This window comes from Choloepus didactylus, chromosome 16 (genome assembly GCF_015220235.1).
Source record: "Choloepus didactylus isolate mChoDid1 chromosome 16, mChoDid1.pri, whole genome shotgun sequence".
NCBI classification, from domain to species: Eukaryota; Metazoa; Chordata; class Mammalia; order Pilosa; family Megalonychidae; genus Choloepus; species Choloepus didactylus.
The window spans coordinates 65865202-66009380 of NC_051322.1; the positions used below are offsets into that span (position 1 = coordinate 65865202).

Sequence of the window (144179 nt, forward strand, 5' to 3'; positions counted from 1 at the left end):
ATGGACACTTGGGTTGCTTCCATCTTTTAGGAATTATGAATCATGCCACTATGAACACTGGTGTCCAAATATCTGTTTGAGACCCTGTTTTCAACTCTTTTGCATAAATAGCTAGTAGTGGGATTGCCAAATAATATAGTGATTCTATACTTAACTTTCTGAGGAACCAACAAACTGTCTTCCAAGGCGGCTGCAATGAATGAGTGTTCCTATTTCTCAGCATCCTCTCCAACCCTTATGCTCCATTTCAAAGGCAGCAGCCATTTCAATGGGTATGAAATGGTATCTCAATGTGGTTTTGATTTGCATTTCCATGATGTCTAATTATATTGTGCATCTCTTCATGTGCTTTTTGGCCATTTGTGTATCTTCTTTGGAGAGACGTCTATTCAACTCTTTAGCCCATGTTTAAATTGGGTTGTCTTTTTGTTGTTAAGTTGAAGCATTTCTTTATTTAATCTGGATATTAAACTTTTATCTGATATATGGTTTCCAAGTATTTTCTCCCAGTGTACAAGTTGGCATTTTACTTTCATGATAAAGTTCTTTGAGGTGCAGAAGTTTTTAATTTTGATGATGTTCCATTTACCTATTTTTTCTGTTGTTGCTTGTGCTTCTTAGTGTAAAGTGTAAGAAACTATTGCCTAACACGAGGTCCTGAAGGTGCTGCCCTGCGTTTTCATCTAGGAGTTGGATAGTTCTGTCACTCATATTTAGGTCTGTGATCCATTATTAGCTGATTTTTGTACAAGATGTGAGGTAGGGGTCCTCCATTGTTTTGCAAATGGAGAGCCAGTTTTCCCACCACCATTAGGTGAAGAAACCATTCTTTCCCAATTGAGTGGTCTTTGTAGCCTTGTCAAAAATCAGTTGGCCATAAATTTCTGAGTTCTCACTTCAATTCCATTGGTCTATGTGTCTGTCTTTGTGCCAGTACTATGCTGTTTTGATTACTGTGGCTTTGTAATAAGTTTCACGATCAGGAAGTGTGAGCTTTCCAACTTCATTTTCCTTTTTCAAGATGGCATTGGCTATTCAGGGCCCCTTACCTTTCCATATAAATTTGATGATTGGCTTTTCCATTTCTGCAGAGAAGGTTGTTGCAATTTTGAGTGGGATGCCTTGAATCTGTAAATTGCTTCAGGTCAGATTGACAACAGTATTTAGTCTTCCAATCCATCCATGAGCATGGAATGTCCCTACCATTTACTTAGGTCTTCTTTGATTTCATTTAGTAATGTTTGTAGTTTTCTAGTTTTGTCCTTTACATCCTCGGTTAGATTTACTCCTAGATATTTGATTCTTTTACTCACTATTGAAAATGGATTTTTTTTCTTGATTTCTTCTCCTAATTGTTTATTACTAGCATATAGAAACATTACTGACTTTTTGGTGTTGCTCTTGTACTCCAATATTTTGCTGAATTCATTTGTTAGCTCTAGGAGCTTTGTTGTGGGTTTTTCAGGATTTTCTGTATGTATGATCATGCCATCTGCAAATAGGGAAAGCTTTACTTCTTCTTTTCCAATTTTGATGCCTTTATTTATTTTTGTTGCCTAATTGCTCTAGCAAGAACTTCCAGTACAATGTTGAATAACAGCGGTAACAATGGGTATCCTTGTCTTGTTCCTGATCTTAGAGGGAAAACTTTCAGTCTTTCACCATTAAGTAAGATGTTAGCTGTGGGTATTTTATATATCCCCTTTATCATGTTGAGGAAGTTTCATTCTGTTCTTAGGGTTCTAAATGTTTTTATCAAGAAGGGGTGCTAAATTTTGCCAAATACCTTTTCTGTATCAATTAAGATGATCATGTGGTTTTTTCCCTCCATTCTGTTAACGGCAGGGTGTGCCAGTTTGAATTTATTGCGTCCCCCAAATGCCATTATCTTTGATGTAGTGTTGTGGGGCAGACGATTTGGTGCTGATTAGATTTGCTTGGAATCTGCCCCACCCAGCTGTGGGTGATGACTCTGATGAGATATTCCCATGGAAGCATGGCCCCACCCATTCAGGGTGGGCCTTGATCAGTGGAGCCATATAAATGAGCTGACTCAAAGAGAAGGAACCCAGTGCAGCTGTGAGTGACGTTTTGAAGAGGAGCAAGCTTGCTAGAGAGGAACGTCCTGGGAGAAAGCCATTTTGAAACCAGAACTTCGCAGCAGATGCCAGCCACGTGCCTTTCCAGCTAACAGAGGTTTTCCGGATGCCATTGGCCATCCTCCAGTGAAGGTACTCAATTACTGATGTGTTACCTTGGACACTTAATGGCCTTAAGACTGTAACTGTGTAGCCAAATAAACCCCCTTTTTATAAAAGCCAATCCATCTCTGGTGTTTTGCATTCCGCAGCATTAGCAAATTAGAACACAGGGTGAATTGCATTAATTGATTTTCTCATGTTGAACCACCCTGGCATACCAGAGATAAATCCCACTTGATCATGGTGTATAATTATTTTAATGTGCTGCTGGATTCAGTTTGCTAGCATTTTGCTGAGGATTTTTGCATCTATATTCATGAGAGATACTGGTCTGTAATTTTCTTTTCTTGTGACATCTTTATCTGGCCTTGGTATAATGAATTACAGAGTGCTCCCTCTACATTTTTTTTTTGGAAGAGTTTGAGCAGAATTGGAGTTAAGTCTTCTTGGAATGTTTGGTAAAATTCCCTTGTGAAGCCATCTAGATTTGTGCTTTTCTTTGTTGGGAGGCCTTTGATTACTGATTCAATCTGTATTAGTTATTGGTTTGTTAAGATCTTCTATTTCTTCTTGTGTCAGTATAGGTAGTTTGTGTGTTTCTAAGAATTTGTCCATTTCATCGATGTTATCTAATTTGTTGGTGTACAATTAATTGTTCATGGTAGCCTCTAATAGCCATTTTTATTTCAGTGGGGTTGGTAGTAATATCTCCCTTTTCATTTCTGATTTTTGTTATTTGTATCCTCTCTCTTTTTTTCTTCATTAGAATTGCTAACAGTTTGTTACTTTTATTGATCTTTTCAAAGAACCAACTTTTGGATTTGTTGATCCTTTCTATTGTGTTTTTGTTGTTGTTGTTGTTGTTGCTGTTGTTCTCTATTTCATTTATCTCTACTCTAGCCTTTGTTATTTCCTTCCTTCTGCTTGCATTGGGTTTAGTTTGCTCTTCTTTTTTCTAGTTCTTCCAGTTTTGAGGTTAGATCTCTGATTTGAAGTCTTCCTTCTTTTTCAATGTAAACATTTAGAGCTATACATTTGCCTCTCATGGCTACCTCTGCTGCATCCCATAGTTTTGTTATGCTGTATATTCATTTTCATTTTCCTCAAGGTATTTCTTAATTTCTCTTGTAAGTTCCTCCTTAACTCATTGGTTGTTCAAGAGTGTGTTGTTTAATTTCCACAAATTTGTGAATTTTCCATTTCTCCCTCTGTTATTCATTTCTAGCTTCATTCTATTGTGGTCAGAGAAGACACATTATATGATTTCAATATTTTGAATTTATTGAATTTATTGAGACTTGTTTTGTGACCTAAGATATGATCTATCCTGGAGAATGATGCATGTGCACTTGCGAAGAATGTGTATTCTACTGTTGTTGGGTGAAGTGTTCTATAGACCAAGTGTTTGGTCTAGTTGGTTTAGTGTATCATTCAAGTCCTGTACTTCCTTACTGATCTCCTGATTAGATGTTCTATCCGTTATTAAAAATGAGGTATTAAAATCTCTTACCATTAATGCAGAACTGTCAAGTTCTCCCTTCAAATCTGTTCATATTTGCTTCATATATTTTTGGGGCTCTGCTGTTAGGTGCATATATATTTATATTTGTTACATGTTCTTGTTGAATTGCCCTGTGTATTAGTATATAATGATCATATTTGTCTCTTGTAATTGTTTTTGACTTAAAGTCTATTTTATCTGATATTATTATAGCTACCCCAGCTCTCTTTTCATTACCATTTGCATGGCATATTTTATTGATTCTTTCACTTTCATCCTACTTGTGTCTTTGAATTTAAGGTGAGTCTCTTGCAGAAAGCATATAGTTGGGCCATGCTTTTTATCCATTCTGCCAATCTCTGCCTTTTTACTGGAGAGTTTCATCCATTTACATTTAAAGTCTCTACCGAAAATGCAGGACATTCTTCTGCCATTTTGCTATTCAGCTTTTGTAAATCTTATATCTTTTTTTCACTCAATTCTTTTGTCAATTCCTACTTTTATATTTATTTGATTTTTTTTTTTTTTTTTTTTTTTTTTTTTTTTTTTTTTTTTTTTTGGTACCATATTGGGTGTCTTCTCTTTTCTATCTGGATATATTTTTCTTATATTTTCCTTGTGGTTCCCACGGGTTTACCCATGAACATGGGATGTCTTTCTTTTTATTTAGACCTTATTTAACTTCCTTCAGCAATATTTGTGGTTTTCAGTGTACAAGTCTTGCATTTGTTTTTTTAAATTTATTCTTAAGTATTTATTCTTTTTGATGCTATTCCTAATGGAACAGTTTTCTTAATTTTGTTTTCAGATTGTTCATTGTTAGCATATAGAAATTTGATTAATTTTTGCATATTGTTCTTATATCCTGTAACCTTGCTGAAACTGTTTATTACTTTCAATAATTTTTTAATGGGTTCTTTAGGATATTCTACACACAAGATCATAACATCTGTGACTAGAGATACTTTTACTTCTTTCTCTCCAATATGGATGACTTTCATTTGTTTTTCTTGCCTAATTGCCCTGATTAGAGCATTCAGCACAGTATTAAATAGAAGTGGCAAGAACGGTCATCCTTGTCTTGTTCCTAATCTTAGTGGAAAAGTTTCCATTCTTTCACTGTTAAGTGCGATCTTAGCTGTGGATTTTTCTTAGATGTCCTTTATTAAGTTAAGGAAACCCCTTCTATTCCTAATGTGTTGAGTGTTTTTTTAAATCATATTTTTACTATATAAAGAATGTTGAGGTTTTGTTTAATGCTTTTTCTGCATCTATTGAGATGATCATCATTTTCGTATTAAACCAATTTTGCATTCCCAGGGTAAATCCTGGTTGGTCATGGTGTATAATCCTTTTTATATGTTGCCGGATTCAACATGCTAGTATTATGTTGAGGAATTTTGCATCTATATTCATGAGGCATTGGCCTGTAGTTTTCTATTCCTGTGATGTCTTTTGTCCGGTCTCAGTATCAGTTTACTGACTTCACAGAATGAAGGACTGGTGCTAATTCTTTTTTAACCATTTGATAGAATTCAGTGGTGTATCCACCTGGGCCTGGGCTTTTCTTCCTGGCAAGTTTTTTAAATTACTTTTTCAATCTCTTTATCTGCTATAGGTGTATTCAGATTTTCTCTTTCTGCTTGAGTTAGTTTCCGTAATTTTTGTCTTTTTAGTGATTTGTCCATTTTATCTACATTATCTAAATTGTTGGCACACAATTGTTCATAGTATTTTCTTTTAAACTTTTTTATTTCTGTAAGGTCAGTAGTGATGTTCCCTCTTTCATTCCTGCTTTTAATATTTTGAGTCATCTTTTTCAGGGAGTGGGGGATCAGTCCAGTTAAAGGTTTGACAATTTTGTTGATCTTTTCAAAGAATTGACCTATTGTTTCCCTACTGTTTTTCTATTCTTTAATTCATTTACATCTGCTCTAGTCTTCATTGTGCCCTTCCTTCTGCTTGCTTTGGGTTTATTTTGCTCTTCTTTTACTAGTTTCTTAAGGTGTAAAATTATGATTCTGATTTGAGATTTTTTTCTTTTTTAACATAGGCTCATTCAAATTTTGGGCTGCAGCTAAGCTGAGGAGAGAGAGCTGTCAGCAGACATATAAGAAATACACACATGCCCTACATCCAGTTTAGCAGTTGTTCATTCATAGTGACAACTGGCAGTAGTTCAGGGAATAACACTATTTTTATGGTTGAATGAGCTTCAGTGACTGTCTAATCCCCTCCCACTCCACTTTCCAGGAACCTAAGCCCAAGAGAGATTAAATGACCCTTCCCAAGGCCACACAGTCAAAGGAAGAGTCAGTGTGCTAGTATCTGTGTACATCAGTCTAGACTCAGCCAACTTTCCTTACATGAGAATGACCAGACCATATCTACTGTCTTTTGATAACCACAATCACTTACTTAGAAGGAAAACTCTTGGTGTCAGCCATACAGAATAAGTACTTTGAAGTCTCAATGCATGTTCTGCCAATATTCTAAGAAGGGAGAGACCCAGAGTTTTACTTTGGCCAAAAATGGGCTGCTCTTCCCCAAAGATCTACAATCATAGTCCTATAGATTATAACAACTGATATTCCCAGATATGGGCTACCACATGGAGGATTTGGGGTCGATTGTTTAAGGCAGGAAAGCTTGTGTCAAGGGAGAGCTAGGTTAAAAGGGCTTCTTATAGATTCTCTCTGGGAATCAGAATTAGTCCTGGAGTCTCAGACAGAGCTGAGCACAGGTGGGCATTAAGTAGCTGGAGTTGTCCAGGTTAAGGGCTCTGAAGGCAGAAGTTATGCAGATCATACAGTGATGCCAGCATCAGAGCTGTAGATAGCAGAAAAAGCTAATAAAGTTCTTTCTTTCTAGGAAATTGAAGGGCAGAAGAATGGAGAGGCCAGGAAGGAGCCTAGGAGCAAGGATCAAGAGAAGCATGGGGAGAAAACAGAACATAGAGTGTGCACAGGGGTGGGAGATACTGGGGCAGGCACCAAATGAGATGGCCCCAAGCTGCTCTGAAAAACGACCTTGGCCTCAAGTAACCACAAGGAGACTAGGAAACAATTCAGCTTTGGTGGGAGGGGAGCAAGCCAGCCAGAAGTTGGTCCAGAGTTGGGGCAAGCATGGTGGTCATTCACCCCTGAATGCTCAGGGGCCTGCCCCAGCCCGGGGTCTGGGCGTTCCCTCTCCATGGACTTCCCCAACACTGAGAGTCCTGCTAGTTGAACAACCATCCTCTCTGAAGGGCTATAATTACAGAGGCCTGTCTCCTTGTGCCACCCTTCAGAATTAGCAGCCACTTTCCCAAGGTCAATATGTAGCCTAGAAAAGAGAGGTCTGAATCTCAGCTCACTCTTCCCTACCCAAGAGGAGGACTTTGGGATCCAAGAAGGAGACATGGCAAGAGGAGGCCAACAAAAGAAATGCTTGAGGTCTGGGTCAAGCTGAGCCATAAGGAACTGTGACTGTCCATACTCCATCCCCAGATGCCCTCCTCTCCCAAGTGCAGCTTTCTCAGTGGCCATGGCTCAAGGGTTGGCACCTCAGGTCCTGCTCTGTGGTGGTGAGGACAGCAGAAAGGCTTGTTCAGGAGAACACATATCTGATCTCGAGGGAAACGTCTCAGGTTCTGGGTCATAGCGGGGTAGTTCTGAAGGTGGGGATCCTGACTTTCTCTGCAGTCATAATTTTGTTTAGATTCAGCCTCCCCCTCATAGGTTTCCCCACACAGGTTTGACACTGAGAAAAGCCACATCTCTCCTATGAAGACTGAAAACACACTCCAGTGTTTTAATTGAAGCTTATTTTGTTTTTGCATTACAAAGAAAGATCTCTTCCCCAAGGGCACCTGCTCCAATGTGTCCATAAGGAAGGCAGCTGATAGTAGGAATGTTTTTAAGGAAATATTTCTGCTGCAACTTTTTTTCTTCCTATATTGATATAGCAGTTACGAACTCATTGGAGTACCTGCCAATATATTAGCAAGGAGCAATTTATCATGCTATCTGTAAGTATCCGCAGTGGGTACTTTAGAGCACTGAGGGAATGGTACCTTACATTTTGATTAAGGGGCAAATGGAGGTTGGGATGGGGCAGAGAGCCAAGAAGACAACCACGTGTCCTTATAAGAAGGTAGGGTGTCCCTAAAATAAGATTCTGTAGCAAGAGATGAAAAGTTATTTTTCATTTTACTGAGGTCTTCTTTTCCCCAACAAGAATATTTACATCCATGATATTTCTGTCTCTAGACGTATTTAATTTCTGGCTAATTGAGTCTAGACTACAAATCAGATCTGTTTAATGTAAACAGAAACCGAGTTAGGCCTTAACCTTTCCACCTGAGTCACTCTGCTAATTAAATGCCTGATTTATCAGCTTCTCCCGAGTCAGGTTGTTGGGGGTCAGTTCACCTTGTGACTTCCCAAGATGGAAACCAGTACCACGGGCAGCCCCTCCAGAGCAGGCAACCTTAGATGCACGGTTTCGGTGATCAACAGCTCAAAGGCCCAATTTATTTTCCTAGCTCGACCTGCATCAGGCCCAATATAGCAACACACAATGACGAGCACCTTTTAAACAAATGAGAGACTCTCCATCATGTTTTTTTAATGTGCATTAATTTTTTTAATATTCTCTCCAATGCACAAAGCATCTTCACATATTTTCTCACTTGATCCTTCCATTAAAATAACCCTGCAAGTTAGGTAAAACCATTATTATTGCTGAGACTGAGAGAGGTTAAATTGAGGTCCTCAGGGTCACAAAACTGGTAAGTGGCAATCCTACAAACATGATGATGATCTACTCACTTAAGAAATCATGCTTTTTTATACTTTCATTTTTAACTACATCATTAAAAAGATGAAATACCACTAGCATTAATCAGAAATCTTCAGAGGATCTGTTTTCACATGTAATCCGTGGGTGGCATAATCTGTGGTTTGAAAGCATTCTGTTAATTCTATCTCAGTATACATAAAAGTGTATATGGGGGAAAAAAAACTATCTCCCCTGGAAAGGAAATGTTCTAGAGCTCATTCCTGAATCTCAGTTCCTGGGAGCCCTGACTTGAGATGCTTGGCTGTTGGAGTGGTCCTTAGGGAGGTCTGTGAACTGGACTGATCTCTGTATCTGCAGTCACCCAGCTAGCAAATCCCTGGCATGTATTCCCATCACAGCATAATCCTTCTACATTACCCCTCCATCCATGTTGTTTCTATGGCTTCCTTGGGGTCTAACAAACATACACCAAAGCCCTCACTTAACATTCAGGGGCTCTGCTTTAAAACTTATTTCCCACATGAAATGATAGGGCTGATTTGTTCAGCCATCTCCGAACAACACTTGTTTAGCCTCATCCCAGCATTTCTGGTCCTTACCACTGCATTTTTTTCCTTCAAGGCTCCAACACTCCTTTGGGTGGGAGCCTTCCATTTGCCCTCACTCAGAAATAAGTTCTCCCTCTTCTGGATACCCATGGCTTTCCAGCTATATCAATCTTACTACACTTATCACTTTTTATCTATTACTAAAACATAGACCTCATCTTCCTTACAAGACCATAGACTGCTTGGGATCAGTCTGAATCTGATTTTGCATTACTCATTGCAAGCACCAAGCACCACACTTTGCACCTAGTGCTTGTGGTGGGATGAATAGCGGCCCCCAAGTATGTCCACGTCCTGATCTCCAACACCTGTGAGTGTTACCTTACATGGAAAAAAGGAACTTCACTTATTCATTAGCATTCATTTATTCACTCAACAAATGTGTACTGAGCACTCTATTAGTTTTCTGTTGCTGCTGTGACAAACTACCCCAAACTTTGACTCCTCCTCCAGGCCCACCTGGAAATCCTACATCAGGCCCACCTGGATAATCCTTGATAACCTTCCCATCTCAAAATCCTTAACTTAAAGGTTGTATGTTCCCAGGCAGTCCTGATGTAATCACAGCAGTCCTTGTAAGAGTGATGGAGGAGGAAGAGGGGGAGGCGATGTGTCTTGGGAGCAGACACTGGAATGACACACTTTGAAGATGGAGGAGGAACCACAAGCCAAGGATTACAGGCAGCCACAAGGAGCTGAAAAAAAAAAAGGTGAGGAACCAGCCCCAGGACCTCCAGAAGGAACCCAGTCCAGACGACACCTTGACCACAGCCCAGTGGAACTGACTTTGATCTTCTGAAATGCAGAACTGGAAGTGAATAAATTTGCATTGCTTTAAGGACTGAGTTTGGGGTAATATGTTACAGCAGCAGTAGGAAAACAGTACAGTGCTCAATAAACATTTGTTTAATGAATAAATAAATGACCAATGAATAAGTGACTGAATGAATGAAATCAAGAGGTTCTGAAAGGATCCCCTGCTTCATAACATTTTGTCACCTCCTACGTCTTACCCTGTGAGAGAGATTACCCCAGCTAAAGGCATTCTTTAATGTTCCTGAATATTTCTCTGGAGGGCCAATTAAAATGCAAATGTTAGCTGGGGTTCTGGGAAGATAGTGCACTAATTTCCCACATTGATTTACTCTGACATTATTTTAGAGTACACAAGACTGGAGAGAATATGAAGGAAAACAGAGCTCAGCAGGGCTGGAAGGTTTGACACTCCAGGTGATCAGGGTCTCTAAGGCAGGACGGGGAAGATTTTGGTTAGACAGAAAACTGCCCAGGGCAATAACCTGATGGTCTAACCTTGACCAGGGAAAGGAAAGAGGTGCAGAGTGGGGAAGGAAAAACGTCATTAAGATAGCATTTTACTTGCACTGAGATTTTTCTACGAACTGTTGGGACCTTTTTGCAGTCCCCTATATCTTTCTAGGGACGAGTTCTTATTTTCAGAGATGAGAGTTCTAGATGAAATTCTTTTTGTTCAATGTGTGTGTTACTTTAAAGTGACTGACATGCCCTCTTTTAACTTTAATTAGAAACCAAACTGAATAAAATACTTGACTTTGACATACAGTCGTGATTTAAAAGGACTTTTCAACTCCAGCACCAAAAACACGAAGCAGAATTTCAAAAGGCTATTAACGTGTTCTCCCACCACCTCTTGTGCACAGAGAAAGGCTAAATTAATCAAAATGGTAATCGTGCCACAAATCAATTACTCTTTAAGGTTGTTCCTATTAAACTTGGCCATAAAACTCTTCCTGTCCCCTAAACCCCATTCGTAACTCCGGGCTTTGGTAAAAACAAGCCATCCCTTTTGTGAAAGCACACTCATGCACACACGTGCTCACACACACACACACGCCTTATCCTGGGTTATTAACCTAGAGCGATCATCTTCCTCATTTTCTCAAATAGCATATATCATTCACACAGAGCCAGAGTATAATTTGAATGAAATCAAAAGAGATTTTCCTCAGCTTCAAATGAATTGAAGAGGGAGATAATAACGCTTTCTATTTTTTCCTTTCCAACAAGAACAGCTTTTAGCTCACCACCCCCATCCCCAATAAACAAGCCTTCCCAGTGTCTCGGATTTAAATACATTGCACTTAATGAAGTTTCCAAATCTAAATTTTAACTACTTCTGATATTTTTAACTGTTCAGAAAGGCATGCAGAGAGGATGCTAAGATCTCCCAATCGAACTAAAATCAAGGCCACCAAGTCAGCGATGGCAGAATGTTGACTTGTCAGCTCAGAAACTCACAACCTCTGCAGCTCTCTGGGTCAGAACTGCATGTTTCTGCACAAGTAAAAAATTCAACCTTCAAGCAAACAAAATTACTTTAATAAAACATCTTCTGAGAAACTGAGAGTGGGAGAGACAGTTCTAAGGTCCAAGTTACAAGCCAACCATCCTTTACACTTAGAAATAATTTTACACTGGATTGGACTAATGTTTCACTTGCCACTATGGTCTATTTTTACCAGCATTAGGAAAAATCAAATTCTTTTTGGAAGAATGAATAAGAACACTCAAAATTAAGTCACATAAATAATCTTTCACACTTTCTACTCGAGTGTATATGCGGATATTTCGTTGTCTTACATATTATCTGCACTGGTGCAACCGTCTTATTTCTGTGTGTCTTTAGATACTGCTCCATGGTTTAAAATTTCAGCTACTGCTTTTTTAACCCAATGATATTTGTTTCTCTGCCTCTTGCATTTTCTCATCTCATGGACTTTGTTCAGTTACTTGATTCCTGAATTATTCTTGTCCAGAAGTCCACAACCATTGCTTTAATCTCCTTCGGAAAGTCACCCTTACTTATCTGTTCTAATAAATTATGGAATGCCTACTTGTAGCCCACTATTTCTTTAGACTTATTTGTCTAACATCACAGATACTTTTTAAGCAAATGGGAATGATCTTCCTTTAAGATCACAGGTTCTGTGCTTTAGCTGTGGGGGCAGGGGAATGACAATATGCCTAGAGCAATCTATTTTACTAGAATGTCTAGAATTATTTATTTTAAATTAAAATAACGTGATATTAGGCAGAAGGTTCTCTCTTCTCTTCTCTTGAATGCTTCTACAAGGAACCTCTGGTTTGCTTGTTTTGATCAAAGCACATGCCGGCAGCCATCTACACAGCAACCCCAAATAGTAACTTCAAGGGGAATGTGGCTGGTTTGGAAGATAACTCACTTACAGACTGCATATATTTCAAAGCAGATTGTTTATCTGTAGATTCTGAGGAAGTAGTGATACTCAGAAGCTCTGACAAGAAGTAATTTTGAGAACTTGATCTTTACTTTTCTGATTTTCTGTGTTGTCTGTCACTTTACCTTCCTGAGTCTCCTTATTTGTAAGACAGAGTTATTAATTGCAGCCGACCAAATCTTGGTGTTATGGGGATGTGTGACATTACTCGGAATTCTCCCAAATATGACATCCATTCATCCAGCAAACATTTACCAGACACCTGCTTTGTTCCTGGTGCTGACTCAGGTTCTGAGAATACAGCTGTAGTCTGGACAGACTTTGCTCCTGCTCTCACGGTTGAAACTTGAACGTATTGCTACTAATATTACCAGGACTACTACTTTAGCATCTACTATGACCACTAGCTCTATACTATTGCTTAGTGTTTAAAGGAAATTGTTATTACTTGTATAAAACCATCAACATCTCTTATAATATTATAATGTTTGGAGCAAGCATCTTCGCCATTATTAAATTATTTCTTTCATTCCCCAAATATCTGTTGGTGATTTCATAGATAGTGACACAATAGCCCTCAATTCCATCAGTTAGCTTGAATTTTCACTTTAATTTGATGCACACTGCATATCTCAGCCTGATGCTCATCAAAGTCAAGACTAACAACAACTATGTTTTAGAAAATTCGAATAAGTTGTAGAAAATCAGGCATTCAATCTCTACAAATATATTCAGTTTCTACTTTTCATTTTGTTTTTATAAAAAATGTGTTTTGTAAAGAAAATAACAAAGGAAGGAGAATTAGAGTTTACTTAAGCACCTACATCATCCCATTTATACAAATTGCTACTCCATGATGCTGAGGTTAATCTCATTTTGCAGAGGAAGGTCAAAAGGTTCTCGGAGACAAGCGACTTTGCAGACTCAGTTCAATTAGATTCTAAAGCCAGTGTTCTTTCCACTGAGCCAAATACTTCTGTTCTGTCTCAGTCTGTTTAGCTACAACATGAGACTCTTTAAGGAGACTTAGCTCTTATGCAGTTGAAAGAGAATTGACATCAGTTTAACACAGATGTCAAGTTGGTAAATAGGTGGTCTTTCCAGAGTGATAATATTCTGAGGAGATTAGGAGCCAGCTTGCTCACAATTAAAGCAAAAGTCTTAGCACCATCCTTAAGGAAAAAGCCGAAATCATGCAGAAGTCCCTTCTGCAAGAAGTAGCTACTATAGTGGCTTCTAGAATGGTGGCATTTTCCACTATATCAGTAGCTCCAATACTTTCGCATCTATCAGAATCACCTGGAAGTCTTGTTAAAACAGATTGCTGGAATCCCTTCCTGTCCTCCACCACCTGACCCTTCTCCACCCCAGGACTTCTGATCCAGTATGTTTGGGTGTGGCTTAAAAATTTGCATTTCTAACTAATTCCTGCACAATGCTCAAGACACTTGGAGAAACAGTGCCTTATGTTAAGCTATCTGGGGAAGCTGCAAGTGCAGATGAAGAAGTTACCAAGATGTTTTCTCCTGGGCCAACAAAAATTGACTGATGATGACTCATGACGAAGGCAGCTACCCTCAGATCATATTCTTTAAGAAGGCCATGTTCTTTTGATCCATTCCTATGGGTGCAGACCTGTTGTAGGTGGGAACTTTTTGTTAAGTTATTTTAATTGAGATGTGACCTACCCCATTCAAAGTGGGTCTTAATCTTTTTACTGGAGAGCTTTAAGAGAGATGAAATTAAGAGAAGCTCATAATAAAAAGCCCCAGAGAAGCTAAGAGAGGACCCACAGAAGCTCAGAGAGGAAGCCACTGAAGCTAGAAGCTGAAAACAATGAAACCCAGGAGCAAAGGACCAGCAGGTACTGGCCATTTGCCTTTCCATGTGACAGAGGTGCCCCAGATACTGGCAGCTTGATTTCAGAGAGGATGTCATCCTATTGATGCCTTAATTTGTACATTTTCATGGCCTTTGAACTGTAAATGTGTAAGCTAATAAATCCCCATTGTAAAAGCCAACCCATTTCTTGTATATTGCATTCTGGCAGCTTTAGCAGACCAAAACACATAGGCTTTGAATGGTCTACTTTAACCTTATTTCTCTCGCAAATTCTGTAGATTTTAGCACATACTTTTGCAGAACATAAAGTTTTCCAGGAAAAAAATAATTGCATTAGAACATAAATGCCCGTATAAAGAAGTTCTTATCAAACCTAGTGATAATGACCAAAGGAATAGAAATGGAGAAGAAGTGAGAAATGTGGGTGGAGTTGATGACATAGAGGTTGTGCAAGCCCAATGAATACTCCTTACAAGACTGTTGTGAACATCTCCCCTGGATTTGTCAATATATCATCTCCAGCAGCTGGGCCTAGAGTGCCCTCTGTGCTGTAGTTCTTAGAAATAAGAACTCTTCAGTGGGGCAGAATATCTTCAGGTATTTTGCCAATAAAACAAAACCTTCCAACTCTCCTTTAATTAAACAATATTTTGAACATAGGTCATCTTACCAAATACTTCCCATTTTGAATTTCTATTTTAATTCTGGTTTTGTCAACCAGCCCTCATTCTGTTCACTGGGGGACATCTATTCATTCCCCTTGAAAACAAATCAGGTGGTCACATTGCTGGGAGGCTATGAGGAGGGAGGGTAAGACACCAGCACTGGTGGAAACTGAGGTAGGAACTTGCAAGAGAAGATAACAAATGCCAGAGAGCTGGGGTCTTGTCCCCTGTGCCCTGCCTAAAGCATTGCATCTCCCTTCCCTGTATGGAAGAAGCAAAACTGCAACCCCTAAAGTTAAAGTTAGAGGGGGTCAGGAAGATTATGTGTTTGACTGCATGGTTTTCTTTCACTAGTTTCCTACCATCAGGTAGGCCCAGTTACAGGAAGTTAGTCCCTAGGGAGTCTGTAGCACTTTAGTAGTTTGCATTGTCACCTGAATGCAGCTAGAGAGTCTATCCCTGGACCAGGGTGTGAGAGATTCCCTTCTAATTAGCTATCCATGTGACCGAGTGTGGTAGATTGAATTATGTACCCCAATTCAGCCATGTTCTTGGTCTTGATCTGCATTCCTGTGGGTGTGAACTCAATGTAAGCAGGCTTTCTTGAAGATGTTATTTTAGTTTAGGTTTATGGACCAACTGAATGAGGTTGGGTTTTAATCTGGATTACTGGAGTCCATTATAAGCAGAAGAAATTTGGACACACAGAGAGAAAGCCACCTGGAAGAGCCAGAACCCAGAAGTCAACAGAACCCAGAAGAAAAGGAGAGAACATCATGATGTGATGGGAAAGCCAAGGAACCCAAGGATTGCTGGGCAGCCAGAACACCATCGACCCCAAGAGGAAGCAAGCCTTCCAGTCTCCAAAACCATGAACCAAAAAATTCCTATTGTTTAAGCCAACCCATTGTGTGTTACCTGTTACAGCAACCCGGCAAACAAAGGCACCAAGGTCAAGCCACTTGATTTCAATGGAGTTGCATCTAGTGGCTTACAACTGCATGTTTGGATTCTTGGATGAAATTACTAGCAAATAGAAAATTCTGTTAAAACACTTTTGGCTAGTTGTACTTTGCTAAGTCTTCCTGAAACTCTTACCTGATAGTAAATGTTTTCCAACTAAATGCTTAAAGAAAAAAAGATAACCAAGTTGTTGTCAATCTCAATCAATTATTTCATAACCAACAAATGTTCAACTTCAGAATTGATACATATTGGGAATGAATCCTGAGTGTCCAGTTAGGCCCACCTCCTGGGCTATTCTTCATTATGCAAACTCTTCCCAGATTCTCAAACACCTATGTAATTTGTCCATGACTTTTCCATCTGATTCAACCTGAGCTGCTTTGAGTAAAGACTCTTTGGCCTAGAGATTTTAAAGTACAGGGAAGGCTCATTGATTATTTTCCTCTGGGTTAGGCCACATGTGTTAAAAGTCACTGAGCAATAAGTTCTCAAAAATCTCATTTGGCAGAGGAAAGGAATGCAGCAATATTTGGATCTTGTCTTTCAGGCAAGAAATGGAAAAGCAATGTAAACGGGTAGAATCTAGTAACCACTATTTACTGTATTGCTATGCTAACAAACTAAATATTCTCTCTGAACTCCACACTTCTAAAATGGGACTGACTGTAAGCAAAGTACTCCTCATCATCATATCACAGTAGCAGAAGGGGAGGTCGGTGCCTGGAATTAGATATTTGAGTTCCTTGCCTGCTGTTTTTTTCAGAAATTGTTAACCATTGGTTCATGATGCAGGAACATAAAAACAAAATAATTTTGAAGTCATTCTTGGGCTCCTTATACATAAGCACCATTTAATAATACTTATTATTAGCATATCTCTCCACTGAATATTCTTCCCTTGCCTAAACCTATAATCCCCAGAGCCAATGAACGGTTTACCTGGGGAATACAGACACAGGTTTCCATATGTGGAGCTATCTGGGCATCCTTCTAGAAAACCAAGTTGGAGTATTGTTTTATCTTTTTTATTTTCAGCTGATCATGGACAAAGTAGAGAATGTTGACCAGTTTCCCTTTACAGATAATATTATAGAAATCTTTGAAAGCAGGGAACATGCCACATCTGTGCCAACCTTCCCCAGCTCCCCCACTTCGTTTCTTCTTTGTCCACCATTTGCTGGAACAGACAAGCACTTATTTAGGTTTAACATCTGCTACAAAACAAAATCTTTACTCAAAGAGAAAAAAATCATTAAGTTTGCAGATAAGGAAGATATTTTTTCTGGCTAGTTGTGACTACAATTCCAAACCTACATAAAATTTCTCTCTTATTTTTGCAAAATTATTTCATCTCATTTTTTGAAGAGGATATTCTAAATTTTACATGATGTGGTATATCTAAAAGAGATGACATGAGCAAAGTATAGCAAACTGGAACAAATTTATGAGGTCGATCAAACCACAAATTAAACACATTTTCCCCTTAAATTACATTTCTACTAAAATAGGAAAAGAAAAACATTAAAGCTAATATAAAAATATAGATTTTCAATAAAGTAAAACCAATTATCTCTCAATTTTAAATAACACTCCTTCTGTGTGATGGTGATTGTTTATAGCAATAATACAATGAAATTCTCTGTCACCCAAAGGTCTCCATATATTTTACAATTTTAATGATTCCTTTCAGCATTAAAAAATAGTTGATTCCTAAGTGCTGTGATAACACTGCATGATTAGTCCTTTAACTGTCATATAACTTGGAAGGAAAGAAATATCAACTTCCATGTGAACAGTACTTCACAGTATTTTCAAATGGCTTTATTGAGATAAATTCACCCAATTAAAGTATGCAATTTAATAGTTTTTAGAATAGTCACAATTTGGGCAACCATCACCACAGTCCATTTTAGAGCATTTCTATCTCCTCAGAAAGAAACCCTGTATTTTTGAGCTATCATTTGCCTATCTCACCATCCCCCACTTCCCCAGCCCTCAGCAACCACTAGACTATTTTCTGTCTCACTAGAATTCCCTATTTTGGAATTTCATATGAATGGAACCATAGTATGTGGTCTTTTCTTAGTGGCCTCTTTTACTTAGCATAATGTTTTCAAAGTTCAGGCATGTCATAGCATGATCAGAACTTCGTTCCTTTTTTATGGCCAAATAATATTCTATTGTATGGATATTTCATTTTTGTTTATGCATTTGTCAGTATATGGGCATTTGGGGGACTGTTTCCAGCTTTTGACTATTATGAATAATGCTGCTATAATCATTCATGCACAAGTGTTTGGGTAGAGCTATGTTTTCATTTCTACTGGATCTATACCTAGGAGTGAAATTGTTGGGTTGTATGGTAGCTCTTTGTTAAGCTTTTTGAGGAACTGCCAAACTATATTCCACAGTGACTGGACCACTTTACATTCCCAAAGGCAAGGGTTCTAATTTCTCCTCATCCTAGTCAACACATGATAGATTCCGTATATATATTTTAACAATAGGCATCCTAAGTGATTGTGAAATGGTGTCTCATCATGATTTCGATTTTGATTTCCATAATGGCAGATGATCTTTTCATGTGTTTATTGGTCATTTGTACATCCCTCTTGGAAAAATGTCTATTCAGAAACTTTGCCCATTTTTGATTGGGTTGTCTTTTATTATTGAGTTGTAAGAATTCTTTACATATTCTAGATCCAAGATCTTTACCAGATATATGATTAAGAAATATTTTCTCCCTTTCTGAAGATATTTTACTTTCTCAATGGTGACCTGTGAAGCACAGTTTATTGTTTCTTTTCCCCTTTTGTTGCTCATGCTTTTGGTATCATATTTAAGAATTCTTTACAAAATCACTTTTATAGTTTTAGGTCTTATATATTTAAGTCTCTGATTCATTTTCAGCTAATTTTTATATATGGTGTGAGGTAAGGATTTAATTTTCTTTTGCATATTGCTCTCCAGGTGTCCCAGTCCCATTTATTGAAAAGACTATTCTTTTCCAGGTGCATGGTCTTGGCACCTTGGTCAAAAATCATTTGACCATAAATGCACCTTTCTCATGGACTCCCAGTTTTATTCCATTGATCTAACAGGCATATCTTGTTTTATTGCACTTTGCTTTATTGCACTTCACTTTGTTGCACTTTGCGGATATTGCATTTTTTACAAATTGAAGATTTGTGGCAACCCTACATCGAGCAAATCTATTGGCGCCATTTTTCCAATAGCATGTGCTCATTTCATGTCTCTATGTCACATTTTGGTAATTCTCATGATATTTCAAACTTTTTAATTATTATCAGATCTGTTATGGTGATCTGTGATTAGTGATCTTTGATGTTACTGTTGTAATTGTTTTGGGGTGCCATGAAGCATGCCCATAAATGTGTGTGTGCCAACTGCTCCACTGACCAGCCATTCCCCCATCTCTCTCTCTCTCCTCAGGCCTCCCTATTCTCTAAGACACAATATAGAAATTGGCCCAATTAATAAGCCTACAATGGACTCTAAGTGTTCAAGTTAAAGGAAGAGTCATGCACCTCTCACTTCAAATCAAAAGATAGAAATGATTAAGCTTAGTGAAGGTGGTATGTCAAAAGCTGAGATAAGCCGAAAGTTAGGCTTCAAAAGCCAAATAGTTAGCCAAGTCATGAATGCAAAGGAAAAGTTCTTGAAGGAAATTAAAGGTGCTACTCCAGTGAACACACTAATGATAAGAAAGTGAAACAGCCTTTTTGCTGATATGGAGAAGGTCAGGCTGACCCTGTTGTTAGGGGCTAATGCAGCTGGTAACTTTAAATTGAGGCAACACTCATTTACGATTCCAAAAATCCTAGGGACCTTAAGAATTATGCTAAATCTACTCTACCTGTGCTCTACAATTGGAACAACAAAGCCTGGATGACAGTGCATCTGTTTACAACATACTTTACTGAGTACTTTAAGCCCACCATTGAGAACTTCTGCTCAGAAAAAGATTCCTTTTAAAATATGACTTCTCATGACAATGGACCTGGTCACCCAAGAGCTCTGACAGAGATGAACAACAAGATGAATGTTGCTTTCATGCCTGCTAATACATCATCCATTCTGCAGCCTGTGGATCAAGGAGTAACTTCAACTTTCAAGTCTTATTATTCAAGAAATATATTAATAAGGCTATGGCTGCCATAGACAGTGATTCCTCTGATGGCTCTGGGCAAAGTCAACTGAAAACCTTCTGGAAAGGATTCACCATTCTAGATGCCATTCAGAATATTCACTGTTAAAGGCTGGGGCCAGTAGCATCAGTATTACCCAGAATTTGTTAGAAATGCCTATTATCAGGCCCTCCCCAGACCTATTGAATCAGAATCCCTGATGGTGAGGACCAGCAATCTTTGTTTTCACCAGCTCTTCAGGTTATTCTATCCATGCTAAAGTTTGAGAAGCAGTGACCTAGGGGAGAAAAGGTGAGACCCTGAGCTGAGGTTGTGGCATTAGGGATAGAGAAAAGAGGAATTGATTGAAGAGATATTGAATCAATGGTGATGGTGACCAATTGGAAGTGGGCCAGGGGACAAACTCTATTTTGACTCTCAAGATTGGGACTTAAATACAGTATGGATGCTTGTGTCATTCACCAGGCAGGGAATGTAAGAGAAGGAATAGGTCTGGAGACCAAAGAGTGCTGGGCTTGGGATGCCTGTGAGAAATCCAGGTGTAAATACAGTTAGAAAATTGGACATAAGACTCAGAATGCAAAAAGAGCTTGTAGGTTCAGATATTTACATTGTAATTCACCAGAGGAATATGCTGGAACTGAATTTACATAACATTTTCATAATAAAATTAAATGCAGTATTAAATGAGAAAGCACATGTAGCTATAAAGTCATATAAAATATAACACTGTAATAATATTTCAATGAGAGCCTGTGGACAGCATAAAACAACAAAGCTACTCTCCTTCTTTAAGAGGCAAATATATTCAGATTTTAGATGTTCAAGTAAAATGAGTAAAACGTTTTTTATCTCAGACTACCGCCTAAAACGTCTACCCAATGCTTCTGTTCTGGTTGGCTCACACACTAAGGAAATTAGAAAATTCAAATTTTTACTTCCATGAATTCTGGTCCCATTTGTACCATTTGTAAATCTTTGCTCCTGATAAGATTGAGATGGATCTACAACTTACAGGACCATATTTTCCAAGCCAAACACCAGAATGTACTGTCTGATGGAGTTTTTGTTGTTACTGTTCTAATTTGACTATTTAATTGAAAGAAAAAATTATTATAAAAGGTTAAGGACTGCTTTTTATTGAAAAGCAAAATATGCCATGAAAGAGAGATTATTGGTTTTGAAAGTGTTATCTTCAGATTTCCTGCTTCAGAATCCACTAAGATGTTTGTTCAAATGCAGAGTCTAAGGTTCATCTGAATTAGGATATGGTATAATACCTGGGAATCTGCAGTTTAACAATAATTCAAGTGATCCTTTTTGCGTATGAAAGTTTTAGAAGCACTGATCTAGAATAGTTTATTTTCAGACTTGTTACTGTTTATAATTTGACACACTATTTTAAGCTATTTGTAATGCTCTTATTTGTATAACAAGGAGAGAGTGCCTTCCCTAAGGGACTTTGAGTATCCAAGGCAGAGTGGTTTTAAAATTACTCGATCTAAATATTATAAGACCAGAAGTGTAAATTAAATCATGTCCTTCTTACACTCTTCTGCTTTGTACTTTAATTGAGGAGGTATGTGTGTGTGTGTGTTTTAATGTAAGTGCCAGACATATTCTCTAACTCAGATTTCAACTTTAATTTCTAAAAGTAATGTTGGACTTGACACTTCTTTGGAGGGTAAGACTGTTGGTGCAAAATCTAATCTAATGGACAGGCACATTAAATCTCAACAGATCCAGTTCAATATTCTGTAAAAAGAACTGGCACAAAGCCTAACAGAAAATGCTTAGCAATATCTGAAAGGAAGGTCTGTACTGGAAATGTTGTAATGTTCTATGATTATTCCAGGACGTCTTATTTATCACTACTCACTCATCTGCCATCACTGTTGTAACATTTTAAGCAAATTTCACATCTGAGGTAATGGAAGAGGGTGTATATATGGGGGGCCTTAAATTTAATTTTCATGATTGAATAGAGAAGTCAGTGACTTAACCCTATGCCCTTACTAAAATTGAATGGCACGAGGCCACTCAAATTTATGGAAAAGGCCTCTTGACTTGGCAAGAACATTGAGTTTGACCCGAAGGAGGAAAGGAAGACTTGAGTTTTAAGAGAAGATGATTGAGAACTGTTAGTTAGAATTTTCTAGGGAAGAGATGTGCATAGAAGCAAGGTGAAAGGTGGAAGGACTTGAGATTCTGTGAAATAGCCTAAGAATTAAGGATGTGAATAGTACGTTGATGGAAAAAAATTTCTCTTCTCCAGTGTTATCCCAAGGGTTCATTTTTCCAATTTCCTTGAGAAAAAGGCATAAAGATTCAATATTAGAGTAGAAAGGGCATGAAGGATCATCTAATTTGATAGCTCAAAACATAGAGACTGAAGCCTCCAGAGATAAAGCAAGGTGCTCAGAGTCAAACAGTAGAGGAGCAAATCCAAAACTTGGCTCCAAGTCTTATTTCCTAGACTCTGTCCTCCGTGTCTAGCTTACTGGGAATTGGGATTCCATGAACAGCTTGAGCTTGATCCTTCAAATCAAACATTGGCTATCATTCTCTGAGTGTTAAATGGAAAAGCCACCCCTCTCTGGAAGTGAAATTGGGCACCAAAGTCCCCATAACTCTTAAGTTGCCCCTTTCCAATATTTACTGTGCTACCCATGAGACTCTCCAAGGGCACAGAACTGAAGCCTCACGTTGCATCCTGGACAGCGCCCTGTGCTTTGTACACTGCTTGCTTCTGCTTCTCCATCTCTCACTTCACTAGTTCTCTGTCCTGTTGTCCCAGAGCCCAGCTCTAGGTTTTCCAAGGTGTTGGACAAAAATGTGCCAACCTAATCTATTCTGAACCTAATCTGAACAGGAGATGGGTCAAATTTTAATAGTAATGAGCCAGTCCTCCATTCTTTCCCCCTTTCCGGAAACCTTGGGTCTTTCTGAGCTCCTGTCTTTGGCAGAAAAAAATAGGACTTATAAGTGTAGTGGTTCATGTTGGCCATATTGAAGGGCTCATAGCCATCAAGTAGAAGCAGGTGATCCTCATGGCATTCTTTAAATTGCACAGAGCCACCCACCACCATTTTTGTCTGTTCTTAAGACATTGCCATCTTGGGGGTATATGGTGATTTAACTCAATCAGAATTAAAGAGCTGTCATTGCAGTTGACACGCTGTTGAGCTCCAGAGCATGTCTTGAGCTGTTTGGATAAACTATGGTATATCTAATCACACTGGTTTTTATTCCCCCAAATTTCACCCTTTTCAACCTATTCAAAGATGAGCTTGAAACAATGCTTTCATGTTGATTTTGCTTTACTCCCTCTGTGCACAGGATTTCAAAAAGCTAAATATTGATCAGGCAACCATTCTGGATAGTCTCAGAAAATAGTCCATCCCCCAGAGCAAGCGATTACTTTCAGTTGTTTTTTGAAGATGCATTAGTTTCATCATATCAAATTTATAATTGGAAAATGGCATGAGATTAATTATGGAAATACTTTTCAATTTTAATTGTCAATTAAAAGGCAACTGTATGATGACCTCAATAATTACATTGTTCTGCAAGCATTGCACTGCAAGTCTTATTTTAGTATATTTAGACTTTTAAAAGAGAATCTGATTAGCATCATTTTTAAAATGAATTTGACATTCAAAGCATACATGAATTTACTTTGTGTGTTGGATTATAAATTAATGCTTATCAAATTAGCACTCATTTTCTTTATAATCCAGGACCATCATCCCAGAGACATTTCTCTGCACAAATTCCTGCCACAGTTTCATCAGGTTCAGAGATCAGAAGGAATACAAATTCCCCACAGACCCTATTACAAATTCTGATCTCTGTGGTAGCTGTGTGCTATCTTGAAGATCTACTACATTCCCTTAAATAAGGACATTATTTTTCTCTGCTCTAAACAGAGAGGAAAGTAAGGGCTAACAGTCTCCTGATGGTGGCCTGGAACTGTTCAATTTAAGTAGAGCCTACAGCTTATTTTTCTATAATGATTACATGTAGTAAATGGAAGTCATGCATTATCCAATGGATGTAAAGGAAAGATCTGAAGTGTACAGTTAGATGAGTTTTGACAAATGTATAACCAACATTCAAATCAAGATATAAAACATTCCCATCACCCTTGAAAGTCATATGACATTTGAAAATAGTACCTTGATAAGAAGTCTCTCTCTGCGCAGGCCTTCTGTAGCCAAAATGTCTAGGAGTTTGTGATTATCTTCACATTGCATCTTTCTCTTTGGTGTTTGGAGAAATGGGGAAGGTAGTGGCTATTATCAACTATGTACTCAGAGGTAGCCCTTCACCCCCTACAGATGGAGCACAGGCTTTGGAGTCTAAGGCACCAGGGTTTACCTCTTGGCTTTGCCCCTAGTTAACCAATTATAGTTATTTAAAATAGCTGAGCCTTAGCTCCCTTATCTGTAAACTAGGCATGTTAAAATCCTACCACATATTTGATGTGCTGAGCCCTCGAGCATGGGACTTGCCCTTATGAAGCTCATTACCACAAAGGAGAGTCTAAACTTGCATGTAATGGTGCCTAAGAGTCTTCCCCTGAGTGCCTCTTTGTTGCTCGGATGTGGCCCTCTCTCTCGCTAACTGAGCCATCTCGACAGGTGAACTCGCTGCCCTCCCCCCTACGTGGGACCCGACTCCCAGGGGTGTAAATCTCCCTGGCAATGCAGAATATGACTCCCAGGGATGAATGTGGACCTGGCATCTTGGGACTGAGAGTATCTTCTTGACCAAAAGGGGGATGCAAAATGAGACAAAATGGTTTCAGTGGCTGAGAGATTTCAAATGGAGTCGAGAGGTCACTCTGGTGGACATTCTTATGCACTAAATAGATAACACCTCATAGGTTTTAATGTATTGGAATAGCTAGAAGTAAATACCTGAAACTACCAAACTCCAACCCAGCAGTCTAGACTCCTGAAGACAATTATATAACAATGTAGATTACAAGGGGTGACAGTGTGATTGTGAAGACCTTGTGGATCACACCCCCTTTATCTAGTGTATGGATGAGTAGAAAAATGGGGATAAAAACTAAAGAACAAATGGGGTGGGATGGGGGGGATGATTTGGGTGTTCTTTTTTCACTTTTATTTTTTATTCTTGTTCTGGTTCTTTCTGATGTAAGGAAAATGTTCAGAGATAGATTGTGGTGATGAACGCATAACTATGTTATCATACTGTGGACAGTGGATTGTATACCATGGATGATTGCATGGTGTGTGAATGTATTTCAATAAAACTGAATTTAATTAAAAAAAAAAAATCCTACCGCATAAAAAACAAAAAAACAAACAAAAAAAACCTACCTCGTAAAGTTGTTCTAAAGATTAACCAAAATACCTAAAAACCAAGGGACCTGCAGAACACGCTCATGGAGCTTTCACTCCTTTCCTTGTCTCAAGCCGTTTTCTCCTGGAAGGCCAATTCTGGGAGGGAGGGGGACACGCTGGAGAGACTTTCCCAGGTCAGCTTTCCCAGCAGGAACAGGGCCAGGGCCCCACAAAGGGGGCACGGAAGGCTCCAAAGTGCCCTGGGGAGGAGATCAGGAAGAGCTCCCCAAAGCTGAGCTTTCCTGGCCTTCAGCTGACTGTCCCCCACTGCCCTAAGGAAGTTTACAGTCTTTAAGTTTCTACCACCACCACCTCTGTCAGGGGCAGATGGGAAAATGGCTGCCCTCAGAGCCGGCCCCCAGCAATCCCAAGTTGCTAATCAAAAGCCATGATCAGTGATCAGCCAATGCCCACCCTGGTCTTGGGGAAGAGGGTTTTCATGTCCCTGTCTGTCCAGGAGCTGGACTCCACGTGGCCTTCTGCGAGAGCGGGGGATGGGCAGCCACCACGAGGAGAGAGCAATTTACTGTGCTTTAAATTAACTTACCCGCCGCTTCCTTCTGCTCTTCCTTGGATGCTGTACAGTGTTCTGCTGGCCTCTGGAGTTTCAAAATAGTTGCTTCAGACAGTTCTTGGCTGTTTAACAGCTGTTCTGGTGAGCAGCCCCACAGCTTCCTGTTCCACCACCTTCCCACAGTCCTCTCTGGTGCATGTTGAGCTGATACTCCATTCAGCCTCTCTGGTCAACATTGCAGGAGCCAGTCCTCTTCATAAGCCTTCTCCCCCACTCCAGACAACAAACTAAAAGGTTATATTCTAATCTTTTAAGATACTGCGTTAGAAAGGAGATACCTTTTTTAATCTGGAAAAACTAGTCCTTGCTAACGCATTAGTAAACTTGGATAACTTGAGCATTTCCTCTCCCAGGTGACATATTTGCATTTTAAATTAAACCTTTAGGAGGCATTGTTGTAACTTAAAAGTAAAAAAAGATCTTGAAACTGGAAAAGTCAGGAGATTGGGGAATGATACATTATTTAGGGCCAGTCAGATCCATTTCTTTCCAAATTTCAGACAGCCATCAATCTGCCTGGGTGCACAGCTGCCTGCTTTAGGTGGTAACTCTCAGGAGAAGATTTATGTGAACAGGTTGAAGGCAAATTTTGGACAAGCTGCCTTTGACAGACTCATGCAGGCAGTAGAATCAGAGCCTGAAATCTAAGAGAAATCACAAGCAAACTGCCTTCACACGGTTGGAATGACAGCTGTTGCTTCACAGATGAGCAGTAGAGAACTGCAGATCGACACTGGGGCAGGTTCAGACAGCAAGGAGTGGTTTCTCCCTTTGGGCTCACCTTCAAGCTCCTCTTGGGGAAACCACTCTGTTGTTTCTGCTGGAACCAAGTGTATGAGGGAAAGCAGCTGATCAGCTTCCCATTTAAATTTTATGTTTAAATTCAGCCCCACCGCCCCACCCTCCTCCAGGTGAGAATCATGGAAACACCCCAGCTGAGCACATTGGAGGGCTGCCCTGCTAGACTTCCCTATACTTCCAAGCCCTGAGCTAAGGGGCTCTGGCTGTACCTTTGTCCTTTTTACTTTCTTACAAAAAGTGGTTGCTAATCTTAAGAACCTCCCCATGTGTCAGCTACTTTTCTGGCTTCTGCCTCCCTAGGATGAATTTTAAAGCCCTCTTTGCTATTGGCTAGTCCCTGATTTTGTACCGTATCCTTTCCCCAGATAAATGGACTCCCATTCACCTTTCATTCTACTCCTCTAGGAAAATAAACTTTGTCTTAACCACATAAGATGCTCTGGGATCTTTTCTCTTCCTTTGTGACATGTTAGATTTGGGGATAAAATGGGAGCACTCCAGGAATTCATATAGAGTAAGGACCCTGTGATGCTGGAAGCACTGAGCCCGTACAGATGAAGAACTGGACCACTGGATCACCATCATCCTCCATCTCAAGACGGATGATGATGTTCAAAAGTAGAACTCTTTTTTTGCTGTACGCAAATCTGGTCTCAACTGTGTTTTCCCAACTTCAGTCCTTTTAACAAATTGCTTAAGGAAATAAATTTTGGCATAATCCTTTGTTCTCCCTCCCTCCCCCCTTTTTTTGGCATGGTATTTGGAACTCATACTTAATAGGAATTCCCATAATCAGAGTATGTATGGGGTGGCATGTACATATGATCATAGGCACAAATGAGGTGTTCTTCCTATTTACAGTGTAGTATAAAAAGCCAGAGAAACTAGATACTTAGTACTAAATATTCAGGTCCAAATTGCTTTCTTCATGCCTGTCTAGACAGCAGCCAGTTGTCAATGGACTGTACCGGTGGAATCTGCAGCCTGCTGAAAATAGCTAATTTCCTAGACCAGTAAGAATTAGGGACTGAAGGGATGGTGTTCAGCAAAATGTTGTGTTCTCTTGGCAGTTAATCCAGTGGGAATTTCTTTGCATTTTTATTGCACTTTTTATTATTTTATTACACCACCAGTCACTTAGCATTGGCCATTAGCCAATGCTAGGTAGCAATACTGCAAGCACCCCAGCTATCGTAAAGAAAAATATGACAAAGCAGATTCTTCTTTCTTACTATAACTGAAGCCTCTATTTTGTTGGTGTCAGGGAGGGCAAAAGTAGAGATCAACGAATTTGATGAATACATGGGCAATTTCAATGATCAATTTAGTAATCGATTTTGCATTTTTTCTTTAATCATTTTGGAGCTATGATGTGAATGCAATCTTAGGTGTGTATGACTAAAATACAAATTTAGGGATTTTAGCAATACTTGTAACTGCACACATTTGAGACAAATTGCCAAGAAAACTAGTGGCCAGGAAATTCTTGAAGTATTTGCTTGAAATGGGCCTTACACTGTGTCAGCAATCACTGGTTCTGCAGAACTATTCCATTTTCAAGTTCAGTACTCTTGGCTAATTTTATTAAGCCACCTTCAGGTCCTTGGATTTTCTAAGTGGGCTGTACAATAATGCTAATTGTTCAAATAGACCAACTATGGAACACAGCCAGCAGTGAGACCCCTATTGGCTCAGGGCCAGTACCCCAAACCTCTGCAGGCCCTACTGTGAAAGGCCTTACTGTGTGAGAAGTATTTTCCACCTCATCGTCTTTGGTTTCCACAGAGTGAAATTTAAATCAAATTTTTAGCTTTATGTCATTTGAAAGGGTAGTGAAAAGGGCTTTCAGGTGGAATGAGAGCTTATGATTAAAGCTTGTGAGGGACTGATAACAGAAATGTGTTTTGTTTTGTTTTGTTTTTTCCAAATGGTGCTGGGGATTTAGTACAGACAGCCTTAGTTGGAACTGAAAAAGGCAATATGATACACATTAAGGAAAGAAGGGGTGTATGTTTGATGAAGAACATCTCCCTTCATCCATAAACGAATTTGGTGGACAATACTTTGTACTATGAAGCATCAGAGCAGGGAATATAAGTGGACCAATAATGGATCAAATACATTATATACTGCAAAAGACACTACCAGAACAAAAACGAAGAGTGTCAAGTTCAGGAAAGGAAATCTGGTCTCTATGTGATCAAGGCCAGGCTTTGACCTTGGTAGACCAGCAGGCCCGTGGACACTAGACGCCAAGGCCTTGAGTACTTGTTCCCATTCACTGTGCAATGGGGTTCCCAGAGATTCTCACAAGACTGCATGGGATGATTGGGCCTCAGGGACTGAACTTGTCCATGCTCACAAAACCCAGAATGGAATGCTTTCTGATCTGTCTCTACTTTGGTAGAAATTAAGTGGGAGAAGAATCATGCTCTGGAGAAAATACTTCCTCATCAACCTCCTGACATTTTTATAGGAGAGTGATCTTTGCTGTGATTTGTTATGCTCATCACCCAAAGTGTTTTAATTAAAACCCATGCAGATCTGCAGTCAAGGTCCTTCAGGCCCTTCGGGTAAGCCTGTACTGATGGGTTTGTTCTTAAACTCTGTAGTGGGCATTTACACTGATAATTTTCCTTCCATTGATTCAGATCAGAGTATCTTTTTTCAGAGTCTTTAAAATACATATTTCAAATGACACAGGTAAAACACTTCAGAGGTTCGTGTTAAATTGTAGTTAATGGTCTCTTCATGATCCAAGGCAACAGGGACAGTTGAGCTGCAAGCTGCAGTAGGACATCACATCCAGAGCGTGCACAAAGGTGCCTGGCTGGGGAAGGGCAGGGGCTGGAACCCATCCAGTGCTCAACTGACCAAGCCCTGTGCCCGAGTGGCATGACCTGGAGGAAGGGGCGTCTTTTTGCCATTTGCCCACCCAAGGGGTACAATTCAAAAAAAATGCACAGTACTTGCAGGTGGGAGCCTTGCCAAGTAGCCCTGTTGTAAAAGAAAAAGAAGCCACCCTTGTTCAAGAAGAAATGGAAGGAAGATCAGAATTATCTAGACTCTATCTAGGCTTACCAAACTAACTGGATAATTCATTCAAAGGCCTTTGAGTGACCCCATGGACCAGGCATTGGGGGATCCCATGGCTCTTACTGTCTAAGGAGCAGAAGGTAGGAAGGTCAACCACATGAACCAAAGAATTGATGCCATCTAATTAGTGTTGAAACAAAGATTTCATAAAATGCTGACCAAGCCCAGATGGGTGAGAGACTGAGCATACTTAGGATTGGGTGGGAAAAAGTTAAGTCTCCTCCAAAGCCCCATTTCTGTCTGAGTCTTCGAATCAAGAATTATGGGAATGATCTGATCAGCCTACTTCCAGTGATCCTATGCCCTTTTGTAGTCACTGTTTCTTTTCTCTTTGGATATTTTCCTCTTACTCCAGGGACTAATACCTCCAAGAAATGAATCTCTACAGTCTAATCGAGCCCCATCTAAAGGTACCTGTTGTGATCCCAATCCTTCAGGGCTACCTTAAAGACCGATGAGCTAACTGGACAAATGAATCAATCCTGATGTAATAATGGGTGATTGTGTTTTATCTATTATGTCTTTAGAGTAATATGTATTTTAATGGGGACCTCAAATCCTTAGCCTAACGTAAAGCTGGGAGCTGGTGATGAAGGTGCTGGAGAGCAGTTGGTTCTCTTGGATCATCTTAAATCACAGCACATATTCAGATGCTCCCTCAATCAAATGAAGTTATAGAAAGTGTATCACAAGCCAGGAAAAAAAAAAGTTCTAATTTAAAACCACCAAGCTCATACATTCATTAGCATAGTTTTTTGATTCCTCAAAAGAATTACTGAGAAGGCCTTTGATGTATCAAATATAAAGCCTTTGATGTATCAAATGCTATATGCCTGGAGGGATTAGTTCTGATTAGAAAATTGTAGTCTCTGGTCTATCTCCCGGCCTTTAACAAAGTGTGCCTCCTTTCATTAATAGGCAAATGGCAGCTAGAATTCTTTTGGGGAGGGGTGTGCCCATATTCCTTGCATGTCTAGTCATGGAAAACCATTTAGTTCCCATTCTGCTGAGGGGCTTGGAGAGGTGGTGGCAGGCAGGAGGGCCTGCTGATCCTGGGGCAAAGTTCACGTTATTATAAGTAGTGTTTCCATGCCTTCCTGAAGAGTGAGCACACCCCTTCCTAGATCTCTGGCACTTGGAGCCATTGTTTTAATTTGTCTCCGAGGAGAGAATAGCAATCTGCTATTAAATGGCTCTCCTTTTGTATGTGTCTTTCACCAGGACTATCTTGGCCTTGGAACAGAGCAAAACTAAAGTAGGACTTATTCAAGGAAAACTTAATATGACATATGGCTTAATAAGACATATGGCTTGATCACTTGCACAACCAAGCAGCACCCTGAAGACATCTGGAGAAGAAGAGAAGACATTGGGCAGAAGTGAAAAGTACCTGAAACTGAGTTGTCATTTGGGTAAAACCAGCCTTGGTTCATCTATCACCTTAAACAGCTCTGCTTAAATATTTTTTGGAGGTCACGCAACTTATGTTACAGTCACTCTGGAGAAAAAAAAGAAATGGTCTCCTGATAGGGAAAAGAAGGAACGTGTAAGTTCCCCCCAGTGTTCTGGAAAGTAGTATGTGAGATTTGCGGGCTTGATCCACCCTTCTCTTCTTGTGGAAACTCTGGGTCACCGTTATCATCAGGAGCCTCCCATTTGCAGAAAAGGCTAAAGCCAGGGGAATTCTAGTTGTTGGCCACTTCCTATGGGTTCTGCTGCCCAAGACCCCTAGAACAGCTTAGCCAAAATAGAAGGCCTTTTGTTAGTTGAGTGCAATGACTCAAATTTTACTTTCCCAGGCAACTACTATTTTGAGAATGAGCAATTAAGCAATGCTTGGGTTTATGGCTCTACTAGATGAACCTGGAAGGGCTCATTTGTTCTCCCTATATATCCATTTACCCTGCAGAGAAAAAAATATTTTTTTTTCTGTAGGTGAACTTCAGGAAAGGATTGCATGATATTACCTGGGAAGCAGCTATGTTGGGTTGGATTAAATACTCTTGAAAATAAGTTACATCTCTGCTTGGTGCTTTGGATTCAGCACCTGTACAGTGGAAAGCACAACACAAATCTCGTTTAGAGAACTCCAATCAATGGCTACCCAGTGAGCACTTGGTAAGTGTCACTTAATCTCATCATTGGCTGACCATCTAACTTCTACAAGTCCAGAAGGCTGTTCATTCTAAGAGAAGCTGTGGCTGCAAAATAAATGAGCAATGAACATTAGCTTTTGCCAGTCCTCTGCTTACACTGACCAGAACATCTTCCTACCCTGGGTTCTGGGATTTGAGATTGTCACTTACAGGGCTGTAGGGAGAGAGAAGGTGACATGTCATCTTCACTATATTCTTGAGGTTATTTCTTCTTGCCCCTAGAGCATCAAAGACAAAGCTTGTCTGTGTTTCTAAGAAGCAGGGCTAAGCTGAATTGGTACAGAAGGAAGAGGAGAGAGGAGAGATTGCTCAAGTAGAGTTTTTTTGGCAGCTTCGCTTACCTCTCCTTGAATGCCAGACTGAACTCCAGGTTTCAGCCTTGGTTTCTAAAGTGCCTGCAGGACTCTTACCTCTTCCGCACTGAAGGGGATGCTTGTGAGGGTGAGAGAGCTGCCACAAGGAGGTTTCACACTCTTGCTTTGTTTTCAAACTCATTACAGACCATATCTCTTGGCCCTTCTTCAGCATCTTTCTTCACAAGCCAGTACTCACACTTCCTCTTTCATTAAATGTATATTAAAGTTTCTTCTAGAAAAAAAATTATTTTTCTTGTAATTTTTGGCTTCCCAACTCATGAGATTAAAACTGTTGAGTTGAATTACTTTTTTTTAAATTCTTTTTATTGATATATTCACATACCATGCAGTCATACAAGACAAATCATACATTCAATTGTTCACAGTACCATTACATAGCTGTGCGTTCATCACCAAAATCAATCCCTGACAACTTCATTACCACACACACACAAATAACAAGAATAATAATTAAAGTGAAAAAGACCAATTAAAGTAAAAAAGAACACTGGGTGCCCTTGTTTGTTTGTTTGTTTGTTTGTTTCCTTCCCCCATTTTTCTACTCATCCATCCATAAACTAGACAAAGGGGAGTGTGGTCCATACGGCTTTCCCAATCCCATTGTCACCCCTCATAGGCTACATTTTTATACAATCGTCTTCAAGATTCATGGGTTCTGGGTTGTAGTTTGATAGTTTCAGGTATCTACCGCCAGCTACCCCAATTCATTAGAACCTAAAAAGGTTTGTCTATATTGTGCGTAAGAGTGCCCACCAGAGTGACCTCTCAGCTCCTTTTGGAATCTCTCTGCCACTGAAGCTTGTTTCATTTCCTTTCACTTCCCCCTTTTGGTCCAGAAGATGTTCTCCATCCCATGATGCTGGGTCTACATTCCTCCCCAGGAGTCATATTCCACATTGCCAGGGAGATTTACTTCCCTAGGTGTTCTGATTCCACATAGCGGGGAGGGCAGTGATTTCACCTGCCAAGAGTTGAATTACTTTTAAAGGCAGTTATAATATTCCCATCTTCCCACACCAGGCCTCAAATGGGCATTCTGAGGGGCGACCATGAGGGGTCCAAGTTGGCCCGTCTCCGACAGAGTGGCCGGCGCCAACCCTGGCTGGGGCAGGCCACCGGTTTGGAGCCGCATCTCAAACATTGCAGGAGGGTCTGCTGAATCAAATTCCCAGTGTATCCCAGTGTATCCCAAATGGTCAGGATGTATCCAAGCCTGGGATCCCAAGTAGTTTTTAATTTGAATTTTGTTTTGAGGTCGACATGTTGAACTCTCTAAAGTCGTCTGTTTTTAAGAAACATCACAATGAAATTCTCAACTTGCCCCCACCCCTCCCCCGTGAAGGAATCCCTTGAATTGCCCTGAGGTCAGAAGCAACTGGGAATCATCAACCAATGAATCCCCTTTGTCTCCCAACACCTGAACGCTGCTCTGTCCCACCCCAGAATGGAATATATAATAATTCCACATATTGTTCAACTGTTCTTACATTCTGTGTTTCAACACTGCTGTAGTTACAAGGAGTGCCAAGGCAAGTGACTCAGTTTCCTGGGGCTGCCATAACAAAGAACCATAAGTGGGGGGCTTAACACAACAGAAATGTGTGGTCTCTCAGTTCTGGAGGTGAGAACCCCAAAATCAAGGTGTTGGCAGGGCCGTGCCGTCACTGGAACTCTTGGGAAGAATTCTTCCTGGCCTGTTCCCACATCTGGCGTTTGCCAACAGCCCTGGGCTTGCAGCCACAGCACTTGAGCCTCTGTCTCCCATCATCACCTGGCCCCTCCACTCGCATGTCTGGATTTCTTCTCCCCTCCTTATGAGGACACCATCAGATTAGATTAAGGATTCCTTCTGCAATGGCCCTGTTTCCTAATAAGGTCACATTTGGAGGTCATGGGGGTTAGGATTTCAGCACATCTTTTTGGGGAACACAATTGAACCCTTAACAACTGGTATCTGAATAACCCCCCCACGGTCAATGGATATGGGTCAGCAGTATGTGGGTGTGGGTCTCATCTCCACCACTGCGTGTCTTTGAGCAAATGGCTCAAGCTCTCAGCCTCTTTTGCTTCCTTTGTAGTAACATGTCCCCCCAGGGTGTTGGGGGCACTACATTTGAATATTTTTAAAGGGCTCAACAGACCCCTGCCCTGTGCTGAGTTCCCAGTGCATGTACTTGTTGATGTTGTGTTAATCTGAGGGGTCTCTATGTTTTCATCCAGGGGAGGAAAGCAGCACTCCAGCCCCTCTGGAACGCGACTGGGTGGTTTGAATGTGCCCAGGCTGCGTGGAGGTGGCCAGGTTTTGGGGGGCTGGTTGTAGGCCTCAAGCAGGTAGTTCTAGTCTTTCCTCTTAGGCCCCAGAATGTACCCATTATTAAGGGACAAGATCCAAGGGGCTTCCTCAAAGTAATGGAGTAAAGGGGAGAGCCTTTTTGAAATTGCTAGGGAGCAAAAGAAAGGTTTCCTTTAAAAAAAATAGTTATTTGTCTCGCAGGTTTCCCAGGACCTTGGCGAAGGCTGTCAGAAGAGGCTGGAGGAACGGGCTGTGCCGTAGCATCTCCGGGCAGCGTCCTTCAGGCTCCCACAGGGCATTTTAGAGGTACCCGGGGCCTTCCGATGAGCTCCGCCCTGTTGTGGCCACAGGGGCCCTGCTGTGCTCGCTGCTGCAGCCGCGACAGCCCCTGGCTTGTTTATGGCCAACCCTAAAGGTAACTCGGAACAGAGAGAGGAGAGCAACTGTTCTAACTGACCTTAGAGCAAATCCGTGGTCCTCAACCCTGAGCTGCTCAACACTGGCAAGCTGATAACAATACAGAGGCCCAGGCCCCCTCATCCAGCTCTAGGACTCGCTGCTGAAGTGATTCAGGTGACTGCTCGGGCTCAGAGCCACTGGAATCAACCATAGGATGAACAGTGACATCCCATCTTCAGGATGACAAATGCGCCATGTCCACCTAAAGCAAGGGAAGTCAAGGGTCACTCAGTTGCTTTTATTTATCATTATTTATTTATGTATTAGAGCTGCTGCAGGTTGGCAGAAAAATCGTGCAAAAAGTACAGTGTTCCCATATCCTGTCCCCCTCACCCTCCAAGGTGCTTTCACGTTGCTATCTTCTGAAGAACAAGGCAGGGGCCATTGCAACCATCAGGGCCATTGGCATCATTTCCTGGGCTCCAAGCACTGCTTCTGTGAAAGCAGAATCAGTAGAGAGTGAGCTCCTGGCTCTTTACTCCTTCCTGCAGTGAGGACATTCCTAGTGAAGGAGGAATCCCTAATGTCAGCTGCAAATGCTTCAAGGGCTCAAAGCAACAGAACAGTGGCTGGGCCAAATTGCATTTAATGGGCTTTACATCAGCCATGAGCTCATTGATTTGCCTCTGTGACCTCACAGACATCTGTCTGAAAGATGGCTGCCAAATCAGACCCACCCATTTAGTTAAACCCACAAGCTCCTTCTCCTCAAGATCTGATACTCCCCTTGGGATGTTCCCACTGTGCAGTAGGAGTTCCTATTTCTACATGGCCAGTTTGCCTAGAGGGCTGGGTATGGTGGACAAAAATCTGTCTTGAATTGCCAGATCATCCAGAAAGGCAAATATAATTTTGTAAAATCCTTTTTCTTCTGAAAGTCAATCAGAAAGGGAAGAGCTCTTACTAAGGAACTATAAAATGGTTGGCTGAATTATAAATAAGATTCCACTCTGGATTTGTGGTAACCAATAACGTTTTCCAATTTTTAGCCCATGCATCAGTAATCTCTTAAATTGGAGCATTTGACTCCAAAGACAGTTAACATTTCTTCAAATCCATGGAATCATAGTATATAAATTTTAGTATCAGCCTGCTTAACCCCCAGTTTTACCCAAGGGAGTTAAAATTCCAACAGTTTATTGATTAAAATCCAAGTGAATGTACATAAATGCACACATCTTATTTCCTGAATCCTAAGAGAGTGCTTTGCCTATGACACTAAGATGCTTCTAAGCTGATGTCTGAATCTAATGAAGGGAACATATTTCTCATCCATTGTGCATTAGTCAGTTTAGGCTAATCTATGCTGTAGTAACAAAAAAACCCAAATCCCTGTAGCTTATCATCACAAAGGTTTATTGCTCAATCATCTCCAAAGTGAGTAGCAGGGAGCTGCTCTTTCATTGTTACTTGAGAATCTAGGCTGATAGAGGCGTCACCATCTTAACAAGTAGCTTCAGTGCCACGGCCTTCAGACCTCACCCCATCCCTTCTGTGCTCGTCCTATGGGAAAGCACTGAAAGTGGGTCCTAACTGCAACCGATCTAGGAATCTTGGTGTTCCGTGGACTGAAGAGGAGAGAAAAACTTATGTTGGTGAGCACTGATAAAGTCTACCATATTTAACAGGCATTTTTGGGCACTGACTCTGTGCTATAAACAATACTAGTTGCTGGGACTAACAAGAGTAGTTCCTATATGGAGGCTGCAAAATCTATGGGGAGCAAGGGATTGTGGAAAGAGAAAGGAGTTAGATTTGTAGTTGGTTAAAGTACAACACGGCAAACTCCAGAATGATAGTACTACTAGAGTTCTAGAGACTTCAGATATGATTGGAGGAATTGAAAAAGGTTAAAAAGAAGGCGATATTTGAACTGGGTCTTGAATAAAAGAATAAATAGTATGCTGTCCTTATGAACACATTGTTGTCTCACTTGAAATAACTCATTTGCCCTTGTGAATGTTCTCTTGAGGTTTGCTTTAATTCTGTAAGCTTCTTGACAAAGGTCCAATGTTCTGTACTTTTTCAGTGCAAGAAATAGACTTGAACTAAAGAATCAAATAAGTAATACATGAGCACAATTGTCTCATCAGTGTGAGCTGGAATTATGTGGCCCAAAAGGAATCTGGCAAGAGCCCAGGCAGGTGCAAATGGAAAACATACTAAAGTGGCCATATTTTTAACATAAAATCAGAACAGGATGACTTATAGGAATTTTCAGTTTTCTTTGCTTGAAAAGGCCATCTGGGAGATGTTGTTTAGATGCCATAAATTTGGAATTTCTGAGATATTCCAGAAGTTTGTAGCAAATTGAAACAGAATATTTTAAACAAAATGGAACGAGGAAACCTAAGATGTGTTGTTGTTTAAGCAAGAAGTACAGCTGGTAACTTACACAGCATCCATTTACTAGAGACCCTCTTCCACTGGTAACACAGTCAACAGTTATTGCTGCTTCAGTTTTTCCTTCTTCCAGAATGAGTAAAAAACCTTTTTCTGCTGTCTCAAGGAGAGCCTCCACCCAAATTCAGATAAGGGTGATGATTTCAAGGCTGATGATTGTTGTAACAACTAAGAATCTGCGATGTGCCAGGCATAATTCTAGGCATGTACAACTCGTACTCCAAACACCCTATGTCATAAGAATCACTAATCTCTTTCTTTTACAAACTAAACTATAAATGGCTCTGGGTCTCATGCACTACCAAGTGGTAGAACTAGGATTTGAACCCAAGAAGTCTGCCTTTAGGGCTTGAATTCTTCATCATTCCATTACACCTCTTTCATAAAATTATTTAGCCCCCAGAAAAGGTGAATGACAATCCCTCTTCTCTAACTAAAAATATTTAAAAGGCTGGTAGATTAGGTTTTAAATTACTAGGCTATAAATATTTTCTGTGCAGAAACCCAAATCTCTTTAAGACTTACCTTCACTAAAAATGACTCATTCTATTATTTTACCATTCTCAAACACTTTCCTTGCTCTTCAAGGGCTAGCATGAAATAGATTCAAATATATGATGGGGACATTTTGTTAGAAATCCCATGGCTTCATGGCTGGTAAGCCTGGGCCAGATATCTGACTCCTACAGGAATGTAAGGCAAAGGTGGAGGGCTAATGGCCTTTGATAAGCATGTCAAGTAGATTAACTATATCTTTATCAGCAATCTCCCAGCTCTTAGTTACCGGGATTCTTGTTCCATACCTACTTGGAAAGTCCAGGAGTCAACATTACCTGGCTCTTCTTGCTTTTCCTTGAACTCTGGAATAACTATGTGTAGTAAGTTGCTACTCATTACTCATCCAAGATAACATGCTCTCTTGCACTACTTGGGGCTTTTTCAAGAGTCACCGATGACCTGATACTGGTGGAAATCTCAGACTGGTTAGGAGGGAAGGCATTTTTCATAAGAAGAGCGTGTTTTGTTTGGTGTTTTCTTTAACCATTTAGTGTCTTCTTTCAAACAATGCTGGCCTTTTGGATAGAATTGCTGTTTCAGAACCTTATAGACCCACTCTACTGCACCCAGAGCTTATATATGCAAGCAATGCAGAACCTATTTTGGGTTCTATGCAACTGCCATCTACACAACCCATCTGCCACTTCCAAAGTAGTGCTAGCCTGGGTTCCCACAGCCCCAAAACTCTTGTGTTCAAGACCCTGAATCAGTGCTGATTTGGGGAAGGTGAGTGGTTGATGAAACATGAAGGGTTCCAAGGCAAGATTGCAGAAAGGGATCCAGACTACAGAGTGGAGTCCTCTGCTTTCTCTACATGGCCTAAGGTGAGGACACATAAATCCAAGTGGGGGGGACATTATAATGACATCCTTTTATGAGGCACAATTTACACTAAATAGAACCATGCTGGTTTTGAGTTTGCAGGGTACAGTAACAGAAGGGACCTTTTGAAAATTCTGGCTATTCAACTGCTCAGTCATAGTTTGCCTTTGCCTGGATTTTGGAATAAATGTGACGGTGCAGCCTCCACCCCATCGAGGTAACTGCTTGTAAATTGGTTGTTTACGAGAAGTTCTGAAATGAGCACAGACAACACAGGCACAAAAACTGAACCCCACCTGGCGTTCCTCAAGCCATCCAGAGCAGCTTTGCTGAGAAGTAACCGTGATTACATTGAGTGAATCTTTATGACTGAGCTCCTTTTCAGCTGCTTCGATTTATTCTTTTGAGAACAAATGAGTTTTCAGTGAGTATTAAAGAAGGGCAATACCACAGGAAAAGATTGCCAGTAGCATCTAAGACTTGAGATGCTGATCCAAATATGGCTGTTGAGTTCTCTGAATAATTAGCTCTCTAAAGCCCTGTCCCGCCCTTCCCAACCCCATGAGCCTAGGTGGTTGGGGTTAAGACAAATATCTGGGAACCCAGAAAAGCTTTGGCTTTTGTCAGAATCCCTGACCTTTGCCCCGGGAGCAATAGGCTTTAACAGGAGAGCCCAATATTGTGAGTTGCCCCATGTTGATTTCTCACATAACTAGGGTGAAATAAATATTTTGAGTGAAGCATTCATATTCTGAAGCCTTGGTCTCTTAAAAATAGGGTCATCGACTTGTCCAGGTTTGTCCTGTTTTTTTCCTGGTCTTAGCACTGAAAGTTCCATGTCCAGAAACCCCTCAGTCCTGGGCCCACTGGGACAGCTGGTCACCCTGCTGAAAGGCTAGTGCAGTATGATTCTATATTTGTTTTGCGGTTTAGGTTTCTTGTTCTGTCAGGACTCTTCAGCCGGTTTTCTCCATTATCAGAATGGCACCAGGGAACACAATTAGCTGAGGTGGGGATAAGAATGTGGGAAGGGGATGGCACGAGGGATAAAGAGAGGAAGAAGATTGATGTCATGTTGGAGTCAGATGCATGGCTTCTTTTACACTATAAATATTATATGAAATGCTGATGTAACCTTTCCTGCAGAATGACATGGGATTTGGCTGTTTTTATGGCTCATGATTAAAGTAAGAAACAAATCTCAGATTGGATTACTCTTTTCCCCTGCAGACCCCTGTCCTTCACAATTCTAAGAATGCTATTTTATTTATGCCATGAACCAAATTCAAACAAAGCATAACAAGAAATATTCTTTTTGTTTTCAACCCAAAATTATTTAAAATCCAAGATATTGACTTTGATAAGAACTGCAGGTAATAGAAAGAGTTGAGACATACAAATTCCGCCTATCTCTAAAAAGTATATCTAGGTTTGGTGGAATACACTGAAGTTGCACTGAAGTTGCATAAGAAAATGGATGGGGTCCTAATGACTTTAGTTTGTTGCAATTACAGACAGCTTATAAATATTATTGGCTAAAAAGCAAATTGAGCTCCAAGGAGCAGAATTCAATCTATTGGTCTATCCTTCTGGTCTATCCTATTTAACTATTTGTGAAACTTTTAAACTCAATTGACTCTCATGGAATTTATCCAAATTGGAGGGTGTTTGCAGTTTTGCCTATTACATTTTTTGGTCCTAGTCCAGCAATTAGCAACTTGGCTTTATTCAATCATAAAGAGCAAATTATACTTGAAATGCCCCATGTTCAGTGTCTAATGTTTTCAATGATATCCATTTTAAAAAGTCAGAATATTAGTTTGCTTTTTGGAAGTGCAGAACTATCAAGTTCAAATTATAGGATTTTTTTCTTTTTTAACCCCTTCTAAGAATTTTTTGGTGAAAGTTTTGAAATTCAACTGTGAAGAGTAAGGCTAAACATGAAAATGATTAAAATAACGTGAGAGGGTAAGCCCTCAGAAATCAGCAAGTCTGATGTTTAAAAAAAATAGGTCAAAAATGTTGTTCTAGCTGTGATGACGCCATCTACTGGTTGTAACAATTGTTTGCTACCACTGGCCATCATTTTAACAGAGGGAGACTACTCAAAACACCTATAATTAAAATTCAAATGGTGTTTCATGGCATGCATGGAGTTATTTTGTGCAAATCAATCCCAGAATAAGCTCAGCTACATTTTGAAATTCAGACTGCATAAAGGAAAAAAACTGCTGCAAACATAAAGGCTTGCTTAGATTTTACTTGTATTTGTAGATTTTGAACTGCAAAGAATATCTGTGTGCTGGGACCGGAGTGAATGTGATTGATTTTGCAACCTAGCTTCTTTCCAGATGTGTTACAGTGTACAGGCATCTGGATATAGTTCTTCTGTTGCCGTACCTTAATACATTTTGCAAAAGCCATGAAATCCCAGCTGTTCACCATATAGGATTTGGCAGGGTGCCAAATAAGAAGGCTCATGTGCAATTGATTAACACATGCCAGTTCTAGCTGCATTTCTATATTTAAGAATGATTAGCACTGGTATCCACCATAAAGGAAATTGAATGCATTGCACATCTGCGCATTCTAGCATTCGGGTATAAGAATTGTGTTTGTGCTCTAGGTAGGAATAATAGGGTGCATTATGAATATAGGAGTTAATTATTCCCTGGGTATCTTAAATTAGAGGACAAAATTACAGCAAATTCTGCTAACACTCTTCAATAGGCAATGGCAAGCTACAGCCCAGAAGCCAAATCCAACCCACTGCCTGTTTTTGAAAATAGGCAGGCCCAATTGCTTACGTATTGTCTAAAGCTGTTTGCATCCTACATCAGCAGAGTTGAGTCCTTTGAGACAGATACAGTATGGCCCAGGGAGCCTAAAATATTTAATATCTGGCCCTTTACAGAAAAAGTTTGCCAACCCCTATTCTGGAACTTTAGACTATTTCATTAAGGCTCTCTTTTAGTTAAAATTCCAAGTCAGCATCTTTGCTTCAGTTGGCATAAATTTTGCAACAGCCACAGCTTGACCAGTGAGAGATGATTCCACCAAAGGAGCAGATCAGCAAAGGCCACTCCTCTCTGGAACCTTCCACAAGGCAGCTTGGCTGGCTGAGTCAGCCCAGGACTGGCTGCCGATTTCCTGTGTAGCGGCTCCGGGGAGAGGCCAGGCCCTCTAGGGCAAAATGCAAAGGGCTTTTTGGTCCTGCCCAGAGCATAGAAGCTCTCTCCTTCACCTTTTGATTTCCAATTGCTGACATACATTTACAAGAGATGGTAACAGAAATGAGCTTCATGTTTATGGAATTGAAACTACTAGAGAGGATGTACTGGGCACCAATTCTGTAATGGGCTCGTGAAGTGTCAGCAGCTTCTAGTTGTACCTAGTGTAACTGCATGCAAAGTGCTTCACATGGTCCAAGAATAGGGGATGCCAAAAAGTGGGAAAGAAGTCAGAAATACAGAAAAGCTAAAGCCCAGATCCTTATCTTTAAAAAACACACACAAAAAATGGCAAAATAGGCCAATTGACAATAATTTGGGAAAATGACCTTTTCATATTTTATTGTAATATTGGAAAATAAAGTCAACCCTTACAGGTGATTTTTCAAATGTCGTATTTATTGATATTCTTTGAGACCCTTCTTTGGTTGTAACTACCTACAGTGGTGATAAAAGTGGAAAAATATGGGATTTATGTAACTTCTCTCTAGGTACTTTCAGAGACATCACCATTAATCTTCAAACAACAGCTCTATGGTAAAGAGAGGAGAGCTATTATTTACCTCCAATTTTGATGGGAAAAAGAAGTTGAAGATTCTGAATACAATGTGTCAGAATTGAGCTGTGAGTCTGGAGGAGAGCTAACAATTGGCTGTGTGATGTTGGGTCTGTTATTTAACTTCTCTAAGCCTCAAATCTTCTCAGCTATAAAAGGGAAGATAACACCCACCTGACAGAGTTGTCATGAGGATTACACAAGACAATGCATGTAAAACAGCCAGTACACTGACTCTCCTCTCCTAAGTGCCCGGTGAAATGTTAGCAATGGTGGTACAGAAAAATTAATGTAGCCGGCCCGAGACTGCTCTCCTTAGCCAGGCCTGCTTGCAAGGCTGGAGCTTGGGAACTTGGCTGGTAAACAGATCCCCACCCTGATATAAAACTTTCCCGAAACGATGAGGGTAGCTCACCATGCCTAGACTGTTTGCACACATAATGTGGTTTATGTTCAATGCCTGCTTTCTTGCCGGGAGTCTGAAATTTGGGTACATGTTAAGCAGAGGATGCCTACGTGACCAGCCCCCAATAAAAACCTTCAACTATGTTCCTCTAATGGGCTCCCCTGGGGAGAAGCATCATATGCTTGCTGATTTTTTTGTTGCTGGAGAAAAGAGCAAGCTCCAGTGTGCCCTGAGTAGGAGGGAAAGGACCTGATCTGGAAGCCTGCCTGATTTGGTCGTGGATCCTTCCTACGTTGCTGGAATAAGTCTCAGCCAGGAGTACAACTATAGACTGATTCCTGTGAGTGCCAGCTCAGCTCCCAACTTGGGGTTGCTCTCAGGGATCCCCAGCACACTCTTGATAATTTCTTTATATTTTAATGCTCATTTGATGAGGCTAGCCCAGTTCTCAGTTTTGGCTATCATTAAAATTACCTGGGAATTTCTGTGCCCTGCTTCAGATCAGTTAAATCAGGATTTTGGTAGCAAGACCCACGCATCTGTATTTCTTAGTTCTGACATCTCCATTTGGTTCTTTTTTATATATATAGTTTCTACGTCTTTGCGGAAATTCTCTTCAGGCATGCCGTCAAACTTTTCCGCTAGATCATTTAGCATCATTTTTTATTTTTAATTTCCTTTTCAAACAATTTTAGACTTAGAGAAATTTGCAAGAATAGCACAGAGAGAACCCGTACACCTTTCGCCCCACTTCCCCTAACATTGCACACAACGATAGTACGATTATCAAAATTAAGAAATTAACATTAACTTAACTAGAGATTTTATATTGATCTCACCAGTTTTTTTTCCAGTAATGTTCCTTTTCTGTTTCAGGATCCGTTCCAGGATCCAATCCAGGATCTTATGTTGCATTTAGTTGTCCTGTCTCCTTGTCTCCTTCGATCTGGGACAGCTCTTTGGTATTTCCTTGTCTTTGACCACAGTACTTTTGAAAAGTGCTTATTTTGTTGACTGTCCCTCGACTTGTCTGATGTATTCTTGTGATTAGATCGAGGTTGTGCATTTTTGACCAACACTACAGAAGTGACATGCCTCCTTCAGGGTCTCACACCCAGAAGCACCCAATGTTGACACCTCATTTGTGGTGATTTTTAACTTTGACCGCTTGGTAAAGGTGATGTCTTCTGGGTTTCCCCCTGCAAAGTTACTATTTTTCTATCGGTAGCTAATGAATTTCTTGGGAGGTACTTTGAGATGCTGCAAATATCCTGTTTCTCTTTAAACTTTTGCCCATTAATTTTAGCATCCATGGTTGGATCTTGCCTGCAATAATTCTTACCGTGGTAGCCTAAGGATAATTTTCTAACTGCCTTATTTATTCCTTCTCATTTATTAGTTGCAATTCTTCTGCAAAATAGAGCTCTTTCCCCCATTTGTCTATGTATTCAATTATTTACTTATATCAGTAGGAGCCTATGAATATTTATTTTATTCTATGGGTTATAATCCAATACTATCACCAGTTATTTGATCACTCTAATTGTTCCAGCTTCAGCCATTGGGAGCTCTTCCAGATGGGCACAAACGTGGCTCTAACACACTCCCATTCTTTTTTAAGCACTCCCTTTCTTTCTGGCACCATAAGATGCTCCAGTTTCATCTTGTATCTTCCCTGTCCCAGCATCAAACTTTTTTTCCAAAGAGCCCTCATTCCTTCTATCGGAGAATGGAATTTAGAAGCCAAGATCTGGGCTCTGAGTGTGCCCATCGCTAGTGCGGGATAGCAAGGCTGCTAGGCCTCTCAGTGGGCAGAGTTTGGACATACATGAATGTATACTAACCCTATCTAACATGTTTCTCTATCTATATGAACACATATTTAAAAAACAGTATATGGGTTCATACTGATATCTCCAATTCCAGTCTGGCACCTAAGAGACCATTCTTTCCTAATCTGTAGCTTCTTTCTCTGATCGTGAGAAACAAAACCTGGCTCTCATTATCTACAATATATTTCCTTATACATATAACCCTAGTATACTTATAAAGTAGTATATGCAGTTTGTTTGGGTTGTTAGAAGGAGAGCAATAGAGACTTGTGACTTGCTAACATTGGATGTGGAAGCCTCCTAAAAGCAGTTTTTGTTTTTTTTTAAAGCACCAATGTGCAGCCAGAATGGAAAACTCCACAGCTAGACCTTCTCCAGTCCCCAGGTTCTGCATTTTTCCAAAAATCAAGACACAAGCTATGCTGTGAAGAGTGTTAAGACCTAGCTACCCACTCCTTTCACCTCCTCAAAAGCCTTGAAACAAATGCTCTTTGACCTGTGAAGTAGGCAATTTTGACCCCATTCGAGGCCACCAGCCAACACACAAGTTTTGGGGTGTTTTTTTTTTTTTTCAATAATGACTTTACTACTAAGACTTGTTAGACTTCTTATAGAAGGCCAGACTTTGCTATAGGGAATAAGCTTCTGGAAGTCATTTCCATTAAGTGACAAGAAAGGATGCCAAGTCATTTGTTACTAAAATAAATTTTTTTAAAAAAAAAACACCATAAGATAAATGTACAACTTTACGATGCTACCATGAATGATTGACTGTACACTGTTTATAAATGTATGGTATGTGAATATAACTCTACTAAAACTGTAGGAAAAATATATAAATAGGAGTAAAAGTGTTGGAGAAAACATGAAGAGAGGGATGTACCTATCTACTGTTAATGAGCAGGCAGAACGGTGTAGCTTTTCTGGAGGTCAATGTGGTGGTTCCATAAAAAGCTAAGTAAGTGTGGCCATAAGGTCCTGCAACCTCATTATGGCATATGTCACTGGAAGATCTGAGATCAGAGATATGAATGGACATTTGCACATTGGTGTTTATGGAGGCAGTGTTGATGATTTGTAATGAGTGGAGGTGGCCTAAGAGTACAGACTGAGGAACAGAATGGTGAACTGTGGTGTATGCATACAACGGAATACTGAGCAACTATGAGAAAGAGTGAAGCTGTGAGACATGCAATGAGGTGAATGGATTCTGTGTACACAGAATCTTGAGTGAAGTACACCAGAAATAAAGGCAAACACTATACTGCCTCACCAATATGGACTAACAACAATGTGTAAAATCAGAATTGAATCTTAGAACACAGTCTAAGAGGGGAAAGATTATTGTAATGGTCCCAGATTGTAAGCTCTTACCGCAGCCAAATCTACTCCTGAATTGTAATGGCTATCTCCAAACTTTGAGATGCTGATCCCTTAGTGTATAACCTGATTGGTCTCTGGAACATTGGGTATCTCTGTGACACCTGAAACTCAGAGCTAGAGTTTGGCATATATGAAGCTGGTATTAGCGCAAATAGCAACTGTTAAAAAAAAAAAAAAAATAGCTGAAAAAAAGCCCAGACTTCAATTAGTGATATGAATGAAGCAGATCTGGTTAAGACTAGGGCAAACCAGGCCAATGGGTGGAGGTCGAAACTGCCTGTGTTTTAAAACTTCAGCTTCCATGTGAGACCAACGGAAGAGATGTCTATTTGGTGCACGATCTATATTTTCTAAACAGTACAACTCTACAGTCAGTTTGTTCAAACACCACAATTACATGGAACTTTGAATAGGAAGTGAGATATGGTACATAAGTATAGGTTAGAGTGAAATAGTGACACATCCCAAAGTAATTTGGGCAGAGAATAAAAATATATTTTCAGGGCCCCTCTGAGGAGCTGGGGGAAAGTGTGGAAGTGTTGGACTCCTTCACCTGGGCTGATGCTGATGTTGTCACAAACATTAGGACTGGCGGTTTGATGTGCTGAGCCCTCTATTATGGAACTTGCCCTTATGAAGCTTGTTACTGCCAAGGAGAGGCTAAACTTTCATATAATTATGCCTAACAGTCTTCCCCTGAGTGTCTCTTTGTTGCTCAGATGTGGCCCTCTCTCTCTAACTAAGCCACCTCGGCAGGTGATCTCACTGCCCTTCCCCCTATGTGGAACCCGACTCCCAGGGGTGTAAATCTCCCTGGCAATGCAGGATATGACTCCCGGGGATGAATCTGGACCCTGCAACATGGGATTGAGAACATCTTCTTGACCAAAACGGGGATGCAAAATGAAATGAAATAAAGTTTCAGTGGCTGAGAGATTCCAAATGGAGTTGAGAGGTCACTCTGGTGGACATTCTTATGCACTATATAGATAACACGTCTTAGGTTTTATTGTCTTGGAATACCTAGAAGTAAATACCTGAAACTATCAAACTCCAATCCAGTAGTCTGGACTCCTGAAGACAATATGTATAACAACGTACCTTACGAGGCGTGACAATGTGATTATGAAAACCTTGTGGATCACACTCCCTTTATCTAGTGTATGGATGCATGAGTAGAAAAATAGGGACAAAACTAAATGAAAAATAGGGTGGGATGGGGGGATGATTTGGATATTCTTTTTTACTTTTATTTTTTATTCTTATTCTGAGTCTTTCTGATGTAAGGAGAATGTTCAAAAATAGATTGGGAGTGGCTTTATGAGGAGGCGGGGCAAGATGGCAGATTGGTGAGCTGTATGTTTTAGTTACTCCTCCAGGAAAGTAGGTAGAAAGCCAGGAACTGCATGGACTGGACACCACAGAGCAATTTGACTTTGGGCATACTTCATACAACACTCATGAACATGTCGAACTGCTGAGATCAGTGAAATCTGTAAGTTTTTGCGGCCAGGGGACCCGCACCCCTCCCTGCCAGGCTCAGTCCTGTGGGAGGAGGGGCTGTCAGCGCCAGGAAGGAGAAGGGAGAACTGCAGTGGCAGCTCTTATCAGAAACTCATTCTACTGATCCAAATTCCAACCATAGATAGACTGAGACCAGACACCAGAGAATCTGAGAGCAGCCAGCCCAGCAGAGAGGAGACAGGCACAGAAAAAAACAGCACGAAAAACTCCAAAATAAAAGCGGAGGATTTCTGGAGTTCTGGTGAACATAGAAAGGGGAAGGGCAGAGCTCAGGCCCTGAGGCTCATATGCAAATCCCGAAGAAAAGTTGATCTCTCTGCCCTGTGGACCTTTCCTTAATGGCCCTAATTGCTTTGTCTCTTAGCATTTCAATAACCCATTAGATCTGTGAGGAGGGCCCTTTTTTTTTTTTTAATCTTTTTTTCTTTTTCGAAAACAATTACTCTAAGAAGCCCAAAACAAAAAGCCTCAAAGACTTGCGATTTGGGCAGGTCAAGACAAGAGCAGAATTAAGAGAGCTCTGAGACAAAAGGCAATAATCCAGTGGCTGAGAAAATTTACTAAACACCACAACTTCCCAAGAAAAGGGGGGTGTCCGCTCACAGCCATCATCCTGGTGGACAGGAAACACGCCGGACCATCACCAGCCCCACAGCCCAGAGCTGCCCCAGACAACCCAGTGTGACGGAAGTGCTTCAAATAACAGGCACACACCACAAAACTGGGCGTGGACATTACCCTTCCCTGCAACCTCAGCTGATTGTCCCAGAGTTGGGAAGGTGGAGCAGTGTGAATTAACAAAGCCCCATTCAGCCATCATTTCAGCAGACTGGGAGCCTCCCTACACAGCCCAGCAGCCCAGAACCGCCCTGAGGGGACGGCACTCACCTGTGACATAGCACAGTCATCCCTCAACAGAGGACCAGGGGGTGCACGGCCTGGAAGAGGGACCCACTTGCAAGTCTCAGGAGCCGTACGCCAATACCAAGGACTTGTGGGTCAGTGGCAGAGACAAACTGCGGCAGGACGGAACTGAAGGATTAGACTATTGCAGCAGCTTTAAAACTCCAGGAACACCAGGGAGATTTGATTGTTAGAGCCAACCCCCCTCCCTGACCGCCCAGAAACACGCCCCATATACAGGGCAGGCAACACCAACTACACACACAAGCTTGGAACACCAATTGGACCCCACAAGACTCACTCCCCCACTCACCACAAAGGCAAAGCAGGGGAGAACTGGCTTGTGGAGAACAGGTGGCTCGTGGATGCCACCTGCTGGTTAGTTAGAGAAAGTGTACTCCACGAAGCTGTAGATCTGATAAATTAGAGATAAGGACTTCAACTGGTCTACAAATCCTAAAAGAACCCTATTAAGTTAAGCAAATGCCAAGAGGCCAAAAACAACAGAAAATTATAAAGCATATGAAAAAACCAGATGATATGGATAACCTAAGCCCAAGCACCCAAATCAAAAGATCAGAAGAGACACAGCAACTAGAGCAACTACTCAAAAAACTAAAGTTGAACAATGAGACCATAGTACGGGATAAAAAAGATATCAAGAAGACCCTAGAAGAGCATAAAGAAGACATTGCAAGATTAATAAAAAAAATAGATGATCTTATGGAAATTAAAGAAACTGTTGACCAAATTAAAAAGATTCTGGATACTCATAGTACAAGACTAGAGGAAGTTGAACAACGAATCAGTGACCTGGAAGATGACAGAATGGAAAACGAAAGCACAAAAGAAAGAATGGGGGAAAAAATTGAAAAAATTGAAACGGACCTCAGGGATATGATAGATAATATAAAAAGTCCAAATGTAAGACTCATTGGTGTTCCAGAAGGGGAAGAAAAGGGTAAAGGTCTAGGAAGAGTATTCAAAGAAATTGTTGGGGAAAACTTCCCAAATCTTCTAAACCACATAAATACACAAATCATAAATGCCCAGCGAACTCCAAATAGAATAAATCCAAATAAACCCACTCCGAGACATATTCTGATCACACTGTCAAACACGGAAGAGAAGGAGCAAGTTCTGAAAGCAGCAAGAGAAAAGCAATTCACCACATACAAAGGAAACAGCATAAGACTAAGTAGTGACTACTCAGCAGCCACCATGGAGGCAAGAAGGCAGTGGCACGATATATTTAAAATTCTGAGTGAGAAAAATTTCCAAACAAGAATACTTTATCCAGCAAAGCTCTCCTTCAAATTTGAGGGAGAGCTTAAATTCTTCACAGACAAACAAATGCTGAGAGAATTTGCTAACAAGAGACCTGCCCTACTGGAGATACTCAAGGGAGCCCTACAGACAGAGAAACAAAGAAAGGACAGAGAGACTTGGAGAAAGGTTCAGTACTAAAGAGATTTGGTATGGGTACAATAAAGGATATTAATAGAGAGAGGGGAAAAATATATATGACAAACATAAGCCAAAAGATAAGAAGGCTGATACAAGAAATGCCTTCACGGTTACAACGTTGAATGCAAATGGATTAAACTCCCCAATTAAAAGATATAGATTCGCAGAATCGATCAAAAAAAAATGAACCATCATTATGTTGCATACAAGAGACTCATCTTAGACACAGGGACACAAAAAAATTGAAAGTGAAAGGATGGAAAAAAATATTTCATGCAAGCTACAGCCAAAAGAAAGCAGGTATAGCAATACTAATCTCAGATAAAATAGACTTTAAATGCAGGGATGTTTTGAGAGACAAAGAAGGCCACTACATACTAATAAAAGGGGCAATTCAGCAAGAAGAAATAACAATCATAAATGTCTATGCACCCAATCAAGGTGCCACAAAATACATGAGAGAAACACTGGCAAAACTAAAGGAAGCAATTGATGTTTCCACAATAATTGTGGGAGACTTCAACACATCACTCTCTCCTATAGATAGATCAACCAGACAGAAGACCAATAAGGAAACTGAAAACCTAAACAATCTGATAAATGAATTAGATTTAACAGACATATACAGAACATTACATCCCAAATCACCAGGATTCACATACTTTTCTAGTGCTCACAGAACTTTCTCCAGAATAGATCATATGCTGGGACATAAAACAAGGCTCAATAAATTTAAAAAGTTTGAAATTATTCAAAGCACATTCTCTGACCACAATGGAATACAGTTAGAAGTCAATAACCATCAGAGACTTAGAAAATTCACATATACCTGGAGGTTAAACAACACACTCCTAAACAATCAGTGGGTTAAAGAAGAAATAGCAAGAGAAATTGCTAAATACATAGAGACAAATGAAAATGAGAACACAACATACCAAAACCTATGGGATGCAGCAAAAGCCGTACTGAGGAGGAAATTTATAGCACTAAACGCATATATTAAAAAGGAAGAAAGAGCCAAAATCAAAGAACTAATGGATCAACTGAAGAAGCTAGAAAATGAACAGCAAACCAATCCTAAACCAAGTAGAAGAAAAGAAATAACAAGGATTAAAGCAGAAATAAATGACATAGAGAACAAAAAAACAATAGAGAGGATAAATATCACCAAAAGTTGGTTCTTTGAGAAGATCAACAAGATTGACAAGTCCCTAGCTAGGCTGACAAAATCAAAAAGAGAGAAGACCCATATAAACAAAATAATGAATGAAAATGGTGACATAACTGCAGATCCTGAAGAAATTAAAAAAATTATAAGAGGATACTATGAACAACTGTATGGCAACAAACTGGATAATGTAGAGGAAATGGACAATTTCCTGGAAACATATGAACAACCTATACTGACCAGAGAAGAAACAGAAGACCTCAATCAACCCATCACAAGCAAAGAGATCCAATCAGTCATGAAAAATCTTCCCGCAAATAAATGTCCAGGGCCAGATGGCTTCACAGGGGAATTCTACCAAACTTTCCAGAAAGAACTGACACCAATCTTACTCAAACTCTTTCAAAACACTGAAGAAAATGGAACACTACCTAACTCATTTTATGAAGCTAACATCAATCTAATACCAAACCAGGCAAAGATGCTACAAAAAAGGAAAACTACCAGCCAATCTCCCTAATGAATATAGATGCAAATCGAATCCAAAGACACATTAAAAAAATCATACACCATGACCAAGTGGGGTTCATTCCAGGCATGCAAGGATGGTTCAACATAAGAAAAACAATCAATGTATTACAACACATTAAAAATTTGAAAGGGAAAAATCAAATGATCATCTCAATAGATGCTGAAAAAGCATTTGACAAAATCCAACATCCGTTTTTGATAAAAACACTTCAAAAGGTAGGAATTGAAGGAAACTTCCTCAATATGATAAAGAGCATGTATGAAAAACCCACAGCCACCATAGTACTCAATGGTGAGAGACTGAAAGCCTTCCCTCTAAGATCAGGAACAAGACAAGGATGCCCGCTGTCACCACTGTTATTCAACATTGTGCTGGAAGTGCTAGCCAGGGCAATCCGGCAAGACAAAGAAATAAAAGGCATCCAAATTGGAAAAGAAGAAGTAAACTGTCATTGTTTGCAGATGATATGATCTTCTATCTGGAAAACCCTGAGAAATCGACGATACAGCTACTAGAGCTAATAAACAAATTTAGCAAAGTAGCGGGATACAAGATTAATGCACATGAGTCAGTAATGTTTCTATATGCTAGAAATGAACAAACTGAAGAGACACTCAAGAAAAAGATACCATTTTCAATAGCAACTAAAAAAATCAAGTACCTAGGAATAAACTTAACCAAAGATGTAAAAGACCTATACAAAGAAAACTACATAACACTACTAAAAGAAATAGAAGGGGACCTTAAAAGATGGAAAAATATTCCATGTTCATGGATAGGAAGGCTAAATGTCATTAAGATGTCAATTCTACCCAAACTCATCTACAGATTCAATGCAATCCCAATCAAAATTCCAACAACCTACTTTGCAGACTTGGAAAAGCTAGTTATCAAATTTATTTGGAAAGGGAAGATGCCTCGAATTGCTAAAGACACTCTAAAAAAGAAAAACGAAGTGGGAGGACTTACACTCCCTGACTTTGAAGCTTATTATAAAGCCACCATTGTCAAAACAGCATGGTACTGGCACAAAGACAGACATATAGATCAATGGAATCGAATTCAGAATTCAGAGATAGACCCCCAGATCTATGGCCGACTGATCTTTGATAAGGCCCCCAAAGTCACTGAACTGGGTCATAATGGTCTTTTCAACAAACAGGGCTGGGAGAGTTGGATATCCATATCCAAAAGAATGAAAGAGGACCCCTACCTCACACCCTGCACAAAAATTAACTCAAAATGGACCAAAGATCTCAATATAAAAGAAAGTACCATAAAACTCCAAGAAGATAATGTAGGAAAACATCTTCAAGACCTTGTATTAGGCGGACACTTCCTAGATTTTACACCCAAAGCACAAGCAACAAAAGAAAAAATAGATAAATGGGAACTCCTCAAGCTTAGAAGTTTCTGCACCTCAAAGGAATTTGTCAAAAAGGTAAAGAGGCAGCCAACTCAATGGGAAAAAATGTTTGGAAACTATGTATCTGACAAAAGACTGATATCTTGCATATATAAAGAAATCCTACAACTCAATGACAATAGTACAGACAGCCCAATTATAAAATGGGCAAAAGATATGAAAAGACAGTTCTCTGAAGAGGAAATACAAATGGCCAAGAAACACATGAAAAAATGTTCAGCTTCACTAGCTATTAGAGAGATGCAAATTAAGACCACAATGAGATACCATCTCACACTGATTAGAATGGCTGCCATTAAACAAACAGGAAACTACAAATGCTGGAGGGGATGTGGAGAAATTGGAACTCTTATTCATTGTTGGTGGGACTGTATAATGGTTCAGCCACTCTCGAAGTCAGTCTGGCAGTTCCTTAGAAAACTAGATATAGAGATACCATTCGATCCAGCGATTGCACTTCTCGGTATATACCCGGAAGATCGGAAAGCAGTGACACAAACAGATATCTGCACACCAATATTCATAGCAGCATTATTCACAATTGCCAAGAGATGGAAACAACCCAAATGTCCTTCAACAGATGAGTGGATAAATAAAATGTGGTATATACACACGATGGAATACTACACGGCAGTAAGAAGGAACAATCTCGTGAAACATATGACAACATGGATGAACCTTGAAGATATAATGCTGAGCGAAATAAGCCAGGCACAAAAAGAGAAATATTATATGCTACCACTAATGTGAACTTTGAAAAATGTACAACAAATGGTTTATAATGTAGAATGTAGGGGAACTAGCAATAGAGAGCAATTAAGGAAGGGGGAACAATAATCCAAGAAGAACAGATAAGCTATTTAATGTTCTGGGGATGCCCAGGAATGACTATGGTCTGTTAATTTCTGATGGATATAGTAGGAACAAGTTCACAGAAATGTTGCTATATTAGGTAACTTTCTTGGGGTAGAGTAGGAACATGTTGGAAGTAAAGCAGTTATCTTAGGTTAGTTGTCTTTTTCTTACTGCCTTGCTATGGGCTCTTTGAAATGTTCTTTTATTGTATTTTTTTTTTAATTTTTTTTTAATTTTTTCATTTTTCATATAGTTGATTCAAAAAAAAAAAAAAAAAAGTTAAAAAAAAAACAAGGAAAAAAATATGTAGAGCCCCCTTGAGGAGCCTGTGGAGAATGCAGGGGTATTGGCCTACCCCACGTCGATGGTTGCTAACATGACCACAGACATAGGGGACTGGTGGTTTGATGGGTTGAGCCCTCTACCATAGGTTTTACCCTTGGGAAGATGGTTGCTGAAAAGGAGAGGCTAGGCCTCCCTATAATTGTGCCTAAGAGCCTCCTCCCGAATGCCTCTTTGTTGCTCAGATGTGGCCTTCTCTCTCTAGCTAAGCCAACTTGAAAGGTGAAATCACTACCCTCCCCCCTACGTGGGATCAGACACCCAGGGGAGTGAATCTCCCTGGCAACGTGGAATATGACTCCCGGGGAGGAATGTAGACCCGGCATCGTGGGATGGAGAACATCTTCTTGACCAAAAGGGGGACGTGAAAGGAAATGAAATAAGCCTCAGTGGCAGAGAGATTCCAAAAGGAGCCGAGAGGTCACTCTGGTGGGCACTCTTACGCACAATTTAGACAACCCTTTTTCGGTTCTGAAGAATTGGGGTAGCTGGTTGTAGATACCTGAAACTATCAAACTACAACCCAGAACCCATGAATCTCGAAGACAATTGTATAAAAATGTAGCTTATGAGGGGTGACAATGGGATTGGGAAAGCCATAAGGACCACACTCCACTTTGTCTAGTTTATGGATGGATGAGTAGAAAAATAGGGGAAGGAAACAAACAAACAAACAGACAAAGGTACCCAGTGTTCTTTTTTACTTCAATTGCTCTTTTTCACTTTAATTATTATTCTTGTTATTTTTGTGTGTGTGCTAATGAAGGTGTCAGGGATTGATTTAGTTGATGAATGTACAACTATGTAATGGTACTGTGAACAATCGAATGTACGATTTGTTTCATTTGACTGCGTGATATGTGAATATATCTCAATAAAATGAAGATTTAAAAAAAACAGATTGGGCTGATGAATGCATAACTATATGATGGTACTGTGAACAGCTGATTGTACACTGTGGATGACTGTATGGTATGTGAATGTATCTCAATGAAACTGAGTTTAATTAAAAAAAAAACAACACCATAGGGCTGTATAACACAAACAGGAAACCCTAATGTGAACCATAGACTATAGTTAATAGTACAATAATAGTAATATTCTTTCATCAATTGTAACAAATGTATCATACTAATGCAATGTGGTAATAGGGCATATATGGGAATTGTATTTTCTGTATTTCATGATTTTTCTGTAAACCTGCAACTTCTCTAATTAAAAAATAATCTCTATGGAGTTTTCTAATGATGGTGCACTCTGTAGGTGCTATTTGGATATTTATTCTGGATCAATAGCTAGTAATTCTTAAATTTCTGTTTTGTATAATCTTTCTAACTATTGAGATGTTCAAAATATTTCTGATGCTCTCTGCTACCTTTTGTTGTGGTAACTTTTTTAATTAATCAAAAGTTTAGCATTTTAATTTCTTTTGATAGCTACTCATTACAGTAAAATACTACTTTAGAGTCATATTTCAGATATCTTTTAGATGCTTCTCCTAGGGACTTTGATTATCCTTTACCCTCTAAAAACAATTCTCAATGCATTGAATTTATATGCAGATTTACACATTTTTAATAATTGAATTTTACTGAACACCTTGTTTAAGGGAGAAGTATGACCATGTTCAGGGGCCTAAAATCCTCACTCGGTTAGTGAGTTATCAGTAAGTTGGACTAATATAGGAAGTTCCCAAACCAAGCAGTAAGAAGCAAAATATTTGCACATTAAAGAAATGTAGAGCTTACCGATAAAGAAAGGGTTTAAATTCAGTGGCCCCATAAGGAAGGAGCTGCCTGGTAAACCAGAATCACAATCTTCCAAGCTCCAGTCCTTTGCACCGGATGTCCCCTGCCACTTCTCATTCTGCAGGCACTTCCCAAACCAACCCATACTTCCCAAAACCTCGGAGCGTGCAAGTGTGTGACCCACACTGAGTGCTATAACTTCCAGGTGGCATCTACATTGGCTGTGCCTGGGCATATTCTCCCAGCGGGACGGCTGCTTGGAAAGCCACATCGCTCTCAGAAGGTGAACTGGTCAGCAGGGATCAGAGCAGCCACCCTGAGCTGTCCTGTAATTGAGCCACAGAAGTCAGCTACAGCAGTTTCCACAATCTACCCCCAGATGGGTGTGAAATTGCATGTCTGGCCTTTTGACCCCTGCTGGAAAAAAATCGAAATCCTCACTATTTAGCCTCCCCCTCTTCTTTTTTTATATTCCAAGATGCCTTTGGATGTCCTGTTGGTCTTTTAAGCTAGGATATAATATATTGATTCCTTTTTTTTTTAATAAAAAAAGCACATTTCTCTACAAAACCACAGTATGTGTGTGGGTGTGTGTTTTTAACCTCAATTCGAGTTTCCCAATCTCTTCTATCAAGCATCTAAAATTTCTTGCATTACTTCTAGGAAGGCGAGCCCCATTTCTCACCTGTGGTTTTTACCAGTCTTACTTGTAAGGTAGCCTTATTGAAGTTTTTGGTGGAGGAGAGAGCAGCCCTCTCACCTGGTAGCCCCTGCACCCACTCTATTTGCTACATAATTATGTATAAAGCACTCGCAGCTTACAGCTATTGAGCACTTGCTGACACACCCCAGTCACTAGATCACAGTTTCATATTTAGTATCTCATTTAACCCTCACAACCAACCCAGGAGGCACCGGAACTATTATCATCCCTATTTTATAGATGTAGAAACTGAGGTTTAGAGAGGTCTGGCACCCATGCTTTTGAGTGCTCTAACATAGTGTCCCTCCCAGCCAGGAAGGGCACAATTGAATCAGTCAGCCTGCAATTACAGAGCAAGGCGCTATTTTAAGGGATGGACCTGACAAAGTCTGCGTGGTTGTATAAAGTGTCATTCCTCTGTATCACCAGGCTGTGAGCTGGACTTAAACACTTCTGTTTCAGAACTATGCATGTTATATCAGGTTTTTATTGTTTGGGTTTTCATTTTTTCGGAGGGTTGCTTTACCTTGTGGTATATCTAACTCCAGAAGTAAGGAAACCATTGGGTGTTTTAACACGCCCATTGAAAAAGCTTTCTCAGAACTGAAAAAGGATTTGTAAGCCCCGTGCTTGACCTGGGCCAGACGAGAAGATGGTCACAGAACTACGTCTGCGATAGTCTGATGGTTACTTGGAGCACGGACTCTGCTTCCAGGAAATGCCTCACCCTCAGCTGCAGACAGGCCCCCGATGAGGGTGCATTCAGAAAGCTCAGGTCAAGAGCTGTGATAACCAATGCAGTTTGTGGGAGATTCTTTGCCTCACTCTATCACTCAGAATCTACCCATTAGGTCGGCTGTTCCAAAAGCAGGTTAGCCCCTATTGGCAATCCACAACAGAGTTTTCACATGTCCCTGGTGATATGATAAAAATAAAAAGTAAGCAATTTTAAACTAAATTTATTCCATAACAAAGGAATAATCTGAGATTATAACCTTAACTTTTGGTGTTAAAAATTCCCTTTTGGATTGGGGAAAATGTGGAAATATTAAATTTCTCCACCTGGGGAATTACTGATATTCTCATGAGCATTGGGGACTACCAATTTAGAAGGCTGAGCCCTTGACCTTGGGGCTTGCCCTTACGAAGTTTGTTACTACAAGGGAGAGGCTAAGCCTACTTAAAATGGTGCCTAAGCATCTCCCCCAGAGAACCACTTTTGTTGCTTAGATGTGGCTTCTCTCTCTAAGCCAACTTGGCAGGTAAACTCACTGCCCTACCCCCCTACGTGGGACATGATTCCCAGGAGTGTAAATCTCCCTGGCAATGTGGGACATGACTCCCTGGGATGAGCCTGGAACCAGCATCATGGGATTGAGAAAGCCTTCTTGACCAAAAGGGGGAAGAGAAATGAAATAAAATAAAGTTTCAGTGACTGAGAGATTTCAAATGGAGTCGAGAGGTCTTTCTGGAGGTTATTCTTATGCGTTATATAGATACCCTTTTTCAGTTTTTAGTGTTTTGGGATAGCTAGAAGGAAATACCTGAAACTGTTGAACTGCAACCCAGTGACCTCGATTCTTGAAGATGAACATATAACTAAATAGCTTACCTGGTGTGACCATGTGATTGTGAAAACCTTGTGGCTCACACTCCCTTTATCCTATGTACGGACAGATGAGTAGAGAAATGGGGACAAAAATTAAATGAATAATGGGGGAGTGGGGGTGGGGTGGGATATTTTGGGTGTTCTTTTTTACTTTAATTTTTAATCTTATTTTTATTTTATTTTTTTTGGAGTAGTGAAAATGTTCAAAAATTGATTGTGGTGATGAATGCACAATTCTATGATGGTACTGTGATCGTATACTGTGGATGATTGTATGGTATGTGAATATACCTCAATAAAATTGAATTTTAAAAATTCCCTTTAACATATAATGGTGCTGACAATCCACAGTACATAAAATTAATACCTGACCTAATAGAAAGCTGGAAAGTCTACTTTCTAAGTGGCACCAGACTCTGTTAGAGCACGTGGGCTGCGTTCAGACCCCAGGTTGTACTGGGAGAACGTCTAGATCTGCAGGAATGAGCTATACCCCAGCTCTCCATTTCTGGGAGGAATATTTTCACATTCCTCTCCAGTTTTCAGTTCTGTGTTGTCATGTCATGTTTGAAGTGCTTTTGACATTTTTCTTACAGTGATGCCCTTTGAAAATGAACTGAAGCCGCATGGACTTCTGGTTCATGGACTCGTATCATAGTATTGTCTTTCATTGATTATCATCAGTGTTCCTGGAAAATGACTGCTTAGAGCAGCGGTTCCCAACAGGGGGCACGCGGCAATGCTAGAGACATTTTTGATTGTCACAACTTTGGGGAGCAGGGTGGGGAGGAGGGGTTGCTGTTGGAATCTAGAGGATAGAGGTCAGGGACACTGCTCAGCATCCCACAGAGCACAGGACAGCATCCCATGACAAGAATTATTTGCCCCCAAAGTCAACGTCAAGAGCGTTGAGAAACTTTGGCTTAGGGAACAGCACTTATAAAGAAATTAAGATTTTCTGATGCTTAATTTCAGTCTGTCTACAGATTTTCATCATGCTATCATGTTCTTATTAATTAAATGATGCTTGTCTACTCTCTGATTAGCATTAAGAAACTTTTCCTATATTCCAGGGTTACCAAAAGAGTCATTCAGATCTATAGAAAGAATAAAATAAGGCCCTTTTGGACGGAAATCTTCAGTAAAATTGGTCTGTGCTCCAGGCACAAGAAGCAGCAGAGGGCTGAGTCCTATCAGTGTGAACATTTGATCTATCTAGTTCTCACGAGCATGAAACGGGACCAGAGAATATCAACAAAGGCAGGTTATTTGGAAGATACCGATGCCGAAATACCTCTCAATCCAGTTGCCGGCGCCAGAGACGTCAGGAGGCGCTGCCACCAGATCTGCCGCATAGCAGAGGGCGAGGAAAAGCCAAATGAAAATATTGCCACAGTTTAGACTAGAAACCAGGCAATTCACGGGTGAGATCTTCACACTGAATGAGAGACTTCGCTCCAGCCAGCATCTGAGCTCCTGCCAGTTCAACCGAATGCAATGAAAGAAGGAGATGAGGGAGTCGAAAAAGCAAAGCTGACAGATGGCAATTTGTGAAGAGTTGAATCAACATAAATTATCTCATCAGTGAGCAGAGAAAAGGGAGTGTGTGTGTTCCAGCATTCAGCTATCCACTGACATGGCGAGCAAGCCAAGGTCCTGAAAACAAACTACTGGGTATCTCGTGGAGCTTGACGCACGTACAAAGGTTGACAGATACCCCTTTATCTGAAAGCCATCTGGATTACAAATCACTGGTAGCGATCTATTTATAACAATACAATAAACAAAACTGATGCACATCTGGGATTTTGGAAGGCATCAATCATAGGCTACAGAAAACCAGAAAAAAATTGCTGATAACAAAATATGACAACGAAGAAAGCAGCCAAGACTCACTGGTTCAAACTCTACCTGTTCAATAGTGTATGAAATAAGTGTAAATGCTCTTTTCTGAGACTGGAGTTCATTTAAACCATATATAAAATGTTCAAATAGTCAATTTCAAGAAGGCTTGAAATTTGTTTCTTAAAGATTAGGTACTTAAACATCAATGTTAACTTTCCAAAATTTTGTAACTATCAAGGGAAACAGAAAATACTACCTGTCAACCTTAGTATATAAAAAGTATATTTTTAAAAATAATATATATATACATACGAATGATTTGAAGTCATGATAATTATAGCTTTCATGGATGACTAAAAAGGATCTGTGAATTTGAATATGACAAAATGTCAGGTACATGTGAAATAAAATTATTTTCACAAAATTTCTGAGTGAACATTTTTCATTACCTTAAAAATCTGTTCTCAGTTTTCTTTAGAGTATTGAAACTTACAAACCATAACCCAGTCAGAGTATCTAGACCAGCAGATGGCACTAATAGGGAAACCAACTGTCCCTGAGATGTTTTAAGGGCTTAAAATTATAGAAGGGGAAATGTTCAAAGTGAATATAAAGCAGGTTAAAAATCTATATTTCCAATTACATACGTAAAGGCAAAGGAATAGATTTTAGAAGATGCAATATAAGTCATATTTTGTATCCTTTTTCTCTCATTTTGAATTATTGACTATAATCAATAAATACATTGTCTCCAATTTCCATTGAAATAATTATTTAGAGGTGCTATCATAACAATTGCTCAAACTGGAAAAGCAGCAGGTGGCAAACTGCAGTAAGAAGCCCACAGCATGTCAGTGGGATGGGTTTTGCAAATAGCAGTTTGCGGTTCCGACAGATTTTTGTTGCTCCCTGTACACTCTCAACGTTTGAGGATTTTGGATAGGGCAGACAATTGCAAAGGCAGAAAACAGTATTTAATATTTAATGAAGCCATCGTCTATTGATTTTTCACAGCAGAAGTGCTCCTAGTTAGTAGCATATCGGAAGGAAGAAGTAAAAGGCAAATATCATCCAAATGATCAGACCTGCTCAGAGCCTCTCCCTGTAGGTGAGTCGGAAGGGCAATGATTTTGTGCACAAGATAGAAGTAAAACTGGGGGGAAAACATTTTTGTACGAAAGTACAGGGAATGGTTTCACTATTGGCAGGAATCATAAGCCCCAGATGCAGTATTTTTTTGCTACTTCCAGTTTTTTTTCTTTTATTCAAGATGAATTCTACATTATGTACAAGCCTTACAAGAGAACAAGAAGAGAGCCTTTGATAATTCATGCCTGAGAATTAGATTTTTCTTGACGTTTATTTCTGTTCTAAGTTTGACCCCTCCAAAACCTGAAGTTTTTGTGCAGGAGGTGAGGTGGTCTATATGGGTTAATTCTTTTGCTAACTCTTGCTCATGGTGGTTTGTTTCCTTGGGCCTTTGATGGCCACATTTAGCCTGACTATTTTGGACCACGTAATTCATGAAAGTTCTGAGTCCTTGGGTTGCTTTCTTCCATGTAGCATTGCCTTTGGGTGCATCTAACATGGGACCACTTTATCTCCTTTCATCTCCAAGTTTAGCCATCCATCAGTGGTGGGTTCTGAGTTTAGACCCCAAATCTGAAAATAGAAGGGCGCATCGTATAATGAGGACAGAAAATGGGTTACTTATTCTAGCACCCAGAAGATACTTCAAAAACATCCTAGATCCCTCTGAAAAGATGCATTCTTCTCCATCTTGGAAATTTCTGATATTAGGCACCTAAGATTCTTGGACCAAGGTCCCCTTCAAATCCTAATGGTTTGTTCTCCTTTGGAGTTTAAACTTAAGCTCTAAACATAATTTTGTCAGCTACAAGAAGAGAAAAAAAGAGGGAAGGCAGGAAGAAGGAAATAAACTTGAAGAGTCAAAAGGTCATTTTCCCCTTCATGCGAAATGTGTATTTTGATGTGAGTTGGAGGACAGAGTGATGCCCCCAGGAAACAGTGTTTTATGTCATCAGTCCAGCATTGTGTGCAACAACTCTAATGAGCATTCTGCTTCCTTTGCACCAAATTCTGTCATTCAAATTTGAAATGGCAGCTGTGTCAGAACAAGTTTGCATTATGTATCCCTGATTCCAATTTTTTACACGCTGATTCAAAGATCTATGTAACTCAGCAGCAATTATATTTGTCTGTTTCTCTGAATAACTGTTCATGAATTTCTCAAAACTCAAGGACTAGATTCCATGTAGCCCACAGTGGAAATACCATGTTTTCTGGGTCAATAACTACCATTTATCAGACTTCCGATGTGCAACAATATGGCAAACCAGATATGGTGAAGGATCATTAGTGAAAGTAGAACTAGATTTGTAACAGATGATAACAAGCACACTTTTTCAAGCATGATTGGGTGCCTATGCAAACAAGGAGAATTTTCAAAATCCACAACAAGCGAACAAAGACAAAAATCCCAAACTAACAAACAAAGAAGTAACAGCAAGCTGCGAATGGACTCGAGTATGGGCAAACCCCTAAACTGGGTTTGTCCTGGGAGTAAATGCTCACACCAGCAGCAGATTTGGGGTCTAAACCCAGAACCCACCACTGATGGATGGCTAAACTTGGAGATGAAAGGAGATAAAGTGGCCCCATGTTAGATGCACCCAAAGGCAATGCTACATGGAAGAAAGCAACCCAAGGACTCAGAACTTTCATGGATTACATGGTCCAAAATAGTCAGGCTAAATGCGGCCATCAAAGGCCCAAGGAAACAAACCACCATGAGCAAGAGTTAGCAAAAGCAATTAACCCATATAGACCACCTCACCTCCTGCACAAAAACTTCAGGTTTTGGAGGGGTCAAACTTAGAACAGAAAATAACTGGCTGAATGAAACACAGATTTTTTTTTAAAGGAGGAAAAAGGAACTTTTAAAAATAACAACACAGATGAAAGGAAAAAATATAATTGTTGAAATAACCATAATCTAAACAGCATATTACATCCAGAAGGGAGAATTAGTATTATACTTCAATTTAAAAAGTAAGCCCTGCACTCCTTCAAAAAGAGAGGAATAAATAATAAACGTCAAGAAAAATCTAAGTTAACAAGATAAAGATTCGGGAAAAAGAGAGATTAACATACATGGAGGGCAGAATGAGAAGACCTAAGTTAAAGGTAGTCAGTGTTTGAGAAAAAAACACAATAGAACAGAGGGGACACAGAAGAAAAAGCAATTTAACTGCAGAGATCTCACCAGGAATAATCAAAGCTAAAAGACAGAATAATATCTTCAAACTGTTAAGAAAAAAATAATTTCTAACTCAGAACTGCATACCCTGCAAATTTCTTTCAAATATTAGGATGAAATAAAGACATGTTTCTATACAAATAAAAGAGGGAGTTTATCATCAGCAGAACTACATCAAAGGGATTCCATAAAGATATATTTTAAGATGACAGAAAATTATTTCAGAAAGAGTTCAGAAATTCAAGAAGAAATAATGAGTAAAGGAATTGTTAAATATGTTGGTAACTCTAAACCAACATTTCCTATATAAGATAAAAATATTTAAATTGTGGAGTTACATGATGAGCTGCAATACTGATAAAAAGTGCCATATATGTTGGAAGGGGTGATTGGATTTAGTGTTCTAAGGTTCTGTTATTGTTCAGGAGGAAAGTTAATATAGTCTGACATGGTAACATTTGGAGGGTAACTACTAAACCAGCAGAAACAATGCATCACCTACAAATCAGAATAGGGAGAAATGGAAAAATATAAACAAAACAAATCAAAAGAAGGTAAAATAGGTGAAAAAGGATTAGAGAAAAAGCAGGACAATAGAAAGCACAAAGTAAGAACGTTGAGATAAGTCTACGATCTCCATTCCTGGCTGTATAAAAGATTGGATTCTGGAGACGAACTTCTCAATATGAACAAGTGAAATTTTGAATAAAATGATATTAAATAATTTAAGTGCATGGAAAATGGAATAGGAGATGGAATTAGTGTAAGAAACTCATAGATCCCAAAAGATGACTGACAGCAGGAGCCCAAAAAGGTAAGGATATACCAAAGCCAACTTTCACCTCAAGTGTTTCTTTTCGACCCAGAGAACCTGTGCCTCTCTTTGGGCCACTGCAAAGGGGTTATACGTGGGATCCCAGGGCTGATCCAAGGTAAGGAAATCTAAGGGGAGACCTCTGCATAAATTTGTGTTCCATAGAGCTACACTTTCAGTGCTAAGGTCAGTGTGAAATAAACCTCACCCCACACAAGAGGCCTGTGGTAAACATGCTGTCTTGCCTTTGGTGCTGGGTGAAGGGAAAACACCCCTGGCAATTCATGCCCATGAGCTGGCCTTCTTAAAAGCTTTTGGTCTAAGTTCCATCACTGATACGATCCAACCAGCTCCAGAAAGCTAGCTTAATTTCATGTCAGAAGTCTCCGGAAGCAGTAGATGGTAGCAAACAAATTGTCTCTGGAAAAAACTCAACTCCAGCTCAAGCCTTAAAGACTTATTACTGATCAAGTCCAAAGGAACGTGAACTAGAGAATCAACAGACAAGAGAAAAAGACACGGAGATGTCAGATATTGGAGTTATCGTATCCAGATTACAATGTAACTTTAACATGTTTAAAGAAATAAAAGAGAAGATGGAAATATTAACAAGGATCAAAATCTATTGAGATGTGGAACGAAAGAGATCTAAACAGAACATCTAGAAATGAAAAATATACTGATTAACAATTTTAAAATTTGGACATATTAAACAGAACACACTACTGAGAAAATTATTGAATGACTGGTTTGAAAACATTATCCTGAATGTAGTACAGAGACAGAGATGAAAAATATGAAAGAGAGGTTAAGCGACTTGGAGAGCTAAATTTTTAGCTTCAATTAATTTTAATTGAAGTTACAGAAAGAGATAAAATCAGGCATGGACAATAAGAATTTTTCAGAATTGTTGAGGACAGCAGTCTTCAGATCCAAGAAACCTGGTTAACCTCAAACAGGATAAATGATTTAAAAACAAGAAGAACAAAATGCATCTAGACATATAATGAACCTTCAGAATGCCAAAGGGAGAAGATTTTAAAGAAGCCAGAGAGAAGAGACAAAATTAAGACCTCAAAGAACTAGCAATGAGACTAAAGTCTGACTTCCCAAGCATAGCAATGGAAGCCAGAAGACAGTGGGACAACAGCTTTGAGGCAGTAAGAACTGGCAGTCTGGAATTCTGTACTTAGAAAACATTTTTCAAGAATAAAGACAAGATCAACAAAACTGATGGTTTTCATGGTTTATCAGCCAAAGCACTCATGAAAGAAATCCTAAAATATGCACTTAAGGCAGAAAAGTTATCCTCGATAAAATGTCTAAGATGCAAGAAGAAAAGTTGTGAAGAGGTATGGGAAAATATATTAATAAAGCTAAGCAAATATTGACTTATAAAGCCACAATAATGTCAAATTTGCAGGGGAATAGGAAGGGAGAAGCAGGAAAGAGGGTCAAAGTAAAAACAATGTAAAGAAGGAAAAGGGTGGTGGGAAAGAAATAAATTGGGATAAAATGGGCCAAACAGAAACATAATGAAATAGGAAAAATAAACTAAAATGTATTAGTAATCTCAATCAATGTAAATGGACTGAGTGTTCCAGTTAAAAGGCAAAGATTTTTCAGAGTGGATTTAAAAATATTCAGTATATATATCAAGCACATAAGGACTCAAAGATTGATAGTCAGAAAATGAAAAAGATATACCAGGTCATTATTAACCAAAAATATAATTAATAAACACTGGAGAGTTGGCATAGCTATATTAATATCCAATAAAAGAGCTAAAACAAAAACAGTACTAGTGATAGGGATTCACTTCAAAATGATAAAAAGTTCAATTGATCAGGAAGATACACAATTTTAAAATGGCATGCAACTAATAGCATAATTTCAAATTTTTTTTAATTGACAGAACTGTAAGGAGAAACTAGCAAATACATAGAAGATTTTAACATACCCCTCCCAGAAATTAATAGTTCAGGCACACGAAACATGAGTAAGGTTATAGAAGGTTTAAACAGCACAATTAACAAGTTTAGATGCATGCAATATTACACACAATTAAAGAATGCATATTTTTCCAAAGACACAGGAATATTTTATACAATTTGATCATCTGCAAGGCCACAAAGCTAGACTCAACAGAAGCAAGGAACAGGTATTACAGAAACTATTCTTTGACCAAAATGCAACTGACTTAAGAATAAATAAAACACAACTTTAAAAGATTCTTTATGTTTGGAAATTTTTAAAACTTCCAAATAAAGAAGGAGCAAAAGTACTTAGTCGAAACTTATGGTCTACTGTGGTACTTACAGGGAGATTTATAACCTTTAATGCTTTCATTTATAAGAAAAATATGTCAAAATTAAAGCACCGAGCGTCCAACATAAGAAGCTAGAAAAAAATTCACCAAATTAATCCCAAAGGAAGTAAAAGGAATGGAGACAACCTTAAAGATGAAAGCCACAGTTAATAAAACAGAAAACAACCAGAAAGGAGAGAATCATCAATGACAAAAGCTGAATCTTTGAGGAAGACAAATAAAGCCCACAAACCTCTGACAAGGTTAATCAGGGTGAGAAAGAAAAAAACAAAATAAAAAATATTAGGTTGGAGGAGGACTTACCTACAGATACTTCCGAGATATAATGGGTAAGAAGGTTCTATTTGAAGTCCATTGATTTGAAAGTTCAGATGGGTTAATTTCTAAAATGTAACTTACCACCCTGACTCTAGAAGAAATCTAAATTTGAATATTCTTATAATATTAATGAAATTGACTCCGTAGACAAAAACCTTCTCACAAAGAAACCCCCAGGCCCATTTGACATGACAGTTAATTCAAGAAACAATTAATTACATACTTGCAAACTTTTTCAGGGGGTAAAAGCTAGTGTAACCTTGGTACCAACACCTGATAACAGTACAAGAAAGGAAAATAACATATCCATATATATATATATATATATATATATATATATATATATATATATATTTAAAAAAATATTAGCAAACTGAATCAAGCAGTACTTAAAAAGGATCACAGCCTGGATGGGTTTATCGGGATACAAGGTTAGTTTAACATTAGGATTCAAAGATATCATCATATTAAGAATTTAAAGGGAGAAAATCATATTACCATCTCATGAGATGGGGAAGAAGCATTCAATAAAATTTCTTTCCATAACAAAAAGTTCTGCAAATGTTCCATAACCTTATAAAGGGCACTAACAAAAAAACTACAGCATCATTCTTAATAAAGACATATTGAAAAGAGTCCTTTTGTAATCAATAACCAGACAAAGATGACCTCTATCATAGATACCACATTTTACAGGAGAGTCCAGCAAATACAATGAGATAGGTAAAAAAATAGCATTAAAACATGTATATGTTTGGAAAGGATAATACAAAACATTATTTACAGATGCTATAATTGTCAAAGAAAATCCAAAATCATCTGTACAAATGGTTGACACTAATAAGAGTTTAGGAAGGTTGCTGGATACAAAAATCAATATATAAAAGTTCATTGCATTTCTATATATAAGCAACAGTCAGTTAGAAAATGAAATTTTTAAAAATATGCCATTTATAATAGCAAAATTAAAACACTTTACATCTAAGAAACCATGTGTAAGCAAAATGTGGAGAAATTATAAAACTTTATTGAAAAAATGTTAATAAACAATCTGAATGAATGAAGATTTTTTTTCAAAGGATGGGCTATTCTATAAATGATGTTAGGATTTCCACATTGACAAAAGATGAAATGGTTTCCCTACCTCACCAAACACAAAATAATTTCCACATGGATTAAAGACCAAAATATGAAAGCTGAGATTATACAATGTTGAGAAGAAGATATAGAAAATTATCTTTTTATGGTTTTAGGTAGGGAAGGTTTTACCAGAAAATCTTACAAAAGATACAAACTGTAAAGAAAAGATTGATACATTTGACTATATTAAAATTAAGAATTTATGTTTACAGAAAAACATCAAAAAGTGAGTGAAAATACCAACCATAAACTGTAAAATGAAATTTGCCACACACAGACAAAAAATAATATCCAGAATGCTCACTTCCTGCCTCAAAATATGGGCTACAGACATGCATAAGCATTTCACAAAAAAGGAAACACAAAAGACCACAAACAAATGATAAGATCCTTAATATTAATCAGGGAAGTTGGAATTAATACTGCAATAATATCTTATTTCTCATACATCAGACTGGCAAAAAAAATAAAAGCCGAATAGCAAGAATTGGTGATGATTTGGAGCAAAAGGAACTTTCATAAATTGTGTTGGGAGTATAAATTCGTATAACCACTTTGGAAAACAGTTCAGCATTGCCTGGTGTATTAGTCAAAGTTCTCTAGGGAAACAGAACCAACAGGAGATTTCTGTAAATAGTATGAGATTTTATAAAGGTGTCTCACACAACTGTGGGGATGCACGAGTCCAAATTCTGCAGGGCAGGCTGCGAGCTTGCAACTCTGATGAGGGTCTCTGATGAACTCCACAGGAGAAACTGGCTGGCTGGCCAAAGGGGAGGACAGTTCTCTCCTAGGTCTGCTGAAGCTATCACCTACCCCTTAAAAACCTTCCATTGGTTAGTTTAAACATCTCTCATACGGAAGACACTCCCTTGGCCATTGTAGATGTAATTAGCCACAGATGCAATCAACATACTGATGATTTAAATCCAACAGAATGTCCTCACAGTAACAGGCCAGTGCTTGCTTGACCTGACAGCTGAGCACCATCACCTGGCCATGTTGACACATGAACCTAACCACCACACCTGGTAAAATAGAATACACACAACCCAAAGCCCTGCAATTCCACCCCTAGAAAATCTGTCACATGTTCTCCGGGAGAATGCTCGCAGGGGCAGGGGTCATACTTGCATGATGAATGAGTGAATGGACGAATGAATGAGTGGATGGATGAATGAATGAATGAATGAATGAACACATAAGTAATAAATACTGGAGGTAAAATCCAGCGTCCATCAACACAAGGGATAGATAAATTTCTGTATAGTCACAAGATGGATTATTATACATTAAAAACTGAATAAATTTTAGCTTTACCCAATAACCTGATCTTAAAAACATAATGATGATAAAAGTAAATTCATAGAGCAACAGATTCAGTCTAATTGCATTTTTATAAGAAAACAAAACTAAACAATATATTAAAGAAGCATAAATGCAAAGCATAGAAGGTAAAATTAAAAAGAAAAGTAAGTTAATGGTTAAAACAAAATGTGGGATATTGGTTCCCCTGGGGGGGGGTGGTTATAATTGGGGATGGGAATATTTAAGGTAATGATATATTTGATTTTTTAACTCAAGTAGTTGGAACACAGATATTCTCTTAATTATTTGTTAAACCATAAAGATTTGTTCTATACACTCATTATGTTAGAATCACAAACTTAAGTAGCTTAAACTCTCAAGTTAGACTCAGATTCCAAGATTGGTTTCTTAAAAACCCAGGTGTATGCTGCTTACAAGGGCTGTATATAAAACATAAAGGTATGACAAGGTTGAAATAAAGGGATGAATAAAGAGACATCGAGCAAAGAGGAAACACCGTTGAATTCCTATTCTCTGCCAAGTTTAGTGCTAGATACTTTACCTAATTTCATTTAATTTTCACAACTCAGGTTCTCATTTTGCAGGTAAGTAAACTAAAATTCTAGACGTTAAATAACTTACCCCTAGTTCCAAACTGGCCACAGATAGGGGTGATATTCAAAGCCAGTTGTCTTTCCACAACACCGCTTGGTCCCTCCTAAGCCATCTCAGAATTGCTGGAGTAGGGGGCTGTTTCCAGGTTTTGTCCTGAAGATTCCTGGTTGTACCATTGCCACTCCTTCGGTGGTGCACGTGGAATTTAGACCAACTAGGAGAGAATCCCCGGGCGTGTCGCCATGAAAAGGCAAAATACCAAAAGGGCCTTTTGACAGAAGGAAAAAGCCGCTGCAGCCAGGAGAGAGTTGGTGGAGCAGACAGAAGGGCGGAGAAAGAGATTTACTCAGGCTTCTCCTGGGGAGATGTCCTCTGGGTTTTTTTTTTTTTTTTTGGTCCCAGGAATCCTTTACACTCTTTAAAAATTACTGAAGAATTCTCAAAAGCTTTTGTTTGTGTGGGCCATATATATCAACATTTACTATACTAGAAATTAAGACTGAGAACTTTTTTAAACACAATAATACAAAAGCAAAAAAAAAAAGGCAAAAAAAAAAAAAAAAGCACACGGTCCACTCTGGGTGTGGTCTAACACTTTTAGAGAAGAGTTTGATAATAGATATAAAGCCAGTAAAATGCATACCTTTTGATCTATGAACTTTCAGGGATCTATCATAAGGAATTAGGAAACAATTTGATGACCACAAATATAAATGTGTGTACATGACTCACAATACGATTTACAAAACAGCTTCCCCCCCATCCCTCAAGGAAACAACAAATATGACAAGCGGCAGATCTAGTATTTTCCACCTGGCAACATAGAGTAAAATGTTTAGGGTTGCTTCTGGTTACACAACTTAGAGAAACTGTTAAACCCCTCTAACCTTAATATCCTCATCTGTAAAATAGGAATCAGGGAAGCACCTACTTTACTTATTATTATTATTATTATATTATTATTATTATTATTATTATTATTATTATTATTATTTTCCCTTGTGCATCTGCGTCTTCCAGTTTTTCTCCAGTGGCTAGAACTTGGGAATAAAATGGGCTCCTGCGAGCCGTAAAGTATCTTGGCCGACGCTAGAGGGCGCAGGAGGCCTCCTGTGAGCTGCTGCGGGAGCGGGAGCGGGTGCCAGGCGGTGCCCGCCAGTGAGCCGCCCCCTGCCCGAGGAAGGCGGGAGCCTCCACCCAGAAAGCAGAAAGAAAAGAACAGTTTTCCACCAAAAACAAACAAACAAAAGCCTGCACATTAGAATCTGGGGAGCACTTAAAAGCGACGGATGTCAGGACCGCACCCCGGACCGTTTCGAGCAGACTCCCCTGGAGGGGGTCCCGACCTGGGCACGTCTCAAACGATTCGAACGTGCAGCTCAGGTTGAAGATTCCTGATCCCTGAGGACCCTGAAACCGACCTGACCCCAGACGCCACGCAGGATGCAAGGGCCAATCTCATCCCCTCTAGGGCCCCTCCCGCGCTGCCCTCCCACCCGCGTCGGAGGCCCCCTGCCCCCACCTCCCTGCCCCGCGGAGCCTGGTCTGGGAGGAAACCGGGGCTCCCCGCCCGGCTTGGAGCTCAAGCAGGCATGGGGCTGAACTGCGTGACTGCTCCCCACAGACCACAGGCAATCGTGGTTCATTAGGATGTTCCAAACAGCCGGTGCTTCCGAACCCAAAGTCTCCCTGGAAGATGCTCAGTGTTTAGGATGAAACACAGGACTTACTTGGCAGCCAACTCCCAATGAGCCCTGCTCCCGGGAGGCGCAGAGGAGAGCCTGGGGGCAGGCGTGGAGGGAACTCTGAATCTGATTTCTTACTTCCCAATTTTGATCAGGCAGGCTAGGTTAGAGAACTCTCCAAGTGGTCGGGAAGCAGGAAGGAGAAAGACGCGGGAGAACGGAGGGCGGGACTGGGCTCTGCACTTCATTCATAAACCCCCGAGCTACATCCGCGTCTGCCCCTTTGCCATCTTCATCATCCGATCAGTCGCTTCCTCTCAGGCAATGATTAATATATAGGTTTTTCTTGTCCGCCACTGTCTTCTTCCTCTAGATACCTGAAGTGCAGTAATCATGACAAAATAACAGCAAATCCTAATATCTTCAAATGCTTGGTGTGTCTGGTTTGGATATGACATACAGGCCTGTGCTGTAACAACCCAGTTTTTTTCCAGCTCCTCACGGCTGTTTGGGATGATGATAATCTCAGCTGAGAGGTGTTACTGACACCATTATTTCTTAAAAGAGACTGAAGGACCCTGCATCTTCACGTTCAGAAAGCATCCCATTTTGTTATCTCAGTTCTTTGATGTTGCCAGGAATCATTGAACGGCAGGAAGCAGAGTGGGAATTCATATTCCACAGAAAATGTGTTTTTGCTCCACAAAGGGGGAGCATAATGTTGGGGTGGGACTATCTGCTGGCAGAATGGGACAAAGGGAGGGGTCAGCAGTGCAGACCACCCAAAGACTCTGCCAAGATATGTGTCCCATGGCTCAGCCCCTTCACAGCATACCTTTTAAATAAAGGGCTCTGGGTATTTATGTTTCATCGAACAAGGGACTGAGTTTTAAGCTGGAGCCAGGTTGCACAAATTAACTGTGATGCAAACACAGTTACCGCCTCGCCTTCACAGGTCTGATGAATTGCTGCCAGATTTTAATTGGAACCTACACACCAAGAAAAGAGGCTCTCTTTTGACTGTCTATAAATAATCACAACAGCGGAAATGTAGCAGCTATGTAAATAGTCACAGCAAATAAGAATTTCACTGTGAGGCCTGTAAAACCCTTCTCCTTTTCTTTCTCCCTTTTTTCTCTCTTTTCTCTTTACCTCCCATCAGCTCTTCTCGTTGGTTCATACCTGCTTCCTTGTGCCAGGAATTATTTCCTAAACTAGATGTTTAAGTGTGCCCATGTGCTCACTTCTGTTTTTCTTCAAAATTCGGCCTTGATGGTATCTGCCTTGGTGTTTGTTCAAAAGTGCTGGGATGTGTCATTTAAACCTTGATTTTCAATAACGCATTGGTTTAGGTTAAGGTCTGTGGGACAGGAACATTCCCAGGTATTGAAATTGCTAAGCAGGTGTTCTTTCCCCCTTCTCAGGGGTTCTGAATTGTGCCCACATGTTATTCACCCCAACTGTAAGCCCTGAAGCCGCAGCCACTTCAGGTCTTTCTGTGCTCAATACGTTCATGTGATGCCAAAAGGGATTAAGACTGGCTTCTCAGGACACGTACCTCTTATAGTACCTGCAGAACCAGAGGACCTAATAACAAAATATGTTGATTAAAACACCTAAAAACCTCCAGGCAGACAGAGGTTACTTCTAAGCAAAGCATGGGCTTCAGTTTTGTGTCCCTTGCTTTTAAAATGGTCAAGGAATTTCACCTTTGGCTGGTTGAGGCTGTTTTGCTAGAATCAGCACATTGGGGTGTTCAGCCTCACTGTTGTCCATTGGGAAGGCAGCTGGTACTGGGAAGGCAGTGAATGGTGTGTGTGCAAATCCTCTTCTTGGGCTCTTGTCAGGGAGTTACCAAGGCTAAGACTCTTCCAGCTGAAGGCTGGATCATACAGTCCCCTTCTCCAAAGCTTAACAAAGTTATGGACAGCGTTTAGATGGACAGCCAGACCCAGAGGAGCAGAGCACTGTGCACACTGAGGGTGACACACTTCCTGGGTAATAAACAGTGGAGGCAAGCTTTTTGCACTCTGTTTCCTGGAAGAAGTGAATCTTTTGAGCAGTGAGTTGATGCGGGAATGTTATTATTTGCATTCTGTACTTGGAACTATTGCACAGCCAAAGACGAGGTACTTTCTGTGATTCGTAATGGAGACCCTAATGAAAGGGGGCCCATTCCAACCCAGCAGATCGACGGTGATGAGTAAAATAATTCAGAGAGAAACCGTTTACTTGGCCACAAAGAGTTTAAAGTTATACTGATTGTTTTAGGTTGTGTTTATACTGGAAGTAACTGCCTAACACTTTTACACATGTATACACAAATATAACTATACTTACATAAATTGTAACATCTATTTAATTCTCATACTATAGAGTAAGAGTGATCATTTTCAATCATTTTCTTGTCTTTAGAAATTCCCCATGGTAAAGAACCCCTTTGGGTATTGTTTTAAGTGTGTGCCATGACCAAGTACACGAACTTTTGGTGTCTGAGGTGAGAAGGTGAGGTCAGCAGCAAATTTCACTGACGTCTACCCTATCAAAACTTCTCTCTGGCTATCCTTGACTTTTTGTTTGCACGCCCAGGGTGATGGATTTCAGTGGGAAGTAGGTAGTCCTTGGGGCCGTGCTGAGGCCATGCTTTTGAATCTTGCAGGAAGAAGGCAGGTATGAACTAAACAACCCTGAAATCCCTTTAGTTTCCTGGCCATTCAAGGAAGACTGGGTTTCCCATGAATCACTGGGATGGGAAGAACCAGAAGCCTTGGGAGGAATTTGCTTCTGATGACAGTGTGCCTTGCCCATCCTTTCAGATGCTAGCCTCCATCTCTGCCCTCCAACCCCTGAGAGCGTATACACGTTTAGTCTTGCTATTGATATTGTTCCCCACACAAAGTGACCCTTTTCCTCATCTGTGCAGATTTTCTTGTCTGAGGCCCTGGAACCAAAGGATCCCATATTTGAAAGATACTGGCTAGGATTAATGGCAGGCCCAAGGGTATTGGCTCTCAAACTTGAACCTGCATCAAATCGCCAGGGGAGCTTGTTAAACATGTATTGTAACCCCAATCGCTGGGCCCCACCTCCAGAGTTTCTGATTCAAGGGTTTTGGGGTGGGGCCCAAGAACTGGCATTTCTAAGGAATTCCTGGGTAAGGCTGATGCTGCGAGCCCAGGTCCCACGTTTTGAGAATCTAGGGCTCTGGAACCAAAGGAAAATAGTTCATCAGTTTTCATTTCTCTGGTTCAGGCCCTACCCTCTTTTACTCACTACAGCAAAAATAGACTTTTTTTTCAATGTCATGCCTGTATTTTAAATTAGGCTTCCATTGAAGTGGACATTATCTTAGCGGATGCTTTGCAGTGATTAAATTTTCCCTCCAATGAAGCTGCTGAGGAGGCCAGCCCTAGCAAATAAGACATTCTAGAAAATTCCACTTAGCAAGAGCTTCTCTTTGAGGTATATGAGCAACCAACATACTACTTAAATTTTCTTTGTTTTTCTTTACATAAGAGAATATCCCTGAAAACGTCATAAGGGAAAGAAAGTATATACCTACTACAGTGATCTACAAGCTAATGATGATAATCAAATTTACAAAGGGTATCTACTCCTCAAATTAGAAGCATTTAGCTTATATTGGGCCACTGAGACAAAGAAGGGACGAGTAGAGGTTGAATCCTGTTACAATAAATTTGAAAAGACTGTTCAAACTATTTTATTCCGTAAGAGCTTGATTAAATCAGTTGCAAGCTGAGTGACCGACTGTGGACCGGAAGTGTGTGTGTGTGTGTGTGTGTGTGTGTGTGTGTGTGTGTGAAAATACTCAATATATTAGTAAAATCTTTGTTGTAAGAATGAATGGTATCAGTTGGTCAAAACTTCTCATGGATTGGGAGTGGAGCCCATTTGCTTTCTCCACCTCCACCAGTGAAACACTAAGGTCGATGGAGCAGGAGGAAGGTGACACTAGACTTTGGCAGGCAGGAATCTCTGTGCCTTGCTGTATGAGTTTAAGTTCTTTGGGTTGTAAGCACAATAGCCAACTCTAGCGAAACAAGCAAAAATAAAAACAAAACAAAAACTGCATGTTGTGTGTGGTAGCAGGGAGGAGATCACAAGAATCCTGTTATATGTAACAACAACAAAACCAGGTTTATCAGGCCAGGGCAGCCATGGGAACTTCAGGGATGGACCTTGGGGGTCCTCTGTTTGCAGAACTGCTGTTAACTTTGAGGACGACTAGCCATGGGAGTGAAACTGTGACTGGCCATGCCTGGGTCAGGTGTCTACCTCAGGTCCATTAGCTAAGGACATGGACACTGGTGGCCCCAGGGTGAAGGTGTTGTATGTGGTGAGTCAGGCAGCTGTCCTACGTGGGCTCCTTTTCATGCCATTTCCCAAGTCCCCCAGGATAATCTTGGATGTATCAAAACTCCCCTTCCACTCCATCAGCTCCTGATGTGCTGCTCCCCAAGGGGCAGGGTCCCAAGCTTCAGAGTCACAACCTCTGTTTTCCCCTGTTTGGTCACAGCTCCCTTTCCTAATGCTTGGGTATTTATAGGAATGCACTGGATTTAATGGATTCCACTGAGGAGTGAATAACCCTTTGCTTAATATAGTTTTTAAGTGTGCCATGCTAATAAGTCAAAGAAAAAAAGGTCTAGTCATGAAATCTCAGGACAAATTTTTGGGGAGAGATGAGACAATTTAGACATTCACTGGCTGCCAAATTATACCACCCACTACGTACTCCATCTGTTCTGATCAGGGATTCTACATATACTTGTTTCTATACTTTTCAGCTGACAAAACACAAGGTAACACAGTTTTTACTGTCATTGGATTTGTTCTGTGTCACTATTCCTGTACAAAGGGAGAAAGGATTAAAATAGATCAAGACACCTAGCTATAATTCTCATCTAATAATCTGCAATTTCCATCTGAGATTACATCACATCTTCCTTACTAGGTAATTCTCATTTGCCAAAATAACAAGTTGGTACAAATTTTAAAATTCAGTTTTTGGTTGGTCTGAAGTTAAGCATTATCTTCATGGTACAAATCAATACACTGTTGCTTTTGTAAAACTGGCACTGTTTCTAGAATTGTCTTCTAGGTATGGTCTCAGGTTGGAAATGGCCAAAAGGCCAATGTACAGAAGTGAAGCATCCACCATTATTCTTGGAAGGTTATCAAAGGAGTGGAACGGACAGATGCAAAGGTGCAGGCAGCATCCAGTTTGTGGAGATTTCCTCCATTCCACATCTGTCTCTTCTTTGCAACTGCTGATCATGCTGCCCAACGGCAGCTCCAGGTGCTGATGACAGACTCACAGAAGGTAGCATCTATACAGAGGCAGAGTTTCCCAAAGATTGCCCCTAAAAGCCTTCTCAGCCCTATTTTTGGCAACTGGATGTGCCTGGCTTCTCAGATTGACTGGTTGGTTTCTTCTGTGTTCTTCCAATTTATCTCCTTACACTTCACTTCCCTCAGCTCTAGTGTTTTTTAAACCTTATCAACGTGGTTAGGCTGGACCTATTTTTCTTAGAATATACTTCCTTGTATGATTTTGAGTTGAAATTGGCCAAAAGACCAATTTGCAGAAGGTGGAAGCAAAATAGCAGTCATTCGTCTTGGAAGGTCATTGGGTTGGATAAGGTCAGAGCCAACGCAGAGAAGCCAGTGGGCTCCAGCCGGACTTTGCTCACCTCCATTCCATGTCCAGCTCTTATTCCTGACTAACAGCCATGGCAGCCCCAGGCCCACCACCAGATGTATGGGGGTGGACCCCCAGAGGTGGTAGCTACACAGAAGCACAGCTTCTCCTTTTGGAAGCCCCATTTTGGTGGCTGGACATGGCTCCTCAGGTTGGTGACTTCTTCTCTGATGGTCCAAATTCCCTCTTGGACCATCACTTCCTTCAATTCCTCCTCCATGCAAGGTCTAATTCCTATACTAAATCCCTTGTCTCATAACTCATAGTGCTTCTGCTTCCTGGCCGATTCAAACCAGACGAAGGAATTTCTGAGTAGTGAGTGAGAGAAGAGTGTATTCTCCAGGAAGCCTAGATAACTGCTGATGAATATACCCCATAGGGACTAGTGATAATAGTTGGCATTTATCAAGCAACTACTATATTGTAGGCTCAGGGCCTTATGTATCTTATAGCATTTATTCCTCACATGAAACTTCAGGGGTAGGTACAATTATCATCCTATCTTGCAGGTGAGAAGATTTTTAGGGCTAGGTTGGACCCAAAACTGATTTTTCCTAACGGCTATGATATATATAAGGCCTCTCCACTTGTCACACATTACATACCAGTGTCCTCCACTGCACTATGGCATTTCAAGTTCCAAAAGTAGATCTTTTTAATCTTAATATCTTCATTATGAAGCACAGCTCTGTAAAATGGAAGATTTATGATTCATATTTGCTGAATGGATGGATGAATGAAAGGAGAGGGGTTGGGAGGTGTGGCTGGTATTAGTACCTCCCATTCTTCTCATCAAGCAAATACAATGGGCATTTGCTCACGTTTCCAGAATGTGAACCTAGCCACAGAAGAAACGGAATTTAGAAAGAATAGAGTCAACATATACTGTTGCTGGGGAAAATGGTGATAGAAAGAAAAGTTAATTATCTAGATCACCTCACATTTTAGCAAGGGGCAGGGGAGGGCATTCATTTTATAGAAAAAGCATGTAGTAGGTTGAAACATGGCGTATATTTTTGGGATAAGGAGCACATACACCTGCTCAGCAGTAGGGGGAGCAAGATGCAGGGAAATCCAAAATTTTAGAACACTATAAACAAAAAAAGTGAAGATACCTGAGTCATCTAGGGATAAAAGCATGGGAAAGTGATCTCACCCAAATAAATCTGAAATTGGGGTGTTGATATGTTTTAAACACTGACTCTTCAATTTAAAATGGCTTTGAGACTGCCTGTGCATTCGAGTTCAAGCATTCTGGCACAGAGCTAAGGGAAGATCTAGCAGTGGTCGATGTAGGTATTCAATAAGGATAAAAAAGGATAGATTGTTTTTAACCTTAATTAACTGATTTCCAACAAGTTTATGCTAATTAGGCCCAAGCTTGAACCCTTTATGTGGTCTAAGGAAAACCAAAATTGTAGTGAAAATTAGTGATGCTATTTAAATCAACTTCCCTAGGCATAATACAGTACAGCATGATAAGATAAAATTTGCATTGCTATTGCTTTGTGAACAAAGATTCTATTCTGTTTGCAAATCAAGAAGAAATTCATAGATTAGTTCTATGAAGACTAAGTTACAGAGTGTAACTTCAAGTGTATAACATCTCCACAAACGAATGTTTACAGAATTACACTTGAGAAGAGAGTTCTTTGAATATTCTTCATAGCAAATCTTCCCCTAAAAGTAGCCCCAACCTACCATCAGAACATAAGTTCCTTCAAAATTATTTTGACCATCTCTGAGTTTTGTAGTTAGAGTCTAGCAAAACAAAATCCTGTACATTCAAACCGAGCATAATGAGTTTTTCTTATTTCATTTAATTGTGCAATTGTGCAATTGTTCAATTAGTAGAATTGAAATCAATTCTAGTGCCTGGAAAATTGACATTTGTTTGGTTCACTTCACTTTCAGGGTTTCTTCTAGTTTCATTAAGCCCACTTGGCAAGGTCCAGAGTGTCAAAGTAATCACGTTTTCACTATTCCTCAGAATATTGACTGTGGTAGACATAACAAGAATATAAACTATTTCTATGAAAAGAAAAATATAGCATGAACACCGACCATGAAATTCTTCATTGAGCATTGCATATATGTTTTTGATAGTATACACATGAGCAAGCTCATTACTAAGTCTTGGCTTTGACAGAGTTCTATGATGTAGAAATTTGTTACTAGTAGATTTGTTTCAAGTTACAGTCCTTATCCTAAGAACTGTGGCATGCATGAATTATCAGTCCCATTATCTGTTCAAAGTGTGCATAATTATTTATCCTCAAAAATGTGTATTTTTGTTCACGGACCTCAAAATGAAGCCAAAGTTACAAAGATGTCCTCGCTTGATGTTTCAGCGGGTTCACTGATACACATGTGTGTGCCCACCCCAACCCACTAGTCACACCTTTGGGATCTCCTTCTTCACCTCACTTTTGCAACTCAAAATCCCAGGTCTCCTTCCATCAACAGTTCTAGCATCACTCCTGATCTCCATTCCAGCAGGCTGATTCTCAAATGTGCAAAACCAGGCCAAGACCCCAAAATCAATCTCAGGTGCTCATATCAGGTTTAGGACGCCAAAGCAAAAATGCTCAGCGCTGCAAAAGGCCCTATGGCCCATCTTCCGGACAATCGCCCCCTTCCTCCTCCTTTGAGATTGTCAAGGGTGCTTAAAAAACCAAAAGATCCAACAGCTGGGTGATTCATTAGGAGACACAACCTAATACATAGCAGCTATGACACTTCTGGATCTCATCATTTCCAGGGTATAGAAAAGGTTACCCCATCAACCATCAGCTGTAGGGGCCATAGACCAAAAGAGCCTTTTAGAACTGGAACTTACAATCTTCTTCCAAACGACTGAGTGAGCATGGCTAAATAATTATTCATCGCAACCACTGTGTAAAGCAGTTTAATTAACATTTTTCAGGCATGTCACATTTATACAATCACTAAACAATTTGCTAAAATTATCTTGCTTTGGAAATTGCCACACATCAACTTGGATTATTCTTAACTCGGGGCCCCCATCGTGCCTGAAATAATTTTTTTTCTTTTCAAACCACTTTTGTTTATTATTATTTTTTATTATGATTTGGTACTTCCATTGAAGTGATTCATACTCACAGGCTAGCCAGATGCTCTGTTCAATTTATTTTTAACTGTGTTTAATTGCCATTGACTTAATCAAAACTGGCATTTTTTTTCAGGCAGTTACAGCATTATTAAATTTCCTTTTCATTCACTTTATAATAAAAGATATCTCAGAAAGCATTAACCCCATATCACTGACTTAGTCAGAATATACTCTGAAAATAAAAGACATTTCTAGTGTCCAACATCCATGGGATTTGAGGAATGAGGAGGCTCAAACATGTGCTTTAATTGTGTTTTGGCTTTTTAGCAGCACATGTTTCAAAAAGATACCATTCAGTTTACTTTCTTTTTGAGCAGATACAAAAAGTTGAGGAGTGAACCTTTACTCTGTTATCAGTAAACTTCTCACACGAGCTTTGGGTGTCCTTTTAAAGCCTATTATGTAATTATTGTTATTATTATTATCATTATAAATGCATTCATTTTTTCTCAAGTACTAATTCAGAGCAAGACTAATATATCAGGAAATGTTCTCAGGCATGAAACTGCAATGAAATTAGGAATACAAATGAAAGAAATTGTACAATCAAATTTGTGCACACTGAAGTCATATTTAGTGTTCCAAATACTCTGAGGTGTATAGTTACATAAGCAGAAGGATTAGCTCTTAGGTCACCAAATTAGTCACCTGAATTTGCTGGCTTTTTATCAAGAATTTAATTTGCTTCCTGACATCATTTACCATGTCATATTAACCAAAGAACCTTTTCAACAAGTATTTCCAAACTGTGAATCTCTTACCAATAAACATATCTCTCTGAAAGATTTATTTACTGGCTCTGACAATAAAACTGCAATTGATAATACCTGTTGTACTTTATCTGTAATGGAAAGTGCTTTTGCCAAATTCTCACTTTAGTGGAGGAAAAAGAAAAAGGAAAAACATATTTTGTATTTTTTGCCTTGACTATGTGCACTAAAAAATTTTTGAAGAACTTTCAAACATTTCTTCAATTATGTAGGGAGTTCAAACAAACAAAATGTTACTTTTAATTTTTACTTTAAGAGAATATTTATATTGAAAAGTATATATATATACTTTGCCTATCTCTTTCAGTGTGCAGCTTTGTGCGTGAATCAAGTGTGAGGCTGCATTTACACAAAGCCAATGCATTATTCTGGCTGAATCTGTTTTCAGTGACTTTCCTGAAATGACTGGCTATTTGGAAATCAAAAGGCATAGCCTTTTGGTGCCAGGCTATAAAGAATATTCGTACGCATTTGCAATAGGATGTCTGGGCTTCAATAATCTTTCCTTCTGCCATGAACACTTATGAGAGGAAAAATAGGAATGAGACGCTTGTTATTAACAAAGATACATTATTTTTGCTCTGATATAAATGATGTTGAAAATTGATGTAGAAATCTGTAGAAATACATTCAGCTATCACATCTAAATTCTGTAAAATGATCTGCACCTGATAAATCATCCCCAAGTTTATGCCATTCCAGTCTTCACCGGACACGTATCAGCCCAGTATCGTCCACTGTGCTGGGGAATGACACAAACAGCTTTTTCCAAGTACAGATTGCCCTCCCAGTTTTATCCCTTTATACACACATCTAGACGAATGATGCTCAGCACTTGAAAATTTAAATTAAATGGTTATTTTAAGATATGAACATTTCAAAGCAATATATCATTCAGCAAAAATCATTATTGCTCATAAAAGTAGCTTATGTTCAATAAGAATACAGTTTGTTTGTTCCAGGTACTACTGATACTTCTCAGTTAAGAAGTTCTGCGAGTAGAGATCAGAGATAAATGGGTGGAATAATTAAATATTTCATGGTAGGCAATATGTATTTTGAGCATTTTAATATCTAAATCACTTTAATCTTAATTTCAAATATGCTTCTACCACTCACAAAAGGAAAGAAATATATGCCTATCCTCTCCACCTCACCCCAGAATAAACACCTCCTATTGTGAGGATATTAGGGGAAAGTCAAATAAAAGTTGCCTTATGAAAATCTAGCTTAAAAAATTGCATTTTGCCTCCACGCAATTGCTCAGGCAGATCTCACTGGTCAACATCCCTTTCCCAGCTTTTTACACCTCACCAACATGTTCATCATTTCTTGAAACTCAGCTTGAGTGTCCATATCATAACTCTCTAGTAATATTTACATTATATTGAAATTATTGGTTATATGCCTGTCTCCAAACCAATACTACTGCAAGATCTTGGGGCCTGGAATTGTGCTTATTCATTTTTTAATCCCTCTCAGATAGCACAGTGCCTACCTGCCTCATGATAGGAAGTTTAAAAAACGTATCTTGAACTGATCTGAAAACTATGTATTTTACCAAAAGGGAAGACTTGAGCAGCAGCTGTTTACTCCTACAGGTGAAATTATTTTCTTCTAGGTTATGCCTATATCCAATGAAGTGATAAGGCAATTAATTATCCACATAAAACAGAGCAAGGGTGAAAATCCCACACTGAGACAAAATAGTTTCCTGGCCTATGTTGCTTTGATTGACCTCTTTAAACCAGTAACTAAATAACTTTCCAATTTACTTCTTTCGAAAGTATAGACAGAATTTATAGAAACTTGAATTTCTCAACTTAAAAGCAATTCTTTGCAAATTTGCCATTAAGTTTCTTTGTATTATTAAACATTATTAGATGTTTAGCAATCATTACTATCAAGCGGGTTTGTGTCCAATAATACATTATGCTGAATTTCTTAAATATTGAAAATGCACAAATTAATGTCTACTCATGCATTTGCTGAAAGAATATTTTCTATGGAATAAAAGGGTAATTTTTCATCTAAGACACTTGCTATATGCAAAACGGTCTACAAACAATAGTAACCAATTCGTCATTTGTGAAACAAAGAGCTTTCCTAGGGAATCTAGCTAAACTTTATCTTTTGGCTCTTTTTGAAGGATTTTCTTTTTCTCCCACCCCCTGGTCTGGCACTTATTTCCCTTCCTTTTCATTGTCAAACTTCTCTCCCTTAGTGGGATCTTGTCACAACGTGGGATCAGAAGCACAGGGTATTGAGACAAGTACTGAATTTGTGACACTCCGGGTAAATTTGCATAAACTTTCATTAGACTTTGGACTGGAGACAAGAAATTATATTATTTTAGGAATGAATTAGCCAAAAGTCCCATTTGCTATGCAGGGCCATATCATAGACTGGTGTTACTGATGGGAGAGGGTTGGAGGCAAATTTGAAGTTGAATAACAATCTATTTTCAGACAGGCAGCAGCTCAGTAGAAACATTACAATGCCCCTGGCTCTGGGGTGAAGGCAAACCCCCAGGATGACAGGCATTTGTTACAACCTCTCTCTGGCTCCATCCAACTCAGTGAACCCAATGCTATCTCAATGTTTTATTTTCATTCTAGATAAACAGATGGAATCCACCAAATATGCAGCTCATCAGATCTTTGGAGAATGGCAGGGAGCTGCTTGGCTAAAGTTGTCAATGCAAATGGACATCGCAGGCTTGTGGTAGCTTAATATAAAAGGCTTATAATTTTCATATCCACTTAAAGAAACATTCCTTTTTGAAGAAAAACCCTCAAAGATGATTTCCCTGGAAAGAAAAAAAAAATAGTCTTAGAATGCTTTTTGGAGTTAATCATTCAGAACTCTAGTCTAAATCATCCAATGATTTTAGCCTCAAAAATTAAAAAAAAAAAAAAAAAATAGTATGGGTCAATGGAAAACAAATTCCATACATATCAATCCTATTCATGAATAAAGTATCAACTTTCAAACTCTGACAAGATCTTGTTTATAAATTGCTTGACTGTAAAATGTCTTTTTATATCTTGACAAAAATATTACTCTGTTCAAAATACATATTAATATGCTTAGTTTGTGCCAATTTCATTTTGTGGAAGGTTTTTTTTTTTATTTTAAGTGTCCTAGTTCAGAAAAAAATTGAAACTGCATTTTATTTTTTAAGAAAAAAGTATTTGAAGTGACTAAAGAAAGAATTAGTACAGATAAAACTTTTCTTTAGACAATTTAAATAATCAAAATGGCACCAGATCTTCACTTTGGGTCTTCACTAAGTCTTTTTTTCTAGCCCACTCCTCTGACAAAGAGGCTGAGACCTCTGTGGCTTGCCTGGCCTTTTGGGTGCAGCCAGCTTCAATAAATGAAAAAGGAATAATAATTGTGGCTAATAAAGCCACGTAAGCCAGTTTGGATATTAATTCGATATTTAATATTACAGTAGGACAATGAACTGTGTATCTCTAGTTCCCCTTAGTTCTATTTTCTATCAGGAGGCATTGTAGCAGCCTGTTTTTTTAAGGTTTTTTTTTTTTTCTTTCTCGTGTATCCAAATTATAAAGACTTTTCAGTACAGTAAGTTCGTGGTTGTCCCTAACAACTGAGTAGTAAATTTAGCCTACTAATTACTTTTCTGTATTTCACCTTAATAATAGTAGTTAACATTTACTGACTGTTTATATGTGCCAGGAATTGTTCGAAGTTCTTTAGGTTTATTAGTTTATTTAGTCCTCATTTAAATTATTAACCCTATGAGTCAGGTGCTATTTATTATCTCTATTTTACAGATGCAGAAACCCAGGTACAGTTAAGTAATTCAGTAACAAAGCGCCCCTCACTTGGAACCACTATGCTATGTTGCTTTACACATTAGATTCTTAAACCTAAAATTATTGTTAATAAAAAGGAAGGCCCTAGGAAATAATTCCACTTTGCTGTCGATTCTACTTTAAATAAAATGAACAGACATTTTCATAGCATTCTTTCTGTGCAAAGCCTGTTTTAAGCGCTTTACACATGCATTAATTAATTTAATCTTCCCTCTAGTCCTGTAAGGTAGGTTCCATTTTCATTCTCATTGTTTGGAAAAGGAAACTGAGACCAGAGAGGCTAAGCAGCCTGCCCATGGTCAACACAGCTGGTACATATATATATATGTATATATATATATATGGTATATATATATTTTATTAAATATAAAAACAAACCACTCATGCCAATTGTTGGAATGGCTTTAAAATTCTAGCCCCACCACTGCTATGTGTCTTTGAACGAATTGCACCATCTTTCTAATTATTAGAAATAACTCATCTATGAATAAAAGGGGGAAGGGTTTCTATAATCCCTAAGGTCCCTTCAAATAGTCCTATTAGAGTACAACAACCCTTGCAAAGTCACATAGGAGAAAAAAAACAAAAAACTTGCTTATGCCCAGTTCAAAAATGTCAACAGACTCCAGCTTTTCATCTGGCTGTGTATTCTAACACTCCTCTGCATACTACTAAGAATGATTTTGGGAAAAGGATCTAGCAGGAAGTAAAAAAGGTAGAGAATATTTTGATGGTCTCCAGAAATGCTCATTTCAGCTCAGCATCTGCCAACAAGTCTGGCTAATCATCCAAACTGTATAAATACTGGCTCTGCTGTTTACCAGCTGTGTAAGCCTGGGAAGCATCCATCTCTCTGACCTTAGCATCTTCCTCTGTAAATGGGGATAGCAATAATCCCACCACAATAGTGCTTGTCAGGATTAATTGAGATAATATATATATCAAGCATGTAAAACAGTACTTGGCCCGTGGTTAAGTACTGTGTAAACACTACTAGTCATGACAGCAGAGAGTTCCCTCTGAGATCTGATGAAGGCTGGAGCTTCTCCTCAGATTTGCAAAATTGAGTTCATCCTCTTTTATCTTCAGGAAAAAAAAAAAAAACACAAGAAAATGATCCACTTAAATTGCTCCATGGTGAAGACAGATACTATTTGATAATGAACTCAACTGCTTTGCTGAAGTTATTTAATTGCAGAGTGCCTGGGTCTAAAGATCAATGGAATCTGCAAGGTTTTATTTTAATATAACTAGACACTATGGTGCAATCAATTGGTTGGGGTGAATTTTTCTCAAGTTTGTAAGGGATAAATATTCTGCCCACCCACCTTTAGTTAAACAAAGAGATACAGTGGTTTTGTTATTTGCTAACTGTCAAACAGCATTTTAGATAACAGAACCTGTTTTTCCTTCTAAAGAATTCATCAAACTCTCTCAACATATAAATTACCCAGAATGCAAGAGAATGGAAAAAAAAATTAAGGGCATTTGAAAGTTTTGGGAAGTATTAGAAAGTAATTGGAACTGTTAAATATTTAACTGTTAAATATCTGGCGGTATCCTTATACTTGATTGTCACTTCCTGGTGGAAACTCACTTTTGCTGTACAGAACAGCCAAGTAAATTAATCCACAGCCTTAAAGTGAGGTTTTAGCTTAATGTAGAGTCAGGCTGGGAATAAATTAGGTCCTTTTTTTCCCATCAATTGCAGATTGTTATACTAAATGGTAGTTTATGAAGTGTACTCATTCATTCTTTTCAAAGTTTGTCACACATGATTATATCAGGGACAAAACAAATACCCTGAATTTAAGAAAAGCTTTTAAGGCTAAGGGGATCATAGAAATTATATCATCTACCAGTGGGATAAAATGATTTGTCTAAGGTTCTGCAAATAATAAGTGGATATTTGAGATTTTAGCCTAGGCATTGTTAGCTCAAGTCAAGGAAAGGCCTTTTCTTCTACAGCATTCATTCAGACAACATACTATAACAGTAATAATAATGACAAGAACCACTATTTATTGAATGCCTACTCTGGGCCAATCCTGTGCTAGGATTGAATATATAACCTCTTTTCCACCCCACATCCTGCTCTATTCCCCTAATAACTCTATGAATATGTATAGTTATCTCCATTTTATAAAAAGGATGACTGAGACTCAGTGGCTTGCTATAGACGACCCAACTAGCAAATGCCAAGAGCTAGAGCTCAACCTCTGTGCTATTTCCACTTTACCCACTGCTTCACTCAGGAGGTGCAATAGGATCACATAGTTGACTGAACTTTCCCTTGAAAATCAGTATTTTTAAACTCTTGCAAAGAGAGCCTCAGCCAGGATGTGTATCCAAATGGCCGAAGGAAAATAATAGGCTATCAAGACTCCCAGCTCACACTCCAAGGAAGAGGCCATCCTGACTGTAAATTATTTGTATGCTGTTCTTGAAAATTAACTCACTGACTTTTAATAAAATCAAGTGCAAGCAATCCCAGAGGACGGGAAAGGGACATGAAACCTGGTGCTCTGCAAATTACTACTAGACGTTTTATAGAAAATTACTTTTTACTGGATGATTTTCCTTCTGTTTGAAGGAGAAACTCCCAAATGTTAAACACCTCTCTCTATTTAAAAGTTAAAAACATACAGGGAATCGACTGAGGGAGGAGAGTCCCAAGCACTTTGGGGAAAAATGACTACAGTTCTAGCAGCAGTGACACAAAAAATATTTTAGATTTACCAGCTGAACTGTTAAAAGTTTTTAGAAGCATTCGTTCAAGGCAAAAGGAGGCAATATTATGTTTCGCTGTTTGTTTGGAAACTTCTTTTATTAAAAAAGACTTTTAATATTAATACTATTTTCAATATAAGTGCGATAATACTCAATAAAGCATCATGTACTCAATATTGTGATCTTAGGAATTTAACAGTCCATCCTGGTTCCCTTCAGTCTCCATAGGACATTCTAGTAGCAAAATGCAAAAATCCTTTTAAAAAATAAAGAGGCCTTTGGGAGACTGTGAGAGCAGAGTAGGGTGGGGCAAGGAAAGTGCTCTTTCCTGACTCGAACTCATGTTTTGGCCTTACTTCATGTAGTCAGATCAGTTCCAAAAGGACTGAGACAAACCCTTCTACACTCCCCAAAGGGAGGGAGAGAAAAGCCTGTCATTCACAAGCAACTATGGACAAAACCAGCAGAAGAGGACAGGAGTGTAGGGGAATTAGGGCTTAAAAAAAAAAAAAGTTGGAGTAAAGTGCACAGTTACTGTCAAAAATATATTATTTTGATCCTAAGAAAATTAAGAGAATTTTATCTAATGAACTAGATTGCTGACCTTTTAATACATTTGGTTTTCTTGGAACATACAATCACCATCGGACATAAAAGACTAGTCTCCCTTTAAAAAAAAAAAAAAATTGCTTGGAGTCATCTACAGGAATCTGTGAAGCAATTCAAGGATAACATTCTGCAGCTCTTTGGGTATTGAATGATTTCCTCAGATAAGTCCGCAAAGGAAAGAGGGAACTGTTAAATGCACTGATTCAGGTGGGCGTTTCTCCCATTTTCTCGCACTCCTTTCCCTAAATGCCAGTGCTCTCCAGCTCTTGGTCCTCTGCTCCTAAGGCATGAGACCGGGAAATCATCAAGAGTTTCTCCTTGTTTGTAAACTGCCGCTGAACCGGCTGCGGTAGCTCTGCCGCTGGGGGCTCTTGGCTGGGGTCCTCCGAGGGGCTCTGCTCTGCGCCCGGGGAGGGGGCGGCCGCACAGTCCTGGTTCTCACGGTCCCCGGCGTCCACCACGGACTCCAGGGAGGTGCCGGCCTCCCGCAGTGGGGTGTAGCCCTTATTGCTGCTAGGTGTGTCCTCCTCCTGGGAGCTCCGAGAGCCCCGCCTGGCAGGGGGCGAGTCCTCCGGGCCCGAGGGGGTCTCGGGGGAGGCGGCTTTGGCCCGGAGGCTGGAGTCCAGGTCGGCGCTGCGCGGGGAGGGCGGGGGCTCGGGGGACGGTGGCGCCGGGTAGTCCGGGAGCCCGCTGGTGCTGCGGCGCCGCAGGGCAGCGTCCCTGCCGGTCCTGGGCAGGCGGCCGCCCCGGCCCCCGGTATCCTCCAGCGCGCCCCGCGCCCCGCGCGCGCCGCCCCGGGCTCCGCGGAGGTCGCTCAAGCTCAGGTCCAGCTCGCCCCGCGGGATCTCCCAGGAGTCGCGTTCCCCGGGCGGCCTCTGCCAGCCGTGGCTCGCGCCCTCCGCGTCCCCGTCGCGGTCCCCGTCGCAGTCTCCCTGCAAGGGCAGCAGCGCGAAGGCGCTCAACGAGGAGCCCACCAGAGAGCTGGCGGTGCTCCCGCGGCCCCAGCTTCCGCGGGGGCTGCAGGGCGCGGGGCTGCTACTGCCCTTGGAGACCGCGGCCCCTGCCGATCGCTCGCGGGAGATGCTGTACACCGCCTGGGCGAGGCTGGGGGACTCCCGCGGGCGGCGCGGGGACGAGGACAGGTCGGGCGGGGACGGGCAGCCCCCCGCTCCACCGCCTCCGACGCCCCCGCCCCGCGTCTGGGGGTGGGACCACGAGCCCCGCGCCAGCAGTGCCGCCGCCCCGAAGGCATCCCCGGAGCCGCCACCCCCGGGCTTCAGCTCCAGGCCCCGCGACTGCACGTAACTGAGGAAGCCGTTGAGCGGCGAGGCCCCGGGGGCCGCGGGCGCGGGGGCCGAGGAGGCGGCAGCTGCGGCGGCCGCGGCCGCGGCTGCCAGGTCCTTGGCGCGGAGGCTGTGCACGTCGATGACGGTGGAGTAGAGGTCGCGCAGGTTGATGATCTTGGTCTTCTTGTCCCGGTTCTCGTGGAGCACCGCGTTGGCGCAGATGAAGAGAAAAATGCCAATGCCCATGATGAGCGGTCCGAAGACCTTGAGCTTGTCGGAGTGCAGGTAGCCGGAGAAGGCGTGTAAGAAGAAACCCACAGACGTAGAGGAGGCCGGCGCGGGGGCGAAGGCCCGCGCGGGAGGCGTGCTCTTGGGCGCGCCCAGAGAACTCGCGTTGACGCCCCCCGGAGCCCCCAGGTGGTTCCTGGACCGGTTTCTGCTGCCCCCGCCGCTGCTACTGGCCATGTTCGGGGCGCGGTGGCCGCTGCCCGCGGGCGGCGGCTGCTTGCCCCCCTCCCTGTTGGCCCCGTTGGCCTTGGGCCAGTAGCCCACCACCGCCATGGCTATGCCCACCAGCAGCACCAGGATCCCGCAAAGGGCGATGAGACCCGAGATGGAGCAGAGCTTCAGCTTGCCTTTCACCACCACCACGTCGTTCTTGCGCCTCTTCTTGGCTTTCCGCTTGCGCTTGGGGACCTGGCTGGGGGGGCGGAGGGGATCCTGCTTGCGGGCGGAGATCCTCAGCAGGCCACCGGTGGCGATCATGGCGAGCCGCGGAGTGCGGGGCTAGTCCCGGGGCGGGGGGCGGAGGCTTGTGCAGGGGAGGGCGCCAGCTGCCCACTAGCTGCTCCGCCACCTCCTCCTGCTGCAAAGCAGAGGAAGACAGTCAGAGGGGCAAGTTTGGCTGCGGCCACGTCCCACGCGCTGCAAATGCCAAGCTCCCACCCCACGTGTGCCCCCCGCCCCAGGGCCTGTATTTACCCACTCACCCAAGTGTAGAACTCGGAGACACAGGGGTGGGGTAGATGGATTAAGGGTTGTTCAGATACCTGATGACAGGTGATACAATTTGAGGGAAGGCCTTTCTCGCAGCCCCATCCCACCACACTCAGGAGGTCATATTCCGGCTGTGTTCACGTCAAACCCACTGGCTGGCAGCCAACGGAGTTCTTTTGACCATGAGTAAAAACTAAATGTGGGACTCAAACTAGTGGCCCAGAACTTTCCAGGCAAGAACCTTTGGCCTTTTGCCAACAGGACTCTGAAGATTTCCCAAAGGAGATGCCACAGAGGACTTGAGCAAGAGTTAAAAGTTTCTAACCCAGTCAAGGAATTTGGCAAGGTGGGGCCCAAAAGTCACTAAAACAGTCACAAAAGTTATTATTTTACAAAGACAAAAGGAATTCATTTCACTGGATGAAAAGTAAAGGTCACGTGTTGGGCAAGCAAGCAGGTGGCTTATTTACTTCAGATAATTAATAGAGTTCATAACTGGGAAAATACCAGAGAGATATTTCAGTATTCTGACAATAAATCCCTTCACCAAGTTGTCTCCCACCAATGGTTATTCCTACAGCCTCTTCCTCACCTCTACTCTGCAACATCTGGACAGCTTCTTGGGGTGGAATATTTAGTTTTAGGTAACTGGTTATGTAACTGAATTCTTCCATCTGGCCTCTTCTCCTCTCTCAGACCTTTTGCTCTTGTGGGAAAATTACATCTTAAAAAAATATATACACAACCAAAACACTCTTCCTTAACAGCTTTATGACCCCTTATTAATGGGCCATCAGCATGCCTCAGAATCCTAGTATTCAGATGAGTAGGCAGTTAATGAGGGACAGTTCTCTCTGTAACAGTGATGATTTGTAGAATGACATTTCCCCAAGTGAAAGCTGTCTTCTTCATCCTTTTCTCATGAGGTCATTTTTAGGAAGGGAGCGTGGCAACCATCAGTGGACCCTCCTACAGCAAGTTTGGCTGTTCATAATGAAGCCTGGATAAGTAAATCTCTAGATGCATTTTTGTGGTTATCTATCAGCTTCTAAAGATTTCAGTCCTGCTGGATCCTCAGAGTAAAACATTTTCTATTCCACGACTGTGTCCTCTCCTATGATAGAAATGTTAAAATTAAGGGCATTGTATGACTCTGAAAGGCTTAGATATCACTCACAAGCCTTTTGGTATTTTATCCTTTGTAAAATAATGCATGTTTTAGAATAAATTACTCTTTGAAAATGTGGGATTACTTAGGTAGAATTTTGCTTTTGATTGGTGCTTTGTGAAGTGCTCCGGCCCTGCATTCCCTCCCTTGTATCAATAGAGCCAGGATCTCTTCTACATCGGTGGAAAAACAAATGATAATCAGCTCTTAACAGTGTCTGCAAATCAATATCTCCTTGGAACTTAGTTGGTTTTCAATAAAGAAAAACACTAGACAGGTTAGAGAGGGGTTAGCAGGGAGGATATGTCCATGAACCGTTTTAATATCTTTTTAAGGAGGTGCTGCACCATTAAGTAAAGGCAGATTGAAAAAAAAAAAAGAGTACCTTATTGTCCAACTGTCACCCTGCAACTCCACCCCCCCCAAAAAACAAGCACAGATTAGTATCCTGTTGTAACTGTAGAGGTTGCTTTTTAAAGTGGTCCCTAGACTCCAGTATCTTTAATGAAGTAACCTGGAAATCTGTGGTTCTCCTGAGAAGGCTTTAGGAACTGGATATTTTAGAAACAAACCCAGACTCAGTTGGCAGGGCGCTCTCCGCAGAGAAGGGCTAGCATTCTGCTGGGTTCTGAGAAGGTGCAACGGGATGTTGAGCACCCTGGAGGAGGAAGGTAGTCACATGTGGTTCTCCCAAGCCAGGCAGCTTTGGCTCTGGGTCGAGCGTAAGGAAGGTTGGAATTCATTCCAACCATCGTTTACAGAAAATCTTTAAAATTAGTTTAATAGCTAGTAATTAACTCCCTGGTTGATCATTCCTTCAGCTCTACAGGCAGAAGGCTGAGCTCCATTTAAATTTATCACCACTTAACATGAAATACTGACAAAGGTCAGAAGCCACGGAAGACCCACCTTTGAGGCTTTCTTCATACAAGGAAGGAAAACAAACTTAGCCGCGGAGGCTGGCTGCCCTTGCCGCCAACAATTCACTGCCCGGTGCGGGTCCCTCCGTGGTTCAGGAATGGAGGATGGGGAAAGCAAAGGAGAGATGTCTAAAAATACAACGGCTTCCAGGAGAGACATTCAAGTTCTCCGCTCGTGATGGATTAAGCTCCAGTCGGCGCCCCAAAGCTCCGAGCCCACCAGCTGGGAGCGCCCCGCGGGGCCGGGGCCCGGCCGAGGTCCTTGATTGGCAGGGCAGCGACCCCCGGCCCCTCTTTTTGGTCTGCTGATTGATGTTGGAGTCACATGAGTGCCGCAGCTGGGCAACCCCCTTGGGAAAGAAGACAAGCTGGAGCGAAGTGAGGGCAATCCTGAACTCGCTTTTTTTTGGGGGGGGGGTTGGGCAGCGCGCTGCGTGTAGACCGCACCAGAAGACGACTCTCCCCGAAGCTCAGTTCCGGGACCAGGACTTGGGCTGGGGGGTCAGGGGGGAGGGGAAGCCCGGGGGCCGAGGACTGACAGATTTGCTCAAAATGGCAGCACTCTCAGCAAACAATCGCGCTCACTTACCCGGGAAGACCGGGGAGGCTCGGGGCCGGGGAACGGGCGCTCCGGCGACACAAAGGAAGCATGGAGAAACTTTTTTCAGCCCGAGCCGACGGCGGGGCGCAAGGACCGCGCCTCGGGGTCCCCCCTCGGGCCGCGGCTCAGCAGCCCCGCGGGGGCGAGCGCCCGCGGAATATTCGCAGCCCCCTCCGGTCCTGGGGCGGGAGCCATTTCCAAGAGTTCCCCCGAAGGGTCAGGCCCTCCCCGTGCCGCATCCTGCCGCGGGGCTTCGCCTTCTGGCCTCGGCTCGCCGGGTCCCCCCCGCCGGTGCCCGCACGGAGCGGCGCTTGCGCCCGGACGCTGCGTCGGGTGCTGGCTGCGGCGCGCTGGGTTCCGCCGGGTGGAGTTGAGCCCGCGGCGGCGGTGGCGACGGCCACGCGGGGCGGCCGGACTCGTGGGTTGCTAAGATACCGGAGCCATGACACAGGGAAATGCTGCAGGATGGCAGTCGGTCCCCTGCCCGCCTGGGCGGCTCGGGGCGCCCCCGCTCCGCCCCCTGTCCCCCGCCCCGCCTCCTCCCGCCGGTTCTCCCCCCACCCCCACGCCGCCTTCCTTCGCTCCCCCCACTTTCTCGCCGCCGGTCGCCGGGTCTCTTCTGGAGAACCGCCTCTCCCGTCCGAGGGAGAAATGGGGGTACGGGGGGGACCAGGGAAGGGGCGTCGGCAGGGAAGGGCGCGCGCTGGGAGAGCAGGGCGCAGAGTACCCCTCGGCCTTGCCGGGTCCCCGCCTCCTCCGGCGCCCCGGGACGGCGTCTTCCCTTAGCTGGGAGCTTTGTTCTTTTTTTTCTCCCAACTACCTGTCTGAGCGGGGGCCAGAGGCGGCCCAAAGAGAGACTCGCCACGGGGAGGGTCTCCCCATCGACATCCGAGGACGCTCTTTGGAGAGAGAGGGGCTACCCCCCACGTCTCGCTCCCTCCCTCCCCTCCTCTCTCTCTCTCCTCTTTTGTTGCCTCCACTCTTGGACACGACGCAGCTTTTTTTTTTTTTTGTTCTTCCTTCTCCCACTTGGGAGTTTGCCGGGAGGATGCATAAGGGACACAGCAAGTTGTCCCTCGGCGAACTCATGCCCCAGCTCAGCGGAGCTGCGGGCGCGGAGCCGGACGCACCGGGGGCCTCTTGGAGAGCCTGCCTGAGGCTCTCGCCACCTCCGCGAAGCCAGAGCTTGGGGACCCGCCTTATCGGGACCACAGCGTCTCCCCTGGACGCGGGCAGCTGAGGAGCGTCACGGACAAGAATCAGCCCCGAGGCTTTTCCTTGGGCAGCCCCTCCTGCGCCTATCCTGCGCGCTGATCACCAAGCATTAAAAGGAGAACGAATTACCCAGGAATCAGGGTTAGAATCAGAGGGGGGAGGTAGGTGGTGGTAGGGAGGATGCCCAAACTCCCTACGTCATATAAAAAGAGAGGGAGAGATCCTGCTTCCTAGCTCGTCTCTGTCCTCTCGACTGTGAAGTAAAAATGACAGGGAAAAGAGAATTTCAAAGTGGAATTTCCCCATGGAGTACTGAGGAAAGTAAGAAAAATTTCAATTATCCATTGAAATGAGGCAGCCAGGAGTCAAGAAGAAAGCAACAGAGGAGCTGATGAAGAAGTGCTGTCTGAAATTTGGGGTCCAGATGTATCTTGTGATTGGGGAGGGGGCTGTTGTGTATTCTGAGTTTTGCTCTTTAGGGGTCAACAGAACCCACATAGGGGAGCTTTTCTCCCACCAAAGCAGAAAGCATCCACCTGCATGCAAACCTAGAGTATACACTTTTTTAAAACAAAAAACAAGATGCAGAATTTATGAGTTTAATGATATAAATGTGGGCAATGATAAATGAGGTGGGAATGGGATGATGGGGAGTCAGGAGGGGACAGAGGAGAAATGTGTAAAGGATGGGTGACCTTTGTCGCCCTTTTCAAGCACATAATGAATCTGGATTCTGATCGGGGGTCCAGACCCCACCTCCTTCCACCTCTCTATTCCGGTTCTGATTCAGAGGGCTAGAAAAGAAGCCATAATAAAGAGAATGTTTTAAATCCCACATTGGATTGTTTTCTTTTAGAGAAATCACTGCAAAGGACAAATAATTCAGTTGGGTCTAATTATCATTCTCCAAAGGCTTTTGGGCTCCAGGCTTCCAGATTACTGGAATCCTAAGAATAACCTGGTGTTTTGTATAAAGATCGGATCTGAGATCTCATTTCATTACAGGAGTGGCTGCCAAGGCCCATGGGTGGCAACTCCTGTCTTTTGCCAGCCTCCGGGTGCTGAGCTGTGTATGCAGCAAGAAGGTCTCAATTTATTAGGATGTTAGGTGGATTAAGCTGTTGTTAATAGTTTCAAATTTCTGCCTAAATTACAACTGTCATTTGCACATTTAAAACTCATTGGAGGGATTTGGAGAAGAAAAGCCTCCTTTTCTAGACAGCAGGCCCTGGGACATAGGTAGCTTTTTCTTATGTTGATGACTCCAGTGAAATTTATGGTTTATTATTCAAAGGCTTCCTTCCAAACTGAGCCCTTTGGAACTTTGAATTGTTCTGTTTAACCTGTTACCATGTTCTGTCACTTTCTTTGTTTTCCACTCAGGGTATCAGAGGGAATCAAACTATTCACAACTGTCTCCAGTGGAGTCCTTTATCCCCTCTGTAATATAATATCAACACACAATCCCAGGGCATTTTGAGTTATGTTGTGTTATCTTTCAAGCAACAATGATATTCCGGGCCCTTCTGGAGTTATTCTCATTTCACTGGCCTTTTCATTTAGGATGATTTCTGAGATCGTGGGGCTCCACCTTTCACCCCGCTGAGGTCTAAAGGGCTAAGGCTACCCAATCATAATAATTCACCCCTGTCTCTAGGATGTGGAGATGAGCATGATGTTCTCAACATGCTGTAGCTGAGAGAGTACTGAGGCCTTGGATAAAAGAGGAGAGGAAATAGGTAAACTTTGTTTAGTTGGATTAAACTCTGACCTGCAACCGGTCATTTGCTCTTCCTTATAAACAATCCTTATATAAGTAATTCCATTTCATAATGTATTCACAACCCATTTACTTCCTGTGATTATTTCATCAACCCATCCTCACTGCCCTGGGGGGTGGGGCCCTGTGGGGAGTCTGCTCAAGAAAGCAGTGACCTGTCATGGGTGTTTCTTGACCTTCCAGTCTTCTGGAACGCTGCGCTCACAGATTTGTCAGACTGCAGAAACAGTTACCTAGAGGGTAATTTATCATAGTGAGTTCTGGGACCAGCTTGCCTCTCCGCTAACTAATTACTTAACCTAGTTAAGTAACTAAGTTACTTAATCTTGCTTCCCTCAGTTTCCCCATCCCTAATGGCGATAAGGACACAAATAACTACCTCTCATCTTAATCTCTATGAACATAGTACTGTAGACCACGTGGCTTAAACAACAGGAATTTACTGTCTCATGGTTTTGGAGGCTAGATGTTCAAAACCAAGGTGTCCGCGGGGCTGTGCTCTCTCTGCAGTAGGTAGAGCCCCCCATCTCGGCCCCCATCACACAGCCGAGTGTTTCTCCTCCTACTGTGTCCAAACTTCCTCTGCTCACAAGGACTCCAGTCACGGGTTAAAGTCCACATTGATTTCGTTTGGCCTCATTTTGACTAATAACGTCTTCAAAGGTCCTGTATACTAATGAGTCCATATCCATGGACCAGGGGTTAGGGCTTGAACCGCCTTTGTGGGGGGCGTGATCTAATCCCTAGCAGATGGGGTTACAGAATCAGCCCCTGTGATTGAACTCGGCCTACCAATGGGACACAGGCCCAATGCAGCTCAAGAAAGCCTGTGCCAGAGGAGAGTGACACACTTTCTCCATGCTTTGCCTGCTTTGCAGTTGACCAGGGGCTTTTTAATTTCCATTTGCTCTAGAATCTGGATTTCAAACTCATGTCACTCTATAGTCAAAAAGACTGGCTCTCCACCAAAAATACAGCCAAGGGGGCCTTTTTCCGTCTGGAAGGTTGAGGAGTTCATAGAAAGGACTCTGAAGCCTTTATGTGACATATTTACATAAAAAGAGAGAAATCATTATCCCAAGGTTGAAAACAGGACACAAAATCTCTCTCTCCTCCTCTGGTTCCCTTTTCACCCCCTTCGTGTCCCCCCCAATAAAACACAAAACAACAAAGCTTGATAAAAGAAAACGAGAAACTAAGCATGCAACTAGAGTTGTCAGATTTAATAAATAAAAATTTTGCATGGGAAATATGCTAAACACTGATTTGTTGTTTATCTGAAATTCAAATTTAACTGAACATCCTCTATTTTATCTGCAGCCTTATTCCAATATACCTTGGTAGCCTCAGAATTTTTTCATGGCACATGTAAAGACAAAAGATCCTGATAAAAGAAATCCTGAACTGCAACAGTGAATTGAAACCTCATTAGATTTCTTTTGGAACAGAATATGCTGGAAAGAAAGCACCAAGCAAAGCTGAAACAGAACAGTAGAACCTAGAAGCCTGAGGATAATGTTTCCATAGCTGGGCTGTGTTGGGCCTTGTGTTAGAAAGTTGTAGTTAGAAAGTTACGTGGTTTGTGTTTCTAGTCCTTCCCAGTGGAACACTGCAATGCCCAAGGGTGGGTGCTTGGCTCTGCCTCCACTCCCTGGGGTCCCAAAATGAACCTCTGCAGGGAAGGAACTCAGCATCACTTTAAGAACCTCAGTTTTGAAACCAAGGGTAAACTAATGCTGGTGTCAAGTTCGCAATCAGAGAGGTATCAAACAGTTCAAGCCCAAACGCTTGCATTACAAAGTGTAAGGAAAGGGGATGATGCAAAGTCTGAAGAACCTTCTTCAGAGCACATTAGACAAGGGCCTCTACTTCCATTTCAGATAAATGCCATGTGGCAATGATAGCCTTCTTTTCTGCCTTAGTAGCATTCCTTCTTAATATTACAAATAACCAAGCTCTGAATGAGATACCTACCCAGAGTTGTTTTCTCTAATAAGCTGGTTCATTTTTGTACATTCGATTTTCCCCAGTTTTCCTGGATTTTTTTTTTTTTAAACCATTTTCCATGTACACAATCAAAGCTGGATTGTGTGCCTTACAAAATAATTGAGGTCTGAGATGAAAAATCTGGGTCTGTTGGCAGGCTTGAAAGCAGATCAAAGCTGAGCTTGATTAGGGGTTTGCAGATATAATTCCATCAATAGACCAGCCAAGAAGAGACCTGCAGCTAAAGCTGCCCCTGAAACATATCCTAAATGTTGAAACGAATACCCTTCATATTATTTCTTATGATCCACAAACACTGCGGATATATGACTTGTCCTACTGAGAGTTAATAGTAACTCACTCTTTTGATCTCATCTCAAAATTAATTGTGATGTGAACTGTTATGAGTACACAGTGGGAAAGAGGAAACACACAGCCAGAGAACCGGTTTTCAAAAGTAAAGAAACTTAAGATTCAAGGTTAGCCCATTCAGCCATCATTTCAGCAGACTGGGAGCCTCCCTACACAGCCCAGCAGCCCAGAACCACCCTGGGGGGACGGCACTCACCTGTGACATAGCACAGTCATCCCTCAACAGAGGACCAGGGGGTGCACGGCCTGGAAGAAGGACCCACTCGCAAGTCTCAGGAGCCATAAGCCAAAACCAAGGACTTGTGGGTCACTGGCAGAGACAATCTGTGGCAGGACTGAACTGAAGGATTAGACTATTGCAGCAGCTTTAAAACTCCAGGAACACCAGGGAGATTTGATTGTTAGAGCCACCTCCCCTCCCTGACCGCCCAGACACACGCCCCATATACAGGGCGGGCAACACCAACTACGCACGCCAGCTTGGTACACCAATTGGACCCCACAAGACTCACTCCCCCACTCACCACAAAGGCGAAGCAGGGGAGAACTGGCTTGTGGAGAACAGGTGGCTCATGGATGCTACCTGCTGTTTAGTTAGAGAAAGTGTACTCCAAAAAGCTGTAGATCTGATAAATTAGAGATAAGGACTTCAGTTGGTCTACAAATCCTAAAAGAACCCCATCAAGTTAAGCAAATGCCAAGAGGCCAAAAACAACAGAAAATTCTAAAGCATATGAAAAAAACAGACGATATGGATAACCCAAGCCCAAGCACCCAAATCAAAAGATCAGAAAAGACACAGCATCTAGAGCAACTACTCAAAAAACTAAAGATGAACAATGAGACCATAGTACAGGATACAAATGATATCAAGAAGACCCTAGAAGAGCATAAAGAAGACATTGCAAGACTAAATAAAAAAATAGATGATCTTATGGAAATTAAAGAAACTGTTGACCAAATTAAAAAGATTCTGGATACTCATAGTACAAGACTAGAGGAAGTTGAACAACGAATCAGTGACCTGGAAGATGACAGAATGGAAAATGAAAGCACAAAAGAAAGATTGGGGAAAAAAAATCGCAAAAATCGAAACGGACCTCAGGAATATGATAGATAATATAAAATGTCCAAATATAAGACTCATTGGTGTTCCAGAAGGGGAGGAAAAGGGTAAAGGTCTAGGAAGAGTATTCAAAGAAATTGTTGGGGAAAACTTCCCAAATCTTCTAAACACCATAAATACACAAATCATAAATGCCCAGCGAACTCCAAATAGAATAAATCCAAATAAACCCACTCCGAGACATATTCTGATCACACTGTCAAACACAGAAGAGAAGGAGCAAGTTCAGAAAGGAGCAAGAAAAAAACAATTCACCACATTCAAAGGAAACAGCATAAAACTAAGTTGTGACTACTCAGCAGCCACCATGGAGGTGAGAAGGCAGTGGCACGACATATTTAAAATTCTGAGTAAGAAAAATTTCCAACCAAGAATACTTTATCCAGCAAAGCTCTCCTTCAAATTTGAGGGAGAGCTTAAATTTTTCACAGACAAACAAATGCTGAGAGAATTTGCTAACAAGAGACCTGCCCTACTGGAGATACTAAAGGGAGCCCTACAGACAGAGAAACAAAGAAAGGAGAGAGAGACTTGGAGAAAGGTTCAGTACTAAAGAGATTCAGTATGGGTACATTAAAGGATATTAATAGAGAGAGGGGAAAAATATATATGACAAACGTAAACCAAAGGATAAGATGGCTGATTCAAGAAATGCCTTCACGGTTATAATGTTGAATGTAAATGGATTAAACTCCCCAATTAAAAGATATAGATTTGCAGAATGGATTAAAAAAATGAACCATCAATATGTTGCATACGAGAGACTCATCTTAGACACAGGGACACAAAGAAATTGAAAGTGAAAGGATGGAAAAAAATATTTCATGCAAGCTACAGCCAAAAGAAAGCAGGTATAGCAATATTAATTGCAGATAAAATAGACTTTAAATGCAGGGATGTTTTGAGAGACAAAGAAGGCCACTACATACTAATAAAAGGGGCAATTCAACAAGAAGAAATAACAATCATAAAAGTCTATGCACCCAATCAAGGTGCCACAAAATACATGAGAGAAACACTGGCAAAACTAAAGGAAGCAATTGATGTTTCCACAATAATTGTGGGAGACTTCAACACATCACTCTCTCCTATAGATAGATCAACCAAACAGAAGACCAATAAGGAAACTGAAAACCTAAACAATCTGATAAATGAATTAGATTTAACAGACATATACAGAACATTACATCCCAAATCACCAGGATTCACATACTTTTCTAGTGCTCACAGAACTTTCTCCAGAATAGATCATATGCTGGGACATAAAACAAGGCTCAATAAATTTAAAAAGATTGAAATTATTCAAAGCACATTCTCTGACCACAATGGAATACAATTAGAAGTCAATATCCATCAGAGACTTAGAAAATTCACAAATACCTGGAGGTTAAACAACAAACTCCTAAACAATCAGTGGGTTAAAGAAGAAATAGCAAGAGAAATTGCTAAATATATAGAGACGAATGAAAATGAGAACACAACATACCAAAACCTATGGGATGCAGCAAAAGCAGTGCTGACAGGGAAATTTATAGCACTAAACGCATATATGAAAAAAGAAGAAAGAGCCAAAATCAAAGCACGAATGGATCAACTGAAGAAGCTAGAAAATGAACAGCAAACCAATCCTAAACCAAGTAGAAGAAAAGAAATAACAAGGATTAGAGCAGAAATAAATGACATAGAGAACAAAAAAACAATAGAGAGGATAAATATCACCAAAAGTTGGTTCTTTGAGAAGATTAACAAGATTGACAAGCCCCTAGCTAGGCTGACAAAATCAAAAAGAGAGAAGACCCATATAAACAAAATAATGAATGAAAAAGGTGACATAACTGCAGATCCCAAAGAAATTTAAAAAATTATGAGGATACTATAATAACTATATGGCAACAAACTGGATAATGTAGAGGAAATGGATAATTTCCTGGAAACATATGAACAACCTAGACTGACCAGAGAAGAAATAGAAGACCTCAACCAACCCATCACAAGCAAAGAGATCCAATCAGTCATCAAAAATCTTCCCACAAATAAATGCCTAGGGCCAGATGGCTTCACAGGGGAATTCTACCAAACTTTCCAGAAAGAACTGACACCAATCTTACTTAAACTCTTTCAAAACATTGAAGAAAATGGAACACTACCTAACTCATTTTATGAAGCTAACATCAATCTAACACCAAAACCAGGCAAAGATGCTAGAAAAAAGGAAAACTACCAGCCAATCTCCATAATGAATATAGATGCAAAAATCCTCAACAAAATACTTGCAAATCAAATCCAAAGACACATTAAAAAAATCATACACCATGACCAAGTGGGGTTCATTCCAGGCATGCAAGGATGGTTCAACATAAGAAAATCAATCAATGTATTACAACACATTAACAATTCGAAAGGGAAAAATCAAATGATCATCTCAATAGATGCTGAAAAAGCATTTGACAAAATCCAACCTCCCTTTTTGATAAAAACACTTCAAAAGGTAGGAATTGAAGGAAACTTCCTCAATATGATAAAGAGTATATATGAAAAACCCACAGCCAGCATAGTACTCAATGGTGAGAGACTGAAAGCCTACCTTCTAAGATCAGGAACAAGACAAGGATGCCCGCTGTTACCACTGTTATTCAACATTGTGCTGGAAGTGCTAGCCAGGGCAATCCGGCAAGACAAAGAAATAAAAGGCATCCAAATTGGAAAAGAAGAAGTAAAACTGTCATTGTTTGCAGATGATATGATCTTATATCTGGAAAACCCTGAGAAATCGACGATACACCTACTAGAGCTAATAAACAAATTTAGCAAAGTAGTGGGATACAAGATTAATGCACATAAGTCAGTAATGTTTCTATATGCTAGAAATGAACAAACTGAAGAGACACTCAAGAAAAAGATACCATTTTCAATAGCAACTAAAAAAATCAAGTACCTAGGAATAAACTTAACCAAATATGTAAAAGACCTATACAAAGAAAACTATGTAACTCTACTAAAAGAAATAGAAGGGGACCTTAAAAGATGGAAAAATATTCCATGTTCATGGATAGGAAGGCTAAATGTCATTAAGATGTCAATTCTACCCAAACATCATCTACAGATTCAATGCAATCCCAATCAAAATTCCAACAACCTACTTTGCAGACTTGGAAAAGCTAGTTATCAAATTTATTTGGAAAGGGAAGATGCCTCGAATTGCTAAAGACACTCTAAAAAAGAAAAACGAAGTGGGAGGACTTACACTACCGGATTTTGAAGCTTATTATAAAGCCACAGTTTTCAAAACAGCATGGTACTGGCACAAAGATAGACATATAGATCAATGGAATCGAATTGAGAATTCAGAGATAGACCCCCAGATCTATGGCCAACTGATCTTTGATAAGGCCCCCAAAGTCACTGAACTGGGTCATAATGGTCTTTTCAACAAATGGGGCTGGGAGAGTTGGATATCCATATCCAAAAGAATGAAAGAGGACCCCTATCTCACACCCTACACAAAAATTAACTAAATGGACCAAAGATCTCAATATAAAAGAAAGTACCATAAAACTCCTAGAAGATAATGTAGGAAAACATCTTCAAGACCTTGTATTAGGCAGACACTTCCTAGACTTTACACCCAAAGCACAAGCAACAAAAGAAAAAATAGATAAATGGGAACTCCTCAAGCTTAGAAGTTTCTGTACCTCAAAGGAATTTGTCAAAAAGGTAAAGAGGCAGCCAACTCAATGGGAAAAAATTTTTGGAAACCATGTATCTGACAAAAGACTGATATCTTGTATATATAAAGAAATCCTACAACTCAATGACAATAGTACAGACAGCCCAATTATAAAATGGGCAAAAGATATGAAAAGACAGTTCTCTGAAGAGGAAATACAAATGGCCAAGAAACACATGAAAAAATGTTCAGCTTCACTAGCTATTATAGAGATGCAAATTAAGACCACAATGAGATACCATCTAACACCGATTAGAATGGCTGCCACTAAACAAACAGGAAACTACAAATGTTGGAGGGGATATGGAGAAATTGGAACTCTTATTCATTGTTCGTGGGACTGTACAATGGTTCAGCCACTCTGGAAGTCGGTCTGGCAGTTCCTTGTAATACTAGATATAGAGTTACCATTCGATTCAGTGATTGCACTTCTCGGTATATACCCCGAAGATCGGAAAGCAGTGACACGAACAGATATCTGCACACCAATGTTCATAGCAGCATTATTCACAATTGCCAAGAAATGGAAACAACCCAAATGTCCTTCAACAGATGAGTGGATAAATAAAATGTGGTATATGCACACGACGGAATACTACACGGCAATAAGAAGGAACGATCTCGTGAAACATATGACAACATGGATGAACCTTGAAGACATAATGCTGAGCAAAATAAGCCAGGCACAAAAAGAGAAATATTATATGCTACCACTAATGTGAACTTTGAAAAATGTAAAACAAATGGTTTATAATGTAGAATGTAGGAGAACTAGCAATAGAGAGCAATTAAGGAAGAGGGAACAATAATCCAAGAAGAATAGATAAGCTATTTAACGTTCTGGGAATGCCCAGGAATGACTATAGTCTGTTAATTTCTGATGGGTATAGTAGGAACAAGTTCACAGAAATGTTGCTATATTAGGTAACTTTCTTGGGGTAGAGTAGGAACATGTTGGAAGTAAAGCAGTTATCTTAGGTTAGTTGTCTTTTTCTTACTCCCTTGTTATGGTCTCTTTGAAATGTTCTATTATTGTATGTTTTTTTTTTTTAATTTTAAAAAAAAATTTTTTTATTTTTCATAAAATTGATTAAAAAAAAAAAAAAGGAAAAAAATATGTAGAGCCCCCTTAAGGAGCTTGTGGAGAATGCAGGGGTATTGGCCTACCCCACCTCGATGGTTGCTAACATGACCACAGACATAAGGGACTGATGGTTTGATGGGTTGAGCCCTCTACCACAGGATTTACCCTTGGGAAGACTGTTGCTGCAAAGGAGAGGCTAGGCCTCCCTATAATTGTGCCTAAGAGCCTCCTCCCGAATGCCTCTTTGTTGCTCAGATGTGGCCCTCTCTCTCTAGCTAAGCCAACTTGAAAGGTGAAATCACTGCCCTCCCCCCTACATGGGATCAGACACCCAGGGGAGTGAATCTCCCTGGCAACGTGGAATATGACTCCCGGGGAGGAATGTAGACCCGGCATCGTGGGATGGAGAACATCTTCTTGACCAAAAGGGGGATGTGAAAGGAAATGAAATAAGCTTCAGTGGCAGAGCAGATTCCAAAAGGAGCCGAGAGGTCACTCTGGTGGGCACCCTTACGCACACTTTAGACAACCCTTTTTAGGTTCTAAAGAATTGGGGTAGCTGGTGGTGGATACCTGAAACTATCAAACTACAACCCAGAACCCATGAATCTTGAAGACAATTGTATAAAAATGTAGCTTATGAGGGGTGACAATGGGATTGGGAAAGCCATAAGGACCACACTCCCCTGTGTCTAGTTTATGAATGGATGAGTAGAAAAATAGGGGAAGGAAACAAACAAACAAACAAACAGACAAAGGTACCCAGTGTTCTTTTTTACTTCAATTGCTCTTTTTCACTTTAATTATTATTCTTGTTATTTGTGTGTGTGTGCTAATGAAGGTGTTAGGGATCGATTTAGCTGATGAATGTACAACTATGTAATGGTACTGTGAACAATCGAATGTACGATTTGTTTTGTATGACTGCGTGGTATGTAAATATATCTCAATAAAATGAAGATTTGAAAAAAAAAAGAGTTAGCAATCAAGGTGACCTCTCGATAGACAGCAAATGGTGAAAGGGAATGATAATCTGATAAGAACAGATAAGTTTTGGAGGGTAATCTTAAGGTATGGGAATGCTCAGACTATGGTTTGTTAATTTCTGAGGGGTATGGTAGGAACAAGTTGGCAACCATGTAGTTATTTCAGGTTAATTGTTTTTCTTATTCCTTTGTTTGGTTATAGTTTGTTCATTTTCTTGGAGTATGGTAGGAACATGTTGGAAGCAATGTAGTTATTCTAGGTTATTTGTTTTTTCTTATTCCTTTGTTTTGGTTCTGTTTGAAATATTGTCTTTATTGTTTGTTTTTTAATTTTTTGATAAAGTTTTAAAAAAACAATGAATGAGTGTTAAAAAAAAAGTAGAAAAAAAAAAAAAGGTTGTTAGTACATGGGTCCAGAGTTAATACTTTTTGGGTGATTCATCCAATAAACATTTTCTTAAGCATCTCAAGTGTTTTCTGCACTGGGACTCCTGTATTCACTCAACCAATGTTTACTGAGCACCTATTTTGTTATAGTTACCATTCCAGGCACTGAGGACAAAAAAGATCATTTCAAACCTTAATAAGGGTTACGGAGAAATTAAAAGAGGGTGCTGTGGCTGGCTGGAGGGTCCAGCAAAGACAGTAATTCAGACGGGGCATTCAGGGAGCGACATTTGCACCGAGGACTAAAGGCTGAAGAGGAATCAGCCATTTGAAACTATTCCTGGGGACAGAAAATAGTTAGGTGACACAGTTTTATTAGCCTTGAGTTACATTCATCACAAAATAATTAGTGACCAATACCAGGCAAGAGGGTAAAAAGGCTAGAGGCCTTTACAAAAAAGACCATTGGGGGAAAAACTGGTAAAGGAATACTTCACGGATATGAGTGACAACCGTCACCCTGGAATGGACTTGGGTGAGTGGCTGAAGGGCTAGGATGGGGCATGTCAGCCATGCTATTCTGGACACCGCCCTCCGATGGTGGAAGGGGCAACATGCAGTAGCAGAGATGACTTGAGGGCCCAGGTCTCAGACAGCCAACTACACAAGTGGCAGAGATGCTGCACTCTTGTCTCCTGCTCCTCAAAGTGTGGGTCAAGGACTAGCAGCAGCAGCAGCACCTTGGAGCTGGCTGGACATGTGAACTTGGCTGCCATCCCTAAGCTGCTGAATCAGAATCTGCATTTGAACAAGACGCCCAGGTACTCTGTCTGCACATTGAACTGGGAGAACCATTGCTCTACTCCAATCCTCTCATTTTTAGGGCAACGGAATTTATCTGATCCCCATTTTTGCTCTCTGAGGCTTGGGATGTATGTGTGTGTGTGTCTGTGTGTGTAAAGGGGGAGATTTTGCTTTTAAGTATGTATTTTAAATAGTGCAAATGGAGGTGCATGACATCAGCGGCCCAATGTGTGTTTCTTACAGAGGGCAGCAGCACATTGTTTAGCTCAAATGGATGAGGAAAGCTAAAACATGAAGGCTTTTGAATCTGTCTAGCACACAGGCCTGGTGGACTCGGGGTCTGCATCCAGCTTTCTAAAAGAGCAAATGTACTCCACTCTTGGATTCCTCATTGGGTTCCTGATTGTATTCAAGTAACTCCTACACTTCTAGCCATGTGGGATTGAGCAAGTTACTTAAACTCTCAGAGTTTAACAGCATTATCTGTAAAGGCTGATTGAACATTCCTTTCCTTCCAAGTAGTGATCTTAGTTTGCCAGGGCTGCTATGACATATACCACACACTGGTTGGCTTAAACCACGGGAATTTGTTGGCTCACAGTTTTGGAGGCTGGAAGGCCAACGTCACAGTGTCAGTAGGGCGTGCTTTCCCCTGCATCTGTGGTTTTCTGGTGCTGGCATTTGTCCATTACATGGAGAAATTTCTCTGTCTTCTCCTTCTTCTGGCTTCTACTTCTGTATCCGATTTCCTTTGCTTATAAGGGATTCCCCCTTATGGATGAAGGCCCACCCTGATTCAATTTAGCCTCATCTAAATAGGATCTTTGAAGATCCTATTCACACACAAGTCCACACCTTAATAATGACATCTTCAAATGTCCTATTCACACATGGGCTCACACCCACAGGTCCAGGGGTTGGGACCAGAACATCCCTCTGTGGGGGGTGTGATCCAGTCCCCTAGAGCGGTTATGAGGAAGAAATGAGATAGTCAGTGGCAGCACTGAGTAGCTGTGGGGGGCACCCTGGTCATCCATAATCTCCACCACCCCTACAATGCACTCCCATATGTTCTTATCTAAGTCAGAACTGTGTCCTTGCTATGTGTTCCTGTTTGCTAATGCTACCATTTTGCAAAACAGTAGAAGTGGATTGGATTTTATAAAGGAGGTTTATTTGGTTACAAAGTTAGAGTCTTAAGGCCATAAAGTGTCCAAGGTAAGACATCAACAATAAGGTACCTTCACTGGAGAAAGGCCATTGGCATCCAGAAAACTTCTGTTAGCTGGGAAGGCATGTGGCTGGCATCTGCTGATCCCAGGCTGTGTTCCAGCTCCACTCTCAGCTCCTGTGCATTCTTCAAAATGTTGTTTTGGGGTGTTTTGTCCTCTCTTAGCTTCTCCGAAGCAAACAATGGGCTAGCATCTCCAAAAGGCTGCTTTCAACGGCCATCTCCAAAATGTCTCTCTTATCTGCTCAGCACTGAGCTCCTTCTGTCTGAGCTTTTGTATGTCTCCAGTGATTTAATGAGACCCAGCCTGAATGGGTGGGGTAACACCTCCATGGAAATTATCCAATCAAAGTTCTTGCCCACAGCTGATTCACATCTCCATGGAAACACTCAATGAATAGGTTCCAACCTAATCAACACTAACACGTCTGCCCCCACAAGATTGCATCAAAGAACATGGTGTTTTGGGGTACACAATGCATCTAAACTGGCACAGTATGTAAGTGTCATGTAAAGGCCAGGTCCCTAGGCTCCCAGTCCAAACTCTACCAACGTCCCTATGCACATTCTATACAGAAATGATGGAGCTGCCACTGTAGATGTGGCTAGGGGTCCAGGATCTGGGCCTGGGGGCCTGCGAGGCATTTGGATGTTGATGGTCATTGTGATGATGAGGATGAGGAGTAGTAACAGAGTGCTCCTTATGTGTCTGGCGCTCTGCTGGGTCCTGGAGATGCGATGATGGGCAAAAGCTACCTATGAAGTTTGGGTCAGATCTAAAGACAGGGGAAGGTTCCTAAACTAGCTTTGTAGTTCAGAATGAGTTGCGGCTGGGCTACAGCAGCTTTCTGGTCTCCGCTGTCTCACCCCCTTAGTTTTTGAGCATCCACACTCTTAGAGGAATTGTGTTTTGAAGTAGGCTTTGCTGTCCTCAGGTGTGACACCCATGCCACTGGTCCTCCATCAGCTCCACTATTCGGGGGTCTCTAGTGGCCTTGCAGTGTTTTTGGACATGTGACTATAGAATGTAACTATGGAATCTACAGAATGATACAATGTTTAGGGCTCAAGATGGTTAGAGGAACAAAGGGCTACAATGAGGAATTACATTTCACATTGGAAGGGTGTCACCCAAGTTTTTTTTTTTAATTAAATTCAGTTTTATTGAAATATATTCACATACCATACAATCATCCCTGGTGTACAATCAACTGTTCACAGTACCATCATATAGTTATGCACTCATCACCCCAATCCATTTTCTAACATTTTCCTTACATCAGAATCAGAACAAGAATAAAAAATAAAAGTTAAAAAGAACACCCAAATCATCCCCCCCCATCCCACCCTATTTTTCATTTAGTTTTTGTCCCTGTTTTTCTACTCATCCATCCATATACTGGATAAAGGGAGTGTGATCCACAAGGTTTTCACAGTCACACTGTCACCCCTTGTAATCTACATTGTTATACAATCGTCTTCAGGAATCCAGACTACAGGGTTGAAGTTTGATAGTTTCCGGTATTTACTTCTAGCTATTCCAATACATTAAAACCTAAGAGGTGTTATCTTAGGTGTTAGTACATAAGAATGTCCACCAGAGTGACCTCTCGACTCCATTTGAAATCTCTCAGCCACTGAAACTTTATTTCATCTCATTTTGCATCTCCCTTTTGGTCAAGAAGATGTTCTCAATCCCACGATGCCGGGTCCAGATTCATCCCTGGGAGTCATATCCTGTGTTGCCAGGGAGATTTACACTTCTGAGAGTCAGGTCCCATGTAGGGGGGAGGGCAGCGAGTTCACCTGTCGTGGTGGCTTAGTTAGAGAGAGAGAGAGAGAGAGGGCCACATCTGAGCAACAAAGAGGCACCCAAGGGGAGACTCTTGTTGCCCAAGTATTTTTAATTACACACACCTTTCAGACAACCCAATGGTACATCTGTAATATTTATCCTTTGGGGCATAAATACAGAGTCACAGCAAAAGAGAAAACCGCCTCCCTCAAGTTAACATCACAGAGTATCTATATTCTAATACATAAAACCAATAAATCACACTGATAGCATATTTTTTACCCACTGCATCTCTTCTGATCTTATTGGAACCATAAAAGATGTGTTGAATGACTAAAATTACTATTTAACTTTATATTTATATAGATTTTTTTTTTTTTTATTCTGAAGGTGAAAAGCACACCACATTTCCACACTAAATTTAGTTTTGAATTTCTATAAAATCCAACTGACAACCATCTGAGCTGGCTTCTTTATATAGGAGAAGATTGAAGTATGGTTATTTTAGAAATGCATCACAAAGGTTTCTTTTCTAGCAAGATAGGAGCCAGCACTAATTGTTGACAGGCAAAGTTAAATGATTACACAGCTTTCTATAGAGGTAAAATATTGGTATGGTATATTGGGAAATGATATGCAGAAAAAGCAGAGATGGTATTTCAAAACATTTCTGATTTTTCACTCTTTTCCAAAGCCGCTCCTCCCAAGGACCAGGGTTTGGCTATGGAAAGTCTGAAGAGCTCTAAGGATTGAAGTTTAATATATTTGCCTCACAAAAGTGGGACAGTGCCACAGATTTCCTTCAGAGTCCTCCCAACCACTTATAGCTTCTGGCTTTTGATGACATTAATATTAATGCAATGATAGAAAAATTATACTTTCTGGAAATTTGATACCACTCAGTGTTGCAGCTCCACTTACATTTTTTTTTGGTCAAGTGTTCTCGTTTGCTAATGCTGCCAGAATGCAAAACACCAGAAATGGATTGGTTTTTATAAAAGGGGGTTCACTTGGTTACACAGTTACAGTCTTAAGGCCATAAAGTGTCCAAGGTAACACATCAACAATCGGGTACCTTCACTGGAGGATGGCCAATGGCACCCAGAAAACCTCTGTTAACTGGGAAGGCACGTGGCTGGCGTCTGCTCCAAAGTTCCGGCTTCAAAATGGCCTTCTCCCCGAATGTCCCTCTCCAGGCTGCAGTTCCTCAAAAATGTCACTCTTAGTTGCTCTTGGGGTCTTTTGCCCTCTCTCAGCTTCTCCGGAGCAAGAGTCTACTTTCAACGGCTGTCTTCAAACTGTCTCTCATCTGCAGCTCCTCTCTCAGCTTCTGTGCATTCTTCAAAATGTCACTCTTAGCTGCACTGAGTTCCTTCTGTTTGTCAGCTCATTTATACGGCTCCAGTAATTTAATTCAGACCCACCCTGAATGGGTGGGGTCACACCTCCATGGAAACTATCCAATCAGAGTCACACCCACAGTTGGATGGGGCACATATCCATGGAAACACTCACAGAATTACAATCTAATTAACACTGATAGGTCTGCCCACACAAGATTACATCAAAGATAATGGCGTTTGGGGGACATAATACATTCAAACTGGCACATCAAGGAAATGATGTTTTTCTCATTTACAGAAATAAATATATATATGATCAAGATTAAAAACCTGCAGTCCAAGGGAGGAGACAGAGAAAAAGAGGAATTTGCAGCAGTCACGTTGGGAGCCTACTCACATGTGTGTTTAATGGCTCACAGTGGCAGTGCAAGAACTCAGAGAATCTCTGCAGCTTTCGATGTACAAGCAGCAAAAGAATAGCTCCAGGAGCTCACCAAAGCTGAAGTTCACAGGCAGAGTGGTGGCTGACTGGCTGTCATGGAGCTCTTGCTCCTAAACCCTGAGGAAGGGACCAGATTCATAACCCAATCAATGGAATGAGCTCTTTGGTTTTCTGTTTCTGTCTCCCCTGGCAAGTGGAGACCTCAAAAAGTCAGTTCTTCTCTCCATCCCTAGCAAGATGAGTTCTAAACCACGTGAAAAGAGTGGTTTTTCTCCCCTTTTCCTGGGTGATAGTTTCATCCAACAAGGTGAGGTGGGCTTCTGGAAGTGTCCTGTTTATTTAAAGGATGTAGAAAGTCAAACTAGATAATTTGATTTCCTCTTTGCTTCTGCAGCCGTAAGAATCTCAAGGGTGTATTGCGTAACCTCTTACATGAAATACATATTAATGTACTGATTTAAATGAGGCATAATGTTGAATATTTGGTATTGAATGATATGATTAGAAGAAAGTTCTAGGTGGCTTTTAAAGATTCCTTCCTCTCCTCTGGGTCCTTTAATTTTTACTTAAAGACTGTGAAACTCTGCAGAGAGTATTTATGCAACATTCGTAAGGCCACTTTGTTTTCTACTTCTCTTGTATAACTAGAAATATAGGTTTATTCAAAACATGGTACAACGACAGTGTCCCAAAATACAGGTAAGCTACTGAGTTTGGGTTCATATTGCTTTGGATCTGGCCGTCACTTTGGTTAGAGATTCTCAAATTTCTTCAGGAGGTGAGAGAGACTTCTGGAAATCTCAGAGCTCTTCTTGGAACATGATGAGATACCGAACTTAAAATAAATTCATATACGATTTTGGATTGAATCACAAACTAACACTAGATTTTGGCATAGCAATATAGCAAGCATCAAATATTTAAGAAAGACTTACAGAAAAAAAACCTTAAAATTATGACACTTTTGTCTGTTAAAAATTTTTTTTTTCCTGAAAATTGAAAAAGAACAGAGTCATTTTATTTAAGCCATGGCCACCCTGACCTAATTATGGAGCACCAGGATTCTTCAAGAATATAATTTTGAACACATAGGCTTAGCTATCATGATGGATAGGTAACTCAGCATCTCTGTTTTGGGCCATTATTTTTAATTCTGCCATTTAACATACTGAACTTCGAGGTCACGCTATCAAAAACCTACCTGCTTTCCTATTCTCTGCCCATCTGGGCTCTTTCAGCAATGCTGATTTTCAGGTTTCTCTAGAGCGTTACCCACTTCACTTCACTGGACAGTACTCCAGAGGTATTAATTGGCAATTTTTCCCAGTTGAAACTCATTTTGTTTTCCTGGTGCATTTTCTTCAACCAAGCAAATCCTTTGCTATCATTTCTCTCTCTTTATATAAAAACATGCCTGTGACACCACCTTCATTGTCTCACCATTAGCTTGGGTACTGTTTACTGCCTTCTCCTGATCATTAGTGAATTTGCAGAAGGCTGGGGATCACCAGGGAATTACAATTATTTGTATTCAAGACCTCATCATCCTCACCTAGGGACCTGTGTTGTTTTAAGACAGAAAAAGCAGCCAACTCATGTCAGTTCTGTTTTTGAAGAAACATTTCATAAACTCTCTACATAAATCAGGTGATAGGCATGTGTCTAATTCAAACGCCTTTACTGTGTTTCTATCTCCGGCATTTTATCAGTACTTTCTAGTACTGATTATCTAGTAATTTCTCATCACAGTATCCCTGCAAGAGGTTGATGACGACAGACCGTTGCTTGCAAAATTCTCTAGATGTCCTTCAAGCTGGGTGCTCCCTCCCACCCTTCACTGCCTGGAGGGTTCTTAGAAGGGCTGTCAGCCCTGGGTTCTGGAAGGAAGTTCTTATTCCTATGCCAGAGGTCTGTCCTCATCCCAGCAACCTCTTCCGGGCTCTCCGGTCTTCTAGCAGCTCCCAGGACCAGCTTGTCTTTTCTTGGTAGACACCATCACCCACTCCACCCCTTGGGATGTTTTTCTCCCCAAACCCATTCTCAACGTGAGATGCTTCTTCTTGGCTACCACCGTTCTCACCCCCTCCAAACAAAGGTGGCAACATTTTTCAGAGTTTTGCTGTCAGTCACATGAGTCAATAGTCTGCATTCTGTAAATTACACGCCTGAGGAATTTATAGGGATTACAGGATTTTACAAACTTAGGAGACTTTAAGTGGCAGTATCATGGCTTGAGTGTATCCTATTTTATTTCTGAGAGTGTGGCTCACCCCTCTTCTCCTCCTGTCCTGCAATTAGCAAAGACTGCTCTCCTCCCTGGCTCGTCTTCCCAGCACTGTGGGCCTGGAGAGAGGAGAAGGAAACTTGGGTGCTGGCTGGTCCAAACCTTGTGGCTCCTCTGCATCTCAGAGAACTTCCAGATGGGGAAGGTGGCCCTGCCTCTACCTGGAGCAGGGATTCCCCCTTTCCCACCCTCAGTCAGTAACCCACTGTCACTGTCCCACCACTTGATCAGCTGTTTTAAGATTTCAGGCAAATACCCCTTTATTCAACTAGAAAATAAGCTAGGTGAGGGCGGCTCCTTTGTTTAGTTCACTGCTACAGCTGTAACGCCTAAGAAAGTGACTGGCAAATACCTGTTATACACCTTCCATGCGCAAGATGGTGAATGGATTGGTGAGCAAAGGGAAGTATATGAAAATGAATTAGAAATATTAGACAGCATTTCATTAACCAAAGAGCCTATTATTAGCAGAAGAATTGGGAAAAGATTCTAAGAACACTTGAATAAAAGTAGGAATATGACATATTTCTGGATATAAAGACTCAACATTGTAAATATGCCAATTATTCCCTTAGCCTAATGCAATTCCAATCATAATCTAAGTTTTTCTTTTAATTAATCGATATTATCCTAGGTATCTACCCAAGAGAAATGAAGACATGCCTACATAAAATTTTGTGTGCAATTGTTCATCACAGCATTTAGTTCATAATAGTTAAAAAGTGGATACCGCTCAAATGCCCATCAACTGGTGAATGGATAAACAAAAGGTGGTATCTCCATATAATGGAATATTGTTTGGCAATAAGAAGAAATGTGGTACTGATCCAGACTACACCATGGATGAATCTCAAAAACATTATGCACAGTAAGAGAACCCAGAAACAAAAGACCACGTACTGGAATGTATAACTCCATTTATATGAGAAGTCCAGAACAGGCAAATAAATCTACAGAGACAGAAAGATCAGTGGTTGCCTGGGGCTGGGGGTAGGAACGAGAAGTGATTGGAAATGAGGTAATAAAAATGTTCTGAAATGAGATTGTGGTAATGATTGCACAACTTTGTAAGTCTATTAAAAACATCTGAATTGTATGCCATGTGAATTATATCTCAATAAAGAAAAAAAATGTTCTGAAGTTTATATGCAAGAATAGAAGGATAGGAGTAGTAAAGACATTTTTGAAATAAATACAAAAGTAGTGATGGGAAACTAATTATTTCCTTTGAGAAAAGTCTTAGAAGTGGAATTTCTGGGTGGAAGGGGATACATAAAATGAGTAACAATAATAATAACTGGATAAAAGAGGACGCCATGGGTCCATATTGATAATAAACAAACAAAGAAACAAAACTGGACCAAAACCTGATATCTTATAGAAACACTGACCCAACATGGACCATAGCTTTAGATGAAAAACATAAAACTATAAAACATTTAGAAGAAAACAGAGGAAAAAGTCTGTGGGACCTTGGGCTTGGAGAAGAGTTCTTAGATGTGACACCAAAAGCACAATCCGAAAGAAAAAAAAAATCAATATATTGCACTACATCAAAATTAAAAACAGTGCTTCCCAAAAGACCCAGTTAAGGGGATGAAAAGATAAGGCAGAGACTTGGAAAAAATATTTGCAAAACACATATCAGAAAAAGGGTTTTCTCCAAAATATACAAAGCATTCTTAAAACTCAACAGTAACAAACAAACAAACAAACAAAATCAGTCCAGTTAGAAAACAGGCAAAAAATATGAACAAACATTTTACTGAAGAGAACATACAGATGACAAATACGCATGTGAAAAGATGTTCAATATCTCTAGCCATTAGGGAAATGTAAAGTAAGACCACTGAGCTTTTACTACACTCCTGGCAGAACAGCTGCAATAAAAATACAGTGAGAATACCAAATGCCGGTGATGGCAAACAGAAACTGGATCTCTTACACATTGTTGGAGGGAATATAAGCAGTACACTCACTCTAAAAATAGTTTGGTGACTTTTACAAAACTAAACATACACTTACCGTATGACCCAGACATCACACTCCCGGGTATTCATTCTAGAGAAATGAAAACTTATGGCCACATAAATGTACATGATTGTTCACAATAGCTTTAGATGTAACAGTCCCAAACTGGAAACAACCAAACTGTTCCTCAATGGGTGCATGGGTAAACAAACTGTGGTACACTCATGACATGGAATATTACTCAGCAATGAAAAAAGGAATGAACTATTGATACACGTGACAACTTGGATAGACTTCAGGAGCATTATGCTGAGTGAACAAAACCAATTTTAAAATGTTCATATTGTATAATTCCAATTCCATTTATACAACTTTCTCTAAATGCCAAAAGCATAGAGATGGAGAACAAATTTGTGGTTATCGGGGTTTACAGACGGCGGGAGGGAGGAAGGGAGGGAGGGAAGTGTAGCTCTGAAGGGGTAGCATGAGGGAGATGTTTATGGTGATGGGACAGCTCTGTATCTTCATTGCGGTGTGCGTTGCTGTAATCTGCACGTGACCAAATGGCACATAACCACACACATGCATTCTACTAATGTCATTTTCCTGGTTTTGATAGTGTACTATAGTTATGTAAGATGTAACCAATGGCAGAAACTGGGTGAAAGGTGCAAGGGACCTCTCTACTATCTTTGCAATGTCCTGTTAATTTACAATTATTTAAAAATAAAATATTAAAAATTTGTTAAAGGAAAAAAGGTATGCAGATAGAAATACATTATAAAATTATAATAATTAAAATATGGATTATTAAAATTATAATAATTAAAAGTGGGTAGATAATTTAAAAACATATAGATAGACAAATCAACCACAGAGACTTTAACAAATGTCAGAGGAGACTTATTTTGTCAGCAGGTAAAGATTTTTTTAAAATAAATCTTGCTAGGAAAATTGGTTATTCAGTTAAAAAAAAAAAGTCCCTGCTTTTCCCTACACACCTGAATGAATTTCATATGGATTAAATATTTAAAAGTTAAAAACTTAGACCATTAAAAAATCAAAGAAAATGCAAATGAATACACATTGGACCTCAGGAAGGTGAGAATCTTTTCAACCAGGAGGCAAAGAATGAAGTCATAAAAGAAAAAATCGATTGCCCTATGTAAAAATTCTAATGTTTCAGTTAATCAGTATCATGGAGATCATTCAAAAACAAAGAATTTTAATACATGAAAATATAATATAATAATAGATACAATTTTTTCAATATCTTAGAAAAATGGGTAACAGGAAGAAATAAGCAATTCATGAAATAAGAAATTCAAATATTGAATAGACATGAAAATGATTAATTTCACTAGTAAGGAAAGCATGGAAAGCAATGCAAATTTAAGACAACAATGAAATATAATTATTCCAAATTATTAGACAATATAGTTACTGTCAAAAAGGCAAAAACAAAAGCCCCACATTTTTTTCTGAAAGATATTATTCACTGTTGCTCAGAAATTAGGAAAACACAGCTGTATGAAACAGTGTAATATACACATTTTAAAATCTGTATACTCTGAGCAATTCCACTCTTAGGGATTTAACCTACTAGTAATAATAATGACAAAACCATTAAGAGCAATAAAGACATGCAGTGTTTACTTTGTGCCAGGCATTTTTCTGGGCACTACCCATGTATTAATTCATATAACCCTCCAACAGTCCTGAGGTAGGTTTTACAGATGAGGATACTGAAGTTCAGAGAGGTTCAACAACTTACCCAAGGTCACACATCTAATAATTGGTTGAGGTGGGATTTGAACACAACAGTCAAGCTTCAGAGAATATGCAGTTAACCACTAAACTGTACTCCCTCTCTTTCTATGAAAATAAATGTAGATACGTACATGGATGTTCATCCTTGTTTTATTTAAAAAAGTGAAAATTTGAACAACTTCAATGCTGTAAAGTGGAGAATTGGTTAGAACATTTATGGGCTATTCATCCATTGTATTGAAAATCAGGATCCAATAAAAATGAAGCTGTAGACTTGGGATCAGCAAACTTTCTCTGCCTGATATTATAGTGCAAAAGCAACCATGGACAATATCTAAAACAATGAGTATCACTGTGTTCCAGTAAATCCATATTTTAAAATTCAGGCAGTAATCTGGTTTTGTCCTGCAGGTCATAGTTTGCCAACCCCTGCAGCAGAGTGACTACATAGAATTTTGATATGAAACCTTCATGATACATTAAGTAAAAAAAGCAAGTTAGAATTTCTAAAAAATAAACAAGTGTAAATAGGTATTTATAGTTCAGATATAAATGATTTGGGAAATCTATAGAAAGTGTGCAACAGACACCGATGTTTGGCTCCTTAAAAGTTCTTGCTAGACCCCTTCACCCTTGTTGTCTTCAACTCTGGAGTTTGGGAAGACAATATTGATCTTATCCTTTATTGCAGCTTGGGGTAACCATGTGATCCAGCATGACGTAGGTACATGTCTATAGACAATGGTTTCTGAGAAAGTTTTATTTATGTATTTATTTTTTGATAAAAGGATACTTCCAAGCCTGCGGATGACTTACCCAACTTGCTCAGGAGAGCAAAGCACAAGGATAACCTGGTCCCTAGAGCATCCCTGAGCCAGCACCCCAATCCTGCCCTGCTGATCTCTGATTTCTCATTAAGTGAGAAACAGAAGACCCCAATATGATTAAGCCATTTATTAGTTGGAGTTTTTGGTAACTTGCATCAAGTGCATTCCTTAACTCATACAAAATGGAAAGGAAAGTCCATAGTCACAATTTTGTGTAAGACAAGACCCTGGCTTCTAGGAACATTAACTTTCATTTGATGGAGCCCAGAATCGAGGAAACACATCAAAATTTCCATAGCACCTACAGATTAGGTGATGGTGATATTGGTTTCTTTTCTCATTTCTTTTCTCTGTAAATTTTTCTTTTTTTAGCTAACATTTCTAAAGTGACCATGGATGCATTTTATAATTATATTAATAACAGAAAAAATGTTAATAAAACAGCTCTTGCTGAGGAACACTACAAGATAAATATCAAACGATTTACAAAGGAAGAAATGGAGGCACCAGCAGCTTTGTAGTTTGGCCAGTTATTGAAAGATTCTGAAGCTAGGAAAAAAGCAAGGCTTATCCTGTGGTTAGAACTTAGTTCTAGAAAAAACTAAATTCCAGCCAGTGCCTCTATTCCAACTTGGAAGCAAATTAGGAAGTAAATTAAGATGAAAGCATCATTCTTTCCGTCAGTGGTCAACGCTTTGTTTAAGAGGCACAGGCCTATGAGATTCTCAGAACCTTTTAGATAAAATTAGGCCTGAGCAGGGTGTGCATCTTGCTCTCATATGTTCAGAAGACAGAGCAATAGATGACGGATGATAGATAGGGAGGGAGGGAGGGAAAGAAAGAAATGGTGGTGTGACAGGATGTTAAATCTGGTGGATGGGGTATCGGGGGAGGGGGTCAGGGTATGCTGGAGGTTCTGTGTATGGGATTTGTATTGTTTTTGCAACTGTTCCTATAACTTTGAATTTATTTCAAAATAAAATTAAAAAAATAAAAAATTAGGCCTGAACAAGTGAGCATTTAAAAGACACTCAGATTAATGATGGGGATAGACTAAGGTTGTTTCCCTTTTAAAATTCTTGGTTTCATATCGAAATAGACAATTAAAAAATATATATATATTTATATATATATATAACATATATATATATAGAGAGAGATATAGATATAGATATATGTCACTAATACAATCTAAGTAGCCAGTACAGCAGGAAGGGTAGATTAGAAATAATAATTAACCATGTATTTGCTCATATAAAAGTTTTGATACAATGATGGATTCATTCCTATATACATTTTATTGGTTTTTTTTTCCTTAATTATTTTACAGTCCTCTTGATTCTATAGAGTTCTCTTCAGGGCTTTGTTTTCTTCAAATCATTAATGTTTCTTTTTTCCTGTCCTTTCCTTCCATATTTCAATGCTGGTTAAAACAACTTATCCACTTGCTTGTTTGATTTTTGAAGTGGATGAAGCTGCATAAATATTCACTGCCACCAACTCCGTTTTCATCTTGTTTTTTAAGAGTGCCATCACTCCTCAGTTAAATATTCCATGTTTGGTGTGTATCTTAACCTTTGCATGTATCGTACCGAAGCTAAGGTTTGGGATAAGATTCCTGAGAAGGAACAGGATTTGGAGCTCCCTCAATGGGCAAAATACATTGAGTTTTTGCCTGTCTTTGGCAAAATTTGACAAGGAGGAGAGTATGTGGTGCTCTTCCAACATCTACGGCCTTCCTTGTTTTACCCCCAAATCCTAAAGCAGGAAAGTTACAAACCCCTGCTCTTGTCCACTTGGGTCCAGCTCTTCATGACTTCCTAGGCATTGGCCAGCTAATTTTGTCAATCAAGTGTATTAACAGAAAACATCTGCATCTGGACACTGTTCCCCAGAAGACTTACCAGAGTCCCCCCGCAGATGCCATCCTTCCCTCTTCCTGTTGTTGTCTAATCCTCGAGTGACTCAACTGACCTGAATTTAAGGCAGTGGGTAGAGGTGGGGGCAATATCTGCGGGTGTCTGAGCTTGTACCTCGGCTTGCCAGGCCTGGGCCAGGGGACCTGATCACCCCCTGGGGAGGGTAGTAGGTACGGGCGTGAGTGCCCTCTGCAGCCCCCCCGAGCCTGAGGAGCGAGGTCAAGGCAGCTCCCTTTTCCTCACCCAAAATGCCACTGGCAGGGGAGGCTTGCCGGAGGAAACCGCCTTTCTCCCAACTGCCCTTTCCCCACTTCCTTATCTTACTCACATACTCCCTTGTGCCAAGGCCACTTCTGCCACCGCCAGTGCGCATGCACCGTGGCCAGAACAACCCCCGCCCGCTGCAACGGCTCCTGCGTCCTCTCAGAACCAATCCTAGCCCCTATCCCTTCAATATTGCCATTTTAGGCTACTTCACCTCCTTTCCAGCCCTGCCCCTCTTACCAGCCTATATAACCTGTAATCACCCCTGAATAAATCTCTTTGGCGCATACCCCTACTGGATGAAGAGTGTTTTTGTCCTTATCGCCGCCCTCCTTGCACGCCTCTCGCCGAGGACTCTGGCCATGTCCTCCGCCTCGCCCTCGCCTCCGGGAAAGAGCCCCCGCCGCCGGTAACCTTTAAGCAGCCCCGAGAGCTGAGGGCTCGGCTACCGGCCGCCACTCCCCCTAGAAGCAGTAACCCCGACCGCAACTGGTGCCCCGTGTGAGGAACGTCTCCACATGACAGTTTGGCAGGTCACCCGCTCGCCCGGACGCCCCTCCAGCTTCCCATTTCCTCGCCTGCAAGGTAAGGGCCGCCTCTCCCTCGCCGCTTCCGGAGCCGTGTGAGGTTCACTGCTCCGAAGCCGCTCCTCCCTTCCCCCACGCTCTCTTCATCCAGTAGGAACTCTTCCCTTCCCCCACGCTCTCTTCGTCCTCTTGTATGCGCACTTCTATGACCCCCGTTCTTCCTAACACTCCCCCTCTTCCCCTCCATTACTTTGCTGTAGTTCTTTGTATCTTTATTTCCTCATTTGGTGCCGTGTGCCTCTTTGCAACTGCCCCCCCTGACTGCTCTCGTTGCCAAAGGGCACTGCTTTCTGCTCTCGCCGTCTCCTTCGGCCTTGCAGCCACAGTTTATCTCATTCTCTCTGCTCGATAAACAACTCCTCCTTCTCCTCCCTGCCAGCCGGCCGGCCCGGCTCGGGAACAACTCCCCCTCCTCTCCCCTCAGCTATGGGTAATCGTATATCTACATGTCAGGCACCTCAAGTTCGTGCTCTGGCGGGTCTCCTAGACACGCATCGCTGTAAAGTGTCTGTCCGGCAGCTGCAGATATACTGGGATCTCCTGCTGCCCTTTAACCCATGGCTCACCACTTGCCATCTTTGGGACCCTGTTACTTATGATCGTCTTATTGATCGAGTCACTAACGCCATGGAACATGAGAGCAAGCGTTTCCCTCCCGGCTTGCTCCCCACTTGATAACCATCCGCTCCTGCCTTCAAGGCTCCCTCCCCCCTGATAGAGGCCCCGTTAAATCCAAAGAGGCCCTATCAACCCAGCCAACAGACTCAGATAGCGATACTAATTCAAATCATGACTCGGACACGGAGTCCTTAGTCGAGCAGATTAACAACGCGCTCGAGGTGACTCCCAAAAAGCAAAATAACACTGCGCCACGCCAAAATGGCGAACTTCCTCCTTCTTCTTCCATCGAGGGGAGGAAATGCTCCGGCGATGACATCAGCCCTAAGCTGGACCGGAAACCGCATACGCTTTACCCCGCCCTTTCACAGGGCGGAGTTAGTCCACCATCTTATGCCTTGAACCCCACCCTTTCACAGGGCGGGGCTAATCCACCATCTTGTGTCTTAGCCACGCCTACCGCGCCGCCATCTTGCGACGCTTGGGGCCTCCCACTCCCGCCTCTCCCTCCGGCGAGCTCCCCCTCGGAGCCGCTACCGGCAGCTGCCGCCGCTCCTTCCACCCTGCCGACTAACAACCCCTGGCTGCCTTCAGCACCTCAAGGCAACCCTTGGGGCAACGCTCCCCCTACCCCCACTCCCGCGCCAAGTCCTCTGCAAGCGCGTCCTCCTTTCTCTCGTGCTTTTCGCTGTTTTCCTCTTAACCTTGCCCCCACCCCACAGAGGCCGCATGACTGGTATCCCATTGACTTAGATACTATCAAGCAGCTTCGCAAGGCCGTCAAGGAGGACGGGTTAGGTAGCCCATATGCTTCCCAAATACTACAGGATCTCGCTATGAACTATTGCATCCCCCAAGACTGGGCCTCGCTTGCCCGTTCAATTTTTAACCCCGGTCAGTTTGTTGACTGGCGTGCTCACTTCCAGGCAGAAGCAGCTAAGCAAAGTGAGCAAGATGCAGCCATTGGAGTCTATCATCCCCCCGAAGCCTATTTGGGCACTGGAGCGTTTCTAAATGCGTCTGCTTATATTAATGCCCCTGCCACCTTCTGGACTGTCCTCAGAGGCATCGCCTTACGCGCGTTTGCCAACTGCTCTACCTGTCGGCCTAATAAATTTACCAAGCTCTTCCAGGAGCCGAGTAAACCTTTCGCCACCTTTGTCTCCAGAGTCGAAAAAACCTGCGCTCAGAAAGGTAAGTGATCCCCAGGCCCAATATTACATGTGCCCATCCTCAAATCCTGAAAAATCGTACTACAATTCCCCCAACGAGTACTACTGTGCATACTGGGGGTGTGAAACACTAACCACTAATTGGAAGCCTCCTGTTCCTAATCATTACCTTACCTTAAAGTGGGCCCCTACAGGGTGTAAACTCCCTACTGTTAACTGGCTCAGCCAAGAAAGTAAGGGATCCTGCACACATCTTAATCTTACAGTGCAGCTCCCCACTGATCCCTCCTGGTTACTCGGTCAAACTTGAAGCTTCAAAATCTATAAAAAAGGAGGCGACCGAGGATCACTTATTCTCATAAAAAAAGAGGCTGTAAGCCAACCAGGCCAAAATACTGCTTTAAGAACACCCTCTGGCATTGGTCCCAATAAAGTCATTAACCCCCTTTTTCCACAGCCCTCCAGCCGCACCTCAAGTACAAGCAGCGCATCCGAAAACCGCACCTCAGCTGCAAACAACGCATCGCCAACCCCACCACCCCAACCTTTTCTGCCCCCTTCTCGTTATTCCTCTCCCCTCCTCAGCCTCATCCAAGCCGCCTTTGCCTCAGTGAACTCCTCCAACCCCAATTTTACCTCCTCCTGCTGGCTCTGCCTCTCCACCTCTTCCTCACTGTACGAGCCCGTTGCCTCCAACCTCTCCTTTTCAGAAAGCACAGAAGACAGCCCCTCGGAATGCAGTTGGAATACCTCTGCCGTCCCCCTGACCTTTCATTCAGTCTCCTATACAGGAAAGTGCGTCCGCCCTCGCTCCAGTAACTCTCCCGACCTCACTGCCTGTGCCAGCTACTCATCTCCCAGTAGCTCGGCAAAATTTCTCATTCCTCATAACTCCTCCCAATGGCTCTGCTCCTCTACAGGACTTACCCCCTGTCTCAGCACGAATATCATCAGCGAATATAAAGAAACTTGCCTCCTAATTGTCCTTATCCCTAGGGTCTTATACCACAGCGAAGAAGACTTCTTCCTCCGTCTGGAAAGAACTGCAGCTCCTGCCCTTCTGCAAAAGCGAGAGCCCATCACCGTCCTTACAATTGCCTCCCTCCTAGGTCTTGCCGGCGCTGGCACCGGAATCGCTGCACTAGCCAGTCAAGGCTCCGCCCTAACTCACCTCGGGGCGGCTGTTGACGAGGACATTCGTCACTTACAAAACGCTATTTACCATCTAAAAAATTCTGTCAATTCCCTCTCTGAAGTCGTGCTCCAAAACCGCCGAGGTCTTGACCTTCTCCTCCTCAAAGAAGGAGGCCTCTGCGCCGCCCTAGGAGAAGAGTGCTGTGTATATGCCAATTCCACAGGTCTCGTCGAGGACAGCCTGAAAAGGGTCCGAGAGGGACTGGAAAAGCGTAAAAGAGATCGTGAAGCCACCAGTTATTGGTCCAGTTTTTTCACTCCCATCCTCCCATACATCCTTCCTTTTCTTGGCCCCCTATTAATAATTATTCTAGCTCTCATCTTAGGACCCTGCCTCATCCGCAAAATTGTCCAGCTTGTAAGAAAACAAACAGATGCCCTTTTTTCCTCGTTCGTGCAAATCCAGTATCAGCGACTCGCCACCTCTGACACCCCCCACTCCAAGATGACAACCAACCCTCCGCGACCTCAACGCCACCGGTCAACCCGCCGACCGCGAGGCCCTTCTCAATCACCTGAACATCGCTCTCGCCTCGAGTTCCAGCTTCTCTGAACCCCTGAACTTTAAACCCCTCACCTTCGCCCAGCCCGCTGCAGCGAAGCCATTGTCAAGCGCCCGGGCACCACACCAACACTGAGCTCCAGCCTCGCTGAGCCACCGTCAACCCCTTTTTCCCTTCCCTGACCTCCCCCTTCCCTCACCCTTAGCGGACCTCTCCGGTAAAGCCTCTTCCTCTAATTAGAAAAGAAAGGGGAATTGCGGGTGTCTGAGCTTGTACCTCGGCTTGCCAGGCCTGGGCCAGGGGACCTGATCACCCCCTGGGGAGGGTAGTAGGTACGGGCGTGAGTGCCCTCTGCAGCCCCCCCGAGCCTGAGGAGCGAGGTCAAGGCAGCTCCCTTTTCCTCACCCAAAATGCCACTGGCAGGGGAGGCTTGCCGGAGGAAACCGCCTTTCTCCCAACTGCCCTTTCCCCACTTCCTTATCTTACTCACATACTCCCTTGTGCCAAGGCCACTTCTGCCACCGCCAGTGCGCATGCACCGTGGCCAGAACAACCCCCGCCCGCTGCAACGGCTCCTGCGTCCTCTCAGAACCAATCCTAGCCCCTATCCCTTCAATATTGCCATTTTAGGCTACTTCACCTCCTTTCCAGCCCTGCCCCTCTTACCAGCCTATATAACCTGTAATCACCCCTGAATAAATCTCTTTGGCGCATACCCCTACTGGATGAAGAGTGTTTTTGTCCTTATCGCCGCCCTCCTTGCACGCCTCTCGCCGAGGACTCTGGCCACGTCCTCCGCCTCGCCCTCGCCTCCGGGAAAGAGCCCCCGCCGCCGGTAACCTTTAAGCAGCCCCGAGAGCTGAGGGCTCGGCTACCGGCCGCCACTCCCCCTAGAAGCAGTAACCCCGACCGCAAATATCCCTGGCAGTATAGTGGCAGAGACTTCTTGCCCAATGGGGCTAAAGAGCTATTTGCACTTTAAGCAAAAATTTCAGTGCACCCCAAAAGTGCCAGATGGACAATGAATGGGTCTGTTTTGTCACAGGAGAAAGACTACGTCTATAAGAACTTCCCACGACTCTTTTTGTCAGCTTAGCCATCTTCTTGTCAGTTTGTCCAGACAACAGTAGCCAATAATAATTCTCAGTATTTGTCAACTGCAGAGACCTTCATGAATTTAAGTTTATTCTCAAGACAACTCATCAGTGGGGCTTGATTGGTTCCTTCCATTGTACACATGGAGAAATCGAGGCAGCAGTTGAAAGACATCAATGAGTCAGAGAGGGAATCAACCCAGGGGACAATCTCTACATTCCTTCCTTCTGAGTTTGCTACAAAATATTATTTATGAATTGTGTGAGATGATTATAGTACTGAGACCATCAATTCAATCAAGAGCCTATGTTGTAGCTCCATTTACTTTTCACTGGCTGGAGGTAGCGACTGACACGATGAAAAGTCACAACTTCCATAACCAATCTCTATGGCTACCCACAGAAAACTGTCCATTTGGGTCTCTCTCTGGCATCACTTCTACAACGTGTTCTCCTCTCAGGCTTCAAGCCTGTTCCAAGAGGAGTCCTGTTTCTCTCTTTAGAAATCTCAGACAGGGCACGGGCATGCAATGTTTTAAAATGAGCTGCCCAAGAGCCAAAAGATTACTTTTAAAATAAAAGCACACACCCAATCTCATTAACGTAATGGCAGTGGGAAGATGGGGCTGAGACCTGATTGAGAACCGGCCGTTGCCTTGGTAACAACACGGTAGATGGGGCAAACTCTGACTCTTTAATGTTTCCTTTTCCTTTCCTGTATTAGAGAAGTTGTGGGTTTATAGTAAAATTAGGCCAAAAATGCAAAACCAGTTGTTCTCAAACTGGAGGGCTTGTAAAGACACAGGTTGCTGGGCCTGCCCTCAGAGTTTCTGATTCAGTAGGTCTGGGCGTGGGGCCTGAGAATTTTCCTTTCTAGCAAGTTCCTGGATCGAACTCGGGGTCAGCAAACGACCACCCAGTCCAAAACCCAAAACTTTAACCAACAGGATAAAGATTGCTTTGCCATTATGGTTTAGTATGTCCCATGGCAGAAAATTACTCACTGCTTTTTTTCTCTTTTAATTTGGACCCACAATTTGGAAGTTCCTAGCTGCCATGAAAGTTAGGAGAGAGAGCAGTATGCGCAATGGTTGTGTTCTAGAGTTGGCAGCCCTACATTTGAATTCTCACTAGTTTAACGAGAGCTCCTGAAATCATGGCAATTGCTTTATTTTGTATAATGTCTTTGTTTGGGATTGAATTATGTCCCCCACAAAAGGCATGCTCAGGCTCTAACCTCTGGATCTAAATAGTACCTGTGAAGATGTCATTATAAGTTAAGGTGTTCCCAATTGAATGAGGGATGGCTTTAATCCAATATGGCTGAAATCTTTATAAGCAAAGGAAACAGGAAACAGAAAGAGAAGCCACAGGGATAAGCAGGAAGCCAGTGGGAACCAGAAAGAAAGCCTAGGAAACTAAGGGTTGCCAGCCAGTCAGAATGCCATGACCCCAGGAGAAAGCAAGCCTTCTAGCCCCCAAAACTGTGAGCCAATAAATTCCTGCCAGCCCATTGTGAGGTATTGGTCATAGCAGATGGAAAACTAAGACACTCTTCTATTAACTAGAACTTCATCATTGTGTATTTGTGCTTCACTCAACCCATCCATCCATCCATCCATCCACTTGAGAAATAGTTATTTAAAAACCTACTGTAAGCCAAGCACCGTCTTGGATTTGGGGATACAGTGTAAGCCAGTCAGATGAAGCCCCTCCTGGTCAGAGCTACATTTGAGAAGACTATAAGCTCCCTAAAGATGGAGAGCCCATCCCCATATCCCTATCTAGAGCTTGGCATAGCACTTCACCCAAATAGATACTTAGGGTTTATTAAAGACTGAGTAACTGACAGTTCTGAAAAATGAGAAGAAAGCTCAGGGTGAGCGGTGGGGGGTTCTGCTCTGGCTGCCATGCCAGGAACTCTCTTCCCCTTGAGCACAGACGGAAAGTGACAGCCCCTGGAGAGATGACGATCATTCTGACAATGGTCTTCATAGTAATTACAGCATGTAATTCAGGACGAAATTCCAAGTGGCAGCCACACATAGATTGCTTTCCTACATCACGAAATGTTCTTTTCATTGCCATGGTATACCGAAAAAACCGTTCAGCTATTTGTGAGCTCTGGGGAAAGCAATGCAGTATCATGCTGCCAAGCATACTGAAAGGCAGAGAAGCTTTCAGATTATGGAGCACTTAATTAAAGAACAATCATGAAAATGTTCCAGATAATGCACATCCAGCATATTCATGATTATCATTTAATTTGTTTTTAATATGGATGTACAGTTTTATGTACTCCTTTTGTAATTGAGAAGCAGTTAGAGGGCCAGGTACTTTGAAATATTTCTGTATTTAATTACTCAGCTTTTAGAAGAATACTGTTATACAATTAACCCAGATTATTAACACAGACATACACAGTCTCTCTTTCTATTGCAACTAGGTATAACTGTAACTCTATGTGATTTCAATTTTAAGCCTCACAGCAAAAACCATATTGCCATCTCTGCATGAGCCTAACTAATGCTAATGGGTGGTCCCTACTTGGGGACCCTTTTTTATTAGTCAGGCAAAAATATTTCTTGGGCGGTGTGGTAGATTGAATTATGTAACCCAACACAGACATGTTCTTAAACTTGATCCACATCCTTGTGGGTGTGAACCCATCGTAAATAGGACTGCTGGAAGAAGTTATTTTAAATTGAGGTGTGGCCCAACTGAATCAGGTTGTATATTCGTCTGGATTATTGGAGGCTTTAGAAAGATAAAGAAACCAGAAGCCAGAGTCAGAGAAAGCCACCATGAGGAGCCAGGCACTGGAAGTCAACAGGGACCCAGAAGAGAAAGGAGGGGGCATCAACACGTGATGGGAAAGCCAAGGAACCCAAGGATGGCCGGCAGCCAGCATGCAGCTGATCCCGAGAGGAAGCACATCTTCTAGTCTCCAAACCTGTGAGCCGATAAATTCCTATTGTTTAAACCAACCCATTGTGTGGTATTTGTATAGCAGCTGCTCAGGAAAACCAAGACAGTCAGTTACCTTCTACAAGGTGTGGGAATGGAGTTTTGGGATAGGTATACAAAAAACTACAAAGCTTTGTCCTTGATCTCTAGGCAGTTATAGTTCGGTTTGAAAATAAGATATAGGGGTGAGGAATGATAATCAACAATGTAAGGCAATGAATGCCAAGCGATGCCAGACCACAGCTCCTATGATTATACTTCGTTGTGCCCACTTAATCTTGTCCATTTCCTTAAAAGTTGCCCAATTAGACTGTAAAGTATATTCCCACACTACTCAAAGTGTGATCTGAGAACCAGCCACTTGGGCAGCATCTGGGAGCTTGTTCGAAAGGCAGACTCTCAAGCACTACTCCAGACCTTTCTGAATCAGAATCTGCATTTTAACAAGATCCCTAGTGACTCATGGGAACATTCAAGTCTTAGCATTCAGATCCGTAAATCACTTTTCTTTACATGATGGGAAATTAGACTCATACTACTCCTCCCTCCTATTCTCACCACAATAAAAAATAAGCTAATTAAGGTAAATCATTTTTTAATGTGCCTGCTGTGTGCTAGATGCTTGGTAGCTTTTCCTGTTCCACCGTGAGTCTACACAAGGACCAAACAGAGAGCGCTTCGGCTGTTCAGTAATTCCAGTGATTGCCGAAGACTCTGAAGTTTAGGAACCAAAGAGATCCTTAACACTCAGGGAGATCTCCCTCATCAACTAGCAAATCTGGGGCAGCCCAAGAAGTGAGATGAGTTTGTTGGAAACTCCTATGAGCAGAGAGTGATGCCCAGGGAAGGAGGAACTAAAACACTGGGGACGGTGCGATATCAAATGTAATTTTGCATTTGGTTTCCTCCCGTGTTAAGAGCTTTCTATATTCAACTGCCTACTTTTTTTTCCAACTTGTGTGTCTAATAGGCTACTTTTTTTTTCAAGATGAATAATACTTTAATTCAATATTTAAAAATGAAAGTTAATGCAAAAGACCCATGATGAACAAATATCAAAATTTAAAAGAAAGTCAGGGTCAGTAGGATGGAAAGGATTTTCATGACTTCCAAAAGGCACAGACAGCCCTATGAACAGGTCAGCTAATCTCCCACAGCTTTGAGTTTCCGGGGAACTGTGAAGGTCTCTTGTCTGTTTCTCCCTGATCTAGTGGAACCAAACCACATGCATTTGTTCACTCATTCATTCATTCATTCAATGAGCATCTATGAAGTATTTTTCTATGCAGATAAACAAGTCATTTGAAAACCATGACAAATTTATATTTATAGCTTTCTCTCTCTCAATTGCATTGGCTAGAATTCCAGTACAATTTCAAATAGTGTTGCCAATAGCAGGCACCCTTGTCTTTCTCCTGAGTTGACTGGGAACCTAAACTTTCATCAAGTATGATATTTCCTGGAAGTTTTTGGTATGCACCCTTTATTGGATCGTGGAAACTACTTTCTAACTGTATCTTGCCAAGAGTTTTTTTCTTCTTCTTTTTAAATCATAAATAAGTATTGAATGTTACTGAATGCTTTTTGTGTATCACTTGATATGATCATATAATTGATAAGAGCATTGTCTAATCTGTATGTTGAGTAACAGGCTTCTTATTAGTAAAAATCCAAAAGAGAAATTTGAATCTTCTCCTACAAACCTATCTTTCTCCTTATCTTCCACTTCTTAATAATCAGCCCCTACCATCCACCCAGATAATAAGCCAAGGGAAAAGAGAAGTCACTACAAACTCTTCAACTTTCCTTGCCCAGCATTCTCGTGAATCCTGCCTTCGGGCATGATCTTGGATGGTTCCCACATTTGCCTCCATTGACGCCATCTGCCAATCCGCCATCTTGCCTGGGCAATGGTGCTCGTTGTCTAAGCAGTCTTCCTGCTTCAACACTGGTTCTTGTCCAATCTAATCTCCATTCAGTAGCCATAAAAGTCTTACAAAAACCTCAGTCTCTTCATAGCATTCTACTCCCTGAAACTCTTTAATGAGCTCCTATTTATCTTCAATTAAAACTGAAGCATCAGGCCCTCTTTGATCTGGTTCTGTTGTCCTTTCCCTCTCTGCCTCGCTCATTATGCTCCAGCCTAACTGAACTTTTGCTCATTCCCTCAATGTGCTCGGCTCTTTTCTGCCTTTCCTCCTCCTGCTTAGAGCAGTCTGCCTGGCTCTCCACTTGGTTGCCTCCTGATCCTTCAGAGCTCAGATTAACTGTCACAGCCTTAGAGGCTGTTCCGATTTGTTAATGCTGCCAGGATGTAAAACAGCAAAAATGGATTGGCTTTTATAAAGGGGCTTATTTGGTTACACAGTTACAGTCTTAAGGCCATAAAGTGTCCAAGGTAAAGCATCAACAATCGGGTACCTTCACTGAAGGATGGCCACTGGTGTCCGGAAAACCTCTGTTAGCTGGGAAGGCACATGGCTGGTGTCTGCTTGGTCCCAGGTTGCATTTCAAAATGGTGTTCTCCAAAATGTTGCTCTTGGGATGTTTTGTCCTCTCTTAGCTGCAGCTCTTCTTCAAACTGTCACTCTCAGTTGCTCTCCAGAATGTCACTCACAGCTGCTCTGTGTTCCTTCTGTTTGTCAACTGTTTTATGTGGCTCCAGTGATTTAATTAAGACATACCCTGAATGGCTGAGGGTAATAACTCCATGGAAATTATCCAATCAAAGGTCTTGCCCACAGGTGATTGAGTCACATCTCCATGGAAACACTCAATCAACAGGTTCCAACCTAATCAACACTAATACATCTGCCTCCACAAGACTGCATCAAAGATAATGGCATTTGGGGGGCCATAATACATCCAAACCAGCACAGAGGACTTCCCTGAAGTTCCACTGGTCAGCAACCCCAGCCCTGTTTGTTAATGTCATGGTCCTAATGACAATCTCTGATCATATTTTTTATTCATTCGGTTGGCCTCTTTGAGTCTGCCTCTCCAACCCAAAATACAAACCCCATGAGAGGAGTGATCTCATCTCTCTTATTCACCTCTATCTCCCCAGCCCGTGTGGTGCTCCATACAGATGTGTGAATGAATGAGAGGATAGCTCCAGCTTTGTGTGACTTGATACTTGCCTCTCTTTAAGAGTAAATCAGAAATAATTCTTTATTCAATTACCCAACTTTTAGCAGAATACCACTATGCAGTTAACACAGATTACCCTAGGAACCTCCCAGACAGCACAGTGGCTCCTTGGGTTTAAGTTGAGTCTCCTGGAAGGGTTTCTAGGAGTGGAATAGAGCAAGAGGGCCTCTGAATCCCTATGCCCTGACAGAAAGGGTAGGAGAATCCTGTACACATCCTGTCTCTTTGCTGCACTTGGGTAGAACAAGGAGCCAGGTATATTTTGAATGTTGGCTCTCGCCAACTGAGCATCTGAGGGACATGCCATGCCCAGCACCCATTTTTCCCTGCAATGTAGTCAAGCGTTTGCTCCAAGGATCCACTCCAGACAGCAGTGAGGCTTATAGGTATTTGGCACATTCCTCTCTATCAGAAATCTTAACCCCTACAAATAATATCTTCCTCAATTACCCCCCTCCTAAGTCAGCTTTGCTGAAGATCCCAACATCATCTAGGCAACCTGCCTCCAGTGGGTTCGTACAAATTAAATGCAGATGACATTGGATATCTCACAAAGTATAGATCTATGGCAGGAAATTGCCATGATCATTGGTTAATTAAAAAGTCAAAGAATGGAAAAATTAATTCACCAGAAAGAAAGCCACTGAGTCTTAACTTACCTCCATTATCTGGTTCACCACAATCTTCTTGTCAGGACAAACAAGCAAAAATATCAACCCAGGAAACACAATAATTTTTGTTTATCTTTCTTCTCAATTCAGGTTTACATTTCTTTTCATTATGTTTTCTGCTTAAATGCCATTCTGAATTATGTTCTCAGTTTCACCTGTCTATAATAAATCTGACCGAGGCTACCTCATGATCTGTTTTTATATGGCTCCTGACTCATCTCTGCATTCCTGAGTATCTGCCTCTTGGATTTGGTTTTCTTTCTGTCATTGAGCTCCAGACTCTTGAGCACCCCGATGGGAAGTGCAGGCAGATCCCAACATCCTAACGAAAACACCGAAGAAAACATCACTCCAGTTCCCCTAAGTGGTTTAGATTGTGTTGGGGCATTCTGGGCTCTAAGGATAAGGTAATTTTTAAAAATTATAACCAGCTACCTGTTTCCACACAGCCCAACGCACTACTAAAGAGGATGACGTCTGGTGAGTGTGGCAAACAGAACAATGTTCCCCAAAGATGTCCACAGCCTAATCACTCCCTGGGACCTGTGGAGACGTTACCCTGAATGGCAAAATGGATCTTGCAGATGTGACTAAGTGAAGGACCCTGAGCTGGGGGATGGATCCGGCTATCAGGGTGGGCCCGACGTAACCACAGGGGTCCTCAAAAGGGCTAGAGAAGGAGAGGAAATGAGGAAAGCAGAGGGTCAGTGTCCGCGAGAGACCTGAAGATGCAATGCTGCTGACTGCGAGGATGGAAGGAAACAGATTCTTCCCTACAGTCTCCAGAAGGTGCCTTGACAGCACCCTGACTTTAGCCCAGGAAGACGCATTTTGGACTTCTGACCTCCAGAACCATAAGATAACAAACTTGGATTTCTGTAAGCCACCATGTTAGCCACGGCAGGCACTAAAGTAAAGCCCTTCTTAGTTTTCTTATTCATTTATAAAGTAATGCTTGTTTCTAAAGGGTCCTGTAAGGTCCTACTAGAGATCACCAAAGTCTAGGCACTTTATTTGAGACTGAGCTGCCTCATCTCCTCCTTTGGAATCCCCTCACTCTTTATTTCATACACAATTCTCACAGTCTTTGCTAACTAGTCATCAGTCCACTGCAGATTAGAAGTAACAAATGGGGCATTAATGGAGCAACAAATAATGACAGTCACAATATGTGACAACCGTTAGCTTGACTGTGAAAGAAACTATTTTAGATAAAACACAAGAAGGTCTCAAGAGGCAAGCCACTTAGTGTGACCAGTGCTGAGACTGGGACAGCTTCTGGTGTCATCACTCATTATAACGTGACACAGTACTCACTGCTCGAATCGCAGCCAGCCCTGAGATATGGGGGAAATGCCAAGTTGTACCTCATACACCTCCCTATATGGAGGGAGTATGCTCTCATTTAAGAGAGATGTCCATCAGAATTAGAATTTGAATAGAAATGATTTGATGCCTGAAGTTCATTCCCTGGAAAAGTTCATTCTCTGATGATACCAAATAGTGTGGTATTTTCTGTGGGCCTCTGCATCTTTTCACGTAAATGTCTACCTGATGTGATTTTTTGGAGGATAGCAAAGGCTCTCTCTCTGGAACCTGACTCCTCTATCCTTCTTGGAAAATGGTGTGAAGTGATGGATGGACTGTTGGTTGCAGTTAGAAGAAGCTACTCCTGCCTTCCTACCGTCGCCTGAGAATACCTGTTGGTTGAAAGAGGAATTCTCAGCAAGCTTCAGAGCTCAGTGCTTACAACACAATTAGACAGAGTCGTCTCTGACATTTAAACATTTTTCATTTTTCATTTTTAACCACCCTGCAAGCATTAACTAATTAAACCTCATCAAGCACTGATGCCAAAGAATTACCTCCAGCAATTTGCAGATGAAAACTGTTCATATACTTCCCAAAGTTCCCCAAATGGTGTGAAGGAGGAAACGTCTCCTGCCATGCCTTGCAGTATTTTAAAACAGTGTTTCCCCAGAGGAGCCTGGTGTGATCAAATGGAGCCTACATATGTCCACATCCAACTAGACACGTTGACAACCTCGGGCTCTTGCACACGCGGGCACTGTTGTCACAGCTGTGCAGTGCCCGTGTGGATGGCGTACGGCTCTTTCCCGTCCTCTGTCCCGTTCTCACTGTCCGCTAGGCCTCCTGCTTTCTCCTTTGCCCATTAAGATCTCCCTCCTCACGGCAGCTGGAGTGATCTTCTGAAAGCCTAAATGAGATCACTGGTACACTTCTAGTTCCATCCCTCCATAGTTTCCCATTACACTTACTACAAAGGCCAGTCTTCTTGCCTTGCTGTCAAAACCCTGCAGAGCCCTGTCCCTGCCAGCCCTTTGAGCATCAACCCAGCTCATTACAGTCCAGCCACGCTGGTATCCCGTCTTGCCTTTGAACCTTCCAGCTTCATTCTCACCTCTAGACTTCTGCACTCGTGATGCCTCTGATCTCCCCACGGCAGCTTCTCATGTCTACAGAGAGGCCTCTCCTGCCAATCCAGTGCACAGAGGCTGGGTGGCTAACCTAAGAAACATGGTGATTAATAAAATTCACATTCATTTTTAAATGTTGCTAAAGCCATAGTAGGTTTTGGCAACTTGGATTTTTTTCCCCACCAATTAACAGTTGTCCATGGAAGTGTTTGACATTAAACATCGGTCCTGATCCTTGAAAAGCTGCACAAAGGGTGAATACCAGAATGAAAGGAAAATAAACATTAAATGGGAGACAGTTTATTTTTACAAAGCTACTTGATACAAAATATGGTGCCACAAATGTATCCTGAATAGGTACTGAACTTAAAATTCTGAAGCATTTCTCAAAACTAACAACACACTGACTTTAATGCTCTGATAGATGCCAAAACCCAGCACAGTGGCAGGCGTTAATTAACAGCAGTTCCCTGCTTCTCACATATGGGACAAAGTGTTTTTCTAAGCTTCTCAAAGCCACAGGAGACCCCACATTTATTCAGAGGACTTAAGAAAGCTTTATGGCAACACAAACAGGACGGAGAATTATTCTCTGTTTTGTTGCAGTCTACTTAAGGACTAGTCGAGTTGTGAGAGAGTGAATGCACCATTCTCCAAAATTTCCATTTGGGGAGAAAATACCTTTGTTAGTCATGTCAATAAAATGTGAGACTGAAGCCATACAAGCTGCAAAAATACGTGATGGTCTCCGACAACCAGTGAAAAAGATCTACAATGTTTACAAAATTAATAAACCCAAACCCTTGGAAGATGTGTACTATTATTTAACGGTACAAAGGTGTTTAGAAGCACAGTGCCCTCTTTAGGAAGTGGGTTCCTGTGACTTGGTGGTGCTGCTGTCTGTGTAGACAGGGAGAGGGTGGAGACACTCTGCAAACGGGAGGTACGAATTCCAACTCAGGGGGCAGCCCAGGGAACCCGGGGCATGGGAATGAGCAGAGGGGGCTGGTCATGTGTGGGGAGAGGGTCAGCAAAAAACCTTCTAGAAGCAGGAGGTGGCTGGAGGGTTGCCAAAGGGTGGTGACGAGGATATGTAAGAACAGGGACACGTAACGTGGGGCACTATGTGATTAGAAGTACATGGTGATGATTCCTCAGACACTTCCAGGGGTTGCATTCTAATAATGAAAGTTACAGGAGCTTAACCAAGGGCAATATCTAACTGAGGAACCCTGACTTTTATCTTATTGTTATCCATGTCTTTATTTGGAGCACAGGCTGTTTTCAATGCTGCATACCAATACCAGGACACTCTTCCTCTAGAGCTGTACAAAATTCCTACCTGTGCACATGTTGCAGGGTTATAGAAAAATAAATTTCATTTCGCTGAAGGAAATTCCCTGAGGTGTGATAGGATGGTGGTTTCACAAACATTTGAGAAATAACAGTAAGTGCAGAGCAGAGAGATGTTGGCTTTTCAAGAAGTTACTGGAAGTTTCCATACTAGGCCAGGCTCAAAGAGGCATAAAAGGCAGCTATAATAAGTATGAAGTCATCATATTTTGAATTAGGTGCTATTTATTCCATATGGCACATTTTTATTTAAGTGGTATAAAACAGCTTTGAAGCAATTTGGCTAGACTGTTCCCCAGGGCATCACCTGAAAGTTCTGGAATTCAGGTGTATGAGAAGGAATTTGTCCACAACTTCAGTGTGACTTCTTATTCTATGGGGTCTTGTGGTTCTTTATTAAACCAGCCTGCTAGCTTGAGGCTTGTAATATTTCTAGCTCTCAATGACTTTACTTCACATACATTTCACGTATTTTAATGTGCCCTTTGAACACATTATTAGGAAATGTTACACTAAGAATACGTCAACTTCCTGACAGAAAAGAAAAGAAAGGTTTAAGGTTCGTGTACTGGGAAGACACGACTCAGTGACTTGGAGAGAAATCTAGTGAGCACACAAATATAGATAGTTATGAAAGAACAGCCTGCAATTCTGTCTCCTTTTCTCTCGCAAGAAATGATTCTACTTCCTATACTATCCAATGACAATAACGCAACTTGCTGGGAGTATGCAGTTAACAAGGTAGCACACATATGTGGCGACAGGGAAATTTCTAGGTGAGTAAGGTTGGTGGAGATAGTGAAGAGGCTGAACTGCTGCTCCCCTCTCCACTGTTTGTCTTCCCCCTCTCTCTCCCACATCCCCACACCTCCAGCCCCCTCCGCCTCCTCCCCCAGTTAATTCTGCTTTCCTTCATGAGCTGATCACCAAAAAACTTGTAGTTACTGAGGCCAGACAGTTCCCCAAAGCTCTATTCAAGTTAAAACTCTCTCTGCCTAGTACTAGGTTATGGACAATGATTGCAAATGAGTGTAAATTCCCACAGAACGGTGACTTCTCAGGGATAGATTTGCATTTAGCTAGACAGCACATTCCAGGCACCACGTGTATGTGGTTCATGAAGAAACCGCCAGGGGTCCCGGGGCTTGGGATGGGCACTTTGGCAGGCTCCGTTGCCCCTCACCATAATTACTTGCATCCTACATTTCTCTCCTTTTAAACACTGCAGAGTAGCCTTAAAAGGGACCAGTGCTTATGTGGGGAAAAAAGCCTTCATGTTTGTTGGGGTTTGAAATGAGTCATCATTATCTATCGACATCAAAAGTTGGGGCTTGTTGCTGCTTTATTGAACCTGACAGTTCAATAAAAATGAAAAAGAGAAGCGAGTTATTTGCATCATTGGAGTAGAGTTAATGTAGTCAACATGTGCTTTTTCACAATTTTGCTGCACATAGATGTCTTGGGGCTTCAAATACTGATAAGGATAATTTGTATTTATGGGCAGCCTATCTGAGCCAGATTCTCTACTTGGCACTCACTATCCTTGATCTTATAAAATTGTCACATCCTTCCTTTAGGACTGAAATGGTATCTTCACTTTATAGATGAGAAAATTGCAGCCTAGGGATGCTAAGAAACTGGCTCGGGGTCCTGTCACTTGTGGATGCCAGAGAGGCTGGACCTGCCTCCATAATCTGGTCTTGCTTTGATACGGTGTTTCCTCCCTGATAAGAGAAGGAATGCTGCTGAAAGCTGTGGGATAGTTAAAAGATTTGCCGCTACTTGGGGTGGAAGCGGGAGTCACACTTGATCTGCTACAGATAAAGGATTGGCTTAACAGGAATCGAAAGGTAGAGGAAAACAGCTACTTCTCCAGATGGGAAAATGCTAAGAGTTTATTTCATAGTTGTATAGGTGATTAGGACTGGAGAACACACAGTGAGAGCTCCAAAATTAAAGATGGAAGTGAAATGCCAAACTGACAGGGATAAGCCACTGTAAGGTCTCATGAGGTTTCACGAGTGGGTAGAGAAATAGCAAATGAGCTCTAGCGTGGGCAAGTGTCAGGCAATATATTCAGGGAAAATAATATAAACTTTGCTTGTGACACCTCTTTATTTCAAGAGGAAAAGGAAGTTGAAGTCAACATAGAAATATCACAAATATATGCAATATTACATATTTTTAAAAGAGGTTTTGAATCCATTGATTGAGTGTTAATAGCTACTTTATAGAGAAAATAAAGACTCAGTTTGGTTCAGTGCTTCTAGAGGTCATTCTGGTAGCTAGTAAAAGAACCTTAACTAGAAACAAGTACCCTGGAATCCTAGCTCAAAGCCCTTCTTCCTTCTAAGGAAGGCCAGATCTCAAGGCTTTGAAGTCAGACATTCCTGGATTTTTATCCCATTTTGCCACTTAGCAGGATACTTGTCATTGAACAAGTTATTTAAACTCTAGAGAGTGTTGATTTCCTCTTACATAAAATGAAGACAGAATTGCACCCACCCTCTTGAAGTGCTTTTAGGATAAAGGAGGTAGGTTATGAAAAGACTTAGCACAATGCCTGGCTCATAAATGTTCACTGAATGGTAATTAGTATTGTAATTGGACAGGATGGTGCAGTAAATTCAACTGTGAAGTACTCCCCGTTCTCTAAGCCCAGAACAATGATTGATAAAATAACGAAAGGAGAAAGAAAATAACCGGAGCTGGCTTCAAATGTAACAGAAACCTCTCCTAGGCTGGAAATGGAAGTGCAATGTGAAACAGTGATTTCCCGACCCCTGTGATCCTTGGGACAGCAAGCAGGCAGGGGCAGGGCTGGTTTGGCTCCTGGAGGGCAAAGGAGGCTAAAGCCTTCCGCCCTGGGTTGGGGGCGGTGCCAGGGGCGGGGCTTGAGCCTGGGGCGGGGCGGAGCTCACCCATCCCTTAGGAGAGGAAACTGAAAGAAAGTTGTAGATCCAGGGAGGTGGGAGAATTCAGAAACACTGGGGCAAGGAGGAGCTTCGCGGGAATCTCCTGTTGGCCGGGAGACTGAAACTGAGATAAAAGAAGACCTGAAAAATAACATAAGGCCTTTCCCCAGCAGTGGGCCAGGCCTGTGGATGATGGGCCATCCCAGAGCTAGGAGGTGGGAGCTGGGAGCACAGAGGAAGGAGAGAAGTAAAAAAGCAAAGCAAAGAACCAATCCAAACCGAACATCTCAAAATGATCCTGCACATCTATTGGTTTTCAAAGGTTTTTTGGTTTCTAAAATTGCTAAGAAAGAAAACAAAATCAATAATCAAAATGATTTAAGTACAGGTATTAAAATATTATATGAGTCTGAAAAACACATTAACTTAAGTAGGTTTGTAATGGTCAAAGAGATAAATGCAGGCATAATATTCATAAAAAAGAACAAGAAATGGTGAAACAAAAACAGGCAGAAATGAAACAAGATCATGTAGGTATGTTTAAGGATCAGATTGAAGCTTTGGAAATAAAAAATCTTGTTATTGAAATTAAAAGCTTAATAAACAATAAACTGGACACAAAGAGAATCAATGAACTGCAGGATAGAGCTGAAGAATTACCTTGGAAAGCAGCATTGAGAGACCAGAATAAAAATATGGAAGAGAATTTCAGTCACATGGTGGATCAACTGCTAGGCTCTAACAAATGTCAGCTGGCGTTTCAGAAGAATAAATTAACAGGGATAGCAGAAAAACAACATTAGAAAAGATAATAGCGAAAAACTTCCCAGAATTGGACAAAGATGTGTACTTAGATTGAAGGTACCTATCAAGTACTAATAAAGATAAGTGAAAATAAATCTCTGACTTGACACATCCAGAGTGAAAATGAAAAATATCAGAAAGAAAAAGAAAATCATGGAAATTACCAGGGAGAAAAGACAGATTACTGACAAAGGCATGACAATAAGAAAGACATCTCTCCAACAAAAGATGCCAGAGAACAAAAGATGAAAAGCTTCAAAATACTGATGGAAATAAATTTCACCCATCTAGATTATCATTCAAGATTGAATATAAAATAGAGACATTTTCAGACATAAAAAGACAAAGAGTGTTTACCAAGTACAGACCTTTACTGTTAAAGGTTGTATCTCATCAAGAAGAAAGGAAACCTAAAGGAAGGACATGGGATAGACAAAAACAAACAATACAGGAATTGTTAACAATAATTAACAATAGAGCATTAAAAAAAATAACTGACAAGGGAGTATGATTTTAATTTTTAAGAAATCCTATTAAATATACTAAATTTATAGTTTGTGTGTACTTCATATTTTTAAGTGTAATTACTAAAACAATATAATAGAACCTCTAGTTTTCAAACTTTCCAAGGAAGACAAAAGTTGGGGATCTAGAAAATCTTATCAGTTCAACAGAAGATAGGAAGAGGGAAATAAAGAAGCAGCAAAAACGGATGATAAAAGAAAACACCATGTTAGAAGTAGATACTAGTTCAAATATAAGAGTAATTACCATTATAGATTACATCTACCCCTTAAGACAGAGGCTTTTGGGATGAATAGAAAAATATCCACACACATGCTGTTTAAAAGGGATACATCTAAAACAAAATGATACCAATATGTAGAGAACAAAGAAATAAAAAAGATACACCAGGTAATATTTACTAACCAAATTTAAAAAGACAGTTGGAATACAATATTAAAATCAGGCAAGATAGAGTTTAAGGCTAAAAGCATAAATAGAAATAAAAGCACAATAAAAGAAATAATCAGATAAGAAGCTATGGAATTGTGAACTTTTTGATACAGCTGAAAGAAGAGTCATGAGTAACATTTATAAAACTATGTCCGTAGGCTTTATTTTTATTCAATTCAGTAAATTTCATTAAATCTTAGTTAAGTACTCTCAAAGTTTTAAAGGCTAGACTAACAAATAATTTCTATTTTATATAGAGTGTAAAAATTTGGCTGATATGGTCCATTTTGGCTGAAAAATAGGTAAAAAAAAGTTTAGTTAGATAAATGGAATACAGAAACAAATTGGTTATCAAGGAATTAAAATATATATATATATATATATATATATATATATATATATATATATATCCTTAACCTTTCAATGGTTAGAATTAAAGAGAACCACTAAACTCCTCCATAGAATATCTATTTGTTCCAGTGTCAGAGGTAGAAGGTTCTGGATCATTTTATTGATGCAAGATTGACATTTTTTATATCATTCAATGAGATATAAAGTGACTTCTACAGTAGAAGTCTATGTGATGTGACTAATACTTCGTTCAGAGCTCCACAAACCTGGCTCTTTGGAGAGGCTGAATTCTGAAAACCCAACAAAGTTCTGGGTCAAGGTCGGACATCCCAGAGTAGGGGAACCAGAGGTCACTGGAGATATGGATTGGTATGAGCGTGGGAAGTACTGCTCTCTCCCCAAATCCAGCTCAGTCTGTGACCTCTTCAGCCTAAAGGGAAAGGGTATTTTTCTGCACCTTTTCCAGGTTTACACTCAAACCTGGAAGCCTTTTTGTAGTTCTTACAGAAATTATTATTGTGCATCCGTTCTAGCAATGGGGCGTGTATGACCTTTTAGAGTAGGTATTTCCATTAATTAATTAGAAGAGTGTCAGCCTGCCTCGATGAAGAGGAACCCTTCGTAAGTCCCCTGACCCAGAGACAGGTACAGGGATCGGCTTATAGGTTTGGGGGGTGGGGGTGGGGGCGGCGGCCGAGAATTGGTGATGGCGGACAGGTGAGCAGGTGCACGTCTGCACGCACACACATCTACACCATTTGCAATACATATCCCAGAAATGGATTGCTTTAAAAGACAAACTTATTGACTTGTAAAAAACTCTCAGTTGTTTTAAGCTTGCTCCCAGATTTGTGGGTCACCAAACCTGCACGGCATAGCATATTTTAGTTAGGCCCTGTTGGAAAGAAGTAGCAGAAAAGAGTACTAGTGGAGCATCAGATGCAGAAGGATTTGGGCCCAGCAGAGGGGAAACCTTCAGATGATTGGCTTAAGTTCAGATGCTAGCACATTCCTTGATCTATGCTTATAAGGATATAATCTTATGTCTCCCAGGAGTTGTTGAATGACCTCTAAAGTCTTTAACCATCTATACATTCTGGTGTTCTGCCTCTCCTGGTATACTCACATTAGCCTAGTGGGCTAACGAAATTCCAGAACCCCTTGCAGATATAATAAGGTAAGTGGGCATATTTTATTAGTTGGTTGACTGGCCTTATATTTTTAATCTATATTTTTATTCTTTCTGTAATACTTAAGAAAATTCTCAATGCCTCAGGCAACTTTTCTGAGTCAGCCAAATGTTTCTTGGAAAACAAACAAACAAACAAAATAGCACCTTCCTCTGCAGCTTGTGGACTTGCTCTTTGGATGTTCACATCAGTATCGTGCTGGCCTCAGGTGATGCCATGTTGGTAGCTTGAAATCAGCCATGATAAGAATATTTACTCCATGGGAATTGGCAAATGCTGCAGAACAGTGGTTTTTTTTTTTTGCTTGTTTTTTTTGCTTTTGTTTTTTTTTGTTTTGTTTTGTTTTTACTGGAAAGCCAGTTGTTAAGGATTTGCCAGCACACTGCTCAGAATCCTCTTAATCTACAGCTTATTTCCCTTAAGGCAACCTTCGAAATCCCAAAGCAAGGTCATCTCAGAGGCTGCCCTGCTGGCTGTGTACAGTTTGCCTGGAAAATATTGATGTTGGTTGTGTATAGGGGCTTATAAGCACGTGTTTTCTTTGGCATAAGTCTAAGTGCTAAACCTTTTCTTCCAAAGTTAACGTGAGCACAGTTAGGCCTGCTGAACCATTAGAGTATCTTTTCAAAAAGTCTCAACCAAATATTAGCAGGATTAGCATTTATAAGACTATGTTAATGGGCTGTAACTCTACTGGTTTTATAAGTGCTTGATTCTCCCGAATTATAAAATATTGGCTCCTTACTCTACCAAATTATATATAATCGTTGCAAAAATAATTTTTCTGTCAATCGAGGAATGAAATCTTTAATGAATACTTATCATATATAAGTCCATGTAAGACATCTTGGTAGGCAAGATGGTAGACACAGAGAATAACTGTCTAGCCTCAAATGATTATCTTCAAGAAGAGTGTAACATAGAGTGGCAAGACACGCACATATGAAAGGTTATGTAGGAGAATTTCTATAACACTATAAATTTGAATGTAACTAGGCTGTCTTGTTTTTACCTTAAAGTCAGTCTCAGCTCATGGCTGCGTCAAAATACACACACGTACAGAGAACAACACTGAAAGTTCTTGTCAACGGATTCTGTAGGGTGAGTGTGAGAAGATAAAGGCAGGAGCTGAATCTCACTCACATCAAAAGCAAAACTTTCTAAGAATCCTTTTCCAAGTTTTCTCTTTTCTCCAAATTATTACTCCCAGAGCAGCCATC

At 41.1% G+C, this 144179-nt stretch overlaps 1 protein-coding gene across 4 annotated transcripts; it reads right to left on the reverse strand.

Moving 5' to 3' along the window:
* Positions 1-35480: 35480 nt before the first annotated feature.
* On the reverse strand, positions 35481-94121 carry TMEM200C (transmembrane protein 200C). Of its 4 annotated transcripts, none has more exons than XR_005212246.1 (3): positions 93671-94121; positions 88707-90862; positions 35481-35536 (listed from the first exon to the last, which is right to left on the reverse strand). XR_005212246.1 is itself a non-coding variant. In XM_037806323.1 (3 exons), exons 2-3 carry the CDS (start codon positions 90760-90762, stop codon positions 88954-88956), a joined length of 1476 nt encoding a protein of 491 aa, XP_037662251.1. In that variant the 5' UTR covers positions 90763-90862; positions 93671-94121; the 3' UTR covers positions 88186-88953. The 4 variants fall into 4 exon arrangements, 2 of the variants coding, with proteins under 2 accessions (XP_037662251.1, XP_037662250.1); XR_005212245.1 differs by lacking the exon at positions 35481-35536 and adding an exon at positions 80517-84336; XM_037806323.1 differs by lacking the exon at positions 35481-35536 and having other exon boundaries at positions 88186-90234; positions 90568-90862.
* Between the last annotated feature and the right edge of the window lie 50058 nt (positions 94122-144179).

Bases quoted from the DNA above. Each gene is read 5' to 3' on its own strand.
- TMEM200C (XM_037806322.1), bottom strand. From the start codon at position 90,762: ATGATCGCCACCGGTGGCCTGCTGAGGATCTCCGCCCGCAAGCAGGAT.